We start from the raw sequence: 144,179 nt of genomic DNA, 5'->3' as shown, positions 1-144,179 counted from the left end.
TGTATTTTCATGGGGTCGATTGTGAAAATGGGTCAGTTCTCAAGGTTTTTCTCACGTCAGTTTTCAGCGGTTTTCTCGGGTCAGTTTTTAGGGATTTTCTTTGCCTGCCTCCAATCAGGTGAAAAAAAAATACTTGATCGCACTAGCTTTAGGGGCTACTTGGATAATCCTCGGGGGATGCATTAGCCATGGTTGGTTACCACAGTTAATTGAATTCCCCTGCAAGTTTTTTTTATAAACAATATTTTTTATTAAGAGCATAAAATGCTATTTTTTATGGGGGAATAGGATACAGAAAAGTAAAAGAGAGGGGTGAACAAAACCATGGAAAAGGGATGTAGCAAACAATCCAGACAAATAAAGCATACAAATACAGCGAGCATGTTAATAAGACAGTACATACACAATAAGAAATAATTATACAAGTAAGAAGTAGGCATAATATAAAATGGAACAGTAGGTAATAACCCCATAAACGCGGTGAGACATAGAGAAAAAAAGGGGTCTAGGGACAATAAAGATAGAGAGGAGGCTCCTGCACCACCTGACACATATTCATGCCAAGCCATCCATTTCACCATAGGTGAGGATGCCAGAGATGAATAGGGCATAAATTCAGTTTCCATAGTATAATGAAATTGAATCTTTATAACAACCAGAGAAAGGGAGGGAGGAGATGGTTGCTTCCAACACTGAGCTAATGCAGCTCTAGCAGCTCTACAAATACGTCCCAACAGATATCTCTGATGAGGCAATACTTTGTCAGGGAAAATGTGTAATAAAGCCAAGGCCAGAGAGGGAATCAATGACAAATTCAACACCTCATGAATTAGTTGAAATATTGCTGAACAAAAGCTTTGGATAGATGGGCAAGTCCAAAATATATGAAAAATATGACCAACCTCCCCACAATTCCTCCAGCAAAAATTCAAACATGAGGGCCAAAAAGTATAAATTCTATCAGGCGTTGGGTACAACCTATGTAAGAGTTTAATGTGCATCTCTGTGTGAATCAGACATCTCAACCTGCAATAGGATGAAATATTCTTTTACAATGACCCCCAGATAATGGAATCCCCAGGTCTTTCTCCCATTTCAATTGCACCCTAGATTTTGTGGTATCGAATAAACCTAAAATAATTTTATACCAAAAAGAGATATCTTTATTTGAGTTAAGAAGTGCTAAGCGTGCTACAATGGCCTGAGCTGAAGGTCCCAGGCTAACCAAAGATCTAGGCAAACTTTTAAACCAATGTAGTAACTGAACGTAGTGAAATAGTTGCCTGTCAGGACAGTTTGCAGCAATGAAAAAGGGAACATGACAGTACCATTTAATAGATTCCCTAGGGACTGTAGGTTACATGTATACCAAGTGAAGAGATTAAGGTTGGAGATTAATCAGTGGTGCAAGTAGAAAAAATGTCTCATAGTTACTGTGTGCGTAGACCGAATGCACGCGTGCCAAAAAAATTGTTGTGTTTAAATGCCACATGGTGTGTGGTCAGAGAAAATGGGGGCGTGGTAAAAATATGGGGGGCCCACATATGACCCCAATAGTGCCAGATACACGTTGCCCCACAGTGACAGATATACAAGTGCCCCCACTGTCCCAGATACACAAATGCCCCCAATGGCCAGATATACAATGCCCCCACAGTGCCAGATATACATTGCCCCACAGTGCCAGATATACAATGCCCCCACAATGACAGATATACATTGCCCCCTGTGCCAGATATACAATGCCCCCACAGTGCCAGATATACATTGCCCCACAGTGCCAGATATACAATGCCCCCACAATGACAGATATACATTGCCCCACAGTGCCAGATATACAATGCCCCCATAGTGCCAGATATACATTGCCCCACAGTGCCAGATATACAATGCCACTCCGTGCCAGATATACAATGCCCCCACAGTGCCAGATATACAGTACCCCTGTGCCAGATATACATTGCCCCCACAGTGCCAGATATACACTGTTCCCACAGTGCCAGATGTACAATGCCCCCACAGTGCCAGATATATATTGCCCCCTGTGCCAGATACAATGCCACCCTTTGCCAGATATACATTGCCCCACTGTGTGCTCATATCCCCCTTACCCCTTACCAATGGTTCTGTTTCTTCTGTGTGAGGGGAGGAGAGTGCAGCGCAGCACCTCTCCTGCCCCTCAATTCTCTTTGCTGCCCGGTCTCATTCTCCGGCAGTGGCAGCGGCGGGGTCAATCTGAAATGAGGTGCCGGTTCATTAGCCAATCAGAGCTCACGGACCGGCAGCCAATCAGGAGCCATAGCTGCCAGTCCACGAGCTCTGATTGGCTAGCAAACCAGTGACTTATTCAAATTGACCCCGGCGCCGCCGCTGGAGAGTGACAGCGGGCATCAAAGATAATTGAGGGGCAGGAGAGGCGCTGCGCACTCCTCCCCTCAACTGTGGGCAGGATATAGTATGTACTAACCTCCTCCGCTGCGTTATTTGGCTTTTCTCAGTGCTCTTTGTATTATCTTTGCAGCTACTGGTCACCGGTGCTACCCATGTATCCCCCATACGCTCCCCGTCTTCATTCTCCTCTCTGCCATCCACATCATCACCGCTGCTGCCACTGATTCCTCCGCTCTCCGTAGAGCTTGGTCAGCCTGCCAGGAAGCTGTGACAAGTGCGCATGCGCACCTGACAGGGGGAGTGCTGCACTGACCAAGCTCTACGGAGAGCAAAGGAATCAGTGGCTGCGACGGTGATGATGCAGATGACAGGGAGGAGAATGAAGACGGGGAGCGTGGGGGAGCAACTGCTAGCACTGGACAGCAGAGCGGTGACCAGTAGCTGTGAAGATAATACAAAGAGCGCTGAGAAAAGCCAAATAATGTGGCTGGGGAGGTTAGTACATCCCACCCACAGTATGGTGGACGGCCCGGCCATACCGCATACCAGCTGGGAATTTCTTACAGGTACGCCGTACCACCCCATACTTTTGGTAAGCAGAACTGGTGCTGCAGGATGAACCGCTTGCAGCACTGGGATTAATTTAGTTATAGAGAGTAATGATAAAGCTGAGTATGGATATAAATGCCCAGGTAGGTGGCCTATCAATTTATCCTAAACCCGCTGTGACAATTTTACAGATGGGAGAAGTGTCAATGATGAAGGTCTTAAGCTTGATGGTATTTTGAGAAGGTCTGGTAGGGGAAGATACGGGCTCTCTCAATAGCTACCCAGCTGACAAGAGAAGGTCCACCCAACCAATATTTAAGTTGTGCTAGCACACAAGCCTCCTAATATAAAACAAGATCCGGCAGAGCCAAGCCTCCATTTTTGCGGGGAAGGTTTATCCTAGAAAGAGCCAGTCCAGGGAGTTTGGCCTTCCACACATAATGCAATAATATAGTGCCACCCTTATCTAAATGCATTTTAGGAAAGGAAAATGGTATTGTACAATATAAATACATCAATTTTGGGAGGATAGTCATTTTAACAAGTTGCCAATCACCCCAACCACGAGATCTCATAAGAGAGACAAGACGTAGTCAAGGCCAATAGACTATCAAGCAGCGGAGGTAAATTAACTTAAGAAACAGAAGGGGTGGCAGGGGGAATATGAATCCCTAGGTATTGAAGTGAAGTTGAGCGCCAATTGTATGGATACTGGGACTTAAGGACAGAAAGAACTGTGGTAGGAATTTTAATGGGGAGGGAATCAGTTTAAGTCGTATTCATCCTGTAATAGAAAGCTGCACTACAGTTTTGTAACATACCATGTAAACTGGAGAGGGAAGATAATGGCTCAATAACAAAAAAGGACATCATCCACAAATAAACATAATTTATATTTTCTATTACCAGCTGTAATACCGGAAAAATCCCCAGTCCTCTGAATTTTTTCAGCAAGGGGTTCAATGCCCAAAGTAAAAATCAAGTGTGAATAAGGACATCTTAGTTGGGTGCCATTCGTGATTGGGTAAGCCTCCGATAAAAACCCATTGTTGAAAACGGGCAGAGGGGCAGCTGTATAAGGCTAGTACTGAAGATAAAATGTGATCACTAAATCCGAATTTCTGTAGGACTAAACACATGTACAACAAATTAAGGCCCTCATTCAGAGTTGATCGCTCACTGCTGATTTTTGCTGCGCAGCGATCAGGTTGAAAAATAGCATTTCTGCGCATGCGCATGGTACGCAGCGCGCATGCGCTAAGTACTTTCACACAAAACTTTGTAGTTTAACACAAGCTCGAGCGACGCTTTTCAATCGCTCGAATGTTCATTGTTTGATTGACAGGAAGTGGGTGATTCTGGGCGGCAACACAGTGTTTTCAGGGAGTGTGCTAAAAAACGCAGGCGTGCCAGGTAAAAACGCAGGAGTGGCTGGAGAAACGGAGGAGTGGCTGGCCGAACGCAGGGTGTGTTTTTGACGTCAAACCAGGAACTAAACAGACTGCAGTCATCGCAAGCTAGGAGTAAGTCTTGAGCCACTCTGAAACTGCATGAAATTTTTTAGTTGCAGAACTGCTAACCTCTCGATCGCACTTCTGCGGCCTAGCGTTTGCATTGCTACTAAAAGCAGCTAGCGAGCAATCAACTCGGAATGAGGGCCTAAGTTCATTGAATGCTTTGTCTGTATCCAGAGAGAGCAGCAGGAGGCCATTACTAGAACCAATTGTGTCAATTAAATCAAAGAACTGATGGGTGTTGTTCGAGGCCTGTCTGCCAGACATAAAACCAACTTGATCAGTATGAATCAAGGACAGCAAGAAAACATTAAAACGGGTAACTATTAGTTTGGCGAATATTTTAGCATCTCCGTTCAGGAGAGCAATAGGCCTATAGTTTTGACAGTGCGCTAGGTTTATGCCAGGTTTGGGTAGCGTGATAACCTCGGCTTCCAGCATTTCGTTTGGGAAAGCTTCGAGAGTAGGACCTCATTAAATACTATTGATAGGGTAAAGGAAAGGTGGTCATTAAGGGAGATATAAAACTTGTTACTTAAACCATCTGGACCTGGAGCTTTGCCATGAGGAAGCGCCTTAATCACCTGTGCTACCTCTGAAGGAGACAAAGAAGCATTCAAGGATGCCAATTGTCCCTCATTAAGAGCAGGTAGTTTAATGTCCATTAAAAAGGCATTAACAGTTTCCAAAGTGGGCTGGAAAGTGTGGGGATCGGAGGATAAATGATATAAATTAGTATAGTAATTAGCAAATTGAGTAGCTATGTCAAACGGATTGGCCACCTTAGTACCTTGGGGGGAGATTAAATGTTTAATACTGTTCCTAGCCTGCATAACATGAAGCTTACGGGCTGGCATCCTACACGACCTTTTACCAGATAAATAAAATTTCGGCCTATTCAACCTATTCAACCTATTTAGAGCAAACTGATGGCCTAATTCAGACCTGATTGTAGCTGTGCAAAATTTTGCATGGACCACACCCCCTAAATGGCGGACAAACACAATCAGGCAGGGGAGATTGCAGGGCTATGACAGCCATCAGCAGTCTGCCATGCGCCGGCGCACTGCGGCACCAACGAATGCGCAGTCCAGACCTGATCAGTTGCTGTACGATAACACACAGCACCAACCAGGTCTGAATTAGGCCCCGATGAAGAGAACTAGAGTGGCGCAGCTTATTTTTATCCTCAACTTCCTCAAGTTTAGCTTCTAAATCCTTTTGGTGCTGTAATGCCAGTCTTTTAAGCCTGGCCCCTGCCTGGATTGCAGCGCCCCATACTACTGCCTTAAGCACACACCAAAAAGTGGATGAGGAGGTATTTGAGGGGGAATTAGTGGCCAAATAAGATAAAACACAATCATTTATCACCTTCTTAGATAGAGGATCTTAAAGAAGGTGGGGAGATAAGCGCCGAGGTCTTGGGGGAACAAATTGATGGGAAACATTCCAGGACCAGAGGAGAGGGTCATGGTCAACCATGATATAGGTAGAATATCCACCTGGTCTGAATGTTGTAACATCCATTTATCTCACAAAATAATGTCAATGCGGGAGTAAGAATTGTGGACAGGCAAAAAATATGTATTGTCTGGCCGGACAGATTCTGAATTCTCCATAGATCATATATTGTAGATCCTACTCAGACAACAAATTATGAAAGGCTAAAGAGGATCTATTGCAGGACTTGGCAGACTGTGTAGTGGGATGGTTAGATCTATCCAATTTTGGTTCTACCTCTAAATTAAAATTGCCCAAAATAATCAATGCACCATAGCGGACCGTAATGACAGCAGAGCAAACTTTAGTTAAGAAGGGGACCTGATTTGAATCCGGGGCATAAAGAAAGACTAATGTAACCGGCCTATCTTCCAGTACTCCAGATAATATAAGGTAACGGCCATTCTTATCTGCTGTATGGGATTTCAATTCAAAAGAGACTGAATTTCGAAAGAGGATGGCCTCTCCATTGTGTTTAAAAGGGCCATTTGCAAAAAACCTACCGGATATCTCTGATTTTTCAGAGTGTTTGGGCCCAATGCTGAGAAATGGGTTTCCTGCATTACCACTACATCAGCCCTATGCTGAAAGTCAGGACTAACCTACATTTATGAGGGGAATTCAATCCTTTAACATATAAGGAATAAACTCGTACCATTCAAAGAGTAAAACTATGATAACAATTAACATTCCATAGAGGTGGGCAGGACAAAACACAGGGAAGGAAAGCACAGGACAAGGAATAAAAAAAAAACAAAAGAACCCAGGAAATCAGGACCACATTACTACCACAGGGGAGAGGAGTGTGGTAGGAAAAAAAAGGGAGTGTAGCGGCAATAGCTTCAAAACCCAGGGCACCAAAATTGTATATATACTTGTTAAGTGCAGAAATATTCCCTAACGAAAAGCAGCATTGAGAGTAGAACTGGACTGCAAACACAGTATCAAATATAGCCTACAATGTACCTCAATCTTCCACTGTTAATACACAAATAAAGTGGTATATCAGAGAGAACACACACATATATACACACGGTCAATTATATAGCAACTAAAGGAACCAACAGTGTACATAAATGCAGCAAAGAAACTTACATATCAGGAGCAAAACTCTGTATCACTGGAAACTAGTTGACCATTCAATTGAAGGCAAAGTCTGTTTATTGGATTTAGAAGGTAGTGTGACAGGGATATCCCAGTCAGCAAGCAATTATACGCCCGTGTCCAAGTTGGATACCACATAAGTGGAGTTCTCATAGGTGATCAGCAATTTCACCAGAAAACTCCATCTATATCTGATTTCCTGAGAGTGTAATACTGCTGTGATAGGGGATAAATGCCTGTTTTTGGAGATAGTCAATGCAGAAAAGTCCAGTATTAATTGTAGACCTCCTAGATCATTAGAGTCGGAAGCAGATCTTGTGGCATGGATTTGCTCTTAATGGTGTAGAAGTGGATCCGAAGGAGCGTATCCCTGGAGTTAGAGGAAGAAACTGAACAGGGTATGAGGAGCTGATGAATTCAGTCGATGAGAAGATCCTTGTCCTCCACCTTCAACAGCAGTTTATGGAATAAAGACATAGCATAGTCCTGCAGTTTCGAATTAGCCACTGATTACGGAATCACACTGATTTTAATATTATTCCTCCTTGACCTGTCCTCCATTTCGGCATTTTTGTCTTTAAATGCCTCCATCTCGGCACGCTGCGAGTCATGGTGTGAAGTAAGCTCATTATAGGAGGCCACAAGCTCCTCCATTTTACGCTCCAAGTGGTCCACTTGGTACACAATAGCAGTTATCTTCACTTTACCCTTATGAACAGCGGCAAAGAGATCTTGATTAGGCTCAGATTTAAGGGTCGCTAGGACCTGGAACAGTGTCTTACCGTAAGAGTTGGGGTCCATGCCAGGGACTGCTAGAGTAGGGGCCACGCCAGCCACCACAGGATCAGACCTACCAGATGGAGCATGATCTGCCAATGATAAGGATGCACAGGTGGGTTTTTGTCTTGGAAAGGACACTGGCGGAGGTACTGACCCTTTAAGTTTCTCAGGAGGCATTTTCAAACAAATTATAATATCAAAGCAAATATGCAGGAAGATAAGGCATCAATATATAAGGAGTCCAGCAGACACAAAGGTATTTTGGTTCCAATAGAAACTAAGATTCATACATGGAAATCCCAGGTGGGTGCATGGAGAGGATGGATTACATCAGACACACATCCAAATATGAACACATGAGATAGACAGCACTAATGCAACCAGAACAGAGGAAAGTCTCAAACTGGTACCTTGCGATGGAATAAGAGAGCCCAAAAATCCAGGGTTGACTCCAGCTGATATTTACTGTAGTGAGGAGGAATGGACAGGAGGAGCAACACCATAGAGGAGACCCCTTGTCACAGTCCTGCCTAGGGCTGAGGCTCAAGGGAAGAGATACACACTGCTGTATAGGAATCCAAGATGGCCACTGCCAGATGCCAGCTCCCCTTCAGACAGAGCACCCCACACAGCACTCCCAGCCTGTGAGCAGCCATGGAGGTAGGAAGCAGGGGGCACAGACCCAGGGGTCCACTGGGAACACTCCAGGGGTAGCAGCAAGCAGTAGTAGCCCACCGGAGGTGACGCAAAGCAGCAGCCCCAATCCCAGAAGTCAGGCCCGGATCACCCACGCACTTTAGTCCCCGGCTTCGGCTCGTGAGTAGGCCACAATCCGCGGGAGTGTACACAAACATTTCCCATTTCTGCAGACCTCTCATAGTGGCCCCTGCTAGCAGCCTGAGGGTATAGCAAGGAGAGGGAGCAACAGAGGCTAGAAAATTGAGAGGTGTTCAGGGAGAAAGGAGCTGGAATCTCAGGAGCTCCTGATCTAAATGTCCTTTCTCAGCAGCAGACAGGCCATGCTCCTATTCATTTACATCTTGTAAGGCGGGGATAGATTGTTTAGGATTAGAGGTAAGGAGAAGAATTTCAGCTGCGAATGCCACAATTTTCAATTCCTGATTACAAATTTTCATACCCTGGAAAATAGACAAATGGGTGATATAACAAATAAAAGGGTCTAAAGCTACATTAAAAAGGAGGGGGGAGAGAGGACATCCCTGTCTGGTCCCCCTTTTGAGGGTGAAAGGGGCTGAAGAGATATTTTTAACTATAAGCTGCACAGTAGGGTCGCTGAATAGGGATTGAACGAAGCCTCAAAATTTTATCCCAAAGCGTTGATAATTGAAAACTGTGTCAAGATGCGGCCAAGCAATTTTGTCCAATGCTTTTTCAGCATCAAGATTAATTTGGATGTTATTCTTAAATTTGTGAGTATGTGTGTGGGTAATCGCAGCCGGATCAGCCCTCATACCTTGTACTGAATGTCTGTATTTAAAAACAAAAACAAATGTGCAGGTAATATAATTTGAGAGAGTCATAACTAGAGGCGAGTCGTCATTAATTTAGTCAGAATCTTGAAATCTTGATTGAGGAGGGAAACTGGCCTATATGAGCTATTCAAGGAAAGGTCCTTGCCAAGTTTTGCTATTACAATAATCTTGGCCTCATTAAACCTGAGTGGGATCCGTTTTTAGGTGTGAATATGATTGTATAGGGTGGATAAAGTGGGAGCCATTTCAACCTGAAGCTTTTTATAGAATTCATCACTGGATCCATTAGGGCCAGGTCTTTTATTGTTTGGTAAGCTTTAAATTGTGTCAATAACCTCCTCAGTAGTTATGGGGCCATCCATATAGTCCCTTTCCTCTTTGGAAAGGGTAGGGAGTTTAGCCTCCTCAATAAAGCAATGACCCTCAATAATATCATCATAACCTTTGGTGTAGAGAGAGTGATAAAACTGCATTATCTCTGCCCAAATGGTAACTGGGTCATAAACAATTTTCCCAGAACTATTAATGGCATTAACCCATGTGTGGGACTTAGGCCCCTTAATCAAGTTAGCCAATAATCTGCTCTGTTTTTTACCCCATCTGTGAAACTTATTCCTCTGATAATCATGAGACAATTGGGCACATTCAGTGAGGAAACTGTCATAAATTTGTATGGCTTATAGATAAGCTTGTTTGTGAGCAGGGGTGTCATGTTGTTTATACCACAGATACGATGAGGTAAGTGTTGTGCGCATTTCTTGCAATTAAGAAGAGAATGTTTTCTTTTTGGAATGAGTGTAAGACATAATGTGGCCCCTGAGGACAGCTTTAGCAGCACCCCAAAACAACAGCATATCTGCCTCCTGTTCACTATTATCTAAAGCATAATTAAGCCAAGTCTGTTTGAGGTGAAGAAGAAAATCAGTGGAGTGGCGTAGATATGCGGGTAAGCGCCAACATGTAGAAAAATGGTGGGGCAGTGCTAACTGAATATGTAGAAATACAGGGGCATGATATGATATCACAATATCAGAAACGGACATGTAAGTGATCTTAGAAGCAAGATGTGTAGAAGTAAAGACATAGTCAATACGGGAGTGAGACAAGTGATGGTGAGAGCACTAAGGCTATTATTTTTGAGTAGGGTGTAATATGTTCCAAGGGTCAAGCAAATCAAATTGTGAGCAGAATGAGGGAAAAAGGTGACAGAGAGGAGCAGCAGTGCAAGTACTCACCTGAGATCAATCCATAGATGGGTCGACGACATGGTTAAAGTCTCCACAAACAATCAGGTTCTTACCACCCAAAGAGAGAAGCATCAACAAAACAGCTGCAAAAAAAATAGTTAGAAGAAATGTTGGAAGCGTACAGGTTAAGAAGGGTATAAACAGTATTGTCAATGAATGCATTAAGTAAAATAAATCTGCCATCAGGATCTAAAAGCTTCCTGTGAAAATAATATTGTAAATTGGTGTGAAAGAGAATATCCCCCCCTCTAGATTTAGTGTGGTGCTGAGATACACTCACCAATGGGATACCGTCATTAGGTCGACAGTCATAAGGTCATCAGTCATTAGGTCAACAGTCATTAGTTCGACCACTATTGGTCGACATGCAGTAGGTCAACAGGGTTGTAAGTTGACATGCTCTATAGGTCGACAAGTGCAAGGTCCAGCTGAGCCCAGCATTTATTAATGTTGTCTGTCTGAAATCTAGATGCCTGAGTTAGTCATGTGGATACCATTTTCATGTTTCCAGTCTCATTTCCTGTATTTTGTGATTCTTTTGGACTCCAGTATCAGCCACATGTCTTCTACTCTTAAAGAACTACTTCACCAGTTCATGTCATCCCTCTGTTATTATTTCTGGACATTTGTTTGCTATTCATTCACATCAGGACTCCTGTTTATCAGTATGTGTCATCCCTGCACTTACAAGCTTGCTTGCATTCTGCTGTAATTCTGGACTTTAGTTTGATTATAATTCATACCAGTTACCTGCTCTATCAGTGATTTATTTACATTATCAGCATCTGTATTTCAGGTATCCCTGCTCCTGTTACCATCTGTTTGTCAAGCGTTATTTCATATCACTGGTTTATCCGCAAACCCCTCTTTCTTTTGATTACCTGTAATAAACTTAATTTTTTGTTCACCACCATCACCAGTCAATTGTGGTTTCTCCGTTACCCAGGGGAGTTCATAACAGAATGAACCATCCATAGAAACCGGAGAACATGGAAGAGTCTGTCACTTTGTGTTCTCTAAATCAATTAATAACTGTACAATTCCCTGGATTTTTTAGTCATGTTACCGCTGCAAACTCAGATGCTGTTTCATCAGTTTCTATGTTTTTCAATGGTTCAAGTGGTCCTCATGGTCCACGTGCTCCTCTTTCTGAAGCAGAGCGAACATTTCAAAGAGTTAATAAACTGTGTTTATATTGTGACAGCCCTGAATATTTTCTATGCTCCAGTCTTAGCCGCAGGCCCAAAATTGGAGGAGGTTTTACATGTTCGGCCCCTGCAAATGGATTCCAGTTTGCCGCTTTCACAGAGGGACTTTGTGTCCAGCTGGAGTCTCCACCCAGAGCTTTCCAGCTGGAGTCTCCACCCAGAGCTGCAAAGCCAAGTGGCTATGCCCCAGAAGAGATTTCAAGTGGCTGTGCCCCAGGGGAAGTTTTGAGTGGCTATGCCCCAGGATTGGTTTCAAGTGGCTATGCCCCAGGAGGGGACTCGTGTGCCAAAGCCCTAGGAGGACACTCATGTGCCAAAGCCCCTGGAGGGAACTTGTGTGCCAAATCCCCAGGAAGGGACTCGCCCAGGAGGGGACTTGTGTGCCAAAGCCCCAGGATAGGTCCCTATTGCCCAGGCCACCATGCCTGAGGTTCTGTCTGCCCTGGACTCCAGACCTGAGGTTTTGTCTGCCCTGGCCTCTGGACCTGAGGTTCTGTCTGCCCTGGTCTCCATGCCTGAGGATCTTTCTGCCCTTGCCTCTGGGCATGAGGATCTTTCTGCCCTTGCCTCTGGGCATGAGGACCTGGCTGCCCTTGCCTCTGGGCATGAGAATGTGGCTGCCATGCCTGAGGGGTCTTTGAGCTGTGCCGTTCCTGAAGGGTCTTTGCGCTGTGCCGTGCCTATTGGGTCTTTGAGCTGTGCCGTTCCTGAGGGGTCTTTTAGCTGTGCCATGCCTGAGGGTTCTTTGAGCTGTGCCATGCCTGAGGGGTCTTTGAGCTGTGACATACCTGAGGGGTCTTTGAGCTTAGCTGTGCAGTGCCTGAGGGGTTTCCGAGGCCTGCCGTGCCTGAGTGGTTTCTGAGGTCTGCCGTGCTTGAGGGGTTTCTGAGGTCTGCTGTGCCTGAGGGGTTTCTGAGAACTGCCGTGCCTGAGGGGTTACTGAGGTCTGCCGTGTCTGAGGGGTCTCCGAGCTCTGCCGTCATTTGTCCTCCATCATCTGGAGTCATTTCATACTACCCACACAGACACTATACACCAACGTATTAAGTGAACTCCAGTACCCCTTATGGATGTTAGAGAAAAAAAGTGATTGTACTGTTTGTCATGTGTTGTGCATCCAGCGTCATGTGCTAGGGACTGTACTTTGCTGAAAATGGTGACACATGGCAGCCGCTATTTACGGGGTAAGCTCCTAATCCTGCTGAGGTGGCAGGACTGTCCATTGGCCAACAACAGGGAAAAGTGGTGGGCTTATGACTGAGCCCACTGGGAAATCCTGTTGAAATATGATCGTTCCCGCTGTATCAGGTCACTTCAGCGGAGGTGGAGCGACCTAGTGACTACACAGCCCAGGAAGCTGAAATTGCTGCGACTGTCGCTAATGATGAGTAAGTACAGTCCAGTACTGCACATTATTACTGTTTAGTACAGCACATTATACTCTATAACCAATCAGCATCCGCTGTAGTGGCATACTGTTTGGCTTAATGTATGCTGTGGCCCAATTCACACTATATGCATTTTGTCTTTAGATTGTGTACTACCTGACATAAACAGTTTTCAAATCTTAGATTAATGTACCTGTAGAGATATTGTGAATTAGAGCTTCCCTACACTCCCCGGCTACAATATCACTCATTACTATTCATTCCCACTGAGCTCACTATATGCGTGTACCTAAGCACCTCCCCAGCCATATTTACTCTTACAGTATTCAGTATGTGCAGGAATGTGTCTAAGGGCACTGTATATTTTTTTTGTACCCAGAGCGTTAAAGGATAATTAGGAATAGAGCCCAGCGCCATGGCTTTACAGCTGTACCAGGGACCAGCGGCACAACCAGTAAGTCCTGTACTCTCTTTATTGTGTACGCTTTATTTTTATTTATTTATGTAAACTAAAATGTTTATTTTTTTAAATAACAATAAGAGGCATACTCACAGTAATAGGCCCTATGCATTAAGTGATTTCACTGAAAAATATAAATGATCTCATTCATTAATGAACGAGATACAGTATCAGTCATATCTTTCAGTGTGTAGGCACCAACGATGAATGATGTGCAGCCCCACGCTCATTCATCGTTGGTGACCGGTCGCTTATACTGTACATGCAGGCCAATATGGACAATCTCATCCATATTAGCATGCATTGCTATAGGGCCGGGTGACGGGGGGAGAGAATAAACTATACTCCCCCTATCACCTCCCACCTGCAGCTGGGACACTCGTGAGCCGTATCAGCCATCGGGCATCTCGGTGACATATCGATTAATGTGTAGGGCCCATAAGATGTGTGCTTTACCAATTTCTACCATGCAAGTTTAAGTCACATGTGTAATTACAGTAGCAAGTATTTTGCTTACTACGGGGAACAATGTGTTTTATTACTGTGGGGATGTCAATGTGCTTTATTCCTGTGGGGGTGAATGCTTTTGTTTGATTACTGTTGGGGACAATGTTAATGCTGTGGCCAATGTGCTTGATACAGTAACTAATGTACAGGGGCCAATGTGTTTTATTATTTTTCCACATTGACAGGCCTCCTGGAGGACCAGGGCCCAACATGGCCTCCCGGACCCCCCAGCGCTCCCGCTACCACCACCACCCATCCACCCACCCATCCACTTTCTGCTGCCAACACCCCTGGACCATCAGTAAGTAAGCATTCCTGCACTATACATTACTGTACATGTACAGAACATGGCATGATAAAGTATAGGAAAGGTCTACATTATATGGACACCTTTGTCAAACTATAGATTCTGGCAGTACTGTACAAACTGTACAGTATTTTACTGTCCTGTAAGAATACAGTAGGACCATTTCTAGGTCTGGGTGAGCCATTGAGACACTTGTGAGGAAAGCCAAAGGAAACAGTAGTCATTTTAGGATAGACTAACTTACAGGAGGCAGGTGTGATCAGCAGGTTTGGGTTAGACTGTGGGGGGGTGTTTAACATTAACAGTAGATGTTATGGTACCTGGTGAGGGTTAGAATTACAGTGTAAGGGGAAGAGGGAGTTTAGGGATAGGCTGCAGGGAAGAGGGCTTAGGGTTAGTCACCACCAGGGATGGTTAAGTTTAGGCATCACTGGTGGAGGTTAAGGTTAGTCTATGTGGGGAGGGTTAGGGATAAGCTGTGGAGGGGATTTTAGGGTTAGGCTGCAGAAAAGGTGGATTAAAGCTAGGGGGTATGGCAAGTACTGTATACTGTATTATGCTTTACTACCTTACAAGTTACTGCAGGGCCTGCTGTTTTTGCTTACTATGGGGAACAATGTCTTTGATTAATGTGGCGGTGCCAATGTGCTTTATTCCTGTGGTGGTGAATGCTTTTGTTTGAGCACTGCTGGGGACAATGTTAATGCTGTGGCCAATGTGTTTGATACAGTAACTACTGTACAGGGGCCAATGTGTATTAATATTTTTCCACAGTGACAGGCCTCCAGGTGAACAAGGGCCCACCGTGCCTTCTGGAACCCGCCACCACCACCACCATCTGTCTACCCACCCACTTCATGCTGCCGGCACCCCTGGACCGTCAATAATTAAGCATTCCTACACTGTACATTACTGTACATGTGCTGTAGATGGCAAGATAAAGTATAGGAAAAGTCTACAAGAACATGTAAGAATATAGCAGGACCATTTCTAGGTCTGTGTGAGCTGTTGAGAAACTTGTGAGGAAAGCCAAAGGAAACAGTAGTCATTTTAGGAGAGACTAACTTAAAGGAGGAAGGTGCGATCAGCAGGTTAGGGTTAGGCTGCGGGGTGGGGGGGGAGATGTTTAACATTGACAGTAGATGCTATGGTACCTGGTGAGGGTTAGTATTACAGTGGAAGTGGAAGAGGGAGTTTAGGGATAGGCTGCAGGGAAGAGGGATTTGGCTTAGTCACCACCAGGGATGGATAGGTTTAGGCATCACTGGTGGAGGTTAAGGTTAGTTTATGGTGGGGAGGGTTAGGGATAAGCTGTGGATGGGTTTTTAGGGTTAGGCTGCAGAAAAGGTTGGATAAAGGTAGGGGGTGTTTTTTAGCCCTCTCGTATCTGTAATTAGTAAGTACTGTATTTTACTGGACTGTATACTATATTATGCTTTACTACCCCAAAATTCCCTCTGAGTGACACTAGTACTTCTGTAGTACTGTACAGCACATTACATCATCCTGAATTGACCAAAAATGTTTTGTTGTGTTTTTTGCAGTTCCCCCTGCTGCCGGTATTCGACGACCCGCCTCCTCCCAGTAAGACTTTTTTGTTAAGTTAAGGCTCATTTCACCGCTGTTTCTCAACCTTATTCCCCACCCTGTACCTCTTATCGTACTCCTTCCACTGTGCCTCAGCTTCCCCTTGTCTTTCAGCCTCTCCCTGCCCCTGTGGCTGAGCCTCCCCATGTCTCTGCTGTGCAACATCATGATGTCATGTAAACTGTGTTTTATAGGGTTCCTTGGGGGTCTGGTACAGTATAAGAATCCATTTTGTGCCCCCCTCCCTGGCCTGGTGCTCTTCAGTGACTCTCCAGCAGTTCTCTCCAGTGACTGACATCACAACTGGGTGTACACATGCAAATGGATGCCAAGTTGTGACATCATGCAGGACTCATTGGCCTGATAATTAGTACAGTACTACAACTGTGTGTACTTACAATACCTACTGTGTCAACATTACAGTTCAGTACATACAGTACTGTACAGTAATGTACTGTACAACTCAAAGTATTTAAACTATTTTTTTTTTCCATAAAACAGGTACCAGCCAAGTTGGAGGGCAGGTCCCGTTGTGGTATGGGCCGGACAACCTGACTAGGGGTACAGTAATAATAATAACAATGTTATTTTACATGCATGTTGTTCATAAACTTTGATAAAGTGCTGTACATTATACTGTACAGTACTCAACCTGTATTACTGTTCTAATACTGTACATTGTTTTTTTTTCATAGAACAAATCTGGCGATTGGTGCTCATTTTATAGGTGGTGGTGAACAACATTTTTTCCTAAATTTTGTATTGTATTTAATTTTTTTTCTTTCTTTCCTCTTTTTTGTTTTGTTTTATTAAAATTTTTCTAATTTACAGTGATGCCAGCCGAGGGGGCGAGAAGGTCCAAAAAATTGGATTTTTGCACACATTTTATAGGAGAAATTGCTTTCTAGTACTCAACGGAATCCTGTTTTTCTTGCCCTCCCCTTTCCCCCGGCGAGGCGAATATTGCATGGTTCAGTGAGATACTGTACAGTACATGTTTCACTTTTGCCTCGCTGGGGACTTACACCTCCAATAGCATTAAATACCCCCCTACAATATAGTATTTGAACATCACTGTATCACTGGAGAGAGTGATACTGTACAGTATTATACTGTTTATTATCATATTGATTGGTAGTTAATATTGTGCCTTACAGTATACTGTAGTATTATACTATGCACAATGCCCTACTGTACAGTACTGTACTGTATATCCATTTTTTGTTTTTTTATGAATTAGGTAGAACACAGAATGTACAACATTAAGCAACTTTTGGGCACCTAACTGAGATTTTATCTTGCCTACCTAACCTAAAAACGTTTTGATGCCCCTCTCCTCACACTGAGAATGTTACTGTACACTACAGTACAGTACTGTACTGTACTGTATGTCACACAATGCAGGGTGGCCAATCAATCAACTCAATTGCTTAGCAGTAAAACCTGGGAAATTAGTACTGTACAGTATGCAAGTTTATAACCTGGGTCCGGGACCCCCTACCCAGCAATGGAGACCATCTGGAAGTCATATTAATAACATACCGAGTACCGACCCAGTGGTACAATGCATTAGACATGTCTGTACATTTGATAGCAAACAAACCAGAAAATCTTTCTGTTTATGATAATACTATCAAGGATTTAGTAAACACTGTAACGACAATATCAATAGCTAGCGTGAAAGGGCAGCAGCGTGGCTGGGGGAGGTGCTTTGGTATAGGCATACAATGAGCTCAGTGGGAATGGATACTGAGTGATCAATGGGGGGGGGGGGGGTGCAGAAGCCTGCATTGAGTTGCATAATGTAACATAGGGAGCTGTCTAGACTGTGAATAATACAGTGTAAATAGCGCCTCATCATACTGTGGCATATAATATTGTAGAAGATAATTTTGCAAAGGAGATCATCTTTAAGTCATATTCATGAGATAGGCACAGTGCATTACATATTTCTGCCAATTTGATGGCAACTAAACCTCAAATTCTTTCCTAGATAATAATGCTGTTTATGCTAATAAAATCCGGGATTTATACACAATATAATGACAGAATGAACTGAGTGAACAGGGCGGCAGTGTGGCCTTGTATTTTGTAGAAGGGGACTTTTTTATATAAAGAGAAGTAGCAACACACCAAATAACTTTATTGCAATAAAAAAGAATAAATAAATTCATTAAAAAAATATAACAGTAATTGCGAAGCCACTTGGTATCGAACCCGGGAGTGCACGCATTGCGGGTGGACACTGTACTCATTAGGTCACAGCCAACCATGGTTACAATAGGCCCTCCGGGTGTTTTTGTGATTTGTTTTGTCGGATTTGAGTTAAAAAAAAACAAAAGTATAAAATCCGCCAAGCCTTTCGGAAAAGCAATGGAGGCCATCTGGAAGTCATATTAATGAGGTAAGGACCCAGTGGTACAATGCAGTAGACATTTCTGTTCACTTGATAGCAAACAAACCAGAAAATCTTTTTGAGATAATAATGCTGTTTATGCTAATAATATCCGGGATTTTGTAAACACTGTAACGACAATATCAATAGCTAGCATGAACGGGCGGCAGTTTGGCTGGGGGAGGTGCTTTGGTACAGGCATACAGTGAGCTCAGTGGGAAAGGATACTAATGAGTGATCAATGGGGGGGTGCAGAAGCCTGCATTCAGTTGCATAATGTAGTGTAGTGTCTAGACTGTGAACAATACAGTGTAAATAGCGCCTCATCATATCATGGCATATAATATTGTAGAAGATAATTTTGCAATGGAGATCATCTGGAAGTCATATTAATGAGATAGACACAGTGCATTACATATTTCTGGCAATTTGATGGCAACTGAACCTAAATGCTTTACGAGATAATAATGCTGTTTGTGCTAATAAAATCCGGGATTTAGTACATAATATAACCACAAAGTGAATTGTGTGAACAGGGCGGCAGCATGGCCTTATATTTTGTAGATGGGGACTTTTTTAATATAAAGGGAAGTATCAACACACCAAATAACTTTATTGCATTAAAAAATAATAAATAAATTTAACAGTAATTGTGCGGCCACTGGGTATCGAACACGGGAGTGCATGCATTGTGGACAGACACTGTACTCATTAAGCCACAGCCAACCATGGTTACAGTAGGCCCTCCGGGTGTATATGTGATGTGTTTTGTCTGATTTTCATTAAAAAAAATTCATATTGAATCCGCCAACCCTAGCGGAAAAGCAATGGAGACCATCTGGAAGTCATATTAAAGAGATATTCTGGCCATTTGATAGCAACTGAACCTCAAATGCTTTATGAGATAATAATACTGTTTATGCTAATAAATCCAGGATTTAGTACACAATTTAACGACAAAGTGAATTGCGTGAACAGGGTGGCAGCGTGGCCTTGTATTTTGTAGAAGGGGACTTTTTTATAAAGGGAAGAACGCGATTGGCCAGCCTCTCACAGATCACTGCCTACTACCACAGCATTGTATTCAGCACTGTAGTCTTACCGTGGAGCATTTGCAACCCAGCGGTTAAACTGTGTATTACATGGCGTGGGACACAACGCACGCCATAAAGTTATCTCCAACTCGTGACTCAGGACCCTAAATGGTGCGCTATGAGCAACGATGTAGGAGAATACATCTGTATAGAGAGAGAAAAGGAGAGGACCTAGGAGAACCTAGTGGGATACCTACAGTTAATGCAAGTGGTGGGGAGTTGGAGTCATGAGAGGAGACAGAGAAGGAAAGGTCAGAGAGGAAGGAGGACAGCCAGGAGAGGCTAAAATCACGCAGACTGTCTATTCTTACTTTTGATGATGAGATGCTGATGCAAGTAAATAGTCTTGATTCAAATTCTTCAAGAATTACTTAAATTTCTTAATAAAACAGATTACTGTTACAGATAAGGCAGTCCTCTCTGGGCTTTACAAGATAATGAAATGTTCCGAACAATGGGTTACAACTGTTTATATCTCTGATACATTTCGATTTTAACGCCTACTATGATATCTTAATTTTTTATATCATGACCATACTTAGAGTTTTGGCAAGAACAAACAAGAAATATTCATAAACACCTTACTGTGATGAGGTTGCCTCTTGCTCTCAAAATCTGTGTCCTTGGTGATAATAAAATATGCAATGGAAGTCATATATCTCATTATTCATACTGTGTGGGTGTTACCAAATTTGGAATTAAACTTGGTCTGTGAGCGCTTTTTATATACTGCGTATGTGCTATTAGAACCAACTAACTAACTTGTTTTGTACTGAAATGTAGGGAAAAGGTAATTTAGTCTGTATAAAGTTCAAACTGCATGGTTATATATTGAATATAGAATTGGTGAATATGCTTTTGGACTATAATGATGAATATGAAATTACCTTTATATTATGATGCCTCAGAATTATCTTTGTGATATGATGCGTGTATTATGAATATATAATATCTAGCATTATATATTTGGTCTTGGTATCATTTAACACATGGTTTCTGTTATGGCATTTGACAGTTCCACCCTCTGATCAGGGACATGAGCCATGTGCCCTGTCAACTCAGGAGAGTTCTTAGGAACATATAGTTCATTGATTACTATCTCATGTATGTTTGCAGTTATCCTGCTTCTTCTTGCTGAGACCATCTGATTACAGCATAGGCCACACCTGTAAACGGGTGGTCTTCACTATGCCGAATGTCGGGATCCCGGCACACAGTATACTGGTGCCGGAATCGCGACACCCGGCATACCGACATATATTATCCCTCGTGGGGGTCCACGACCCCCCTGGAGGGAGAATAAAATAGTGCGGCGCACGTAGCGTGCCACCATGCCTGCAGCGTGGCGAGCGCAGCGAGCCCGCAAGGGGCTCATTTGCACTCACCACACTGTCGTTATGCCGGCGGTCGGGCTCCCGGCGCCGGTATGCTGGTCGCCGGGAGCCCGGCCGCCGGCATACCATACTACACCCCTGTAAACAGTGTACATGAAAAGAATGGCTAGAATGACCACAAGAAAGAACCTCATCAAAGCGCGCATCACACTAGTCACCCATTTTGCCATTCCTGAGAACCATGTACTAGGATCAAACATTGGCCACCATGCATCATCTTCAGAATCTTTATCATAATGCATTTCTCTAAATTCCTCTTTCATGATGGGGGTATTGCAAAAAACACAACAAAACATTTTTTGGTCATTTCGGGATGATGTAATGTACTGTACAGTACTACAGTATTGTTAGTGTCCCTCAGAGGGAATTTTGGGGTAGTAAAGCATAATACAGTATACAGTCCAGTATAATACAGTACTTACTAATTACAGATACGAGAGGGCTTGAAAAACACCCCCTACCTTTAACTGACCTTTTCTGCAGCCAATCTCTAAAAGCCCATCCACAGCTTATCCCTAACCCTCCCCATCATAGACTAACCTTAACCTCCATCACCAATTCCTAAACTTAACCATCCCTGGTGGTGACTAGGCCAAATGATTCAGTTTCCATAGGCAACAGGTTAGCGGACCTCACAGCTAGGGAGGCTGCCTTAGCCTCATCTCAGTTTGAGACACCTGCTCAGATGATGTTTTTTTAAAGGAATAACATTGAAAAAACTGAAACAATACCAGGAGGGTACATCCCTCAATGAAATCAATACTTGGAAGTTGAAACAATGTCACAAGGGAGAGATTGGTATCTGAATAAATCCTGAGGACAAACCAGTAGCGCCAAAAATGTTGTTGCCAGCTCTAGCAGAAAGTGCCCATGGACTGGTACATTTGGGAGCAGACAGTATGAATCGAATGGTACAATCCTACTGGTATGCTCCAGGATTTATCAAAGTCGCTAGAACCAAATGTGAGAGTTGTGTTACCTGTTTTAAAAATAATATAGGAAAGACTATACCTACAATGATGAAACATTTGCCAAATGCTTCAGGTCCTTTCCAAAGGTTAGAAATAGATGTTGTTCAGTTATCAAAGACAAAGGGGCTCCAGTATATATTGGTTCAGCGGGGGGGCCCAAAGCTTGGGCTACCGCCTCTGATACCGCAGTTTACAGCCAAAAAGGTTTTGCAGGAATTTGTAAGTAGATATGGGTTATTGTGTGTTATTGAAAGTGGTTGTGGAACACACTTTACAGGGAAATTTTTAGGAGAATGTGTGAAATGATTGGAATAGAATCAACGTTAAATATGCTATATTATGAAAAGGCATCAGCGAACATGGAAATACTTAATGGGGTCATTAAGAACAGGTTGGCTAAGCTTTCAAAGGAGACAGGGATGGCGTGGCCGGAGGCACTGCCCATAGTGCTTCATAGTATTAGAATCACACCTAAACCTCCGCTCAATCTCTCTCCTTATGAATTGCTGTTTGGATTCCAACTAAGATACGTTACTAACCCAAAGACTGATTTAAAAATGCAACATGATTTGACTGTTCAATATGTCATTCAATTGTCTAAGCAGATACAAGATCCCGGATGAGCCCCCAAATTGTATATTCTTCCTTTTGAGGATAAGATGCTGATGCAAGTAAATAGTTTTGATTCAAATTCCTAAAGAAGTAATTACATTTATTAATAAAACAGATCACCGTTACAGATAGGGCAGTCCTCTATGGGCTTTACAGGGTAATAAAATGCCCCGAACAATGGGTTACAACTGGTTTTATCTCTGATACATTTCAATTTTAACGCCTACTACGACATTTTAATTTTTTATATCATGATCATATTTGGAGTTTTGTCAAGAACAAACAAAAAATATTCATCAACACCTTACTGTGATGAGGTTGCCTCTTGCTCTCAAAATCTGTGTCCTTGGTGATAATAAAATATACAATGGATGTCATATTTCTCATTGTTCATACTGCGTGGGCGTTACCACATTTGGAATTAAACTTGATCTCTGAGCACATCGGATATACTGCGTACAGGCTATCGGAACAAACTAACTAACTTGTTTTGAACTGATATGTAGGCCAAAGGTAATTTAGTCTGTATAAAGTTCATACTGCATGGTTATATATTGAATATAGAATTGGTGAATATGCTTTTGGACAATAATTATGTATATAAAATCAGCTTTATATTGTGATGCCTCAGAATCATCTTTGTGAAATGATGCGTGTATTATGAATATATAATGTCTAGCATTATATATTTGGTCTTGCTATCATTTAACACGTGGTTTCTGTTATGGTATTTGACACAGACCAAGGGTGTGTAGGATATGCAGATGGGTCCACAGTGTCAAAAGCAGCATAGAGGTCAAGTAGAAAAAGCAGAGATTAGTGGCCCTTGGATTAAGCAGAAAGGAGGACATTGCAGACTTTTATGAGGGCAATTTCAGAGTGGAGAGGATGGAAGCCAGACTGGAATGGGTCAAGCATTGAGTGGGAAGAAAGAAAGGCAGTAAGGCAGTTGTAGACAAAACTTTCAAGGAGTTTAGAGGCAAAAGGGAGGAGAGAGATGGGTCTATAGTTGAAGAGAGTGTGTGGATCAAGGGGTAGTTGTTTTAAGAATAGGGGAGATGAGTGCATGCTTAAAGGCAGAGGGGACAGTGCCAGATGAGAGGGAGAGATTGAGAAGGTGGGCAAGATGGGTAAAGGCAGAGGAAGTGGAGGAGGCATGAGGGGATAGGGTCAAGTTGGGAGGTGGAGGGGGGACAAATGGATGTGCCATGAATTCCTCACTATATACATGGGAAAAGATGTCAGAGTTGGTAAGAGGGATGGAGATGAATAGCAAGGGAGAGGAGATGGCTGTGTGCTGATGGCTTAGTTGGATGTGATGTCCTGATGTATAGAATCAATTTTGGAGGTGAAGTAAGTGGCAAAGTCAGGAGCAGAGATTGAGGAAGGGAGACGAGGTGGGAGAGGACAGAGGAGTGAGTTGAGGGTGTCAAAGAGGCGCCAGGGGTTTGAAGACTGGGAGGAGATGAGGTTATTGAATTATGACTGTTTAGCAAGGGAAAGTGCAGCACTGAAGGATGAGAGCATAAGTTTGAAATGGAGGAAGTCTGCCTCCACTGTTCCTCAGCAGTATGTGAGCATTTTTGCAGATATCTGGAGCATTTGGTGTGCCAGGGTTCAGGTGTTGATCTGTGAAGGTGAATGGTGGTTTGTGGAGTGACAGTTAAGAGCAGAAGTAAGTAAAGCATTATATAGGAAGTGGCTTGTTCAGGGCATGAGAGAGACAGTATAGGTGAGAGAAGGGAGTCGGATAGTGAAGTGGTGTCGATAACCTCAATGTCACTTCTTTTTACTGTTTTATCACTTGTCCAGGCTTAATACATCTACCCCTGTATTAGCCAACCAACAGTTGGTTATTGTTTTTCTCGTTCAGAATCTTCTTCTACCCATGAATTATTATTAACTTCTACTGAGGAACTTAAAGCCATGGAGGAGTTTAGAGGAGCTTCACCGACACCAACATTTTCTGAACCCTCCACAGATCCATGACTTAAACGAAAAATAAAATTCCCATTGTACCCCCCCCAAACAAACATCTGTTCAGAAGTGAGTATATTAATAAAATTTTTACATAAATTATATTCTATTAAATAGGACTAGGAGATCTTGTGCATATAAGATTCACAATCTTAATGAGAACAGAAAGCCCTTAATTAAAATCAGAGTATGGCCTGATGTTTTGATAATACCTTCAGATAAAGGTTGCAATGTTGTTTTATGGCCCACAGAACTATATCTCAAGGAAGCCTAACATCAGTTAGAGGACAAACTGTGTTACCGACATATTACCTTTAACTTTGCTGAGAATTTCTCCTCTATAATCAGATCATCAATAAGGCCAAATCAGTCAGCATTATAACAAAACCTGATAATGTATTTCACCATGTAGCCCACCCCAAGATACCCACATTTTACCTCATGCTAAAGATGTATGAATATTTCACCGGACCACCGGGTAGGATAATTGTGTCTGGCATACTGGGACTCTCCATACAGGTGAGCATCCTCGTGGATACACATTTCAAGCACCATGTAACCATCTTACCCTTTTATGCCCAGGATACCGCAGACTTTACTCAAGTGGATAAACAACCTCATACTGAACAAAGATCACATGCTAGCCAGTATAGACATCAAATCCCTCTACACCATCAGCATTCATCTACCGGGAATGGAAGCCATCAATATTTTTTAGGATAGAGAAGAGACATCGGACTTCCATAAGTTAATTCTGAATCTACTGGAATTCATATTAAACAGGAATTATTTTGTTTTCAATAAAAAAAATTTCCTCTAAGCTAGGACATTGCATGCTCACCCACTTATGCAAATCTGTTCATATGGTGGTAGGAACATATTTATGTCTTCAGTGATGCCAATGATAAATTTACCACACATATACCATTGTGGATTCATTACATCAATTACATTTTTCTGATTTGAAATGGTACAGAACAGAAATTCCATGACTTCATGATGAAGCGCAACATGAAATTCACCCATGCCATTCATTTTCTAGACTTTTTACTTAATATTTATGAAGAGGGCAATCTCTCACATATAAAGGAAGCCAACTGCAACAACAGCCTTCTTCCCTACAAAAGATATCACTTTCCACCACCAATACAAAATTTCCTGACGGGTGAGTTTGTAAGTGTATAGAGAAATTGCTCCAATGATCTCACCTTTAAAATTCAAAGCAAGGACTTGTCTAAGATATTGGTGGTCATTCCGAGTTGTTCGCTCGCAAGCTGCTTTTAGCAGCATTGCACACGCTAAGCCGCCGCCTACTGGGAGTGAATCTTAGCTTATCAAAATTGCGTATGAAAGGTTCTCAAAATTGCGAATAGAAATTTCATTGCAGTTTCAGAGTAGCTCGAGACTTACTCTTCCAGTGCGATCAGTTCAGTGCTTGTCGTTTCTGTTTGACGTCACAAACACACCCAGCGTTCGCCCAGACACTCCTCCGTTTCTCCAGCCACTCCAGCGTTTTTCCCAGAAACGGTAGCGTTTTTTCACACACTCCCATAAAACGGCCAGTTTCCGCCCAGAAACACCCACTTCCTGTCAATCACACTCCGATCTCCAGTACGAAGAAAAAACCTCATAATGCCGTGAGTAAAATACCAATCTTCATAGCAAATTTACTTGGCGCAGTCGCACTGCGAACATTGCGCATGTGCAGTTAGCGGAAAATCGCTGCGATGCGAAGAAAATTACAGAGCGAACAACTCGGAATGAGGGCCCTTATGCAAGAGGGGGTACCATAGTGATTGTTCAAAAAAGCCCAATACAAGGTTGCCAAAACAGCAAGGGACTCACTTATCTTCACTCATAAAAAAGACTGCTGAGATACAAAATTAAGGTTTATTGATAACTACTGTAACAAGTGGAAAGATTTGAAGTACTATGATTATCATCACCGTGATCTCTTATGTTTTATTTTTATTATATTATTTGAATATGCACTTACTCTTTTTTTCTTTTCTATTTCTAATTTATTTTTTCATCTTACTTCTCATTTTCCCTTTTTCTTCTTTTTGTATTCCCCACCTGCTTCCACTCTCTCTCACAATTATATCCTGGATGGCATTTATCTATTATTATTAGTATTCTACTTTCACTGTTCAAACTTTAAACATTTTTTAAACAAATGACTATGGCTTTGAATTTGAAGTCCACAATAGCATGTCCAATATCTGTATACAGTATGTGTTTTCACTAGAAATATGTTAATTAAATTGCTTAAATATTTGACAACATTTAAATATAAATTGAAAAATAATTAGTATGATGATTTATTTTGCTTTAGGAGATGATCACACTGTCACCTGCATTCCCATGACAGCTCCTGAGGCTGATACCCCATCATGTGATAACACTGATATCCTGGTTACTGATGAATATAAATAACTGGATCCTAGTGAATATAAGCAGTATTCCTGAGCCAGTAAATTAATAGATGTGAGCGTCAGACAGCCTGTGACACAGTAATACAAGATGGATTCCAGTGCCCATAAATTCTATCCTGTACACGGCTTTGATTCTAGAGAACATCTGGAAACATATTTCTCTAACAAACCAAACATGATCTTTGGAGACGATTTCAATAAATTTCCAATGGAATGGTTACACCATGTATTCAGTGAGGGTATGTATATTATACTGACAGTATGTATACTATACTGACCAACTTACCTTAGTGTGAGTGATTGCATGTACATGATTGTGTGTAAGGGAATTTAGACTGTATTCTCTAATGGGGCAGAAACTGATGTGAATGACAAATATATCCTCTGTACAGCGCTATATAAAATGCTTGGACTATATAAATAAATTGTAATAATGATACTTTATAATAGATCTAAGATTAGGTATTTCTATGCAGTTGTTATAGTGAAGAATAACTTTTTTAATTTGCTAAATGCAATGCCTATGACTCTTTCTTTGATGACGGAACATGACTGTGTACAGTACATACTGATTGCCATTGAGTGTTAGGAATATGCATTACATCATTATATCTGTCCACTGACTTGTCTATTTAACATACAGTACTGTACTGTAAAGTAGTTCTTACACTATAGTGTATTTCAATGGAGACCTCTCACATGTGTAATGGTGATTCTTGCACTATAGTATTTTATTTAACACCTCATGCATGCACAACAGTGATTTTTAAAAGCAAAATCTGGTGGATGATCACTAGTATTACACTCGCCAGTAATGCCATACGCCAAACGCCAGAGATGGATAGATGAGCGAGGCTCCATCTGTATGCAGTATATCATTAGATCTGCCCACTTACATACTGTAGTTACAGTGTTTTGAGTGAGGAATGAAGAACCCTGTGTAATCACACTGTCAGATGACAAGGACTAGAAGGGCAAATTGGGAGTATCCCTGACAACGAGTATACCCCAGGTCTTACAGTAGGGTGGGAGCTTCCCTGACAGTGATTATTCCCCCGGGTCTTACAGTAGGGTTAGAGGATCTCTGGCAGCCATGACAATCCCAGGTGTTACTCCAGGGTCACAAGATCCCCAGCTGCACAGCACCAGACCCCAGTACATTGTGTAGGATCTCCTCACCTATGTGTAGCCACCAGTCCATGTGCAAGCTACTGTAACTCACCAGCTGGTTCCCTTGTCAGATGTAATTTCTGGTGACACCATCTGGGTCCCCCCTCAAAGCTCGAAGTCAGGGCAGATGCAAAAACAGGGCCACCATGATGCTACCAGAGCAGGATGTGGGACTGTACCATCGCTAGGGAGTATGGAGTAGAATACAGTTTAAGTAAGAGAAGGAAAATCACATGAGGGTAGAGGGCCCTGCTCATGAGAGCTTACATTCTAAATGGGAGGGGAAGAAAGACAAGGGTGACACGGATGGGGTAAATAGTGAGTGTGGGAAAGAAGGACTAGGAGGAGAGTTTGCTGGGTTTGGTAAAGAAGTAAAGAAACGGGTGCAGGGTGTACAGTTTTAGCCCCCCTTAAGCTGCATGGTCCCCATAAAAGAATTAAAAACAATGCTCAAAAAGTTTCCTACCTAGTGTAGAGCTGAGATGGGAAGGGCTGGCAAAACATATGTGGGACCCAGAAGATACAGGTGTTGTGGCCAAATAGTGGAGATTTGCCCATGCACCTCTAAAAAAAAGAATTAGGAACACTATGCATATATTATGAACGGGGGCATTCATCCTTCTCAACAGTTGGCCCTGGCCTCTGCCAGTACCCTTGGACAAGCCTGTGCCCAGGTAATGAGTTTTTGAATCTGTTTTTGAAGTGCTGCAATGCAGCGGCAACACTTTGTTTCCATGCCAAGATCTGTTGTTCTTCACATACAGACTCATTTGCACACAGATATACAAGTGTTACATATCATAATACTCAGCACAGTCTCCTGGTACGGGCTAGGTGCATTGCATTGTAATAGACACTAGCAGAGGGAACTGGTAACTCACACACGCCAGGCATCAGTGATATCTAAGGGTGCATGTTTCCTAAGAGATAACATTATGGCACATTATGGACACTTCTGAGGTCTGTAAATGTCTGTGTGTATATGCAGGAAAGGTGGCTCCAGTTACTCGAAATGCTGATCAAAGAAGTACTTACATTCCTCATATATTACAGGGAAGCAGCAACAGGTGTGTTGTGAGGAAGTGGCTTACCTGTATCTAGGGATGTGTGGGTTCTCACGTTTTTTGGCTGACCAATAAGATAAATCTGGATAAATCCAAACTTTAAATAAATTTGGCAAAAAAAAAAAAGAGAGTAAATCTGAACCCGCACATCTTTACCTGTGACAGGACATTACAGAATGATATATAGTAGAGTACTTGATAACTACTTAGTCCAACTAATTGAGGAACCAACTAGGTACAATGCAATCTTAGACCTGGTATTAACAAACAATCAGGATTTGGTATCGGGTATTATAGTAGGGGAACCCATAGGAAACAGCGACCACAATATGGTCACATTCAATATCAGTTTCTACAAACAGCCCTATACTGGCTCAACTAGAACTTTAAACTTTAGCAAAGCAAATTTTGAAAAGATGAGGGTATTTTTCAGGGATATTGAATGGGAAGGTTTGTTTTTAGGAAAATATACTACGGAGAAATGGGAGGTACTAAAATTCCTGCTAGCTAAAAATACACTCAAATATATTCCTATGAGTAACAAAAAAAAGAATAAAATCATAAACCGATGTGGCTTAACAAAAAGATTAAGGAACTTATGGGCAAGAAAAGGCGAGCATTTAAAAAATACAAATCTGACGGGGAAGCAGAGTCATTTCAGCACTATAAGGAATGTAACAAAAATTGCAAAAAGGAAATAAGAGCGGCTAAAGTAGAAACTGAAAAACTAGTAGCAAAGGAAAGCAAAGCGAATCCCAAAAAATTCTTTAAATACATTAATAGCAAGAGATTAAAAAAGGAGAGTATAGGCCCTTTAAAAGACAGGTTGGGAGTCTTAAGCAATAATGATAATGACATAGCGGACACACTAAATGAGTTTTTTTCAACAGTATTCACTAGAGAGGACCCAATTCAGGGACTGACACACAATCTCAATAATGAGAATATCACACTGATAGGTACTTATTTAAGCGAGGAAGTAGTCTGTGACCGATTAAAACATTTAAATATTAATAAATCACCAGGGCCCGATGGTATTCTTTCAAGGGTTCTAATGGAGCTTCACTCTGAACTGGCAAAACCGCTATCTTTGATGATTCAGTTATATCAGGTATGGTTCCCAAAGACTGGCGTATAGCGGAAGTAGTGCCTATATTCAAAAAGGGAAGTAAAGCTGAACCAGGTAATTATAGACCAGTTAGTCTTACATCTATAGTGGGAAAAGTATTGGAAGGTATTCTAAGAGATAGTATTCAGAAGTTCCTTGAAACCAATAAGGTCATTAAAAGGAATCAACATGGGTTTATGAAGGACAGATCCTGTCAAACCAACTTACTTGGCTTTTATGAAACAGTAAGCGCAAACCTAGATCAGGGTAAAGACGTGGATGTAATCTTTTTAGACTTTGCCAAAGCATTCGATACTGTACCACACATGAGACTTATCTACAAGCTACAAGAATCAGGGCTAGGAAGCACAATATGCACTTGGGTCAAAAACTGGTTAGATAATAGGAAGCAGCGCGTTGTGGTTAATGGATCTTTTTCAACTTGGACTGAAGTGCTAAGTGGTGTGCCGCAAGGCTCAGTATTAGGACCGCTATTGTTCAATATTTTTATTAACGACCTAACAGAAGGTCTAGAGAGCATGGTGTCAATTTTTGCAGATGATACCAAATTGTGTAAGGCTATAAATACAGAGGAGGATGCCGAGTCTCTTCAGAACGACTTAGTTAAATTAGAAGCATGGGCAGCCAAATGGAGAATGCGCTTCAACACAGACAAGTGTAAGGTAATGCACTGTGGTAACAAGAACAAAAATTACACCTACCTACTAAATGGGGTAAAATTAGGGGATTCTGGAAAAGGACTTAGGTGTCCTCATAGATAGCAAGCTAAGCAGTAGTACCCAAAGTAGGACTGCAGCAAAGAAGGCTAATAAGATATTAGCATGCATAAAACGGGGTATTGATGCTAGGGACGAGAGTATTATACTCCCGTTATATAAATCACTAGTGAGGCCACACCTTGAATACTGTGTACAATTCTGGGCACCGTACTACAAAAAGGATATCCTGGAGCTTGAAAAGGTACAGAGGAGGGCGACCAAACTAATTAAGGGCATGGAGACGACGGAATACAAGGAAAGGCTTGAAAGACTAGGCATGTTTACATTGGAAAAGCGGAGACTAAGAGGGGATATGATCAATATCTACAAATATATAAGGGGACAATACACAGAGCTTGCGCGGGACCTGTTTTTGGTTAGATCAACACAGAGGACTCATGGACACTCGCTCAGGTTAGAGGAGAGGAGATTCCGCACAATACGGCATAAAGGCTTTTTCACGGTAAGGACAATACGTGTTTGGAATTCCCTGCCCGAGGGAGTTGTAATGGCGGAATCTGTCAACACCTTTAAGAATAGGTTATATAAATTCCTATTGGATAATGATATCCAGGGGTATGGGGCATAGTCATGCATTATAGTTACTATAAATAGGGATAAAATGCAATGGCTGACAGCAGCATCAGTCAGAAATTTTAGTCAAATCATCATGCATAGGACACCACAAATAGGTTGAACTCGATGGACAATTGTCTTTTTTCAACCTCAGATACTATGTTACTATGTATGTTACTGTAGATGCTTCATATTACAGTATATTACACTCTGTAATCACAGGGATATTTCCCTGCAGGTCACATTAAGGGAGACCTTTTGATTGACATCAGTCCAGGATCCTTTATTCATCATCTCTATACAGCCAGTGGATATTTTAAACAGATCCTTGTGCTGAAGGTCTCTGAGCAATGTATTATGGAGGTGAACAAATGGATTAACACACGTACCGGAGCATTTGATTGGTCTCACATAATGCCATATATTAAATGCCTAGAAGGTAACAGGTAAGAAAACATATTTTCCAAAACATCTATCAAGAGTAACCCAGTGTCAGTACTCAGTAACCTATTCCAAATGCTTTACACTGGGCCTCATTTATCCTGGGATGAAAGAAATATCTGTCATTGGGGGTAATTCAGATCTGATCGCTGCTGTGTGGTTCCACACAGCGAGCGATCAGATCATCACTGTGCAGGTGTATGCACCGCAATGTACATTGGCGTCAGGCAACAACTAAGGGGATCGTCGGTCATTGACGGATTGGTGCGAAAAATCCATTTGCTTGGGTGCTCGCAAGATGATTGACAGGAGGAAGCCATTTGTGTGTGGTAACTGACCATTTACTGAGAGTGTTCTGGAAAACGCAGGCATTCCCAATTATTTTCAGGGAGGGTGTCTGACATCGGCTCCGGCCTGATCAGCCTGATTCTATCGCACTGGAAGAGTAAGTTCTGGGCTGCGCAGAGAGTGCACACAGAATTTTAGCAGCTCGGCATATACACAGCATTGCGCACTTGCAAGGTGAAAATACACTCCACCTGTAGGCGACAACTATCTGAATGCAGGACTGCAAAAAATGCAGCACTCGATTAGATCTGAATGACCTCCATGGTCTCCTGTTACATGTATTTCAACAGACTTAGATAATATTACTAAACCCATTACTGTTGAACTCTTTCATTTGAAATAAACAACTTGTCCAAATCCCTGGGATTCAATTTAATTCATCACCTAAATCCACATGGATTCTTCTTCTCTTCTCTCCTGAAGGAGAGCAATAGGTAAAAATAAAAACCCTTTACTGAGGGACATGAAGTTGCTCTTCTGAGCCTTAAAGCACATACCCGTTGTGAGTCTGACTGCAGTATAGGAAACCATTCTGTTGGCTGTACCTTATTGACCTCTTGTGGTCAATGAATTAACATATTGTTAAATCAGATCATTAAAGTACTGGCATCTACTTTTATAGGTGGGATGCAGCCAGTGATGGGGGGCATGGTGCCATCTGCCATCTGAGCTCCTGGGCCACCTGAAGCCATGCTCTGCTTGTACATGGCCAGGTTTGGGAGGCAGGAAGAAAGTAGGCAGAGAGGATGCTCCCTGCCTGGCCGCTCTGCACTATAACATAATAAGAGTAGCTGGCCAGGCTGCTCCACCTCCCTGAGCTCCTCTCTCACTGACAGTCAGGTGTCACTACGCATGTGCATCGGGCAGCTGTGTGCCGATGCTGGAGAGCTTGCCATCATCAGACAAGAAGAGCTGAGCAGCCACAGGAGATTAGGCAAAAGTATATCAGGTAAGTTTGTTTGTGCTGCTGAGGGGTAGTTTTTGGAGGAACCAGGGAGATTGCTGTGTACTGGGTGGGGGAGAGAGAGAGTTCTGTTGGGTGGACTCTGGGTGGACCTGAGTAGGGGGTTGATGTGTGGTGGTTGTTGAAGGGGGTAGTGCATTGAAGGGAGATGCTGTGAGGTGGACATTGAAAGGGTTAGGGAGTGATGGGAGATTGACAATGTAGGGGGGTGCTGTGTTGGGTGGATGGTGAAGGGGGAGTTCTGAGATAGATGGACAGAAAAAGGGGAGAGGTATTTTGACATGGATATGAAAGGAGGGTGAGTGCCAGGTGGTGTGCATTGGAGGGGCAAGGGGGGCAGTAAGGTAGGTATTAAAGGTGCAGAGTGCTTCTGAAGGACAGTGAAGGCTCTGATGAGAGTGCTGTGAGGTGGATATTGAGGAGCCGGGGTGCTGTGGGTGGTTGTTAGAGGGTTCTGGGGAAGGGGAGTGCTGTGAAATGGATAGTAGAGGAAAGGGCAGGGCTGTGAGATGAACTTTAAAAAGGTATATGGGTGACACATGATAGGCAGTGAAGGACAAAAGTGAATGCTCTAAGGGGACAGTGAGGGTGTCTCTGAGGTGGACACTGAGAGCTGTGGTTGGAACAGTGAGACCAGTGTGTGCTGTGTGGTCAGTGAGTGAACTGTGGGGGAGGGGGTAAATGGGTGAGATATGAGATCAGTGAGTGTTGCAAGGGGCTTAATATTATATAGAAGGAACTGACTGAGACCGAGAGCTATAGAGGGGGTAATGAGAGCTGCTGTGCGATGCTTTTGCACTTCTGCTGGGGGGGTCGGTACTGACATGCGGGGTGTGATAGCCCTGTGCTGGGCATCCCTCCGCATGTCTATGGACATGATTGTAGCCCTGCAAAATTTTCAGGGCTACGATCAACTCAGAATGACCCCCTATATCTGACTGGTCGCATCCTGTGTGACCAGGTCAAATAGAGAACTTGGAGGCATGGTCGCATCTGATGTGACCATGCCAGGCAAGTGGTTAATACTTTTAGGTGAAACTAAAATAATGTGAGAATGGTGTGAAAACAGAAAACAGCCCTTTTCACATTATTTTAGTAAAAATAATGTTAATAAATGGACCTCTAAATTAGAGATGAGCGGGTTCGGTTTCTCTGAATCCGAACCCGCCAGAACTTCATGTTTTTTTTCACGGGTCCGAGCGACTCGGATCTTCCCGCCTTGCTCGGTTAACCCGAGCGCGCCCGAACGTCATCATGACGCTGTCGGATTCTCGCGAGGCTCGGATTCTATCGCGAGACTCGGATTCTATATAAGGAGCCGCGCGTCGCCGCCATTTTCACACGTGCATTGAGATTGATAGGGAGAGGACGTGGCTGGCGTCCTCTCCGTTTAGAATTAGAATAGATTAGAGAGACACTTGATTTACTAATTTTGGGGAGCATTAGGAGTACTCAGTAGTGTACAGTGCAGAGTTTTGCTGATAGTGACCAGTGACCACCACTTTTATTTATAATCCGTTCTCTGCCTGAAAAAAGCGATACACAGCACACAGTGACTCAGTCACATACCATATCTGTGTGCACTGCTCAGGCTCAGGCCAGTGTGCTGCATCATCTATATATATTATATATCTGTCTGACTGCTCAGCTCACACAGCTTATAATTGTGGGGGAGACTGGGGAGCACTACTGCAGTGCCAGTTATAGGTTATAGCAGGAGCCAGGAGTACATGATATTATATTAAAATTAAACAGTGCACACTTTTGCTGCAGGAGTGCCACTGCCAGTGTGACTAGTGACCAGTGACCTGACCACCAGTATATAATATTAGTAGTATACTATCTCTTTATCAACCAGTCTATATTAGCAGCAGACACAGTACAGTGCGGTAGTTCACGGCTGTGGCTACCTCTGTGTCGGCACTCGGCAGCCCGTCCATAATTGTATATACCAGTGACCTAACCGTGGTTTTTTTTTCTTTCTTTATACATACATACTAGTTACGAGTATACTATCTCTTTATCAACCAGTCTATATATTAGCAGCAGACACAGTACAGTGCGGTAGTTCACGGCTGTGGCTACCTCTGTGTCGGCACTCGGCAGCCCGTCCATAATTGTATATACCACCTAACCGTGGTTTTTTTTTCTTTCTTTATACATACATACTAGTTACGAGTATACTATCTCTTTATCAACCAGTCTATATATTAGCAGCAGACACAGTACAGTGCGGTAGTTCACGGCTGTGGCTACCTCTGTGTCGGCACTCGGCAGCCCGTCCATAATTGTATATACCACCTAACCGTGGTTTTTTTTTCTTTCTTTATACATACATACTAGTTACGAGTATACTATCTCTTTATCAACCAGTCTATATATTAGCAGCAGACACAGTACAGTGCGGTAGTTCACGGCTGTGGCTACCTCTGTGTCGGCACTCGGCAGCCCGTCCATAATTGTATATACCACCTAACCGTGGTTTTTTTTTCTTTCTTTATACATACATACTAGTTACGAGTATACTATCTCTTTATCAACCAGTCTATATATTAGCAGCAGACACAGTACAGTGCGGTAGTTCACGGCTGTGGCTACCTCTGTGTCGGCACTCGGCAGCCCGTCCATAATTGTATATACCACCTAACCGTGTTTTTTTTTTCTTTCTTTATACATACATACTAGTTACGAGTATACTATCTCTTTATCAACCAGTCTATATATTAGCAGCAGACACAGTACAGTGCGGTAGTTCACGGCTGTGGCTACCTCTGTGTCGGCACTCGGCAGCCCGTCCATAATTGTATATACCACCTAACCGTGTTTTTTTTTTCTTTCTTTATACATACATACTAGTTACGAGTATACTATCTCTTTATCAACCAGTCTATATATTAGCAGCAGACACAGTACAGTGCGGTAGTTCACGGCTGTGGCTACCTCTGTGTCGGCACTCGGCAGCCCGTCCATAATTGTATATACCACCTAACCGTGGTTTTTTTTTCTTTCTTTATACATACATACTAGTTACGAGTATACTATCTCTTTATCAACCAGTCTATATATTAGCAGCAGACACAGTACAGTGCGGTAGTTCACGGCTGTGGCTACCTCTGTGTCGGCACTCGGCAGCCCGTCCATAATTGTATATACCACCTAACCGTGGTTTTTTTTTCTTTCTTTATACATACATACTAGTTACGAGTATACTATCTCTTTATCAACCAGTCTATATATTAGCAGCAGACACAGTACAGTGCGGTAGTTCACGGCTGTGGCTACCTCTGTGTCGGCACTCGGCAGCCCGTCCATAATTGTATATACCACCTAACCGTGGTTTTTTTTTCTTTCTTTATACATACATACTAGTTACGAGTATACTATCTCTTTATCAACCAGTCTATATATTAGCAGCAGACACAGTACAGTGCGGTAGTTCACGGCTGTGGCTACCTCTGTGTCGGCACTCGGCAGCCCGTCCATAATTGTATATACCACCTAACCGTGGTTTTTTTTTCTTTCTTTATACATACATACTAGTTACGAGTATACTATCTCTTTATCAACCAGTCTATATATTAGCAGCAGACACAGTACAGTGCGGTAGTTCACGGCTGTGGCTACCTCTGTGTCGGCACTCGGCAGCCCGTCCATAATTGTATATACCACCTAACCGTGGTTTTTTTTTCTTTCTTTATACATACATACTAGTTACGAGTATACTATCTCTTTATCAACCAGTCTATATATTAGCAGCAGACACAGTACAGTGCGGTAGTTCACGGCTGTGGCTACCTCTGTGTCGGCACTCGGCAGCCCGTCCATAATTGTATATACCACCTAACCGTGGTTTTTTTTTCTTTCTTTATACATACATACTAGTTACGAGTATACTATCTCTTTATCAACCAGTCTATATATTAGCAGCAGACACAGTACAGTGCGGTAGTTCACGGCTGTGGCTACCTCTGTGTCGGCACTCGGCAGCCCGTCCATAATTGTATATACCACCTAACCGTGGTTTTTTTTTCTTTCTTTATACATACATACTAGTTACGAGTATACTATCTCTTTATCAACCAGTCTATATATTAGCAGCAGACACAGTACAGTGCGGTAGTTCACGGCTGTGGCTACCTCTGTGTCGGCACTCGGCAGCCCGTCCATAATTGTATATACCACCTAACCGTGGTTTTTTTTTCTTTCTTTATACATACATACTAGTTATGAGTATACTATCTCTTTATCAACCAGTCTATATATTAGCAGCAGACACAGTACAGTGCGGTAGTTCACGGCTGTGGCTACCTCTGTGTCGGCACTCGGCAGCCCGTCCATAATTGCATATACCACCTAACCGTGGTTTTTTTTCTTTCTTTATACATACATACTAGTTACGAGTATACTATCTCTTTATCAACCAGTCTATATATTAGCAGCAGACACAGTACAGTGCGGTAGTTCACGGCTGTGGCTACCTCTGTGTCGGCACTCGGCAGCCCGTCCATAATTGTATACTAGTATCCAATCCATCCATCTCCATTGTTTACCTGAGGTGCCTTTTAGTTGTGCCTATTAAAATATGGAGAACAAAAATGTTGAGGTTCCAAAATTAGGGAAAGATCAAGATCCACTTCCACCTCGTGCTGAAGCTGCTGCCACTAGTCATGGCCGAGACGATGAAATGCCAGCAACGTCGTCTGCCAAGGCCGATGCCCAATGGCATAGTACAGAGCATGTCAAAACCAAAACACCAAATATCAGTAAAAAAAGGACTCCAAAACCTAAAATAAAATTGTCGGAGGAGAAGCGTAAACTTGCCAATATGCCATTTACCACACGGAGTGGCAAGGAACGGCTGAGGCCCTGGCCTATGTTCATGGCTAGTGGTTCAGCTTCACATGAGGATGGAAGCACTCAGCCTCTCGCTAGAAAACTGAAAAGACTCAAGCTGGCAAAAGCACCGCAAAGAACTGTGCGTTCTTTGAAATCCCAAATCCACAAGGAGAGTCCAATTGTGTCGGTTGCGATGCCTGACCTTCCCAACACTGGACGTGAAGAGCATGCGCCTTCCACCATTTGCACGCCCCCTGCAAGTGCTGGAAGGAGCACCCGCAGTCCAGTTCCTGATAGTCAGATTGAAGATGTCAGTGTTGAAGTACACCAGGATGAGGAGGATATGGGTGTTGCTGGCGCTGGGGAGGAAATTGACCAGGAGGATTCTGATGGTGAGGTGGTTTGTTTAAGTCAGGCACCCGGGGAGACACCTGTTGTCCGTGGGAGGAATATGGCCGTTGACATGCCAGGTGAAAATACCAAAAAAATCAGCTCTTCGGTGTGGAGGTATTTCACCAGAAATGCGGACAACAGGTGTCAAGCCGTGTGTTCCCTTTGTCAAGCTGTAATAAGTAGGGGTAAGGACGTTAACCACCTCGGAACATCCTCCCTTATACGTCACCTGCAGCGCATTCATAATAAGTCAGTGACAAGTTCAAAAACTTTGGGTGACAGCGGAAGCAGTCCACTGACCAGTAAATCCCTTCCTCTTGTAACCAAGCTCACGCAAACCACCCCACCAACTCCCTCAGTGTCAATTTCCTCCTTCCCCAGGAATGCCAATAGTCCTGCAGGCCATGTCACTGGCAATTCTGACGAGTCCTCTCCTGCCTGGGATTCCTCCGATGCATCCTTGCGTGTAACGCCTACTGCTGCTGGCGCTGCTGTTGTTGCCGCTGGGAGTCGATGGTCATCCCAGAGGGGAAGTCGTAAGCCCACTTGTACTACTTCCAGTAAGCAATTGACTGTTCAACAGTCCTTTGCGAGGAAGATGAAATATCACAGCAGTCATCCTACTGCAAAGCGGATAACTGAGTCCTTGACAACTATGTTGGTGTTAGACGTGCGTCCAGTATCCGCCGTTAGTTCACAGGGAACTAGACAATTTATTGAGGCAGTGTGCCCCCGTTACCAAATACCATCTAGGTTCCACTTCTCTAGGCAGGCGATACCGAGAATGTACACGGACGTCAGAAAAAGACTCACCAGTGTCCTAAAAAATGCAGTTGTACCCAATGTCCACTTAACCACGGACATGTGGACAAGTGGAGCAGGGCAGGGTCAGGACTATATGACTGTGACAGCCCACTGGGTAGATGTATGGACTCCCGCCGCAAGAACAGCAGCGGCGGCACCAGTAGCAGCATCTCGCAAACGCCAACTCTTTCCTAGGCAGGCTACGCTTTGTATCACCGCTTTCCAGAATACGCACACAGCTGAAAACCTCTTACGGCAACTGAGGAAGATCATCGCGGAATGGCTTACCCCAATTGGACTCTCCTGTGGATTTGTGGCATCGGACAACGCCAGCAATATTGTGTGTGCATTAAATATGGGCAAATTCCAGCACGTCCCATGTTTTGCACATACCTTGAATTTGGTGGTGCAGAATTTTTTAAAAAACGACAGGGGCGTGCAAGAGATGCTGTCGGTGGCCAGAAAAATTGCGGGACACTTTCGGCGTACAGGCACCACGTACAGAAGACTGGAGCACCACCAAAAACTACTGAACCTGCCCTGCCATCATCTGAAGCAAGAAGTGGTAACGAGGTGGAATTCAACCCTCTATATGCTTCAGAGGTTGGAGGAGCAGCAAAAGGCCATTCAAGCCTATACAATTGAGCACGATATAGGAGGTGGAATGCACCTGTCTCAAGTGCAGTGGAGAATGATTTCAACGTTGTGCAAGGTTCTGATGCCCTTTGAACTTGCCACACGTGAATTCAGTTCAGACACTGCCAGCCTGAGTCAGGTCATTCCCCTCATCAGGCTTTTGCAGAAGAAGCTGGAGGCATTGAAGAAGGAGCTAAAAGGGAGCGATTCCGCTAGGCATGTGGGACTTGTGGATGCAGCCCTTAATTCGCTTAACAAGGATTCACGGGTGGTCAATCTGTTGAAATCAGAGCACTACATTTTGGCCACCGTGCTCGATCCTAGATTTAAAGCCTACCTTGGATCTCTCTTTCCGGCAGACACAGGTCTGCTGGGGTTGAAAGACCTGCTGGTGACAAAATTGTCAAGTCAAGCGGAACGCGACCTGTCAACATCTCCTCCTTCACATTCTCCCGCAACTGGGGGTGCGAGGAAAAGGCTCAGAATTCCGAGCCCACCCGCTGGCGGTGATGCAGGGCAGTCTGGAGCGACTGCTGATGCTGACATCTGGTCCGGACTGAAGGACCTGACAACGATTACGGACATGTCGTCTACTGTCACTGCATATGATTCTCTCAACATTGATAGAATGGTGGAGGATTATATGAGTGACCGCATCCAAGTAGGCACGTCACACAGTCCGTACTTATACTGGCAGGAAAAAGAGGCAATTTGGAGGCCCTTGCACAAACTGGCTTTATTCTACCTAAGTTGCCCTCCCACAAGTGTGTACTCCGAAAGAGTGTTTAGTGCCGCCGCTCACCTTGTCAGCAATCGGCGTACGAGGTTACATCCAGAAAATGTGGAGAAGATGATGTTCATTAAAATGAATTATAATCAATTCCTCCGCGGAGACATTGACCAGCAGCAATTGCCTCCACAAAGTACACAGGGAGCTGAGATGGTGGATTCCAGTGGGGACGAATTGATAATCTGTGAGGAGGGGGATGTACACGGTGATATATCGGAGGGTGAAGATGAGGTGGACATCTTGCCTCTGTAGAGCCAGTTTGTGCAAGGAGAGATTAATTGCTTCTTTTTTGGGGGGGGTCCAAACCAACCCATCATATCAGTCACAGTCGTGTGGCAGACCCTGTCACTGAAATGATGGGTTGGTTAAAGTGTGCATGTCCTGTTTTGTTTATACAACATAAGGGTGGGTGGGAGGGCCCAAGGACAATTCCATCTTGCACCTCTTTTTTCTTTTCTTTTTCTTTGCATCATGTGCTGATTGGGGAGGGTTTTTTGGAAGGGACATCCTGCGTGACACTGCAGTGCCACTCCTAGATGGGCCCGGTGTTTGTGTCGGCCACTAGGGTCGCTAATCTTACTCACACAGTCAGCTACCTCATTGCGCCTCTTTTTTTCTTTGCGTCATGTGCTGTTTGGGGAGGGTTTTTTGGAAGGGCCATCCTGCGTGACACTGCAGTGCCACTCCTAGATGGGCCCGGTGTTTGTGTCGGCCACTAGGGTCGCTAATCTTACTCACACAGTCAGCTACCTCATTGCGCCTCTTTTTTTCTTTGCGTCATGTGCTGTTTGGGGAGGGTTTTTTGGAAGGGACATCCTGCGTGACACTGCAGTGCCACTCCTAGATGGGCCCGGTGTTTGTGTCGGCCACTAGGGTCGCTAATCTTACTCACACAGTCAGCTACCTCATTGCGCCTCTTTTTTTCTTTGCGTCATGTGCTGTTTGGGGAGGGTTTTTTGGAAGGGACATCCTGCGTGACACTGCAGTGCCACTCCTAGATGTGCCCGGTGTTTGTGTCGGCCACTAGGGTCGCTAATCTTACTCACACAGCTACCTCATTGCGCCTCTTTTTTTCTTTGCGTCATGTGCTGTTTGGGGAGGGTTTTTTGGAAGGGCCATCCTGCGTGACACTGCAGTGCCACTCCTAGATGGGCCCGGTGTTTGTGTCGGCCACTAGGGTCGCTAATCTTACTCACACAGCTACCTCATCGCGCCTCTTTTTTTCTTTGCGTCATGTGCTGTTTGGGGAGGGTTTTTTGGAAGGGACATCCTGCGTGACACTGCAGTGCCACTCCTAGATGGGCCCGGTGTTTGTGTCGGCCACTAGGGTCGCTTATCTTACTCACACAGCGACCTCGGTGCAAATTTTAGGACTAAAAATAATATTGTGAGGTGTGAGGTATTCAGAATAGACTGAAAATGAGTGTAAATTATGGTTTTTGAGGTTAATAATACTTTGGGATCAAAATGACCCCCAAATTCTATGATTTAAGCTGTTTTTTAGTGTTTTTGGAAAAAAACACCCGAATCCAAAACACACCCGAATCCGACAAAAAAAATTCGGTGAGGTTTTGCCAAAACGCGTTCGAACCCAAAACACGGCCGCGGAACCGAACCCAAAACCAAAACACAAAACCCGAAAAATTTCAGGCGCTCATCTCTACTCTAAATGAGGCAGCTATGGAGCGGACAGTCAAGAAAATATGTTGCACCCCACCAAAAGATCACTTTCCCTTTTCATATTCACTGTTGAATGCCTTATTTGTACTCAAATATTTGTCTTATGTGTTATTGTGGTATATTTATTTATTAATATCTACAAATGCAAAGAGTGCCCCTCGTTCATTGGTGACAGTGGACAGGAGTGTGCAGTGCTGAAAGTAGGGTGGTACGGTGTACCATTAAGAAATGTGGTTGTAGTATTCAGCACCACCAGCCCACAGCTGGGGCATAATTTATAAGGGCATTTTTATGTGTGGGAAATAAAATGGTGTCAGTGGCATAACTGTGTGTGGCATAATATGTAATGGGTGTCACGGTGTTTGGCATAATGTGTAATGGGCATTATGGTTTGTGGCATAATGTGTAATGGGAATTACTGTGTGTGGCATAATGTATAATGGGCATTATGGTGTGTAGCATAATGTATAGTAAGCATTACAGTGTGTGGCATAATGAGTAATAGGCATAACAGTGTTTGGCATAATGTGTAAGCAGTGGTGCAAGTAGAAAAAATGTCTTACGGGTACTGTGTGCGCGCGCCTTCGGCGCGCGTGCAAAAAAATGGGTGTGGCCAAATGCCACATGGGGCGTGGCCAATGAAAATGGGGGCGTGATACACATATGGGGGAGGGGCAGATACACGTATGACCCCAATAGTGCCAGATACACGTTGCCCCACAGTGCCAGATATACATTGCCCCACAGTGCCAGATACACATTGACTAACAGTGCCAGATACACATTGCCCCACAGTGCCAGATACAGAAATGCCCCCAGAGTGCCAGATATACATTGCCTCGCAGTGTCAGATACACGTTGCCCCACAGTGCCAGATATACATTGCCCCACAGTGCCAGATACACGTTGCCCCACAGTGCCAGATATACATTGCCCCACAGTGCCAGATACACATTGACTAACAGTGCCAGATACACATTGCCCCACAGTGCCAGATACAGAAATGCCCCCAGAGTGCCAGATATACATTGCCTCGCAGTGTCAGATACACGTTGCCCCACAGTGCCAGATATACATTGCCCCACAGTGCCAGATACACATTGCCCCACAGTGCCAGATACACAAATGCTCCCACTGTGTCAGATATACATTGCCCCCCGTGCCAGATACAGAAATGCCCCTACAGTGCCAGATATGCCCCCAATGCCAGATATCCCCCAGTGCCAGGTATACATGCCCCCCCAGTGCCAGATATCCCCCAGTGCCAGGTATACATGCCCTCCTGTGCCAGATATCCCCCAGTGCCAGGTATACATGCCCCCCTGTGCCAGATATCCCCCAGTGCCAGGTATATATGCCCCCCAGTGCCAGATATCCCCCAGTGCCAGGTATATATGCCCCCAGTGCCAGATATCCCCCAGTGCCAGATAGAAATGCGCCCCCAGTGCCAGATATCCCCCAGTGCCAGATAGAAATGCCCCCCCCAGTGCCAGATATCCCCCAGTGCCAGGTATACATGCCCCCCAGTGCCAGATATCCCCCAGTGCCAGGTATACATGCCCCCCTGTGCCAGATATCCCCCAGTGCCAGGTATACATGCCCCCCCAGTGCCAGATATCCCCCAGTGCCAGGTATACATGCCCCCCTGTGCCAGATATCCCCCAGTGCCAGGTATACATGCCCCCTTGTGCCAGATATCCCCCAGTGCCAGGTATATATGCCCCCCAATGACAGATATCCCCCAGTGCCAGGTATATATGCCCCCCAGTGCCAGATATCCCCCAGTGCCAGATAGAAATGCCCCCCCAGTGCCAGATATCCCCCAGTGCCAGATAGAAATGCCCCCGCAGTGCCAGATATCCCCCAGTGCCAGGTATAACATGCCCCCCCTCAACCCCCTCTCCCCCTCCCCCCCTTCCCTGCTCACCGCTGCCGCTGGCCGCTGCCGTCCTGTGTGAGGGAAGGAGAGCGCAGCCTGTGCCTCTCCTTCCCCTCAGTCTCCGGCGGGTGTCTCACAGTTTAATTCAGCGCCGATCCGTGAGCCAATCAGAGCTCGCACCGCGAGCTCTGATTGGCTCACGGATCGGCGCTGAATTAAACTATGACACCCGCCGGAGACTGAGGGGAAGGAGAGGCACAGGCTGCGCTCTCCTTCCCTCACATCAGCGGCGGTGCGAGGAGCGGCGGCCCGTCGGTGTGGGTACGGCGTACCACGGCTAAATTCTTACGGGTACGCCGTACCCACCCGTATCCGCCCACTTGCACCACTGTGTGTAAGAGGCATTACAATGTGTGGCATAATGTGGCCATGCCCTATTGTCCTGTAGCCACTCCCCTAGTTTTGCATAAGCCCACCTCATAATGACACATGACCACACCCATTTTTACTATCCGCAACACTAAGAAAAAAATTCTGCTTGCAGCAGAAGGAGTGTGACCCATGTTATATGCACTGTACATTAGTGGCAGGTGCCGGCACATGATTGAAACTGGTAGACTATCCAAACACGCCAGATGCACAGGAACTCACGGCACTCTAAAAAAAGTCAGTTAGGGGAACTACGCACTTACCACTGGAATGGGGAAGGCAGTGGAGGTGTGTGCTGTGCCATCAACCCCCTGGCTGGACAAGGTGTGCAGTTTTGGTAACACCTGGTGTATGAGACTAAGAGCGGCTGGACTTGAATACCCAGTGGCAGTGAAGCGGGGCTTCCCTGATTGATGGCAGCAGTTAGAAGCAGCCCTGGTGATCGGCCAGTGGGGAGGAGAGGAGGCACGGCTTTCTGGCAGTAGTCACACTAGGAGGCAGTGAAAAGGTGGCACCATCTTTGCTTAAGCCATCCCGGAGGAGTGGCCCACCAGAGATTGACAGCAGAGGGAGAAGGAAGCCTAAGGGACATCCCATCTCTGTACAGCCAAGGCAGACTGTTAGACAGGGCTGGGAGCTCAATATAAGGGCATTGCTGTCTACAGGAGAGTAGTACAATAAACACCACACATCACACCTGCACAGCTTAGTGGAGGAGAGAGACAGTGATCTATCACCTACTAAGTTATAAAGATATCTTAGGGGGTCATTCTGTCCTGAATACTCGATGCAGTTCTTCACAGCGCAGCAATCAGGTCAGAACTGTGCATGCACCGCCACTGCAGTGCTCCGGTGCATGTCTGACAGCCAATGCCTGTTGTTGCCTATCGATCGCCTCTACATGATTGACAGGCAGAGGTGGTCACTGGGTGGGAGGAGCCAGCACAGTGGCAGTTGGCCATGGTTTTGTGGGTGTGGTCTGGCCAAAGCATGTGTGGCCGAACCATGCAGGGGGCTGGTCGCAGCGGTTGCATGATATCACACACAGCCACTGCAAGTCGGGCAGTGACGAGCAGCTCCTGGACAGCCACAGCAGCTCACTGCCTGGGAGTTACTCTACAAGTACAAAAGCATTGCCACTGTGCAAGCTTTTGTAGTTGTGCTGGGGGGGGGGCTGACATGCGGGGCGGACTAGCCCTGTGCTGGGAGTCCCCTCACATGTCAGGGAAGATGATCGTAGCTGTGCTAAATTTAGCACAGCTACGATCAGGTCAAAATGACTGCCTTAGTCAGCACTAATACTATTGCAGACAATATTCTCAGCTAATAACTAGGCTGTAGTAAAGTGATACACTATTTCCAGTTCATAATAACAGCACAGAGACAGTAACGGCAGTAAGATTACAGAAGAAGTAATTAACACACTACAGGCTATAATAGATTTATTGTCTGCAAATTCTCAAACTATTTCCTCAGCAGCCAGCACTAACAGATGTGATTCTCATCTGTCATTTACCCCCAGCTTCTTCTTCCATCTGATTATTTACCTCAAGAGTCAGTCAGGAATATAAAGTTGCTGATAATAGGCACTGAACTCTTAATAAACCATTCATCTTCAAATACTCCTGTGAGGAGGAGCACTTACTGGTGTTAGTCAGGAGACCGCTACTTTACTGTTCCCTTTTCTACTCTCTCAGTGAACAGGCAGAGATAGAGCAGGGTTATATTGATACATCTGCTATTATTGCTAGAACACATTAACCCCTTCAATCCTTGTGGATTTATACAAGAAGAGAGATAGGAGAATCCTAATTAGTGTTGTTTAACCCTCTTTAGCCTTGTAATCAGCAACTGTTTCAGAGGAAAACAAGACTCATTTAATAGAGACATAACCTCCAAAGGATTCTTCACATGTGCACTAACAAGGGAGAAGGGGTACCCCGATGGACTTTGATATTGGTATTGTACTGTGAACTTGATGAATTATCACATAGTTTGCTAAATCAGTGTTAATTGTTGGGGGGACTAAAGCAAGCATTGTATGATAAATACTTTTGAGGGTATGGTATTGTGTTAATCTAAAAGATACTGCACTAACCCTTTATGCCTGAGATACTCTAGTGGAACCAGGTAAAAGAAGACACAATGACAAAGAGTTCCGGAACAATAAAACTCATTCATTGTTTTTGGGTGTGCAAACTTTACTGCATTGTTGTAATTCTGTTTAAATGACATATTGCTATTGCAAGTACTTTATGTTGTGTAGTCATTGGTAGAGGACGTCAGTTAATAAATACACTGTGTAGCAAAGTCTTCCAAGAAGTCCTTATTGTGGAAACTATCCTTGCCCCTCTGGGAGTCTAAATGAGAACTGTAGAGTCAAGAAGAGTCAAGGTACTTCTATAGAGACTGCGTAGTTACCTGCAACTTATAAAATCATACTTACCTTCCAACAGCTACATCTAGTACCTACCTGAGTGTGACAGCTCAAATTTGGCATCACGAGGAACAGGATCAAGGACCTAGTGTTAAGAACATTTAATATCAGACAACATGTTACAGAACCAGCAGCCGGCAGGAGATGCATCTAACCTTAGTTCTACCTCTGGGAATTCAGCAAACAATTAAAGACAAGACACTCCCGTGATGTCTCAAATGCACCCTATAACACTACTCTATTACTTCGGGGCCCCATGGCTTCCAACCTACACAGGATATGAAGACAATGAAGAAATACCATGGCTTCCAACCTACACAGGATATGATCTAGGTTCCGACGGCAACTCTCTGAAAAAGTTCCAGAACAAGATGAAAAGTATATTTCTTCTCTACCCCTTAACGGATGGTCAGCAAGTGGAAATTCTAATTGGACAACTAAAGGGATCTACATTACGAGAAGTTACTTCATGGCCACATGAAGAATGACAGAATATCAATCAAATTTTGCATAGATTTGCAGAAACATTTGATATTGGTACCATTTCTGATCTAAAAATGAAATTCCATGTGAAGAAACAGCCAGGAGAATCTCTACGTGGCTATTTTATAGGCCTACAAGGGAAATTACGGAAGATACAAGCAGTGGACAACACCAAAATAAGAAATTTTGACAAAACCTTGATTAACAAAGTCATAGAATTTGCGGATAGTGAAAATGTTAAAACTCAGTTCCGTTTGTTAAGACTAGGGTTGAGCTGGTTCGGATCTCTGAGATACAAACCTCCCCAGACTTCAGGATCCAAGCCCAGCTCTGAGTCCGGCTCGGGACTTTCCGTCAGACTCAGATCCCAGAATAAGGCAAAATATCATCATCCTGCTGTCAGATTCCTGTCGGTTTTGAATTCCATATAAGGAGCCACGTGTCTCTGCTGTTTTCACTCCAGACTTGGAGAGTGAGGGAGATAGACCTCTCATATAATAGGAAAGGGAAGACAAAAGAAATCCTTTTTGGGAGCACTCTTATTGTTGATTATAATTAATCTAAACAGGTTGATAATGTGATAATGAGTAATCTAAAACTTAGCATTTATTCTGTTCCTATTAAAATATCGACCAATGCGGTCCAATATAGCTTTTATCTTTATCTTAATTTATAGAATAAAGAGTGGAATAGAAAGGTGAAGTATGAAATATAGTGAGAGTGAGCAGCATAGAGTCGCTCCACCAGTGTTATTCTAAATGAAAATTAAGTGATCATCTTGGTGATATCCACAGTGCCTGGTCTTCCTATGTGGTCTCCCTTCAAAGTACTAGCCAGGTCAAGTACTATCAGCTTCCGAGATGGAAGATCGGGCTACTTTCAGGATAGTACGACCTTGAATAGTAAAGATGATAAATGAAGGAAGAAAGAACCCACTTCTGCTGTCTTTACTCTGCCTGATACTCGTTACTGGATCAATTGGCCCCAGGCTTTTCCAGATGAGAGAGTGTTGGAAAAGAGAACCATCACCTGTCTCATAGAGGCCTGAATGATCACTTTTCTTAGAAATGAGACAGAGCATAGGAAAGAAAAAAGAAGGAACCACTTCTGCTTTCTGTTGTAACAGCAAAATGTACGCTGAGAAGGGCGAATGTCCTTGTCAACACTGCTGTTAGCCAGATGAGAGAGTGATGAAAGGAAAGGTTCAGTTCGAAACAGATTGTGGGAGGAGTCGATATTGAATAATTAATAATTCAGTTGAAATAAATTCATTCAGAAACCATCCCAAAAATGGCTAATCACCTTTTGATTGGCCTAAAAGGACTGCCCAAAGATAAACAATAATTATACTAGTGATTGGACAATTAAAGCAAGATCCACTAGAATGAGCATTTGGCCATTGTTATATATCATGAATGTAAAATATAGATCAATCTATGTATAATATTGGTTCCAATCAGATAGTTATTCTTAATTATTGTTGTAAATCATGAACATTAATCACTCTATATATCGTGCGGGTTCCAATAGAAGAAAGACACTGGACTCTAACAACAACATATATAATATAGTAAAATTACTAATCAGATCTGCAAAGCACAAAAAGGCTTATAAAGCCAAGAAATTCAATTATCCTTCATTTGATAACATAGTATAAAAGTGGCTATATCATCATACATTGTTAAGCTAATTAATCTATTTGAAGGTTTATTTATCCTCAGCTACAGGTTCAAATCCATAGATTTCAGACAAGTTCATCTATGGAAATACACAATCATAAATTGATGCTTTCTGCAGAGGAAAAATGGCACAATGCTGAAGAAGAACTAAGTAGTTCAAACATTTCTATGCTAAATATAGTGGTTTGGAATATCATTATCCCCTGCTAACATGATTGAAAAGAAACAAAATCTGACACAGTTGAAAAGAGCAAAATCTGACACATTCGTTTGTCTGATATAAATTAATACTTTCTACAAAGGAGACATTTGCAACATTAGAGAAACATGAGACACTGCTGCTTCACACATAAAAAAACAGCAGTATTTATCCACAGGACATTCATTTATCAAAGTCAGCAGCATTAATCCACAGGACATTTATTAGTTAATATGGAAAGACATGGACTTTTACTTTCTGCAGAGTGCAATATGTAAGAGCATGAAAGTGATGTTTCTTCACTTTCACAGTCGGCAGTATTAATCCACACAAACAGTGAATTAGGCCATCATTAAATCGCACAATGCTGCAGGGGCTGATTTATCAGACATTATTAAGTTAGATGGTAAATTCAAGACCTCAGTGTTTTCTGCTGACGTTGTTACAAAAATGGGTCTCAAGAAAATGTAGAACATTCATTTGCTGAGATAGAAAGTGCTTTATGCAGAAAAGAATACTATAGCATATATATCACTCACATATAGAGTGCACCTCATTAGTAATTTTGTGCAGGGACAAAAGGCGGATTAAGTGTATATATTTTAATTAATACACTATTCCTACAAAGAAGGGTATATGTAGCGAATCCCAATTATCGCGCGCCGTCCCACTGAGGTGCTGCGGCCGCCCGAACGACAAAGGGGGCGTGGCCGCAAGACGTCCTTAGATGACGTCAGTCCCGACGTACGTTTCACCGCTGGGCTTGTTCACGGCGCGCGATAGAAGTGAGCGGGGAGCTGAGAGTCAGCCAGGGCAGTGGAGGACACTGATACACGCCGGCATCCGAAGCAGTATGGAGCGGCGTTTGGTAACTTACACTCTCTCACTCTATACCTAATGTAGCTACCCACGGCGGCATTTACCCTGCTCTGCTCTCTTCTTTCCTATCTATATAGCGCACCCTTAAAACTTTAAGGATAATTGGGATTCGCTACATATACCCTTCTTTGTAGGAATAGTGTATTAATTAAAATATATACACTTAATCCGCCTTTTGTCCCTGCACAAAATTACTAATGAAGTGCACTCTATATGTGAGTGATATATATGCTATAGTATTCTTTTCTGCATAAAGCACTTTCTATCTCAGCAAATGAATGTTCTACATTTTCTTGAGACCCATTTTTGTAACAACGTCAGCAGAAAACACTGAGGTCTTGAATTTACCATCTAACTTAATAATGTCTGATAAATCAGCCCCTGCAGCATTGTGCGATTTAATGATGGCCTAATTCACTGTTTGTGTGGATTAATACTGCCGACTGTGAAAGTGAAGAAACATCACTTTCATGCTCTTACATATTGCACTCTGCAGAAAGTAAAAGTCCATGTCTTTCCATATTAACTAATAAATGTCCTGTGGATTAATGCTGCTGACTTTGATAAATGAATGTCCTGTGGATAAATACTGCTGTTTTTTATGTGTGAAGCAACAGTGTCTCATGTTTCTCTAATGTTGCAAATGTCTCCTTTGTAGAAAGTATTAATTTATATCTGACAAACGAATGTGTCAGATTTTGCTCTTTTCAACTGTGTCAGATTTTGTTTCTTTTCAATCATGTTAGCAGGGGATAATGATATTCCAAACCACTATATTTAGCATAGAAATGTTTGAACTACTTAGTTCTTCTTCAGCATTGTGCCATTTTTCCTCTGCAGAAAGCATCAATTTATGATTGTGTATTTCCATAGATGAACTTGTCTGAAATCTATGGATTTGAACCTGTAGCTGAGGATAAATAAACCTTCAAATAGATTAATTAGCTTAACAATGTATGATGATATAGCCACTTTTATACTATGTTATCAAATGAAGGATAATTGAATTTCTTGGCTTTATAAGCCTTTTTGTGCTTTGCAGATCTGATTAGTAATTTTACTATATTATATGTTGTTGTTAGAGTCCAGTGTCTTTCTTCTATTGGAACCCGCACGATATATAGAGTGATTAATGTTCATGATTTACAACAATAATTAAGAATAACTATCTGATTGGAACCAATATTATACATAGATTGATCTATATTTTACATTCATGATATATAACAATGGCCAAATGCTCATTCTAGTGGATCTTGCTTTAATTGTCCAATCACTAGTATAATTATTGTTTATCTTTGGGCAGTCCTTTTAGGCCAATCAAAAGGTGATTAGCCATTTTTGGGATGGTTTCTGAATGAATTTATTTCAACTGAATTATTAATTATTCAATATCGACTCCTCCCACAATCTGTTTCGAGCTGAACCTTTCCTTTCATCACTCTCTCATCTGGCTAACAGCAGTGTTGACAAGGACATTCGCCCTTCTCAGCGTACATTTTGCTGTTACAACAGAAAGCAGAAGTGGTTCCTTCTTTTTTCTTTCCTATGCTCTGTCTCATTTCTAAGAAAAGTGATCATTCAGGCCTCTATGAGACAGGTGATGGTTCTCTTTTCCAACACTCTCTCATCTGGAAAAGCCTGGGGCCAATTGATCCAGTAACGAGTATCAGGCAGAGTACAGACAGCAGAAGTGGGTTCTTTCTTCCTTCATTTATCATCTTTACTATTCAAGGTCGTACTATCCTGAAAGTAGCCCGATCTTCCATCTCGGAAGCTGATAGGATAGACCTGGCTAGTACTTTGAAGGGAGACCACATAGGAAGACCAGGCACTGTGGATATCACCAAGATGATCACTTAATTTTCATTTAGAATAACACTGGTGGAGCGACTCTATGCTGCTCACTCTCACTATATTTCATACTTCACCTTTCTATTCCACTCTTTATTCTATAAATTAAGATAAAGATAAAAGCTATATTGGACCGCATTGGTCGATATTTTAATAGGAACAGAATAAATGCTAAGTTTTAGATTACTCATTATCACATTATCAACCTGTTTAGATTAATTATAATCAACAATAAGAGTGCTCCCAAAAAGGATTTCTTTTGTCTTCCCTTTCCTATTATATGTGTAGTTAATCTACAAAAGTAATTTTGGGAGCACCACCAATAATCAAAGTGCTATTCAAAGATTTGGTCATTAGCACTGTTTATATTGGTTATCTTTATATTTGTTTATACCTAAGTGTGGCTTTACAGCACACTGCTAGTGCGGAACTGACAAATCCTATTTCGGAGATAGACCTCTGTCTGTCTGTGGATTTTAGTGAACATGGGTGCTGCTTTCCTGTGCTCTTCAGGGGTGGAGTCCTGTGCTGGTGTACTGTGCTGTTAGGGGTGGTGCTGTCTTGTGCTGTTCTGGGGTGGTGTCCTGTGCTGCTGTCCTTTGCTGTACATGGTTGCATTTCTGGGGTGTCTAGTGCGGTTTGGGGTGCTGTACATGGGTGCTGCCATCCTGTGCTGTTCATTGGCATTTTTCTGTGTGCTGTAAAAATAAAGGGGCACTTTGGCCCTGTTGGGTGAAGAAAAAATACAGGGGTGTTTTGGCCCTGTCATGTATGCTGTAAAAATACAGTGGTGCTGTATGAATACAGGGGTGCTGTGGCCCTGTCCTATATGATGTAAAAATACAGGGGTGCTGTGGCCCTGTACTGTATGCTGTAAAAATACAGGGGTGTTGTAAAAATACAGCAGTGCTGTAAAAGTGAAGGAACACTGTGGCCCTGTACTGTATGTTGTAAAATTATATGGGTTCTGTAAAAATAAATTAACACTGTGGCCCTGTCCTGTAGTTTGTAAAAATATATGGGTGCTGTAAAAGTAAAGGAACACTGTCTACCTGTCGGGTGCTGTAAAAATAAAGGAATGCTGTCTGCCTGTCGGGTGCTGTAAAAATAACAGAATGCTTTTGCCCTGTCCTGTATAGTGTAAAAATATAGGGGTGCTGTAATAATAAAGGAATGCTGTGGGTTTTTCCTGTATGCTGTAAAAATACAGCAGTGCTGTAAAAAAAGAAACACTGGCCCTGTCCTGTATGCTGTAAAAATATAGGGGTACTGTAAAAATAAAGGAATGCTGTGGCCCTGTCCTGTATTCTGTAAAAATATATGTGTGCTGTAAAAATAAAGGAATGCTGTCTACCTGTTGGGAGCTGTAAAAATAAAGGAATGAGGTGTTCCTGTTGGGTGCTGTAAAATAATGGAACACTGTGGCCCTGTACTGTATGCTGTAAAAATATAGCGGTGCTGTAAAACTAAAGTAATGCTGTGGCCCAGTCCTGTATGCTGTAAAAATATAGGGGTGCTGCCTATCTGCTGTATTAGTTCCACAGGTGCTGCCATATAATTACAGGGGTTTTGCTGTACTTGATCCAAGGTTTAAAATTTAAATTAATGCCTAGTGCAGAATATGTAACAAGCTTCACCATCACAACCAGATTTGTGAAAACATATAGCTGTAAAGGTGGAAATGGAAATTCCAAGTTTGACAAAGTTTTTTCCAATAAAGTGAAAAGAGACCATATTTGTGACCAAAGTCAGTCAGACTCAGAAGAGACAGAATCATAATCCAGCGGAATGTGACATGGCAACATCTCCTACTTCATTTTCTCTGGCAACTGTCGGAGAAAACTATATTTTCTAAACATACCTACTGTATGTCTATATGTCTGCAATATAATTCCAGGGGTGCTCTGTCTGAACCTGCTCATCTCTAGTAGATATATCTTCTAGTGTGCACTGTCTACCCAGCATTAGAGAGAGGTTCTTCTCAATTATTTCATATTCGGACTCAAATTAATGGCTCCAATTAGTCAACCTTAATATTAAATTATTAATTTTCCACATTTTGGGATTATTTTCAAGATGTACATTTGTTGTACAGGGTTCTTTTCCTATATTGTGTAAATGTTTTCTCCTTAATAATTGTACTATGTAAGGGCTGCGTATGGTTATCGCAAGACCTTGCGGTGTTAGAAGAACAGTTTCAATGATCTTGCATTGCATCAGCTTTCCATTGCACTACACTAGATGGGCCAGGAGCTCCTGTGAGAAACATACAGTTACTGAATAATGGCACAGTATGGAGTCTCATGATAGCTTACAGCCAGGAAGCTGTCTGGCTTGCCAGGCTAAGGAATGCTGCTGGCACAGAGGTTAGCATTGCTTCCTCCCACAGTCTTACTTGTAATATGAAATTAGTTTGGATTAGAGTGGTAAGCTCCACTAGGGCAGGGGCTCAACAACAAAAAAAATCACTGCACTGTCCTGCATAGGACTGTACTGAACCCACCAGAACTTAACTTGCCTAATCCGGGGCTGCTGTGGGGGCTCACGAGGGGCTGCTAAATCATCTAAGGGGCTGCTTTATTTAAAAATAAAATAGCAATAAAATAAACAAGACACACAGGTATGCTCACATGCGTGTAACTGGGAGCTGTGAAAAAATGAAATAAGGCATCTGCCATAAAATATGTAAATAAACATGCAATTAAAAAATGGAAAAAAGAAACCCACAAGATTTTCACAAAATAAGTCTCCTTACTCCATGGAGGGGAAAATATCCAATCTTGATCCTATGGTATACACCTGTTTATGTGCATCTCAGAATCTGAGATAATCATAATCCCAGAAAATGGAGAAGGGGGAACAAATTCAGAGGATTGGCCCCTAGTTTTTCTTTTTGTCCAGTAATGTGGTAATTATATATTTACTGGGTTAAAGTCTGTGAATGCCAAATTGCTTTCTCACAAATATTTAAAATGCCCACTCTAATATATATTGCAGACGCCAGGCGCATCTTATTACCATATACGATAAAAGTGCGCTGTACATCGCAAAACACTGCATCCCATCAGAGAAAACAATACACCCACACATTTTCTGAGTTCCAAAGCTCATTGATGTATATATTTGTTATTGAAAGGATATGGATTCAATATATTACAAAGTGCAGTATACCTATAGTTACATGGTTACAACTCACACAGTAAGCAGTTAAAACATACAGTTACAGTCACAATTACATACAGTTACAGGCCAGCATACAATACCATTATCCTTAAGTTATGTAAATTCGTCTTTCCATATTACTCTCTCTCTCTCTCTGTAAATAAATGCAGGAACTTGTCTGCCAGCAACTCCTTCATCCTCTGGTACCAAAAAGCGATTGCCCTCCTGTGTGGTCAGCAATGTGTTATCTAGTTTCTGGGGGAGGGGACTCACTCATTCATGATGAGTCACTAGTCTCTTTGTATATGCTGAACAGGTTCAGCCTTGGGGACGTCCAAAGGGGCTGGCCTGAGCTTCCTGTCCACTACCTGTTTGGAATATCTATTGTTCTTATAAAAGTGATTTTAGCTTACATAAATTTAATCATAATTATTTGTTGCAATGTCCTACAACCTTATAACACGTATCAAATGAATCTACATATTAATCTGGTTGCTTTAATAGTAAATATGACCGGTCTATCTTGTTTCGTTCAAATCATACACATACATGACACCACTTTATTACATAATTCCAAATCACCATGATGTCCGGCGCTTGACACTATCATAATTATGTACTGCATGAAATAAGTGTCGTATCCATCTCTGTGGCATGTCCGTGTAAATGCGTGTGTTACCATATATTGCTGTGCTCGCTGCGCGTATTTGCAAGTATAGCGACTTATATATGTGTAATTTGTATGTTCTTTTTATGTAATATTTTTTACTTCGACAGTCCACCCTTTGGCAGCAAACAATAACTGCCATCAATTATTGACATAAGAAAAAATATTTCATACAATAATCGGTGACCTAGACACAAGTATGTATTCATTTCGCAAAATCAGACACTTGACTATATTTGGGGAAGACAGGGAGGAGGACAAGACATCCTCTTTATGCACTCGGCGGTCACGGGACCACTGGTTGGGTGTGGGACAACATTCAACCTATAGAGTATGCTGGGACAGTGCTTTGGCCTATAATGTCTGATTTGCGACGAACATTTTATACATACATGTACCTACGTACACTGATGTTTGGATTCGATTGAGGTTCTGCTGGGTAGATGAAGAAGACACAAACAAATCGTGACAGTGACATATAAAATTTTCATGATCTACATATTCCTATCATTTTCTGAACATTGTTTCCATTTCTGGAACGTATGCTAGGTCTGTTTAATCATTGAACAAGGGTTATAAGTAGTGTCCTTCCTAAATAACATAAACCTTCAGAGTTCGGGGAGAGCCACTCATAAACCTTTCTTCCACATATATTAATGAGCTCTTTATCTGCAATGTGTGAATAGCCATTGTCTGATTGTTCCTGATTACCTCTGAACTCCATAACTACTAGAACTTAGATTTTTTTTTTTCTAACTTTAGCAAATTGACCGGCTAATCCTGGAATCCTATAAGGAAATCACTCCTTCCTCCAGAACCAATTCCAGTCCCACACTCGACTCCTCATAAAAAAAATCTCGCAACAATAGAATATCCTGAAAGAAAATGTTTGTCAGCGGAAAAGAGAGAAAAGAGAAATAGAACAAAACAACTCTTGTTCATAACAAATCAATTACAATGGTCTTTCTGCAGTCCTTTAGTACGCTCAGGTAGTGTTCAACAGTGCCGCCTCTCAGTCTTCACAGAACAGAGTCTCTAGTGATACGAGGTTCTCTTTGCCTTGCTCTTTGAACACACAGTTCACTTGGAACACACAGTTCACTTTGCGATCCACCTTGCTCTTTGAACACACAGTTCACTTGGAACACACAGTTCACTTCGAACACACAGTTACCAAACTACAGAAACTCGATGAATGTGAGCAATAAACTACTTTGTCATGAGTTCTCTCCGGGTCAAGGACCTTCTTGCAGTGGGATGAGTGGACCAAAGTCTCTCTTTCGGCGACCTTTAGTACTGTCAATAAAACTTGGTATGGTCCTTCCCACCTGTCTATTAGGCAACCTGAGCGTAAGAACAATCACACAGTTTCTTGGTTCACAATCAAGACAGTTAGCATTTGGCATACCAGCAATCAACAGTTTCAAGTTCTTTTGTCAAGTTCTCAAATGCTGGCTCATCTCAATAAGGTACTGTACTGTCACCTCATTGGTGTATTTCTGATCATTGTGCGGATCAATCATGACATGAGGTTGTCTTCCAAAAACAACCCAAAAAAGACACAAATACCAAAACAAAAACAAAAACCAATTTCGAAGATGGTGATTCGTTGAGTGAAGATCTGGGAGTGGTTCCGTAGCTACATAATACTAGTGGCAGTATCTATGATCACAATAGTACAATTTCAAGCTTTGCTCCTACTTCTAGGGGTACCATTATCTACACACAAATTTCTGCACAATTTTTCTTTGCGGTAAACACAGCAGCATCCGTGGCGGCAGGAAATACCTCTACCCAGTTTGAGAAAACATCAGTGCACACCAATACATAACAATAATTCCTAAAGGGTGTTAACTGTACGAAGTCAATTTGTATTTCCTGAAAAGATCCGTCTGCAGGAGGCATATGGGATGGCTCTGTTGGTATTGATTTACCAATATTCTTCCTCAAGCAAGCAAGACAAGTCATTGCTCTCTTACCTGCATGAGAATAGAATCCTGGCGCACACCAGTAGGCTCTCATCAGCCTGTACCTACCCTCTTTGCCTAGATGAGTCAGACCGTGTGCCACCTCAGCTAGACTTGGAAGGTATGCTCTGGGGGCTACTGGCTTACCGTGTCCACCTGCCCACAGTCCTGAGGACTCCTGACCATACCACTTTGTCCTCCAGACTGCATTTTCCTGTAGGGAACACAAATTTTTTGTATCCTAATTAAACTATCGTGTGTTTGCAATATAGAGTACCATGAGCATAACTCCAAAAAAAAAGAAAAAAGAAACATCTCTAGAGGAGAGAAAGAAGAAAAAAATGAAAAAAAAAAATGTCAGGTTTGCCATTCACCAACAGGCATATCAGTGTCTATACAAAATTTCCCTTCACCAGTATTGCCATTCTCCACCCTTTGTGCATGACCAGTAATACTGGTGTCATCGTGCTGTTGAGATATACTGGGTTTGGGTAGAACTCTGAAGGACCTAGGCATGTGGAGTTTGAACTGTACTTGGGTCCATGTATTGTACCACCTTGTGTGAACGTAAAAGATGAAGAGGAAACTGTAGAGAAACAGAATAGAGGTTGGTGACAGATGAGTTTGTAGAGGTGAAGAAGATTTTATAAAAATTTGACAACTGGATTGGGCACTACGGGTAAGTAATTCTCTACTTGGTCTACTCCCCTTAAAAAAAAATTCTGCGTTTATCATATCGCTATTGGGACTATCCCAGTCATCAATCCAGTGTCCTGTCCATCCTAAGTTCATAGGGAACCCAGTATCTGTGAGATAATTTCCTCTACCTGTGATGGACATGCATCTAGAACAGTAGAATGCGACATTAGTCTTCGTGGGAGCACAGTATATGTATATCATATCTAACAAAATTAAGTTAATCAGGGGCCATTTCTGCCAGGAAAAAGAAGCAAAAGTTTAGAGGCCCCATCTTAACCCCAGCAAGTTTTGTCAAAGGGTAATGTTGCATTTATTTTGTTCTTCCCATTAGCCGAATCTGTGTTTTCTATATGGCTTATGATTCCTTACTATATGTCCCTTGGTCCCGTCTATGTGTTTAATAATGTGGCTTGTGTTTTCTGTCTAGGGGATCTATATTGACTATGTGTCCTACTACTCCTACAATCTCTGGCAAAATACCCTTCCTTCCTACAAGTGTAACATATTATTGACCATTAGGGATCTGGGGTTTGGACTGATGGGTCTTTCCTGTATGTGCCAGTATACTTACCGTCCTCAACCTCTCCACCTGTTGTTCTCTGCACCTAGCACTATTCTTGTGATGTTCAATAGCACACTATCTAAGAATAGCTACTGTGACCCCTTTCCAATTTTGCAAAGAAGTCTGCACCCTGACACTCAATGCCTTATTGAGCCCGTCCATTTGCACAGAAACAGCCACCTCCCATTTGCCGAATTAGTGTTTACCAGTGGTCTTATCCAGATGGAGAGTTTTCTATTATTGCAAGAGACAAAAACAAAAAAAAAGTTTAACAAGCTTCTAGGTCATGCGAAGTATTTCATTCAATTCTTCTCATCCCATATTAAGGGTCTGTACATGGTCCAACAAACATTTCCGAGCTCATCTTTACTAGGGGCATTACTAGGAATGAATACTTCTTATATGGTATCTGAAAGAAATACCCTGGGGATACCTTGTCTCTGTCCGCTTTCCTACTGGCAAATACTAATATGCGGACATATTTTTCTCCATTTCTGATGTTACTTTCTTGATTTTTTTGTTTTATTTTTTTTGTTTTACTATATATGTACACGAATGATACCATACTTACCTGTTCCACTGGTCTCAGCCACTTCCCCCACAGGCTACTGCTCTTCTTTTACCGGTTGGATACTCCTCTGGGTACATGAGAAATGGCTGAAAACAATCAGGTCACCTTCTCCTCCTAAATAAAACTTCAACATTCATTAGTACATATATAGGTTACAGTCATATTTTTAATATTTTTATTATTTTCTATAGTTTGTATGCTGGCCGTAACTGCTTCCACATCTACATAAGGCGGCGTACTTGCATTCTCTTTTTTTTTTTCTTCCTACTTGTTTTTTGTTACTACAAGTTCAAACAGTTCTTATATTTCCATTCTTGTCTTATATGACTTTGGTTAGACATACAACCTGCAATACCATAGGATCAAACTCACCAACCCCTCTTGCTGCCATAGGTTTAAACAATTTGTATGTCTGACCCTTTGTTTTTGGGATTTTATCAGACATATCCCTATCCTTAAGTTCTGCAATACCTCTGGTTCAAAGCTGCTCACCTTAGGGAATGGTACCCTATCTTTGTCAGTCATACATAACCATTCATTGCAAAAAGCCTCCGTGTGTGAACCATACTTTTCACACATAATAAACCTTGCTGACCCTCGGTCACAATACTGACCTTTTCGGTCCCACTTCTTCAGCCTGAACCCTAGCTACTAAACGCCCACTACTTGTGCAATTGGATCCCATCGCTGACTTTTTGCCAATAAACGCAATAACCAATGCACACCGCAGATAGACGGTGAAAGACACCTAGCGCTTTCACTCGCTCCTTCTTCGCTGAGTACCACGACTCACTCCAATAGTGACCACCGCGTACCCAGTGAGGCCCTATCTAGTTTCTATTTACTGGAAGTTGTTAGGAGTGACTTACCTTTTCCAGTAAATATCTGCCGCAGGAGATTTTCCTGAGAGAGACCAGCGAAAACTCCCTATACTCTTATACACAAATCATGCTTGCGTATGCTCTATACAGCGCTAATGATACCGCGATTCTACGCAAAAAGCTTGTAAAAGGGGTATCAAGTTGAGCTATATATCACACCCACAAACGCGTGGTCCAATCGCACAGCGTATAGGTACTTGTTACCTATCTGCCGTACAACCACGGGTCGATGTATAAACTGCGACCCTCAGCTTGGAGCGTAACAAAAAACCTTTTTACTTCAATACTACACAATGCACAATTCCCTATTACGCTCCTCTGCAAATCTCCTAACGATTTACGTATTTCAATCTATATTAACGTGAGTCAGCCGCCTCACGCCACCAAGCCTCCACTTACTTGGTGTACCACGGGACCCGATTTCCGGGGTTCAAATCCACTCTCTCCTACGTTCGCTCACTCAAATACACTTTGTTTTTTTTACTGTACAGAAAATTTCAATACATTCAGATAGGCAGCTTTACCCCAGAGGCAATACAGTTTTTAAACTAAATTTAGAGTAACCTGCTTTTGAAATCTGATAGTTATGTGCTATTGTATTAAATGTCTACTATCCCACCTTTGAACTAAACGACAATATTGTATAATTTGTACTCAGCGCCCGCATTCTTACGCACTTTGTGTAAACATGCGACCGTGCGTGTCCCTTACGCTGCGTGCGCAGTCCTTTACTTTGTCCAAGACACGTGTTCAAAACCCTGCGTCCGCAATAAATCACACAGCTCTATAAATGTGAACAATACTAATTACTATTGCCCACTAGACACAACTTGTTCTGTATAAACTTTTATGCAGACCTGCGTTTGTGTCTTTACACTTACTTCCTTAAAATACTGTAATTTCAAATTTACCTATATAGCAACAAATGTATCCTATTTCACACAGATCTATAATGACTCTAGCAATAATCAATAATTTAAATGATATGATTCAGATTGGATAGCTATCTTGCAGAACATACACTGATATAAATATACACATAATTATAATTATATTATATATATATGTACCATTCACTGGTCTCCTATGAGACACCATACCTCTTATTTGCATATCAAAGCTATTTGGTTTTCACTGCTAAGAAAAAGTAGTTACACAGGTTAATTTGCGTTTCAATGGCTATCCTATAGCAAACAGAGAGTTAACTAAAACCTCGGAAAGAAGAAGAAAAAAAAGTGTTTTTTTTTTTTATTTCTTACAGCAAGCCAAGCATTTATCTCACCATTTACTCTCACTAGGCCCAACTGAAACTATTTGTAATTAACTATGGCATGGGTTAAATAAATGCATTAGTAACTCATAAATGGTGTTTGATGTGACCAAGGAAACTGATTATTCTGAGCAGACTGAATATCACCTATTTAGAAAATGACCTTCCTAAAATGGCAACTGCTCCTCCCCCTTTCACATGCATGAGGTTTACACAAAATGGTGGACAGGCCACGTGGTTAGTCCAAAATGGAGAACAGACCATGGGGCTTTCTTTGTCACAAAGAAATCACACATTATACAATCACCAGAAGTTATTTTAGGCCTGAGTAAAAAAAAAACGATATCAAGGCTATGCAGCAACTTTTAAACGTACTTTTAAACCTACTTAACAGATAAACAATCCAATCTGAATCAAACACAATATGACTTATTTGAACTTTTGTTTTGCAACAATAAAAATACATTTTAGCATCTTAAATATTATGAGCAACGCATTGTCCCTTGAAATTTCATATCATTGGCTTACTGATATCACAACAATACACGTGGATGTTATTTTCATCAGCGTCGCGAAGCGTCCATCGGAGCCGGTCGATTTAAGCCGCGTTTGTAATGTACAGTGCATCATTAAGACCCTGATATCCCGGACGAGCACCCATCTGTGAATACCAAATTGCTTTCTCACAAATATTTAAAATGCCCACTCTAATATATATTGCAGACGCCAGGCGCATCTTATTACCATATACAATAAAAGTGCGCTGTACATCGCAAAACACTGCATCCCATAAGAGAAAACAATACACCCACACATTATCTGAGTTCCAAAGCTCATTGATGTATAAATTTGTTATTGAAAGGATATGGATTCAATATATTACAAAGTACAGTATACCTATAGTTACATGGTTACAACTCACACAGTGAGCAGTTAAAACATACAGTTACAGTCACAGTTACATACAGTTACAGGCCAGCATACAATACCATTATCCTTAAATTATATAAATTCATCTTTCCATATTACTCTCTCTCTCTCTCTGTACATAAATGCAGGAACTTGTCTGCCAGCAACTCCTTCATCCTCTGGTACCAAAAAGCGATTGCCCTCCTGTGTGGTCAGCAATGTGTTATCTAGTTTCTGGGGGAGGGGACTCACTCATTCATGATGAGTCACTAGTCTCTTTGTATATGCTGAACAGGTTCAGCCTTGGGGACGTCCAAAGGGGCTGGCCAGAGCTTCCTGTCCACTACCTGTTTGGAATATCTATTCTAATAAAAGTGATTTTAGCTTACATACATTTAATCATAATTATTTGTTGCAATGCCCTACAACCTTATAACACGTATGAAATGAATCTACATATTAATCTGGTTGCTTTAATAGTAAATATGACCGGTCTATCTTGTTTCGTTCAAATCATACACATACATGACACCACTTTATTACATAATTCCAAATCACCATGATGTCCGGCGCTTGACACTATCATAATTATGTACTGCATGAAATAAGTGTCGAATCCATCTCTGTGGCATGTCCGTGAAAATGCGTGTGTTACCATATATTGCTGTGCTCGCTGCGCGTATTTGCAAGTATAGCGACTTATATGTGTGTAGTTTGTATGTTCTTTTTATGTAATATTTTTGACTTTGACAAGTCCTTTCTGTTCCACACTAAGATAGTAGTGGAGGTGAACGCCTGTGTGTTGTTCCTGATTGTGTGTGCCTCTAATTTTTAATCACCTTCTTTACACCGTCCTCGTCCTCTTGTCTCCTCTCATGTGAAAAGTCATGGTCTAGGTCGACAGGATAAAAGGTCGGCATGAGGTTTTTATTTTTAAATGGTGTCATTATCTTGGTGCAGTGACCGGCAACCCCAGTTAGTGCACCATGTCCCCTCGCATGGCTCACTTCGCTCGCCATGATTTAGGCAAGGTGCCTCCATCCGCTACCACTGCACTTTGCACAGGTTACTATTCCTAATTATAGTCCACGTGGATCATTAAGTATGAAAAAGTAAAAAAATGCATGTTGACCTTTTGACCTTTCAACCTAAAGGCCCTGTCGACCCAGAAACCCTGTCAACCTAGTTACTGTTGACCAATAGTGGTTGACCTAGACATTGTTGACCTAAGTGTGATTGACCTAGAGACTGGATACCGGTGAACTGATCCACTTCCAAAGTGTTAGACTGGACACATTCTTTTGCTACTGTAGCTGCAACATATACAATGAAGCCAGGAAGTGTGTAGTGTCTGATATAACAGCAGCATTTGAAGATCTGAACACTAGCAGTATTACCGGCTATAGTGATCCGTGATTACTGATCGGGACTGCAGCCTGTGATGAAGTCTTACCCACTAGGTAATTTGCGATCCTTGAGCCATGCAGTGTGTGCTGCTGCGCCCTGCTGTATGGTCTGTTCTAGGAGTAGCAGAGGGGGTTAGACAGTGTTTGCATGCCGTGCATCCATGGCGGGTGTAGTAGTGTATGCCGGCGGCCGGGCTCCCGCGACCAGCATACCAGCGCCGGGATCCTGAGCGCCGGCATACCAACAGCATGGTGAGTGCAAATGAGCCCCTTGCGGGCACGGTGGCACGCTACACGCCCCACGCTATTTATTCTCACTCCAGGGGTTTCGTGGACCCCCAAGATGAAGAAAAAGTGTCAGTATGCCGGCTGTTGGGATTCCGGCACCGGTATACTGTGCGCCGGGATCCCGACAGCCGGCATACTGAAGACCACTCTCCATGGCAAATGTTCAGACCCGTCTCATTAGCAGATGATGGCGTGGCAGTGGCTCTAACCCATTAGGGTGTATGGCAGGTATTACCTCTGTGCGAGATTTACGCTGTAGATCACAGTTCACTTTGAAATAGGGCACACACTGTGCTTATGTGTCATCCAAAAGAGCCGATCCTCAATGTGTTTCTCGGTCTATGTCGCTGACCGTTTCCTCAGGAGGGTTGTTGAAGAAGATTACAGAAGAAGTAATTACCAGACTACAGGCTATAATAGATATATTGTCTGCAAATTCCTAAACTATTTCCTCAGCAGCCAGCACTAACAGATGTGATTTGCATCTGTCATTTACCCCCAGCTTCTTCTTCCATCTGCTTATTTACCTAAAGAGTCAGTCAGGAATATAAAGTTGCTGATAATAGGCACTGACCTCTTAATAAACCATTCATCTTCAAATACTCCTGGTGCGCCCAGAAAACTAGTTCAATAAACTGTATAGATTAAATCTTTTTAAATAGGAGGTAAAGACAAAAGGAGACAATAAATCTGTCCTGGGACACACTTGTAAAAAATTATTCATAAAAATATAACTTTTAATATTCACAGTTAAAATAGATCATCTCACAAAGTGACATGGCGACATGTAAAAATTGTAATCATAAACTTTTGGTACAGTAATCAAAATTTGTAATCACAAACTTTTTGATACTGTAATCCAATATACCCTAACTAAATATATGCAGTATTGAAATATCAAAACTCTCTCAGAGGTGTATTACCTTGTTACAATACTTTGAGAGAACTGGCTTCTCTATACTGGCACCTTAAACACCAAATACTTGCAAAAAATGACAAGTATCAATAGTGCTTTTTAATTAGTGTCATAATTTTCATATCAAATCTGTGTTGAGTTTGTAGGAACATCAGCACATCATCAATCATAAGGGAAAAGATTTTTGCAAACATATAGGCAACATTGATCTAAACATCAGAGTTGATTCACTATGGCTTTTTATGAAAATACTCTCACAATGGTGTTTTTAATTTTCCCCTAAATATAAAAAAAAATGCAATCACCCTAAGGAATTGGAATGTGGATGATCAATTAAGTCATAAAACACTGCAAAATGAAGAGTTTGTCAACCTAATTGATCAATAACATTCTGCAATTAAGGCAACAAACATACAGTTTGCCCTCAATATGTTTGTAGTCCTATTTGCATATTTTTTCACTTTTACCTGGGATGCTCATGTATTACACAGGTTCTGTGGCTGGCTGCCTACATTTTAGCTGGTTAAAATTAGAGATGAGTGGGTTTGGGTCTCAGAGAACTGAACCCCCCTTGAACTTCACGCTCTGAGTTTGGATCCGAACCCGGCTCGGGACTTCCTGCCAGACTCGGAAACCAGAACGAGGCAAAATGTCATCATCCCGCTGTCGGATTATCACAGGATTTGGATTCCATATAAACAGCCGCGTGTCACTGCCATTTTCACTTCAGTCCTGGAGAGTGTAGCGAGAGGACGTTTGTCCTCAGTGTCTGTGCAGAAAAAGTGGTGTAGCGCATGGGTGGAGTGACAAACTACTCTTTTGTATCTGTCCAGTGGTAGTGTCTTGTGCTGCATCAGTCCAGTCACAGTGGTGGTGTTCTGTGCTGCCATAAGTCCATTGCTGCTGTATGAGTCCTGTCCAGTGGTGCAGTCTTGTGCTGCATCTGTCAAGTGGTGGTGTCCTGTGCTGCCATAAGTCCATTGCTGCTGTAGAAGTCCAGTCCAGTGGTGATGTCTTGTGCTGCATCAGTGAAGTGGTGGTTTCCTGTGCTGTCATAAGTCCAGTGGTGGTGTTCTGTCCTGCCATAAATCCAGTGCTGCTGTATAAGTCCAGTCCAGTGGTGCTGTCCTGTGTTGCATCAGTCCAGTGTTGGTGTCCTGTGCTGCCATAAGTCCAGTGGTGGTGTTCTCTGCTGCCATAAGTCCAGTGCTGCTGTATAAGTCCAATCCAGTGGTGCAGTCTTGTGCTGCATCAGTCCAGTGGTGGTGTCCTGTGCTGCCAAAAATCCAGTAGTGGTGTTCTGTGCTGCCGTATAAGTCCAGTGCTGCTGACGTATAAGTCCAGGGTTACTGCCATATTAGTTCAGGGGTACTGCCATATAAGTCCAGGGGAACAACCGTATAAGTCCAGTGGTTCTGCCATATAAGTGCAGGGGTACTGCTGTATAACTCCAGGGGTACCGCTGTATAAGTCCAGGGGTACTGCCGTATAAGTCCAGTCGAGTGGTGCTGCTGTATAAGTCCAGTGATGCTGTACTGTGCTGTATATTATTTACGCCAAATAAAGGTGTTATTAATATTTAATCCAAATAATTTTTACAGGGCTTGCCCTGTGTGGTGTAGGGGTATGTTCTCCTGTGCCGCATATTGTTATATAACTCCAGAAAATTAATGGAGAACAAAAATTTGGAGGATAAAATAGGGAAATGTCAAGAACCACTTCCTCCTGCTGCTGCTGCTGCTGCTGTTGTTGCTACTGGGAGTTGATCGTCATCCCAGAGGGGAAGTCAGAAGACCACTTGTACTACTTCAACTAAGCAATTGACTGTCCAACAGTCCTTTGCTAGGAAGATGAAATATGACAGCAGTCATCCTGTTTCAAAGTGGATAACTGACAGCTATGTTGGTGTTAGACGTGCGTCCGGTATCTGTCATTAGTGCAGTGGGATTTTGACAGTTGATGGAGGTAGTGTGTCCCCAGTACCGAATCCCATCTAGATTCCACTTCACTAGGAAAGCGATTCCTGGACTGTACAGGGACATTAAGAAAAGTGTCCTCAGTGTCCTGAAAAATGCGGTTGTACCAAGTGTCCACTTAACCACGTACATGTGGACAAGTGGAAAAGGGAAAACTAAGAACTGCATGACTGTGACAGCCCACTGGGTAGATGTATTGCTTCCCGCAGCAACAACAGCAGCAATAAACAGTAGCAGCATCTCACAAACGCATGCTCGTTTCTAGGCAGGCTACGATGGAAATCACCAGTTTCCGTCAGAGGCACACAGCTGATAACCTCTTTCGGAAACTGAGGGACATCATTACACACTGGCTTACCCCACTAAGACTATCCTGGGGATTTGTGATATCGGATAACGCCACCAATATTGTGCGTGCATTACATCTGGGCAAATTCCAGCACGTCCCATGTTTTGCACATACAATTAATTTGGTGGTGCAGTATTTTTTGAAAAATGACAGAGGAGGTACAGCAGACAGCAGACAGGTAGACTTACCCGCTGTTGCCTAGGAGATCCACTTGTGCAGCTCCTCTCCAAACAGGGCATCCCCTGCAAAAGGGAGGTTTCCTACACCTTTTTTTAAATCAGAATCCGCTGACCATTGTCTTAGCCACAGAGCCCTGCGGGCCGAGCCCGGCATAGCTGTAGTACGGCCACTGATGAGGCATAATTCTGTAATAGATTTGCTCATAAAGTTAGTTGCATCCTGTATATGATTCAGTAGGGTAATTATCTCCTCCTGTGGCAGGGAGTCCAACCCATTCACTATATTTTCAGACCATTTTAACATGGCCCTAGAAAACCAGCCACAAGCAATAGTGGGCCTCTGAGCTACACCCACTGCAGTATAAATTGATTTTAGTGTAGTCACAATTTTATGGTCAGCTGGATCTTTGAGAGAGAGAGCCCCAGGTACAGGCAGTACAACTTTATGTGACAGCCTGGACACTGAAGTATTGACGGGTGATTTTCACAAACCTTTCTGTCCTCTGCAGGAAAGATAAAATAATTTAATAACCATTTTGGGGTAATTAATTTCTTTTCTGGGTTTACCCATGCCTCCTTAGTCAGGGAGTTTTAGTCCTTTAAAACAGGAAAGGTGACAGAGGATTTTGGCTTTACATTAAAATACGATTCCTCTTATTGTTCTGCCTCCTTATCTTGTAAGTTGAAGACCTCTCATGGCATAAATTAGGGCCTCAACTCCAGGGGACAGGAACTTATCCTCGTCCACCTCAAACTCTGCCTCCTCCAACTCCAGTAAGTCAGTCTCAGAGTCAGACTGGAGTTCCTGTGGAAGCATTCATTTATGAGAGACCACCAGAGGGGGCTGAGTAGACTGTCTGCGGTCTGCAGCCTTAACTAGGAAATCATCCATAGACTGTTTTAAGGTCTGTCTTTCATGCTTAGCTATAGCTAACTCAGTATTAATATTAGCAATAATTGTTTTAAATGATTCTAACCACTCAGGTTCCTGCATATCACTGGCCTGTGAAGGCAGAGAACACTGGGTACACAGTAAAGATACCTGTGAAGAAGGTGTAAACATAGTGTTACATGAGGGACACACAGATTTTTTCCCTGACATTGTTACAGCAGATAACACATAGGTGGTCATTCCGAGTTGTTTGCTCTGTAATTTTTTTCGCATCGCAGCGATTTTCCGCTTATTGCGCATGCGCAATGTTCGCACTGCGAATGCGCCAAGTAAATTTGCTATGAAGATTGGTATTTTACTCACGGCATTACAAGGTTTTTTCTTCGTTCTGGTGATCGTAATGTGATTGACAGGAAGTGGGTGTTTCTGGGCGGAAAATTGACTTTTTTTGGGAGCGTGTGAAAAAACGCTACCGTTTCTGGGAAAAACGCGGGAGTGGCTGGAGAAACGGAGGAGTGTCTGGGCGAACGCTGGGTGTGTTTGTGACGTCAAACCAGGAACGACAAGCACTGAACTGATCGCAGTGGCAGAGTAAGTCTGTAGCTACTCAGAAACTGCAAAGAAATTTCTATTAGCAATTTTGAGAACCTTTCGTTCGCAATTTTGATAAGCTAAGATTCACTCCCAGTAGGCGGCGGCTTAGCGTGTGCAATGCTGCTAAAAGCAGCTTGCGAGCAAACAACTCGGAATGAGGGCCATAGTTAATAAGAATACAATGTAAACAACACAGTTAGTGCACAGACACAGTAACCCCAAACAGCCCTGTATGGGGTGACACAGAGAGGATCGAGACCAGCACCCAATACCATACTTAGCAAACAAATCTATATATAATATATCACTGGGTATATTTTATATATATATATATGTATATATATTACCCAACAATGTAGGCGGCACTCGGAGACTTGCACAAAGTAAGTGAAAAACCAGTAAGGTGAATTTATTCAGGTCAACGTTTCGGGGGACGTACCCCCTTCCTCAGGACTCAACACACTAAGTGCAACACAGTGATACAAACTTAAATAGCTACTTACCAGGACCCCAGCCGCCCCACGGTGTCAGCGTGATCCCGGCGCACGCGACCCGCACTTCCGGTCGCGGCTCTCACCCAGCACAGGAAGTGACATCATCGCGCCGCCGAGAGCCGCCTCCACCGTAGCTGCGTACACAGAGGGACTGGTAACCATGGGAGCAGAATGCACAACTCGTGTTCGGTGCGCTCACTGCTGCCAGGTGTAAACGTGACATCTTAACATGTAAACAACATATAAACAAACACCGGTGAATAGCCTGCACAAAACAAAAGGTGACATTATAATCAATAAAAACTTGCAAAGTGATTAATTACGACACACTCCGGATCTCTCCGTGTGTGATAAATGATCAAAAGTGCATAATATATAAAGTGCCTCATGAATAAATACACATCAAAAAAATCTGAAAGCTGTAAAAAGGTATATAAACAAAGGTATATAAAAATACATTGTTAAACATCTGGACAGTCTTGCTGCCTCTGTGATATATGCAAAAATCACTAAATATCTATAAATAATATACACCAGCGTAACTGACTGTGCCTGAAAGCGATATATAATTGATTAAAAGAAGTATCTCTTAACGCTTTTGATCGGCCTATCAATGTATCTGTATCAGTTGATTATTAAATAATTATTAAATAGAGGTTCTTCTAGATGGGAAACAAAAAGCATGGAACAAGATGTGTGGAAAGTATATATTCAACACAATGCATTATATTATATTATATCACCAAAAATATCATAAGAAGCACTGTAGGCTTAGATATTCATTCAAGCCTCGAGGATGAATGGTGTCGAGTTTATAAATCCATCTTGCCTCAAGTTTTAATAATTTAGTGGCACGATCGCCACCTCTTATTGTGGCTGGGATGTGGTCCACGATTTTATAACGCACTGATGCCAACGAATGTCGCATCTGTGCGAAATGTCGTGCCACAGGTTGGTCACTTTTCCCTGATTGCAGGGCTGCCCTGATGGATGACCTGTGCTGGGCCATCCTTTCTTTAAAGTGGCACTGCGTTTTGCCGACATAATATAGGCTACAAGGGCAGATTAACACATAAATTACAAACGTGGAGCTGCAGGTGAGGGGCCATCGGATGGATATCTTTTTACCTGTATGTGGGTGAGTGATGAAATCACCCGTGAGCATGTAGCTGCATGTAGTGCAGCCTAGGCATTTGAAACACCCATTTTTGCGACTGAGAAAATGTGCAGTGGGTAAGGGTTTATTAAAACCCGTTACATCATTTTTGACTACTAAGTCCTTAATGTTCGCACTTCTGGTGTAACATGGCATGATTTTGCTGCGTTTAAGAGAAGATAGACTGGGGTCCGTGGCTATGATGGGCCACATTTGTTTCATCTGTTTACTTCTGACCCCACTAGCAGTATTGAATTCATTGACCCACGTGACCCTATCATCTGTGGATGTTATGCCATCCTGTTGGAGTAGCTCCAGTCTACTAGTGGACATCACCTTAGTGCGAGCTTGGGTCAAAATGCTGGATGGATAGCCTCGTTGTGCAAATTTGTTGGCCATGGCATCTAGCTGGATCTCCAGGTCTTCGGGTTCGCTGGTAATCCTGCGAACCCGGAGGAACTGTGAGTATGGTAGACCTCTTACCAGCGATCTAGGGTGGAAACTGTCGTATCGCAACAGAGTGTTGCGATCAGTGGGTTTACTATACAGTGATGTCTGTATATGTCCATGTTGAATTTTAATTTTGATGTCCAAAAAACATATTTCCGTGGGATGAACGGTTAAAGCTAGCTTAACGGGGCTGGGTGACCTGTTGTGGTCTTCAATCAATCTGACCAAAGTTGGTTCATCATGGGTCCAGAACAACAACAGGTCGTCTATGTAGCGATAATAAAGTGCTATGTGCTCTGAAACAGAGGGGTCCTCAAAGAACAGCGCCCGCTCGACCTCCCACATATAGGCGTTAGCCAAAGACGGGGCCACTGCCGACCCCATGGCACAGCCTGTGTTTTGTTTGAAAAACTGGCCATTAAAAAGAAAATAATTATGGGCTAAAGTGAATTCCAACAGTGTGATAAACAGGTCAACATCTGGCCCTGTGTATGCTGGGTTATGTGTGATCAGCCGCCTAACTGCTGATATACCTGCCTGTTGCGGAATGCAGGTATACAGGCTGGCTACATCCAGTGTGGCTAAGATGGTGCCCTCATATAATTGCCCCACGGCCAGTAGTTTCCTCAATAGCATATTGGTATCTTTAAGATGGGTAAATGTAGCTTGCACACAAGGTTGCAAGTATGCATCCAAAAAGATGGCAATGGATTCGCACAGCGACCCCCTGGCCGAAATAATCGGTCTACCGGGGGGGTGCTGGGCATCCTTGTGTATCTTTGGAATGGCGTAAAATATTGGGGTGACCGGGTGCGTGCACACTAATTTGTTGTGAATCTCTTGTGTGATCAAGCCTTCAAGTAGAGCCTCTGCTAAGATGTTATCTAATGAAGATTTGTAAACAACAGTGGGGTCATTCTCCAGTAAACTATAGGTGTCGCTATCTGCGAGCAAACGATTACATTCAGCGATGTAATCTGATGTATCTAGGATGACAATCCCACCCCCTTTGTCCGCTCCCCTGATGATTATGTCCTGTCTGTTTGACAGGGACCTGAGGGCGGACAGTTCATCGGTGTTGAGGTTATTGTAAACCTGCGGAGAAGGGGCATTCTGTAAATTGTCCATCATACGAGTGAAGGTTCTGATGGATGCATTTTGGGACACCGGATCAAATTTAGATGCAGTTCCTAGTTTACGTATCTGTGATGGAAGATCCTTGACTGCAGTATGGTCCGATTTCTATTCAAAATGTTCTTTTAATTTTAATGTCCTGTTGAACTTGAACGTCTCAATTTTCCATTTAAATTTGTCCGGGACTTTGGTGGGGACATATGACAGACCTTTGGCCAGTACGGCGTTTTCAGCAGGGGTTAAATTTACAGAAGACAAGTTGAAAATTAGGTCCGTTTCGACCTGGGCGGTCTTCCTCCCCGTTTTCCGCCTCGACTGGCCCCCCCGTCTGGTAGGTGTTGCACTTAGTGTGTTGTGTCCTGAGGAAGGGGGTACGTCCCCCGAAACGTTGACCTGAATAAATTCACCTTACTGGTTTTTCACTTACTTTGTGCAAGTCTCCGAGTGCCGCCTACATTGTTGGGTATATATTGGGGTGCACCCCCCTGGGAGGGCACCGGAGCACATACCCCTATGGGGAAGCTGAGTGCCGGACTCATCCATGGACTATGTATATATATTATATAGATTTGTTTGCTAAGTGGACAGCGGTGTAACTGATATATATATATATATATATATATATATATATATGCACACTCTCCTTCCTATTAGACCCCCAGGTACCAGTACAGTGGTGGTTCAGTGGCCTTTGTGAAGGAGCAGCATGCTGCCTGTAGCAGCAGGAAATGGGGCCTTCTGGTCACTGGTCCCGCTCTCCCGGAAGCCCCGCCCCTTTCATGGTGTGGTCCCTATCTATTATACTGGCTTGTACTGTGTGTAAAAAGCAGATTTGAGGTAAAAAACAGAGAGAACAAGTAAAAACTGTAATATACCATTGTGTATGCAGATACAGCCGCAGACACACACATCATTCTAATCAGCAGTGTCTGTGTATGCATCATATTCACATCATGATACAAATAAGATGCAATTTTGCAAAAATAGATGCCCAATGAAAACAGAATTGCACGGTACCTGTCAGATCACTCACACCAGGGATCTCCCACTACATGGCATATTGAGGCCAGATGTTTCAGGACATATCTGTAGTTGCAGTACATGGAATCAGCAGACAGAATCATGCTGGAGATGATTACAGCAGGCTGAGGATTAATCTCACAAATATAATCACATGAGACTTGTTCATTAAGTGTCCCTGGTGACTTGCAGGACATAGACAGTTCATCAGTGGTCCTTAATGCTCCCTAGTTATATTGGTCCTAGTTAATGGTCCTTAATGCTCCCTAGTGTTGTTATTATAAGGTAGCAATATACTGTGAAACTGTTGCTTTAATATCTTTTGCAACTAAGTAGCATTTTTGTTGCACTGGAATCTCCAAATAAATGAATTACCTCACTGCACCCACAGGCTTTTACTGGTAACAATGTTCCGCTTAGTCAATGCTGGCTGCCGGCGTCCCGGCTAAGTTCAGACACAGCATACTGATTACCGTAGCGTGGCCGCTGTAATAGTTACCCCTGCACACGTGTAGTGATCCTTCCACTGTGATCAAGCCACCGGACTACTATCTTTAGAACAACTACTAGCAGAGAATACAGAAGGATCATTATATACGATCAGACTATAAATCTGTCTTCTAGAAAATTCTAAAGTTATAAGGATATCACAATTTTTTCCTATTGTTGAGAAAAGCCCATTTATAACACTGTATTATAATAAGACATTACCTGACTTTAAAATTATATGCAAATATACAAATAAGAGTACGAACAAAAAGAAATACTGTCCACTTGGCCGGATTAACAATGGGGAGGATGGAGGATGGAGCTGCAGCTCCAGGGCCCCCATTGAAAATAGGCCCACAGGAGGAGACTGACAGCGCTGACAGGATACAATTGTTTCCTGTTACAGACTGCCAGCAGCCATCCTCCCAGGCCCCGCCTCCTGAAGCCCCGACACTCTCACCTGTCAGTGTTATCAGCAGCCGCAGAGTGTGCAGGCAGTGCAGTGGCCACCCCTCCCCTCTCCTCCAGAGTCCACTCTCTCCTCACTCGGGTCCTGACTGAGCCTGACACACACAAGCTCCGCCCCCCCAGACTATACTACACGAGGAAGGAGCTGCTACTGATGTTGCTGCATGGGGCCTGGTAACTTCTATAATGGCTCCATGATGAGCAGTATCTATTTATGATGTGTGTCTGTGAGATGTGTGTGTTGGGGGGTTGAAGTGTGTGTTTGTGAGGTGTGTGTATGGGGGTGTGTGGTGTGTGTGGGCAAGGAGGTGTGAGGTGTTTGCTTGTATGGGGGTGAATGTGTTACTGGGCATTGGGATGTAGAAATTGTTGGGTTACTGAGTGCTAGGTGGGGGAAGTTAATGAGTGTAGTATGGGTGCTGCTGTATAAACATAGGCCCTCATTCCGAGTCGTTCGCTCGGTATTTTTCATCGCATCGCAGTGAAAATTCGCTTAGTACGCATGCGCAATATTCGCACTGCGACTGCGCCAAGTAATTTTACAATGAAGATAGTATTTTTACTCACGGCTTTTTCATCGCTCCGGCGATCGTAGTGTGATTGACAGGAAATGGGTGTTACTGGGCGGAAACACGGCGTTTTAGGGGCGTGTGGATGAAAACGCTACCGTTTCCGGAAAAAACGCAGGAGTGGCCGGAGAAACGGGGGAGTGTCTGGGCGAACGCTGGGTGTGTTTGTGACGTCAAACCAGGAACGACAAGCACTGAACTGATCGCAGATGCCGAGTAAGTCTGAAGCTACTCTGAAACTGCTAAGAAGTTTGTTATCGCAATATTGCGAATACATCGTTCGCAATTTTAAGAAGCTAAGATTCACTCCCAGTAGGCGGCGGCTTAGCGTGTGTAACTCTGCTAAAATCGCCTTGCGACCGATCAACTCGGAATGAGGGCCATAGCATGGGTGCCACTGTGTGAATGTAATATGGGTACTTAGAGATGAGCGGGTTCGGTTTCTCTGAAACCGAACCCGCACGAACTTCATGTTTTTTTTACGGGTCCGAGCAGACTCGGATCCTCCCGCCTTGCTCGGTTAACCCGAGCGCGCCCGAACGTCATCATGACGCTGTCGGATTCTCGCGAGACTCGGATTCTATATAAGGAGCCGCGCGTCGCCGCCATTTTCACACGTGCATTGAGATTGATAGGGAGAGGACGTGGCTGGCGTCCTCTCCATTAGAAATTAGATTAGAAGAGAGAGAGAGATTGTGCAGAGTCAGACAGAGTTTACCACAGTGACCAGTGCAGTTGTTGTTAGTTAACTTTTATTTATTTTAATATAATATATCCGTTCTCTGCTATATCCGTTCTCTGCCTGAAAAAAAACGATACACAGCAGCAGCCAGTCACACAGTGTGACTCAGTCTGTGTGCACTCAGCTCAGCCCAGTGTGCTGCACATCAATGTATAAAAGGCAAAGCTTATAATAATTGTGGGGGAGACTGGGGAGCACTGCAGGTTGTTATAGCAGGAGCCCCCAGGAGTACATAATATTATATTAATTTAAAATTAAACAGTGCACACTTTTGCTGCAGGAGTGCCACTGCCAGTGTGACTAGTGGTGACCAGTGCCTGACCACCAGTATAGTAGTATATTGTTGTATGTATTGTATACTATCTCTTTATCAACCAGTCTATATTAGCAGCAGACACAGTACAGTGCGGTAGTTCACGGCTGTGGCTACCTCTGTGTCGGCAGTCGGAACTCGGCAGGCAGTCCGTCCATCCATAATTGTATTACAATATATACCACCTAACCGTGGTATTTTTTTTTCTTTCTTTATACCGTCGTCATAGTGTCATACTAGTTGTTACGAGTATACTACTATCTCTTTATCAACCAGTGTACAGTGCGGTAGTTCACGGCTGTGGCTACCTCTGTGTCGGCAGTCGGCAGGCAGTCCGTCCATCCATAATTGTATTATTATTATAATATATACCACCTAACCGTGGTTTTTTTTTCATTCTTTATACCGTCATAGTGTCATACTAGTTGTTACGAGTATACTACTATCTCTTTATCAACCAGTGTACAGTGCGGTAGTTCACGGCTGTGGCTACCTCTGTGTCGGCAGTCGGCAGGCAGTCCGTCCATCCATAATTGTATTATTATTATAATATATACCACCTAACCGTGGTTTTTTTTTCATTCTTTATACCGTCGTCATAGTGTCATACTAGTTGTTACGAGTATACTACTATCTCTTTATCAACCAGTGTACAGTGCGGTAGTTCACGGCTGTGGCTACCTCTGTGTCGGCAGTCGGCAGGCAGTCCGTCCATCCATAATTGTATTATTATTATAATATATACCACCTAACTGTGGTATTTTTTTTTCTTTCTTTATACCGTCGTCATAGTGTCATACTAGTTGTTACGAGTATACTACTATCTCTTTATCAACCAGTGTACAGTGCGGTAGTTCACGGCTGTGGCTACCTCTGTGTCGGCAGTCGGCAGGCAGTCCGTCCATCCATAATTGTATTATTATTATAATATATACCACCTAACTGTGGTATTTTTTTTTCTTTCTTTATACCGTCGTCATAGTGTCATACTAGTTGTTACGAGTATACTACTATCTCTTTATCAACCAGTGTACAGTGCGGTAGTTCACGGCTGTGGCTACCTCTGTGTCGGCAGTCGGCAGGCAGTCCGTCCATCCATAATTGTATTATTATTATAATATATACCACCTAACTGTGGTATTTTTTTTTCTTTCTTTATACCGTCGTCATAGTGTCATACTAGTTGTTACGAGTATACTACTATCTCTTTATCAACCAGTGTACAGTGCGGTAGTTCACGGCTGTGGCTACCTCTGTGTCGGCAGTCGGCAGGCAGTCCGTCCATCCATAATTGTATTATTATTATAATATATACCACCTAACCGTGGTTTTTTTATACCACCTAACCGTGGCAGTCCGTCCATAATTGTATACTAGTATCCAATCCATCCATCTCCATTGTTTACCTGAGGTGCCTTTTAGTTCTGCCTATAAAATATGGAGAACAAAAAAGTTGAGGTTCCAAAATTAGGGAAAGATCAAGATCCACTTCCACCTCGTGCTGAAGCTGCTGCCACTAGTCATGGCCGAGACGATGAAATGCCAGCAACGTCGTCTGCCAAGGCCGATGCCCAATGTCATAGTACAGAGCATGTCAAATCCAAAACACCAAATATCAGAAAAAAAAGGACTCCAAAACCTAAAATAAAATTGTCGGAGGAGAAGCGTAAACTTGCCAATATGCCATTTACCACACGGAGTGGCAAGGAACGGCTGAGGCCCTGGCCTATGTTCATGGCTAGTGGTTCAGCTTCACATGAGGATGGAAGCACTCAGCCTCTCGCTAGAAAACTGAAAAGACTCAAGCTGGCAAAAGCACCGCAAAGAACTGTGCGTTCTTTGAAATCCCAAATCCACAAGGAGAGTCCAATTGTGTCGTTTGCGATGCCTGACCTTCCCAACACTGGACGTGAAGAGCATGCGCCTTCCACTATTTGCATGCCCCCTGCAAGTGCTGGAAGGAGCACCCGCAGTCCAGTTCCTGATAGTCAGATTGAAGATGTCAGTGTTGAAGTACACCAGGATGAGGAGGATATGGGTGTTGCTGGCGCTGGGGAGGAAATTGACCAGGAGGATTCTGATGGTGAGGTGGTTTGTTTAAGTCAGGCACCCGGGGAGACACCTGTTGTCCGTGGGAGGAATATGGCCGTTGACATGCCAGGTGAAAATACCAAAAAAATCAGCTCTTCGGTGTGGAGGTATTTCACCAGAAATGCGGACAACAGGTGTCAAGCCGTGTGTTCCCTTTGTCAAGCTGTAATAAGTAGGGGTAAGGACGTTAACCACCTCGGAACATCCTCCCTTATACGTCACCTGCAGCGCATTCATAATAAGTCAGTGACAAGTTCAAAAACTTTGGGTGACAGCGGAAGCAGTCCACTGACCAGTAAATCCCTTCCTCTTGTAACCAAGCTCACGCAAACCACCCCACCAACTCCCTCAGTGTCAATTTCCTCCTTCCCCAGGAATGCCAATAGTCCTGCAGGCCATGTCACTGGCAAGTCTGACGAGTCCTCTCCTGCCTGGGATTCCTCCGATGCATCCTTGCGTGTAACGCCTACTGCTGCTGGCGCTGCTGTTGTTGCCGCTGGGAGTCGATGGTCATCCCAGAGGGGAAGTCGTAAGCCCACTTGTACTACTTCCAGTAAGCAATTGACTGTTCAACAGTCCTTTGCGAGGAAGATGAAATATCACAGCAGTCATCCTACTGCAAAGCGGATAACTGAGTCCTTGACAACTATGTTGGTGTTAGACGTGCGTCCGGTATCCGCCGTTAGTTCACAGGGAACTAGACAATTTATTGAGGCAGTGTGCCCCCGTTACCAAATACCATCTAGGTTCCACTTCTCTAGGCAGGCGATACCGAGAATGTACACGGACGTCAGAAAAAGACTCACCAGTGTCCTAAAAAATGCAGTTGTACCCAATGTCCACTTAACCACGGACATGTGGACAAGTGGAGCAGGGCAGGGTCAGGACTATATGACTGTGACAGCCCACTGGGTAGATGTATGGACTCCCGCCGCAAGAACAGCAGCGGCGGCACCAGTAGCAGCATCTCGCAAACGCCAACTCTTTCCTAGGCAGGCTACGCTTTGTATCACCGCTTTCCAGAATACGCACACAGCTGAAAACCTCTTACGGCAACTGAGGAAGATCATCGCGGAATGGCTTACCCCAATTGGACTCTCCTGTGGATTTGTGGCATCGGACAACGCCAGCAATATTGTGTGTGCATTAAATATGGGCAAATTCCAGCACGTCCCATGTTTTGCACATACCTTGAATTTGGTGGTGCAGAATTTTTTAAAAAACGACAGGGGCGTGCAAGAGATGCTGTCGGTGGCCAGAAAAATTGCGGGACACTTTCGGCGTACAGGCACCACGTACAGAAGACTGGAGCACCACCAAAAACTACTGAACCTGCCCTGCCATCATCTGAAGCAAGAAGTGGTAACGAGGTGGAATTCAACCCTCTATATGCTTCAGAGGTTGGAGGAGCAGCAAAAGGCCATTCAAGCCTATACAATTGAGCACGATATAGGAGATGGAATGCACCTGTCTCAAGTGCAGTGGAGAATGATTTCAACGTTGTGCAAGGTTCTGATGCCCTTTGAACTTGCCACACGTGAAGTCAGTTCAGACACTGCCAGCCTGAGTCAGGTCATTCCCCTCATCAGGCTTTTGCAGAAGAAGCTGGAGGCATTGAAGAAGGAGCTAACACGGAGCGATTCCGCTAGGCATGTGGGACTTGTGGATGCAGCCCTTAATTCGCTTAACAAGGATTCACGGGTGGTCAATCTGTTGAAATCAGAGCACTACATTTTGGCCACCGTGCTCGATCCTAGATTTAAAGCCTACCTTGGATCTCTCTTTCCGGCAGACACAGGTCTGCTGGGGTTGAAAGACCTGCTGGTGACAAAATTGTCAAGTCAAGCGGAACGCGACCTGTCAACATCTCCTCCTTCACATTCTCCCGCAACTGGGGGTGCGAGGAAAAGGCTCAGAATTCCGAGCCCACCCGCTGGCGGTGATGCAGGGCAGTCTGGAGCGACTGCTGATGCTGACATCTGGTCCGGACTGAAGGACCTGACAACGATTACGGACATGTCGTCTACTGTCACTGCATATGATTCTCTCAACATTGATAGAATGGTGGAGGATTATATGAGTGACCGCATCCAAGTAGGCACGTCACACAGTCCGTACTTATACTGGCAGGAAAAAGAGGCAATTTGGAGGCCCTTGCACAAACTGGCTTTATTCTACCTAAGTTGCCCTCCCACAAGTGTGTACTCCGAAAGAGTGTTTAGTGCCGCCGCTCACCTTGTCAGCAATCGGCGTACGAGGTTACATCCAGAAAATGTGGAGAAGATGATGTTCATTAAAATGAATTATAATCAATTCCTCCGCGGAGACATTGACCAGCAGCAATTGCCTCCACAAAGTACACAGGGAGCTGAGATGGTGGATTCCAGTGGGGACGAATTGATAATCTGTGAGGAGGGGGATGTACACGGTGATATATCGGAGGGTGAAGATGAGGTGGACATCTTGCCTCTGTAGAGCCAGTTTGTGCAAGGAGAGATTAATTGCTTCTTTTTTGGGGGGGGTCCAAACCAACCCGTCATATCAGTCACAGTCGTGTGGCAGACCCTGTCACTGAAATGATGGGTTGGTTAAAGTGTGCATGTCCTGTTTTGTTTATACAACATAAGGGTGGGTGGGAGGGCCCAAGGATAATTCCATCTTGCACCTCTTTTTTCTTTTCTTTTTCTTTGCATCATGTGCTGATTGGGGAGGGTTTTTTGGAAGGGACATCCTGCGTGACACTGCAGTGCCACTCCTAGATGGGCCCGGTGTTTGTGTCGGCCACTAGGGTCGCTTATCTTTCTCACACAGTCAGCTACCTCATTGCGCCTCTTTTTTTCTTTGCGTCATGTGCTGTTTGGGGAGGGTTTTTTGGAAGGGCCATCCTGCGTGACACTGCAGTGCCACTCCTAGATGGGCCCGGTGTTTGTGTCGGCCACTAGGGTCGCTAATCTTACTCACACAGCTACCTCATTGCGCCTCTTTTTTTCTTTGCGTCATGTGCTGTTTGGGGAGGGTTTTTTGGAAGGGACATCCTGCGTGACACTGCAGTGCCACTCCTAGATGGGCCCGGTGTTTGTGTCGGCCACTAGGGTCGCTTATCTTACTCACACAGCGACCTCGGTGCAAATTTTAGGACTAAAAATAATATTGTGAGGTGTGATGTGTTCAGAATAGGCTGAAAATGAGTGTAAATTATGTTTTTTGAGGTTAATAATACTTTGGGATCAAAATTACCCCCAAATTCTATGATTTAAGCTGTTTTTTAGGGTTTTTTGAAAAAAACACCCGAATCCAAAACACACCCGAATCCGACAAAAAAAATTCGGTGAGGTTTTGCCAAAATGCGTTCGAACCCAAAACACGGCCGCGGAACCGAACCCAAAACCAAAACACAAAACCCGAAAAATTTCAGGCGCTCATCTCTATGGGTACTGTGTAGTATGGGTGCTGCTGTGTAAGAGTAGTATAGGTGCAGCTGTATAAGCATAGTATGGGTGCTGCTGTGTGAGAGTAGTATGGGTGTCACTGTGCGACGTAGTATGGGTGCTGCTGTGTGAGAGTAGTATGGGTGCCGCTGTGTGATTGTAGTATGGGTGCTGCTATGTGATTGTAGTATGGGTGCCACTGTGTGATTGTAGTATGGTTGCTGCTGTGTGAGTTGTATGGGTGCTGCTGTTTGAGTGTAGTATGGCTTTCGCTGTGTGAGAGAAGTATGGGTGCTGCTGTGAGAGTAGTATGGGTGCCGCTGTGTGAGCATAGTATGAGTGCTGTGTGAGAGTAGTATGGGTGCCGCTGTGTGATGTAGTATGAGTGCTGTGTGAGAGTAGTATGGGTGCTGTGTGATGTAGTATAGGTGCAGCTGTGTGAGAGTAGTATGGGTACTGCTGTGTGAGCGTAGTTTGGGTGATGCTGTGAGTGTAGTATGGGTGCTATGTGATGTAGTATGAGTGCTGTGTGAGAGTAGTATGGGTGCTGTGTGATGTAGTATGGGTGCAGCTGTGTGAGAGTAGTATGGGTACTGCTGTGTGAGCGTAGTTTGGGTGATGCTGTGAGTGTAATATGGGTGCTGTGTGATATAGTATGGGTGCTGCTGTGTGAGTGTAGTATGGGTACAGTTTGAGTGTAGTATGGGTGCTGCTCTGTGAGTGTAGTATGGGAGCAGTTTGAGTATAGTATGGGTGGTGCTGTGTGGGGGGAGCTTTATGGGAGCTTATAGGGTGGGTGGATAAATGTGCTAATGGGTGTTGGGAGGAGGGATTGATAATGAATTGAGGAGAAATGGGATAATGGATGCATATCACCACATGACACCACCAAGATACCACATGACTTAGGTGTGACATGTAGTATTGTACATAGTAACTTTTTTAAAAAAATTCTCACTATCGGGTCCAGCTCTAGTATCTTCTTTGTATATACAGTACTGTATATAGAGATGTCACATTCATGATATCGCATATACCCCTTTCAGACTGCCAGCTATGAACACGGGTAATTGGCAGATCAGCACGCATAACCCGTGTTCATGTGCGGTCTAAAGGTGCCAAGGGAAAAATACAGATGGTATTACCGGTACTGGTAGCGAGCAGGGTTGAACTCGTGTTCAACCCGGCTCACTGTGCGGTGTGAATAGGAGCCGGGTCGGTATGACCCATTTCCCGTTCACTGTGTGTGTGTACGGGCAGTGCTTGGAAATCATGTGATCTCCATGCACTGCCCCCACTTCATCACTGCTGATGTCATCATCCAGGCAATATGAGGCGGGGCATTCCCTGGGAGCTTCCATGTCAGGCTCCTGTGGGCGACCTGCCTCAAGTGGTGTGAAAGGGTATTAATGACCCATATGATCTTTAGTAGAGAGGTTCAAATTCATATAATCACTAAGCACCATTTTTACTTTTTTGTCAGGTGAACAAGTATGTTTTTTTTTGTTTGTAGACTTTCATATTACACTGTTGATACAGTGTAGCCACGCTCATCCATCCTGCAGCTCGGCCACACAAGCACACAAGCCATGCTCAGCTGCAGCTTAGTACTAGAGATGAGCGGGTTTGGTTCCTCGGAATCCGAACCCCCCCGAACTTCAGCCTTTTTACACGGGTCCGAGGCAGACTCGGATCTTCCCGCCTTGCTCGGCTAACCCGAGCGCGCCCGAACGTCATCATCACGCTGTCGGATTCTCGCGAGGCTCGGATTCTATCGCAAGACTCGGATTCTATATAAGGAGCCGCGCGTCGCCGCCATTTTCACACGTGCATTGAGAGTCATAGGGAGAGGACGTGGCTGGCGTCCTCTCCGTTTAGAGAAGAGAGAGACACAGTATTTTGGGGAGCATTATTAGGAGGAGTACTACTATACTGTATACTACTATACTACTTGCTGAAGTGATATTTATACTAGATTAGATAATAGATAGTGTGACTGTAAGTGTATTATCTGACTTGTGGGGGAGACACTGACAGTGGGGAGCAGTTAGAGTCTGAGAGCAGGACTCAGGAGTACATATAACGTACAGTGCACACTTTTGCTGCCAGAGTCAGTGCCACACTGCCATTGTTGTGACCACACTGACCACCAGTATAATAATATATTTTGTGATTGTCTGCTTAGGCCTCGGAGTACTAGTTGCAAGTTGTAACGTGACCTGAAGTGACCACCAGTTTAATAATCAATCACCACCAGTTTAATATATATATATATATATATATAATTGTATATAATATATATATATATATATAATATTGTATACCACCTACCCGTGGTTTTTTTTTTTTTTCATTCTTCTTTATACATACTACTATAGTAGCTTACTGTAGCAGTCTGCGGTGCTGTGCTGACCTGACAGTGTCCAGCAGGTCCGTCATCAGTAATTACATAATAAATATATATAGTACCTGTCCGGCTGCAGTACTAGTGATATTATATTGATTTCATCTCATTATCAATAATTTATCATCCAGTCTAGACTCTATATTAGCAGCAGACACAGTACGTTAGTCCACGGCTGTAGCTACCTCTGTGTCGGCACTCGGCAGTCCATCCATAATTGTATACCACCTACCCGTGTTTTTTTTTTTTCTTCTTTCTTCTTTGTACATACTACTATAGAGTATAGTAGCTTACTGTAGCAGTCTGCGGTGCTGCTGAGCTGACAGTGTCCAGCAGGTCCGTCATCAGTCATCATTACCTAATAAATATATTATCTACCTGTCCGGCTGCAGTACTAGTGATATTATATATACATACATATATATATTGATTTCATCTCATTATCAATCATCCAGTCTATATTAGCAGCAGACACAGTACGTTAGTCCACGGCTGTAGCTACCTCTGTGTCGGCACTCGGCAGTCCATCCATAATTGTATACCACCTACCCGTGGTTTTTTTTTTTTTTTCTTCTTTGTACATACTACTATAGTATAGTAGCTTACTGTAGCAGTCTGCGGTGCTGCTGAGCTGACAGTGTCCAGCAGGTCCGTCATCAGTCATCATTACCTAATAAATATATTATCTACCTGTCCGGCTGCAGTACTAGTGATATTATATATACATACATATATATATATATTGATTTCATCTCATTATCATCCAGTCTATATTAGCAGCAGACACAGTACGGTAGTCCACGGCTGTAGCTACCTCTGTGTCGGCACTCGGCAGTCCATCCATAATTGTATACCACCTACCCGTGGTTTTTTTTTCTTTCTTCTTTGTACATACTACTATAGAGTATAGTAGCTTACTGTAGCAGTCTGCGGTGCTGCTGAGCTGACAGTGTCCAGCAGGTCCGTCATCAGTCATCATTACCTAATAAATATATTATCTACCTGTCCGGCTGCAGTACTAGTGATATTATATATACATACATACATATATATATATATATTGATTTCATCTCATTATCATCCAGTCTATATTAGCAGCAGACACAGTACGGTAGTCCACGGCTGTAGCTACCTCTGTGTCGGCACTCGGCAGTCCATCCATAATTGTATACCACCTACCCGTGGTTTTTTTTTTTTCTTTCTTCTTTGTACATACTACTATAGAGTATAGTAGCTTACTGTAGCAGTCTGCGGTGCTGCTGAGCTGACAGTGTCCAGCAGGTCCGTCATCAGTCATCATTACCTAATAAATATATTATCTACCTGTCCGGCTGCAGTACTAGTGATATTATATATACATACATATATATATATTGATTTCATCTCATTATCATCCAGTCTATATTAGCAGCAGACACAGTACGGTAGTCCACGGCTGTAGCTACCTCTGTGTCGGCACTCGGCAGTCCATCCATAATTGTATACCACCTACCCGTGGTTTTTTTTTCTTTCTTCTTTGTACATACTACTATAGTATAGTAGCTTACTGTAGCAGTCTGCGGTGCTGCTGAGCTGACAGTGTCCAGCAGGTCCGTCATCAGTCATCATTACCTAATAAATATATTATCTACCTGTCCGGCTGCAGTACTAGTGATATTATATATACATACATATATATATTGATTTCATATCATTATCATCCAGTCTATATTAGCAGCAGACACAGTACGTTAGTCCACGGCTGTAGCTACCTCTGTGTCGGCACTCGGCAGTCCATCCATAAGTATACTAGTATCCATCCATCTCCATTGTTTACCTGAGGTGCCTTTTAGTTGTGCCTATTAAAATATGGAGAACAAAAATGTTGAGGTTCCAAAATTAGGGAAAGATCAAGATCCACTTCCACCTCGTGCTGAAGCTGCTGCCACTAGTCATGGCCGAGACGATGAAATGCCAGCAACGTCGTCTGCCAAGGCCGATGCCCAATGTCATAGTACAGAGCATGTCAAATCCAAAACACCAAATATCAGTAAAAAAAGGACTCCAAAACCTAAAATAAAATTGTCGGAGGAGAAGCGTATACTTGCCAATATGCCATTTACCACACGGAGTGGCAAGGAACGGCTGAGGCCCTGGCCTATGTTCATGGCTAGTGGTTCAGCTTCACATGAGGATGGAAGCACTCAGCCTCTCGCTAGAAAAATGAAAAGACTCAAGCTGGCAAAAGCAGTAGCACCGCAAAGAACTGTGCGTTCTTCGAAATCCCAAATCCACAAGGAGAGTCCGACTCCAATTGTGTCGGTTGCGATGCCTGACCTTCCCAACACTGGACGTGAAGAGCATGCACCTTCCACCATTTGCACGCCCCCTGCAAGTGCTGGAAGGAGCACCCGCAGTCCAGTTCCTGATAGTCAGATTGAAGATGTCAGTGTTGAAGTACACCAGGATGAGGAGGATATGGGTGTTGCTGGCGCTGGGGAGGAAATTGACCAGGAGGATTCTGATGGTGAGGTGGTTTGTTTAAGTCAGGCACCCGGGGAGACACCTGCTGTCCGTGGGAGGAATATGGCCACTGACATGCCTGGTGAAAATACCAAAAAAATCAGCTCTTCGGTGTGGAAGTATTTCAATAGAAATGCGGACAACAGGTGTCAAGCCGTGTGTTGCCTTTGTCAAGCTGTAATAAGTAGAGATGAGCGGGTTCGGTTTCTTTGAATCCGAACCCGCACGAACTTCACTTTTTTTTTCACGGGTCCGAGCGACTCGGATCTTCCCGCCTTGCTCGGTTAACCCGAGCGCGCCCGAACGTCATCATGACGCTGTCGGATTCTCGCGAGACTCGGATTCTATATAAGGAGCCGCGCGTCGCCGCCATTTTCACACGTGCATTGAGATTGATAGGGAGAGGACGTGGCTGGCGTCCTCTCCATTTAGATTAGATTTAGAAGAGAGAGAGAGAGAGAGATTGCTGTGATACTGTAGATTAGAAGAGAGTGCAGAGTGCAGACAGAGTTTAGTGACTGACGACCACAGTGACCAGTGACCACCAGAGACAGTGCAGTTGTTTGTTTTATTTAATATATCCGTTCTCTGCCTGAAAAAAACGATACACAGTCACACAGTGACTCAGTCTGTGTGCACTGCTCAGCCCAGTGTGCTGCACATCAATGTATTGTATATAAAGCTTATAATTGTGGGGGAGACTGGGGAGCACTGCAGGTTGTTATAGCAGGAGCCAGGAGTACATGATAAATAATATTATATTAAAATTAAACAGTGCACACTTTTGCTGCAGGAGTGCCACTGCCAGTGTGACTAGTGGTGACCAGTGCCTGACCACCAGTATATTAGTAGTATTGTATACTATCTCTTTATCAACCAGTCTATATTAGCAGCAGACACAGTACAGTGCGGTAGTTCACGGCTGTGGCTACCTCTGTGTCGGCACTCGGCAGGCAGTCCGTCCATCCATAATTGTATTATATACCACCTAACCGTGGTTTTTTTTTTCTTTCTTTATACCGTCGTCATAGTCATACTAGTTGTTACGAGTATACTACTATCTCTTTATCAACCAGTGTACAGTGCGGTAGTTCACGGCTGTGGCTACCTCTGTGTCGGAACTCGGCAGGCAGTCCGTCCATCCATAATTGTATTATAATATATACCACCTAACCGTGGTTTTTTTTTCGTTCTTTATACCGTCGTCATACTAGTTGTTACGAGTATACTACTATCTCTTTATCAACCAGTGTACAGTGCGGTAGTTCACGGCTGTGGCTACCTCTGTGTCGGAACTCGGCAGGCAGTCCGTCCATCCATAATTGTATTATAATATATACCACCTAACCGTGGTTTTTTTTTCGTTCTTTATACCGTCGTCATACTAGTTGTTACGAGTATACTACTATCTCTTTATCAACCAGTGTACAGTGCGGTAGTTCACGGCTGTGGCTACCTCTGTGTCGGCACTCGGCAGGCAGTCCGTCCAACCATAATTGTATTATATACCACCTAACCGTGGTTTTTTTTTCATTCTTTATACTGTCGTCATACTAGTTGTTACGAGTATACTACTATCTCTTTATCAACCAGTGTACAGTGCGGTAGTTCACGGCTGTGGCTACCTCTGTGTCGGCACTCGGCAGGCAGTCCGTCCAACCATAATTGTATTATATACCACCTAACCGTGGTTTTTTTTTCATTCTTTATACCGTCGTCATACTAGTTGTTACGAGTATACTACTATCTCTTTATCAACCAGTGTACAGTGCGGTAGTTCACGGCTGTGGCTACCTCTGTGTCGGCACTCGGCAGCCCGTCCATAATTGTATATACCAGTGACCTAACCGTGGTTTTTTTTTCTTTCTTTATACATACATACTAGTTACGAGTATACTATCTCTTTATCAACCAGTCTATATATTAGCAGCAGACACAGTACAGTGCGGTAGTTCACGGCTGTGGCTACCTCTGTGTCGGCACTCGGCAGCCCGTCCATAATTGTATATACCACCTAACCGTGGTTTTTTTTTCTTTCTTTATACATACATACTAGTTACGAGTATACTATCTCTTTATCAACCAGTCTATATATTAGCAGCAGACACAGTACAGTGCGGTAGTTCACGGCTGTGGCTACCTCTGTGTCGGCACTCCGCAGCCCGTCCATAATTGTATATACCAGTGACCTAACCGTGGTTTTTTTTTCTTTCTTTATACATACATACTAGTTACGAGTATACTATCTCTTTATCAACCAGTCTATATATTAGCAGCAGACACAGTACAGTGCGGTAGTTCACGGCTGTGGCTACCTCTGTGTCGGCACTCGGCAGCCCGTCCATAACTGTATATACCAGTGACCTAACCGTGGTTTTTTTTTCTTTCTTTATACATACATACTAGTTACGAGTATACTATCTCTTTATCAACCAGTCTATATATTAGCAGCAGACACAGTACAGTGCGGTAGTTCACGGCTGTGGCTACCTCTGTGTCGGCACTCGGCAGCCCGTCCATAATTGTATATACCACCTAACCGTGGTTTTTTTTTCTTTCTTTATACATACATACTAGTTACGAGTATACTATCTCTTTATCAACCAGTCTATATATTAGCAGCAGACACAGTACAGTGCGGTAGTTCACGGCTGTGGCTACCTCTGTGTCGGCACTCGGCAGCCCGTCCATAATTGTATATACCACCTAACCGTGGTTTTTTTTTCTTTCTTTATACATACATACTAGTTACGAGTATACTATCTCTTTTTCTTTGCGTCATGTGCTGTTTGGGGAGGGTTTTTTGGAAGGGACATCCTACGTGACACTGCAGTGCCACTCCTAAATGGGCCCGGTGTTTGTGTCGGCCACTACGGTCGCTAATCTTACTCACACAGCTACCTCATTGCGCCTCTTTTTTTCTTTGCGTCATGTGCTGTTTGGGGAGGGTTTTTTGGAAGGGACATCCTACGTGACACTGCAGTGCCACTCCTAGATGGGCCCGGTGTTTGTGTCGGCCACTAGGGTCGCTAATCTTACTCACACAGCTACCTCATTGCGCCTCTTTTTTTCTTTGCGTCATGTGCTGTTTGGGGAGGGTTTTTTGGAAGGGACATCCTGCGTGACACTGCAGTGCCACTCCTAGATAGGCCCGGTGTTTGTGTCGGCCACTAGGGTCGCTTATCTTACTCACACAGCGACCTCGGTGCAAATTTTAGGACTAAAAATAATATTGTGAGGTGTGAGGTATTCAGAATAGACTGAAAATGAGTGTAAATTATGGTTTTTGAGGTTAATAATACTTTGGGATCAAAATGACCCCCAAATTCTATGATTTAAGCTGTTTTTTAGTGTTTTTGGAAAAAAACACCCGAATCCAAAACACACCCGAATCCGACAAAAATAATTCGGTGAGGTTTTGCCAAAACGCGTTCGAACCCAAAACACGGCCGCGGAACCGAACCCAAAACCAAAACACAAAACCCGAAAAATTTCAGGCGCTCATCTCTAGTAATAAGTAGGGGTAAGGACGTTAACCACCTCGGAACATCCTCCCTTATACGTCACCTGCAGCGCATTCATAATAAGTCAGTGACAAGTTCAAAAACTTTGGGTGACAGCGGAAGCAGTCCACTGACCAGTAAATCCCTTCCTCTTGTAACCAAGCTCACGCAAACCACCCCACCAACTCCCTCAGTGTCAATTTCCTCCTTCCCCAGGAATGCCAATAGTCCTGCAGGCCATGTCACTGGCAATTCTGACGATTCCTCTCCTGCCTGGGATTCCTCCGATGCATCCTTGCGTGTAACGCCTACTGCTGCTGGCGCTGCTGTTGTTGCTGCTGGGAGTCGATGGTCATCCCAGAGGGGAAGTCGTAAGACCTCTTTTACTACTTCCACCAAGCAATTGACTGTCCAACAGTCCTTTGCGAGGAAAATGAAATATCACAGCAGTCATCCTACTGCAAAGCGGATAACTGAGGCCTTGGCATCCTGGGTGGTGAGAAACGTGGTTCCGGTATCCATCATTACTGCAGAGCCAACTAGAGACTTGTTGGAGGTACTGTGTCCCCGGTACCAAATACCATCTAGGTTCCATTTCTCTGACGTCCTAGTGGATGCTGGGAACTCCGTAAGGACCATGGGGAATAGCGGCGCCGCAGGAGACTGGGCACATCTAAAGAAAGCTTTAGGACTAGCTGGTGTGCACTGGCTCCTCCCCCTATGACCCTCCTCCAAGCCTCAGTTAGATTTCTGTGCCCGACGAGAAGGGTGCACACTAGGGGCTCTCCTGAGCTCTTTGTGAAAGTTTTAGTTTAGGTTTATTATTTTCAGTGAGACCTGCTGGCAACAGGCTCACTGCATCGTGGGACTAAGGGGAGAAGAAACGGACTCACCTGCGTGCAGAGTGGATCGGGTTTCTTAGGCTACTGGACATTAGCTCCAGAGGGACGATCACAGGTTCAGCCTGGATGGGTCCCGGAGCCGCGCCGCCGGCCCCCTTACAGAGCCAGAAGAGCGAAGAGGTCCGGTGAAATCGGCGGCAGAAGACGATCCTGTCTTCAGATAAGGTAGCGCACAGCACCGCAGCTGTGCGCCATTGCTCTCAGCACACTTCACACTCCGGTCACTGAGGGTGCAGGGCGCTGGGGGGGCAGCGCCCTGAGACGCAATAAATCGATAAAACCTTATATGGCTAAAATAAATGCATCACATATAACTCCTGGGCTATATGGATGCATTTAACCCCTGCCAAAACATATAGAAAAACGGATGATAAGGACGCCGAGAAAGGGGCGGAGCCTATCTCCTCAGCACACTGGCGCCATTTTCCCTCACAGCTCAGTTGGAGGGAAGCTCCCTGGCTCTCCCCTGCAGTCACTACACTACAGAAAGGGGTTAAAAAAGAGAGGGGGGCACAAATTAGGCGCAGTATAAACAATACAGCAGCTATAAAGGGAAAAACACTTATATAAGGTTATCCCTGTATATATATAGCGCTCTGGTGTGTGCTGGCAAACTCTCCCTCTGTCTCCCCAAAGGGCTAGTGGGTCCTGTCCTCTATCAGAGCATTCCCTGTGTGTGTGCTGTGTGTCGGTACTTTTGTGTCGACATGTATGAGGAGAAAAATGATGTGGAGACGGAGTAGAGTGTCTGTAATAGTGTTGTCACCCCCTAGGGGGTCGACACCTGAGTGGATGTACTGTTGAAATTGCGTGACAGTGTCAGCTTTGTATAAAAGACAGTGGTTGACATGAGACAGCCGGCTACTCAGCTTGTGCATGTCCTGATGTCTCATACAGGGGCTCTAAAGCGCCCGTTACCTCAGATACAGACGCCGACACGGATACTGGCTCCTGTGTCGACGTGAAGAGACAACCGTGATTTCCAATAGGGCCACACATTGCATGATTAAGGCAATGGAAAATGTTTACACTTTTCTGATAATATGAATACCACCAAAAAAAGGGGTATTATGTTTGGTGAGGAAAAACTTCCTATAGTTTTCCTGAATCTGAAAAATAAAATGAGGTGTGTGATGATGCGTGGGTTTTCCTCCGATAACAATTGATAATTCTAAAAAGTTATTGGCAGTATACCTTTTCCCGCCAGTGGTTAGGGTGCGCTGGGAAACACCCCCTACAGGGGATAAGGCGCTCACACGATTGTAAGAACAAGGGCTCTACCCTCTCTTGAGATGGCCGCCTTTAAGGATCCTGCTGATAAAAAGCAGGAGGGTATCCTAAAATGTATTTACACACATACTGGTGTTATACTGCGACCAGCAATCGCCTCAGCCTGGATGTGCAGTGCTGGGTGGCGTGGTCGGATTCCCTGACTGGAAATATTGATATCCTAGATAAGGACAGTATATTATTGCCTATAGAGCAATTAAAAGATGCTTTTCTATATATGCATGATGCACAGCGGAATATTTGCCGACTGGCATCAAGTATAAGTGCTTTGTATCTACCAGTAAAGTGGTCAGGGATTCCAAACGGCATTTGGAATTGCCTTAAAAAAGGGGATGTACCCTAGGTCGCCTCTCAAAATAAGACGCCGTATTATCAGGCGCAGTCCTGGTTGGCAAGCGGACAAAAGGGTTCCTCTTTTCTGCTCGTGACAGAGGGAGAGGAAAATGGCTGCAGAGATCAGCCAGTTCCCAGGAACAGAAACCCTTTTCCGCCGCTGCCAAGCCCTCAGTATGACGCTAGGGCTTTACAAGTTCAGGCACGGTGGGGGCCCGTTCTCAGTGAATTTCAGTGCGCAGTGGGCTCACTCGCAAGTAGACCCCTGGATCCTTCAGGTAATATTTCAGGGGTACAAATTGGAATTCGAGACGTATTCCCCTCGCCGTTTCCAAAAAGTCTGTTTTACCGACGTCTCCCGCTGTCAGGGAGGCAGTTTTGGAAGCCATTCACAAGCTGTATTCCCAGCAGGTGATAATTAAGGTACCCCTCCTGCAACAGGGAACGGGGTATTATTCCACACTATTGTGGTACCGAAGCCAGACGGCTCGGTGAGACCGATTTTAAAATCTAAAATCTTTGAACACTTACATACAGAGGTTCAAATTCAAAATTGAGTCACTCAGAGCAGTGATTGCAAACCTGGAAGAAGGGGACTACATGATGTCTCGGGACATCAAGGATGCTTACCTTCATGTCAAAATTTACCCTTCTCACCAAAGGTATCTCAGGTTATGGTACAGAACTGTCACTATCAGTTCAGACGCTGCCGTAGGGATGGTCCACGGCACCCCGGGTCTTTACTGAAGTAATGACCGAAATGATGATATTCCTTCGAAGGAAGGGAATTTTAGTTATCCTTTACTTGGACGATTCCCTGATAAGGGTAAGATCCAGAGAACAGTTGGAGGTCGGTGTAGCACTATCTCAGGTAGTGTTGCGGCAGCACGAGTGGATTCTCAATATTCCAAAATCGCAGCTGGTTCCGACGACTTGTCTTCTGTTCCTAGGGATGATCCTGGACACAGTCCAGAAAGAAGGTGTTTCTCCCGGAGGAGAAAGCCAGGGAGTTATCCGAGCTAGTCAGGAACCTCCTAAAACCGAACCAAGTTTTCAGTGCATCAATGCACAAGGGTTCTGGGTAAAAATGGTGGCTTCCTACGAAGCAATCCCATTCGGCAGATTCCAGACAAGAACTTTCCAGTGGAACCTACTGGACAAATGGTCCGGGTCGCATCTTCAGATGCATCAGCGGATAACACTGTCACCAAGGACAAGGGTGTCCCTCCTGTGGTGGTTGCAGAGTGCTCATCTTCTAGAGGGCCGCAGATTCGGCATTCAGGACTGGGTCCTGGTGACCACGGATGCCAGCCTGCGAGGCTGGGGAGCAGTCACACAGGGAAGAAATATCCAGGGCTTATGGTCAAGCCTGGAGACAAAAATATCCTGGAACTAAGGGCCATTTACAATGCCCTAAGTCAAGCAAAGCCTCTGCTTCAGGGTCAACCGGTATTGATCCAGTCGGACAACATCACGGCTGTCGCCCACGTAAACAGACAGGGCGGCACAAGAAGCAGGAGGGCAATGGCAGAAGCTGCAAGGATTCTCTGCTGGGCGGAAAATCATGTGATAGCACTGTCAGCAGTGTTCATTCCGGGAGTGGACAACTGGGAAGCAGACTTCCTCAGCAGACACGACCTCCACCCGGGGGAGTGGGGACTTCACCCAGAAGTCTTCCAGCTGATTGTAAACCGTTGGGAAAAACCAAAGGTGGACATGATGGCGTCCCGTCTTAACAAGAAACTGGACAGATATTGCGCAAGGTCAAGGGACCCTCAGGCAATAGCGGTGGACGCTCTGGTGACACCGTGGGTGTACCAGTCAGTGTATGTGTTCCCTCCTCTGCCTCTCATACCAAAAGTACTGAGAGTCATAAGAAGGAGAGGAGTAAGAACGATACTCGTGGTTCCGGATTGGCCAAGAGGGACTTGGTACCCGGAACTTCAAGAGATGCTCACGGAAGACCCGTGGCCTCTACCTCTAAGAAAGGACCTGCTCCAGCAGGGGCCTTGTCTGTTCCAAGACTTACCGCGGCTGCGTTTGACGGCATGGCGGTTGAACGCCGGATCCTGAAGGAAAAAGGCATTCCAGATGAAGTCATCCCTACCCTGGTCAAAGCCAGGAAGGATGTAAGCGCAAAACATTATCACCGCATTTGGCGAAAATATGTTGCGTGATGTGAGGCCAAGAAGGCCCCTACAGAGGAATTTCAACTAGGTCGTTTCCTCCATTTCCTGCAGACAGGACTGTCTACGGGCCTAAAATTAGGGTCCATTAAGGTTCAAATTTCGGCCCTGTCGATTTTCTTCCAGAAAGAACTGGCTTCAGTACCTGAAGTTCAGACATTTGTAAAAGGGGTACTGCATATACAACCTCCTTTTGTGCCTCCAGTGGCACCTTTGGATCTCAATGTTGTTTTGAGGTTCCTTAAGTCACATTGGTTGAACCACTCACCACTGTGGACTTAAAATATCATCTCACATGGAAGGTGACGATGCTGTTAGCCCTGGCTTCAACCAGGCGTGTGTCAGAATTGGCGGCTTTTATCATATAAAAGCCCTTACTTAATTTTTCATTCTGACAGGGCAGAATTGAGGACTCGTCCTCAATTTCTCCCTAAGGTGGTTTCTGCTTTTAACATGAACCAACCTATTGTGGTGCCTGCGGCTACTAGGGACTTGGAGGACTCCAAGTTACTTGACGTTGTCAGGGCCCTGAAAATATATGTTTCCAGGACGGCTGGAGTCAGAAAATCTGACTCGCTGTTTATCCTGTATGCACCCAACAAGCTGGGTGCTCCTGCTTCTAAGCAGACTATTGCTCGTTGGATTTGTAGTACAATTCAGCTTGCACATTCTGTGGCAGGCCTGCCACAGCCAAAATCTGTAAAAGCCCATTCCACAAGGAAAGTGGGCTCATCTTGGGCGGCTGCCCGAGGGGTCTCGGCTTTACAACTTTGCCGAGCAGCTACTTGCTCGGGGGCAAACACGTTTGCTAAATTCTACAAATTTGATACCCTGGCTGAGGAGGACCTGGAGTTCTCTCATTCGGTGCTGCAGAGTCATCCGCACTCTCCCGCCCGTTTGGGAGCTTTGGTATAATCCCCATGGTCCTTACGGAGTTCCCAGCATCCACTAGGACGTCAGAGAAAATAAGATTTTACTTACCGATAAATCTATTTCTCGTAGTCCGTAGTGGATGCTGGGCGCCCATCCCAAGTGCGGATTGTCTGCAATACTTATACATAGTTATTGTTAACTAAATCGGGTTATTGTTGTTGTGAGCCATCTTTTCAGAGGCTCCTTCGTTGTTATCATACTGTTAACTGGGTTCAGATCACAGGTTGTACGGTGTGATTGGTGTGGCTGGTATGAGTCTTACCCGGGATTCAATATCCTTCCTTATTATGTACGCTCGTTTGGGCACAGTATCCTAACTGAGGCTTGGAGGAGGGTCATAGGGGGAGGAGCCAGTGCACACCAGCTAGTCCTAAAGCTTTCTTTAGATGTGCCCAGTCTCCTGCGGAGCCGCTATTCCCCATGGTCCTTACGGAGTTCCCAGCATCCACTACGGACTACGAGAAATAGATTTATCGGTAAGTAAAATCTTATTTTCTCTAGGCAGGCGATACCGAAAATGTACACAGACCTCAGAAAAAGAGTCACCAGTGTACTAAAAAATGCAGCTGTACCCAATGTCCACTTAACCACGGACATGTGGACAAGTGGAGCAGGGCAGGGTCAGGACTATATGACTGTGACAGCCCACTGGGTAGATGTATGGACTCCCACCGCAAGAACAGCAGCGGCGGCACCAGTAGCAGCATCTCGCAAACGCCAACTCTTTCCTAGGCAGGCTACGCTTTGTATCACCGGTTTCCAGAATACGCACACAGCTGAAAACCTCTTACGGCAACTGAGGAAGATCATCGCGGAATGGCTTACCCCAATTGGACTCTCCTGTGGATTTGTGGCATCGGACAACGCCAGCAATATTGTGTGTGCATTAAATATGGGCAAATTCCAGCACGTCCCATGTTTTGCACATACCTTGAATTTGGTGGTGCAGAATTATTTAAAAAACGACAGGGGCGTGCAAGAGATGCTGTCGGTGGCCAGAAGAATTGCGGGACACTTTCGGCGTACAGGCACCACGTACAGAAGACCGGAGCACCACCAAAAACTACTGAACCTGCCCTGCCATCATCTGAAGCAAGAAGTGGTAACGAGGTGGAATTCAACACTCTATATGCTTCAGAGGTTGGAGGAGCAGCAAAAGGCCATTCAAGCCTATACAATTGAGCACGATATAGGAGGTGGAATGCACCTGTCTCAAGCGCAGTGGAGAATGATTTCAACGTTGTGCAAGGTTCTGATGCCCTTTGAACTTGCCACACGTGAAGTCAGTTCAGACACTGCCAGCCTGAGTCAGGTCATTCCCCTCATCAGGCTTTTGCAGAAGAAGCTGGAGACATTGAAGGAGGAGCTAACACGGAGCGATTCCGCTAGGCATGTGGGACTTGTGGATGGAGCCCTTAATTCGCTTAACAAGGATTCACGGGTGGTCAATCTGTTGAAATCAGAGCACTACATTTTGGCCACCGTGCTCGATCCTAGATTTAAAGCCTACCTTGGATCTCTCTTTCCGGCAGACACAAGTCTGCTGGGGTTGAAAGACCTGCTGGTGACAAAATTGTCAAGTCAAGCGGAACGCGACCTGTCAACATCTCCTCCTTCACATTCTCCCGCAACTGGGGGTGCGAGGAAAAGGCTCAGAATTCCGAGCCCACCCACTGGCGGTGATGCAGGGCAGTCTGGAGCGACTGCTGATGCTGACATCTGGTCCGGACTGAAGGACCTGACAACGATTACGGACATGTCGTCTACTGTCACTGCATATGATTCTCTCAACATTGAAAGAATGGTGGAGGATTATATGAGTGACCGCATCCAAGTAGGCACGTCACACAGTCCGTACTTATACTGGCAGGAAAAAGAGGCAATTTGGAGGCCCTTGCACAAACTGGCTTTATTCTACCTAAGTTGTCCTCCCACAAGTGTGTACTCCGAAAGAGTGTTTAGTGCCGCCGCTCACCTTGTCAGCAATCGGCGTACGAGGTTACATCCAGAAAATGTGGAGAAGATGATGTTCATTAAAATGAATTATAATCAATTCCTCCGTGGAGACATTGACCAGCAGCAATTGCCTCCACAAAGTACACGGGGAGCTGAGATGGTGGATTCCAGTGGGGACGAATTGATAATCTGTGAGGAGGGGGATGTACACGGTGATATATCGGAGGATGATGATGAGGTGGACATCTTGCCTCTGTAGAGCCAGTTTGTGCAAGGAGAGATTAATTGCTTCTTTTTTGGTGGGGGTCCAAACCAACCCGTCATTTCAGTCACAGTCGTGTGGCAGACCCTGTCACTGAAATGATGGGTTGGTTAAAGTGTGCATGTCCTGTTTATACAACATAAGGGTGGGTGGGAGGGCCCAAGGACAATTCCATCTTGCACCTCTTTTTTCTTTAATTTTTCTTTGCGTCATGTGCTGTTTGTGGAATGTTTTTTGGAAGGGCCATCCTGCGTGACACTGCAGTGCCACTCCTAGATGGGCCCGGTGTTTGTGTCGGCCACTAGGGTCGCTTATCTTACTCACACAGCTACCTCATTGCGCCTCTTTTTTTCTTTGCGTCATGTGCTGTTTGGGGAGGGTTTTTTGGAAGGGACATCCTGCGTGACACTGCAGTGCCACTCCTAGATGGGCCCGGTGTTTGTGTCGGCCACTAGGGTTGCTTATCTTACTCACACAGCTACCTCATTGCGCCTCTTTTTTTCTTTGCGTCATGTGCTGTTTGGGGAGGGTTTTTTGGAAGGGACATCCTGCGTGACACTGCAGTGCCACTCCTAGATGGGCCCGGTGTTTGTGTCGGCCACTAGGGTCGCTTAGCTTAGTCATCCAGCGACCTAGGTGCAAATTTTAGGACTAAAAATAATATTGTGAGGTGTGAGGTATTCAGAATAGACTGAAAATTAGTGTAAATTATGGTTTTTGAGGTTAATAATACTTTGGGATCAAAATGACCCCCAAATTCTATGATTTAAGCTGTTTTTTAGTGTTTTTAAAAAAAAACACCCGAATCCAAAACACACCCGAATCCGACAAAAAAAATTCGGTGAGGTTTTGCCAAAACGCGGTCGAACCCAAAACACGGCCGCGGAACCGAACCCAAAACCAAAACACAAAACCCGAAAAATTTCCGGCGCTCATCTCTACTTAGTACGCTGCTCATATTTTCCTATGGGTGCTTGTACTTATAAGCACATGCGCGTCCTAGTCGTGGGAACACTTGATTGCCGCAAATATGCCGAGCTGCAGGATGGATGACCGTGGCTACATCTGTATAAGTAAAGTGTGTAGAGGGTTGGGCAATTGAATGAAGGCTCTTGCTACAACCCATGAAGCAGGCCACACCCCCACACCACTGGTCATGCCACATAACTAGTCACATCCCCTGCGGCAGCACACAATAGTCCTTTTATAAATTTCAGCTCCAGGCCCATGTGAACCTTAATCTGGTATTGACTGTCCACTACCATTTAAGCAGAATTTATCTAAACAAGAGAGACGGGCACTTAGGGAACTGAACAATATAAATTTGCTGGTCATCAAACCAGCTGATAAGGGAGTTGGGGGAATCATTATACAAGATCGCATGAACTATATTGTAGTAGCAGAAATGCAGCTACATAACAGTGATCACTATAAATAATTATCCAGTGACCCTACCTCCCTTTATCAAATTGAATATAATGGCTTACTAATTGAGGCCTGGGCAGAGGATGCAATCACAGAAATAATAAAATTTTTTAGTGTGTCCCCATTCTATCTCTCCCATTTTTTATAATTTGCCTAAAATTAACAAATTATTTAGTGCCTCACCTGGTCGTCCCATTATTTCTGGTATTGGGTCCCTCACTTCTAATTTATCACAATTTGTAGATGCCCACTTGCAGAGCCACATCACCAAACTAAAGTCTCACATTAAAGACACCAAGCATATCCTGCAGAAAGTCTCTGAAATTAGTTGGATGAAGGGTTGGGCATTTTTGACACTCAACGTCCAAGCCCTATATACAAATATTCAGCATAAAGCAGGAATTGAGGCGATAAAATATTATTTAAATGGAGACATGAAAATAACAAGAGAGAGACGTGACATTGTAAATGATGCAATATTATGTATATTAACACATAATTATTTTTTGTTTAATGACATATTATTTTCAGACACAGGGGATGGCCATTGGAACCAGATTTGCACAAAGTTTTACAAATCTCTATATGGGCCGCTTCAAGGAACAATTTATTTGGAGCGGTCCATATAGAGATATCTGGTCCTCTATGGCCATTTGATTTCTTTATAATTTGGAAGGGCAGGTCAACACAGAGCACTGGAATTTGTTAAATATTTAAACACTAATGATTTTAATTTGCAATTTACTCACACATTTAGTTTTGACATGGTAGTCTTTCTGGATGTCGAATTCTCTGCAAGGGATGGTATCATTGTTCCATCAACTTATTTGAAGCCCGTGGGTGCCTCTAACTATTTACATTATAGTAGCAGTCATCACAGACCATGGATAAGGAATATCCCACAAAATCAAATATTGCGTCTAAAGTGAAATTGTGCTGGTGATGAGGACTGTTTTCCCAAATTGGGATAATGCTGGGACACTTCAAAAGGAGAGGATATCTGGATAAACTCCTTAATAATGCAAGAGATTATGCTAGGAAATTATGTAGAAAAGAGCAAATACTACAGTGGAAGGGGAGAGCTTGAACATTTTAAAGAAGGGGGATTTAGCTGTTGATATGAAGAAACAAATAAAAAGTAGGCTACTATCTGAAAATATAATATTTTCATCTAAATATAACATCAAATCATGGAAAATTAAAAAAGATTGTGATAACTTCATATTATTGGAATAGGATCCTATATTGAAGAATGTTTTTGAAAAAATAACAGCAGTAATCTTAAAAAAGAACCCAAACTTGGGTGACATTTTAAACCAAAGTATGTTGAAAACTCAGATTTATGTAGACAAAGGAGGTCCAGGTACAGTAATTGGCTAGCACAGAAATTTGTAGGTAGCTATTGATGAAATAAATCAATCTGTGTCACGATCTGGGTAATTAGTCACCACTTCTTACCTTCCAAGTGTCTCCTGAGACTGGCCCAGCATTCCAAGCCTGGATTCCACCTGCGCTGTCTGCGTGCAGCGCGCTGTACAACATTGCCTCAGTCTCCCCTCTGTGATCCAGGCAGCGCTGTCATGGCGACTACTGTATACAATTTATCCCTTCTGTCATAGTGAATGGCGTCCCCTGTCTCCTGCGGCCTCTGCCGCCATCACCACTGATTTCCTCATGCTAAAGTTCAAACAGACTTTCCCTCCAAATTTAAACATGGGCGCCGCCATGTTTGATTTCATCACATGTCATTCTACAGCCTATCCGCTGCACTCTGGACTCTGCCTGATTGCTAAGCCAATACCTGCTTCCCAGCTGGTATAAATATCCTGCATCAAGGCTGCCTAATCGTCAGTGCTTTGGTTGTCCATCCTAGTGGTATATGTATCTCCTGTCTGTTGATGTTCCAGCTTGTGCTTACAGGTAATCCAGCTCCTGTGACCTTGCTCCACTTAGAGACCCAGCACCAGTTACCATCTGGTGGTGCTGCCTGACTCCAACAGTATTCCTACATTGCATCCTGTGTCCTGCAGTGATCCATCACCGGCTTCCAACTTTCAGCATTGTTCCAGAATTGCTTCCATCTTCCATCGGTGTTCCAGTATCACTCCTAGCTCTCATTGCCTATCAATATCTCCGTGATCCACAGTGACTTCATCACCGGCTTCCAGCTTCCATCAGTGTTCCAGTATCACTCCTAGCTCTCATTGCCTACCAACATCTCTGTGATCAACAGTGACTTCATCACTGGCTTCCAGCTACCAGCGTTGCTCCAGTTTCACTTCCACCTGTGTTCCTGTGTCACTCTCAGCTCTCAGCGGTGTTCTGTATCACTCCCAGTATCGCTCTCCATCTCCAGCGGTGTTCCAGCATCGATGCGTTCATCATCTATCACACAACATCGAACCACAGTTCACCATCGATACTCACCATAGTTCAATACACCTTCTGTCTGCACGGGTTCCATCCGGCATCCCTGGCAATTCTCCGGGTCTTGCAAGGACTTTGTTACACCTCATCCTGCATTTGTCACAGTATTCATTACCACTGCGCTTCCAGGAACTGTAATGCTATATTTATCTGCACAAGTAACTGTTGAAAGTTATCTGAACTGCCAAGATGTCTAAACTGTGTGTTCAATAAACAGACTTTGTTTTATATACTCCGTTGTTGTGGTCATGCCTTTGGCCAAACAATGCTTAACCTCCTGCATGTCCAAGAAACCAATTCTACCTCTATGGTTCACATACATGCCAGCCCCTATGTCTGAGACTTCCCCAGCTCAGCCTCAGCCCTCAGTTGGGACAATATGCTTAACTTACAAATTTATGGTAAATAAATCAACTAGTATAAATCCAGTGTGACTGGGGAAACATTTGTAATTAAACAATTTTTGAATTGTGAATCCAGTTACTGTGTGTATGTTCTCCAGGGTCCATGCTCCTTACAATATGTAGGGAAACCCACTAGAACTATTAAGAGCAGGTTCAGAGAATTGTGGCAGCAGAAAAATATAATAACACAAAAAGGGAGGTAAATCTGTATGTTTAGACAGCTCTGTATAGGTGAATCATCTTAGATTTTTAAACCACTGCAGCTTCTCCCACTCCTAAAGGCCTCAATGAGGCATTGGATTATACATGTTTTGATGGTTAATTATTTTTTATTATTATTATCCTTTATTTATATGGCGCCACAAGGGTTCTGCAGCGCCCAATTACAGAGTACATATGCATATAATCAAAACAGGAAAACAGTGACTTACAGTTGAAGACAATTTAGGACAAGTACAGGGTAACTAAGCATAACTACACCAGTAAATGACAGATATAAGTTCCAGGTGGCCAAAAAACTGCGTGATTTGGGCAGTTGAGGATTATTAAAGTAAGAAAAGGATAAGCACATGAGGGAAGAGGGCCCTACTCGTGAGAGCTTACATTCTAAGGGTCAGCCTCATTAAGTATTAAGTATGTGCCTTATCCTATGAGACACAATGTAACCTATAATGTTTGGTATGGATATAGGATGAAGATGATATTGGAAAAGGTACAGGTTGTTCTACACTTTTATCCCACTAAACCAGGCATTCCCAACCACGGTCCTCAAGGCACACCAACAGTGCAGGTTTTAGTGATATCCAGGCTGCAGCACAGGTGGGTAAATCAAAATAACTGAGCTACTAATTAAGTCACCTGTGCTGAAGCCTGGATATCACAAAAACCTGCACTGTTGGTGTGCCTTGAGGACCGTGGTTGGGAATGCCTGCACTAAACCATAATAATAGGTTAAGTATACAAACTGGAGATTTACTTGAGGGCGGGGAAAACTAAGGAGGGGGAAAATCATGGAAAATAGTTAAAAATATCCTTTGAAAGAACTAGTAGTTTTTTCTGAGGATGTAGAACCCAATCTGGCAGATTGTTACTTAGGGTGATATCCAATTATACCCAGTAAAACATCTTTTCAGACTTTTTTCTGATGTTTCACTGATTTTTTTTTACAGGCTATCCAGATGGATAACCTGTTAAAAAAAAAAAAACACTACCCCGAAAACACACAGGTTCAGTGAAAGCTGTGTGTTTTCGTGTGAAACTGCCCCGTTTTTGGACAAAAACAGGCTGTTTCCGTGGATTCTGCTTCGCCTGCCGGAGGCAGGTGAAACAAAATTTCTGATAAGCCGGCGCGTGCCGCGGCTTATCGGGGCTAATTAGCTAGCCCCCGGCGGGACAATTATCCCCCGTAATTTACCAGGGCTAATTGGATATCCCCCCATAGAAGGGTTAATTTATGTGTAAAGTTAGAATTCGAACTGGAGGACTTAAATTATTAAACATATATGTGGGTATGTATGAATGTTTTATTAGTCTTATTAGTTTTGAAATCCATTAATGTGGATAACATACGTATGGACACTCATCAGTTGATACAGCTGGGATTAATTAATGAGAAATTATAGATATAAAAGAGTAAAGAACCAAGGAGTCTGCAGTCGTGAGAAAGTACCAGTGCATTGTGGGATGAAACGCGTTGACACTATCACTCACTGGCTTACCTCTACTGCATCACCAGCACAGGGAGATACGCTGCTGTAAGTGACTGAAACTACCCCGGCACTGTGGTCTGCACTGGCAGCGACAAAGATCCGGCAGCTAACCAAACAGAACTAAATGCTTACCAGCACTGTTACCTGCCCGGGGCGGTGATAGCCTCACCACCGGGAGAAGAGGAATGGGGGCTTGATCACAGTGGAAGGATCACTACACGTGTGCAGGGGTAACTATAAAAGCAGCCATGCTACGGTAATCAATATTGACTAAGCGGAACATTGTTACCAGTAAAAGCCTGTGGGTGCAATGAGGTAATTCATTTATTTGGAAATTCTAGTGCAACACAAATGCTACTTAGTTGCAAAAGATATTAAAGCAACAGTTTCCCAGTATATTGCTACCTTAGAATAACATCACTAGGGAGCATTAAGGACCATTGATGAACTGTCCATGTCCTGCAAGTCACCAGGGACACTTAATGAACAAGTCTCATGTGATTATATTTGTATTTTATTGTGTGATTTTTTTTTTGTATTTTAATTTGTATGTTTAAAATAAATGTACAGGTATATTTTATAAAGTATTGTTCTCCCAATGTTTACTGCTGAGAATGCTGCCACTTTATTATATGTTTATTGTAGTTTACAAGAAGCGCAGTGCTTTACTTTACTTTAAATGAATTTGTCTGAATGGAAGACACTAATAATCTTGTGGTTCATAACATACCTCAGCTGTCTAATAAGATATTGTTAATCATTTAATTTGGGCAGTTGGTTGTGGATGTGATTGCCACCATGGACCTTTGTGGAGTTTGTATGTTCTCCCCGTACTTGCATGAGTTTCCTCTGGGTGCTCCGGTTTTCTCCCACATCCCAAAAAATATATTGGTTGGTTAATTGGCTCACTACCAAAATTAACCCTAGTGTGTGTGTGTGTGTGTGTGTGTGTGTGTGTGTGTGTGTGTGTGTGTGTGTACATGTATGTATGTGTGTGTGTGTGCGTACATGGGCAGATGAGATTGGCCAAGTGCTTCTTATCTGTCATCACATTCTATGGGGTAAATTTACTAAGATGAGAGTTCTATTTAAGATGGGATGTTGCCTATAGCAACCAATCAGGTTTCAGGTATTATTTTCTAGAAGGTGCTAGATAAATGATAAGTTGAATCTGTTTGATTGCTATGGGCAACATCCCATCTTAAATAGAACTCCCATTTTAGTAAATTTATCTCAGAGTTTCTATATTTCTTTGAAATAATACAGATACTGTAGTTATGTAATTTCAGCAGGTAAGGTAAATCATTCTTGTTATTTTATCAGTATCCAAAAATTATATTCTTCCTGAATCAGATCTATAACACAGAATGAAATAAATAGGTTCTATGCATTTCCCGAGTAGAAATTAGGCAGAATTAGTAATCTCCCAATACTGTATGTGGGAAATGCCGCCTGAAGCTGTTATGGTCACCTCACAAAGGGAGGCAATTGCAAGACCACCTGTCAGGATCCCAACAATCACAATGCCGACACTGGAATCCCAACAGGTGGTGAAATGCTGCCGCCGGAATACCAGCGCAACAGGCTTTTTCCCCTTTCCTCCCCTTCCCTCTGGCACAGCCAATTATGGAAAATCTGCCTCACAGGCTGTACAAGAATGAAAAGCTGATTGAGCAGCAAGAGCCCAGCAAGTAAGGGAACCTTTAATGGGTTCTTGGTGTGTGATTGAGGTTAATGGGTGCAGTGAGAAAGGGAGTTAATCAGTGATCAGGGTGAATGGATTAATAAATGCTAGGTGACATGGTTAATGGGTGTTGAGCATAAAAAGATAAATAGGTGCTGGGAGGGGTGAGGGGTAATTTTTGCAGTGAAGGGGGGGTTAATGAGTGCTTGGAGTGAAATTATTAATATGTGCTGGGATTATGTTGGTAGGAGATAATTTGTGCTGTGAGAGAGCTTAATGAGTTCTAAGGGAGATTGGGTTAGTAGGTGCTGGGTAGCAGGAGAATAGGGAGTGCTGACAGTGTGGACAAATGTGTTAATGGGTGCTTTGAGGATGAGTTGATAAATGGGTGTGCAAAATGACTGTGCCCCTTTGTCATAGACCAGGTGTGGTTTTATGGAAATGGTTTGAAGGATTGTATTGGAAAATTAGGGCAGTAATGTAAATCTTTGCCTAGGGTGCCTAGAACCCTCACACCAGCCCACATGCCAATCATAATTGTACATGTTACTAAATCCTCTAACCCAAAAGTGACACAAATGCTCTTAATCCACATACACCACTTATATTGTAAATGGATAAGCAATAAAGAAATCTGATGCTCTGATTATCTTCAGTCTTATTCTCTGCTTTATAAATGATTGTAGCTGTGTTTTAGGCAGAGAATAAAGCAGGTAGAGCTGAGTGTTCCGGATAGAGCTATCCAATGGCCACCTATTTCCCTCCACTGCCATATAAAATGCTCCTGAAAGATTAAAGGAGTGTCTGATTGAAAGTGAAGAATAATGCCCAATCTCTACCACTTTTGAGGAACCCTTCTAGAAAACAGACAATGCCTTCCTAAATTATACCTTCCCACTTATTCAATCTCCATATATTAAACTATATCCTGTTTCTTATGTGGTAGCATGGCTAGTCCTAGATCCCAGTGAACTTTATTGTGTTTGTATCTTTCAGTGACCAGTGTCAGGACAAAGACAATACATTGAAGATGGCAATAACAAAGATCATGAAATGTGACATTGACAATGAGAATCTCACAGACCCGGAAGTGATTCCACCAGCAGACTGTGTCATCAGTGGAGCTCTCTTGGATTTCATTAGCAAAAACCAAGATGATTATATAAATAATTTCAGGAAATTTGTGAAGCTACTAAAACCTGAAGGACACCTGATATTGATAGGTGCTTTAAATACAACGTATATGGTGGTTGGGCAGGACAAGGTACATGTGTTCAGATATGATGAGAAATTTGCAAGAAAAGTTCTCACTGATGAAGGGTTTGTTATTGATCACTGTGCAGTCCATAAAAAAACAGCAGAGAGTGACCTTTTTGACTATGAGGCAATTATATTTATTACAGCTCATAGAGAGTAATTAGGGCCTAATTCTGAGTCACATGCTGTGTTGGGTGCAGTTAAACATTTTCTTTATACTGCGCATGTGTCTAAATCGCACTGTGCATACATCCTGATTGTGTTTGTACACAGTTGAAGTAGCTTTGACACACGCACGTAGAAGTGTATTGGAAATGTATTAGGTGTTCCCAGATGCGGCTTCAAATAGGAGGGGGCCTATATATACAGGTTCCGTATGGGCCACCTCCTCTCCGGTTGTGCAGTAGACTCTGGCTTCGTGCCACCGTTTGCTTTGCATGCGCAGGTCTCTGAGAACTTGGCACCTGCACCTTGTTCTAGGGGAAAATCTCTACTGCAGATGCGTAAATCACAAGGATAATGGCCATGGTGGACACTCTCCCTGTGATTTTTGCAGCTCTACAGCCAGTGCAGGGACAGTATATATATATATATATATATATATATATATATATATAGGTACAGGGTGTGTGGTATGTGGGCTTGAAAACAAGGGGTGTGGTTCACAACAACATCATTCCTGTGAAGTCATGCCTCCTTTTGCCATGTCCATGTCCCCTTTTTGGGCACTGGAGTCCCTACGCCACCATGGAGAATGTTGGGTGGTATGTATGTGAGTGTCATGGAAGTGTTGCAGGTATAGATGTGACCACTTACACCTTTTCTATACATACCACGTCTAAACTTTTTTGTAAACTACACCAACAGAAGCGGCCGCAGCGTGTGACTCAGATCAGCCCCTACTGTAAGTCTGAGATGCAAATAGACATAAATGCACCAGATCTTCCTGACAATTTGCAAATGATAAACCTTAATAATAAATAATCACATATATTACTGTACATTTATATTGAGCTGATGTTAAAACCTTATCAACAGATAAAGTAATTGTTATTTCTTTCAGTCTCCTGTGTGATTAAAGAGCCTGAGATTAATGTGTGATCTGTGAGTGGTTCTGTCACCCACCAGGGACCATTGTTGTCATTCACTCAGCAGACTCGTAGTTACTACAATGACCCACATATCATTTTATCATCCCACTGATATATGACATAGAGACAAGTAATAGATGAGGATTAATGTCACAGAGAAAAAGAGACTTTGTGATTTACTTTACTGTAACCTTATAACATTTTCTATTGAAATATATTATTATATTACTGTAGAACTTTAAACCTCATATAGTCTGAGGATTGTCTGTAACATAAACCATAACATCTTAACACTTAATTATAATAAATAAAGACACGGAGACTTGAATTTGGCAGAAATTGTTAGCTATTTATTTAAGTGAACCATTAACTGTGAATAATTAAACTAAAGTATGGTGGCCAGAAAGAACGGCTAAACAACCCTATCCCATTGATAACTGTCTTATAAAAAAGAACTGACGTAAACCTTCCAACAAACAAATAGGTATCCGCTCAACCTCCATCCTGACTACCCACCCGTGAAGGTGATGAGGCTGCCACCCGAGAAGGCGGTCCAGCAGATGTAAACCAGTCAGCGAAGGAGAGCGCACCTAAAAATCAACAACCAAACGACCTCCAATCCACTCTTTAATGCAACAAAGGTTAACTTGCCGTTCTTTCCCGCCAACAGCAAAGTTCTGTTCCACAGAAACTACGCCCCGCCACCATACCCCTAACCTACCGAACCAACCACCGAAAACAGATCCTCCAAAAACATAGATAGTCCCTGTCCTGTCAAGTGCACACCATCAGGTCTAAAAAGTAGAAGCACCGAAACTTGATCCGCTGATGCCAAACCACAGCACCGCCATGGGCCACCACAAACTTAGCCACCACGGCATTCACTTTCCGGCGAGCCACATCGATTGCCCGACAATCCACCACTCCACGCCAACACAACCGCGGCACTATACAAGACCAGATAAGCCTGCAGCCTGGCCAAGCGCCCGAAATCACTTGCAGATCCTGAATAATGGCCAATCGAAGATTCACTGCCTTCCTCCTACCTAGGTCGTTCCCTCCTAAGTGAATCACCAACAGTTTGGGGATCCCAAACCGCCGAACCTGCTCCATAAGCTTCGCTTTCAGGTCATGCCAAAGCATACCACGAACACCTATCCACCGCACATCATCCGAACCCACAAAGCAAGGAGCCCCTTCCGCAGCCAAAAAATTGGCTGCCCAATAAACATAGGAATGGCCAATCACCCACACATCACACACATCCTCCTGCCAACCTAAAAGGGAAAAAACAGATAAACACTATGTGAATATGGGAGATAAAACCAAACCCAGCCCAGAACAGGAACCAACTATCAGAACGAGGATCTGCCAAAAAGAAAAATTGAATAGAGGACTATAACTTTCCTCTTGAACAAGCTTCAGGCCAATCAAAGCAACAGAAAGAAACAAAAGGAAAAAACAAAATAACAAAAAAAGGGGGGGGGGGGGTGTTAGAGCTGGGAGGGGGGGGTTTGGGGGGAACACAGAATAACTCGGCTGGAGGTGAAACGTAAAAACCTGCTGAGGAACTTGTAATTAGATGCCAATTAGCCGAATTGAACAAATTAAGCCAAATCAGTTCGTCAGTTCAGGCAAAAAATCGCGAAGCACTCCATGCCCCCACTGCCAGCAGTGGCGAGTAGCTAGCCATCCGAGTAGGGAGGACAGGGGAGACAAACAATACAGCACGAACACACTGAACTGAAACACACAATGCAGTAACACAAACAACATGTTAGTAGAACAAACTCGCTTACGCAACAACGGGCCGAATGCAACGCTTATTAGCCACCGACTTCCAGCGGCCCAAAGCCTTAATTTCCTCCACAGCGCGCCCTGCAGATGCTGCGGAAGTGGCGGCCCGATTCTAAAGGAATGGGAACCAAAGTCCCTAGGCGAGAGGCCCAAACTGGACAGGCAGCGCCGCATCATCCATGTAAACTGGTACTTCGTCAATGGCGACCCGTCGCAATGCAGGAGCCAAGACCCCTCAGACGAGGGCCTGACCTCCGCATACCGACCAGCCAATGCCACCGGACAACAGTCCCCACCACCCGATGGTGTCAAAGTGAGCCAATGCCCTCTACCCATCTGATCAGTTTTGGAGTGGCGCAGCCTGCACAGCACGGACCCCCCACCCACAATAACATCCGCGCGCCGCCTAAAGGCCTCGGTTTTCTTAGAAGCCGCAACCAGCTCAGAAACCCTGAATGCACCATGGAACGATATAGAAAAGGCCAGCTGAAACAGGAGCGTTTCAAAACGGGAGTCCGCCACCTCCGCCACCGCCCCTAAGAGGGAAGAAAGCAGGGACGCATCAATAGGGCGTCGGCCATCGGGAGGCACCGGAGCCGAACGCGCCCAACCTCTAAGCGCCCTTGCCAGCAGGAAACCCTTCGTAAAATCCGGCATACCCTTCAATTTAGAATAAAAGGATATCCTGGCGAGGTACCGAGACACCACGGCCCTCGATCTCCCCGTTACAAAGAGTTGCCAAACGAAGTCTAGAAACAAGCTCTGACCCGTCTTACCTCTAGGCCCTTGGTCATGGGAAAAGTCTTCCCACTCCTTCCAGGGCCGACGGTATCCAGCGAGAGTGGACGGAGCCAAAGACAGCTCTGCTAGCCCTTCCAATCCGCCATTATGACCTGCCAAACATAAGAAGGGCAGGGCAAACCTACCGAATCAGCCTCCGGGGCCAATAAACGGAACCTATCCCACTGCCCCCTGGACAATGCGTCAGCGATCCCATTATCTACCCCGGGGACGTGTTGCACCCGAAACAGAATATTGCAGCGCAAACAGGTTAGCACGAGCCGTGACAACACTCGGAGAACCCGCAGGGCCTTAGCCCTTTGGTTGTTAACCGCGTGCACGACCCCCAAGTTATCGCAACGGAAGAGAATATTGCAATCACGCAGTCGCTCCCCTCAAACCTCCAAGGCCACCATGATGGGAAAGAGCTCCAGCAAAAACAGGTCGCCGGTCAGCCACTCCCTCGACCAAGACTCGGGCCAAGAGGCCGCGCACCAAGCCCCATCCAGGTAACAACCGAACCCCGAGTAGCCCGCCGCATCTGTAAACAACTGCAATTCGAAACTGTCAAAGAGCGGGGCCATCCAGATCCATACACCATTGAAATCCGCCAGGAACGAAACCCACATAGCGAGGTCCCGCCTAATCTCTGCCGAGAAATGGACAAAATGGTGCGGCCTGGACACCCCGGCCGTGGACCGCTCCAACTTTTGGCAAAAAACCCTGCCCATGGGAATCACCCGACAGGCAAAGTTCAACCGACCTAAGAGGGATTGCGCCTCCCGCAACGTAACCTTACTTCGTTCCGAGCACTGCGCAATGGACTCCCGTAGCTGCACGACCTTGTCCTGAGGCAGCCGGCACGCCCCTGCAACCATATCGATCTCGATACCTAAAAAGGACAAGCAGGAGAGGGGCCCCTCTGTCTTATCCTCGGCCACTGGGACGCCAAAATGCCCCAGCAATGCCCGCAGCGAGAACAGCAGGAAACCACAGCGAGGAGAATGCACGGGCCCCATGCACAAAAAATCATCCAGGTAATGTGCAATCCCGCTACCTCTGCAAGAAAACTCCACACACCAATGTAAAAAGGTGCTGAACTTTTCGAAAAAGGCACACGAAACGGAACACCCCATAGGCAGACACTTGTCAATGAAGTATTCCTTCCCGACGCGGAAACCCATGAATCGAAACGACTCTGGGTGCAAAGGGAGCAAGCGAAAAGCTGATTCAACATCCAGCTTAGCCATGAGGGCCCCCGGGTCACACTCCCGGACCAAGCCCAGAGCATCCTCAAAGGACTGATACACCACCGAACAATCTTCCGGCGAAATCGCATCGTTCACCGAGGATCATGATGGATAAGACAAATGCTGAATGAGCCGAAACTTACCCAGAGCCTTTATGGGCACAACCCCCACCAGGGAAATAATCAAATCCTCGGTAGGTGGCTGTGCAAAGGGGCCCGCCATTCTCCCAAGGCGAACCTCCTGTTCCACTTTACCTCGAAGCTCGTCAGGGAAATCCCGGGCAGACTGCAGGTTCCTGGCGGCCTGAACTAAAACAACCCCCACCACAGGCAAACGAAAACCCGACGCAAAATCCTCCCGCAGAAATCTTGCGTCGTCTGTGTTTGGGTACCATCCTAACGATTTTAGCATGGCCCCCAAATGAACCGGGGTCGGCGCCCTAATTAGCGGCAAGCCCACCCGTTGCTCTTCCGGCAGGGCCAGCGGCCGCCTTGGCACCAGGACGCCCCCCGCAGAAGCAATTGGAAGCAGGGTGGGATCAGTTACATCGCAAGCAAAGGTGTCGAAAACGACACCGTTGCCCCAGGGGGCACGTGGCATGGTTGAATGCGAAACACTTCCCCTTCGCCGGCGTCTGCTGCGGAGAATGGGCCGCGTTCCAAGGGCGGCGCGGCGGACCCTCAACCGCTGGTCGAAACTGACTTGTCGTCGCGGCCTGCGCCAACGACGCCCCCTTAGCCACCATCTTCACATCCTGCGCTCGCGTGACCCGAAGCCATACCTCCACGTCTTTGCATCCGAATTCAATGACGTGTAGGCAATCGTGCTTCTGACGGAACTGTTTGTCGTACTGTAGCCACAAATCATCCTTAGACTGACGCTGCATGTCATGCACGAGGTGAATACACTTGATGACGTTCACGTGTTCATCAGGGCGATCCTCCAAGTAGCACGCCGCGAAAAAACAGAAACCCACCAATCAGTTGTCATACGATCGAAAGGCCTCCGTCCCAATACCGCCCTTCGCGAGAGCTTCCTTACCTTCCCTCTTGGTGTCCTCCGTCAACGTAAAGAGGTCGACGTATTCCCCCCATCTAATCTTCCTTCTGCAGCTCTCCCGCAATCCCCGCAAGACTGCCGTGTACTCGCAGCGAACCACACCCGGCAAATTACGCCTCCTCCTTTCCTGTTGAGAACTACTACTACTCTTCCGAGACAGCTTATCCCGGTGCCGCGCCTCACACCACGCGTACCTGATAGCCCTCTTCCTAGCCTTCGCGGTGCTACTAACAGCAGACTGGCACGACGAAGAAGAGGAAGATCTACCCGACGTACTGCCGTACGAGGAAGAAGAGGACACTAGCGACATAGCAACAGTATTGGTGTCCCACTCACCGGCGAGCCCGCTTCCGGAAGGCGATACGACGGCCATGACCGGCTCCTCGTCCCGATCGCTATCCGGATCCGCACCTGAAAAAGAAGGGACAACCGCCCCCGGAGCCAAAGCCCCCATGGCCGGAATGAAAGCAGACGCCCCCACGGGCGATGGGGTAGTGCTACCCAGCAATGCAGCGGCGGAGCACAGACTGTGACAAGCCTGTAGAAACTGCGCCATGGCTGTGTCAGACGCACTTGGGGGAACGGCCGCGTTGCCCGAAGCGGGAACCAATGAAACGCCACCCGGGGACAAAGCCGACAAAAACGGCGCAAACGCTGCCGTCATGGCCCGACAGTGCCGACACAATGGCAGAGGGATCCGAAGCCGCAGCCGCAGCTCCAGAGGTCCCCCCAGCCCCTGGGTAAACAGCCGGGATGGGTCGAACCGCGCTGGCATGCCGCCCAGGTCGGCCCCGCCGGGAACCGGCACTAGCCGTCCAATAACCCCCGTTCCCTACTGTGGTGCATCTCGAGCCACCGAGCCGCTCCGGCCCCCACTGGTCCCGCCCACCGGGATAACCCGCTGCCTTCTGCCTCCAGCCAGAACCCCCCCCCCCCCTCCGCCCCCCCGCCGTCACTACCAGATGCCACCGGGGAGAGCGCCCCAGGATTCCAGCTGCCCCAAGGGACTGCGCCTGCCTCACCGGACGGCCCGTGGAAGGTTCACCGTCCCCCTCCATAGAGGCAATCTCCTCATGCTCTGGGGAGCCTCTGGTGACTCTCAGTGGTGCAGAGCGCAGGGAACGCACGTGCGCACATCCCCGCGCTGCAGCAGCCGGCGGAGAATCCACACCAGCGGGCTCCCCGGCTGGCTCTCCCCGCCGGCTGCCCGCTGCACCCCGCACACGTCCGCCGCCCAGCCCATCTTCAGCCGCCGGCGCACCGGAGGGATCCCCCGGCGGCCGCGGCCTAGCCGGCGATGGGGCGGATGCACGCGCCACCGCGCACGCCCGAGAATGAGCGCCTGCAGAAGCGCCAGCAGGCACAGACCCGGCCGCGAGCAGAGCGCTCCGGCCCGTTGCACTGGAGGCCGGCTCCCGAGTAGGGGCCGCATCAAGGAAGTGGGCGGGGGGGCAGAGGAGCGGCGAGGACGGGGCATGTCAGGCTAATGTATAATCCCGGGCAATGAGGACAGAGGGGGCACAGCAACAGCAGCTATGACAAGAGCACTCAAAATTAAGATGCAGCACAGCAAGAGACAAAGGGGGGTAGAGCATTCACCCTCACCACGACAAAAGCAGAAGAGGCTGACCCAGCTCCTTTCTCAGGCTTAAGAACCCATTCCACCTACCCCCAACATTCATTCCTATTGGCTAACAATGCAAAAAAATGGTGAACTGCTCAATCAGATAGTGATGTCACTCAGGTGCCAAAAGGGAGGGATAATTCTGTGAAGGAAAAAACAATGGTTCCCTAATGCACACTGAGTGAATAATATTCCTACATAATAGTCAGATAATACGGAGATCTTGGTTGCGTATATCTGCAGATATAGGGTTAAGCCCCCAGGCCGATCGACAAGGCCTCTCCGTCACTGGGGGTCCCAAATATTAGGTATGGGTCCGGGGTGCAGGACCCCATAATGTCGGCACAGGTCGGCTACCCCAGGTCAGCACACAGGTAAGAGTTAATAGGGTTAATAAGAAGCACAGAAGTGCTATGTGAGTGGTGTGATTAAAATAATACAAAAATATATACAAAGTGATAGGGAAACTCATAAGTGTTAATAAAGTGTTAGGGTGTGCCGACCTGAAGCAGCCCAGCGATACCGACACAGGGGCCACCACACCCCACACCCACCCCACAAATAATTCCAAATATGTCTGGGTTGAATTCCCAGTGTAAGGCCACATGGTAATGGCTCCTACAGCATCTGAGAGCCAGCTTACCTGGGGATACCCCTGACTTCCCCCTATGGCAGTCTAGAGTCAGCAATCCCTCCAAATGCTGACCCGTTCATGCCTCTCAATACAATGCAAAAAAATGGTGAACTGCTCAATCAGATAGTGATGTCACTCAGGTGCTAAAAGGGAGGGGTAATTCTGTGAAGGAAAAAACAATGGTTCCCTAATGCACACTGAGTGAATAATATTCCTACATAATAGTCAGATAATACGGAGATCTTGGTTGCGTATATCTGCAGATATAGGGTTAAGCCCCCAGGCCGATCGACAAGGCCTCTCCGTCACTGGGGGTCCCTAATATTAGGTATGGGTCCGGGGTGCAGGACCCCATAATGTCGGCACAGGTCGGCTACCCCAGGTCAGCACACAGGTGAGAGTTAATAGGGTTAATAAGAAGCACAGAAGTGCTATGTGAGTGGTGTGATTAAAATAATACAAAAATATATACAAAGTGATAGGGAAACTCATAAGTGTTAATAAAGTGTTAGGGTGTGCCGACCTGAAGCAGCCCAGCGATACCGACACAGGGGCCACCACACCCCACACCCACCCCACAAATAATTCCAAATATGTCTGGGTTGAATTCCCAGTGTAAGGCCACATGGTAATGGCTCCTACAGCATCTGAGAGCCAGCTTACCTGGGGATACCCCTGACTTCCCCCTATGGCAGTCTAGAGTCAGCAATCCCTCCTAATGCTGACCCGTTCATGCCTCTCAATACAATGCAAAAAAATGGTGAACTGCTCAATCAGATAGTGATGTCACTCAGGTGCTAAAAGGGAGGGGTAATTCTGTGAAGGAAAAAACAATGGTTCCCTAATGCACACTGAGTGAATAATATTCCTACATAATAGTCAGATAATACGGAGATCTTGGTTGCGTATATCTGCAGATATAGGGTTAAGCCCCCAGGCCGATCGACAAGGCCTCTCCGTCACTGGGGGTCCCTAATATTAGGTATGGGTCCGGGGTGCAGGACCCCATAATGTCGGCACAGGTCGGCTACCCCAGGTCAGCACACAGGTGAGAGTTAATAGGGTTAATAAGAAGCACAGAAGTGCTATGTGAGTGGTGTGATTAAAATAATACAAAAATATATACAAAGTGATAGGGAAACTCATAAGTGTTAATAAAGTGTTAGGGTGTGCCGACCTGAAGCAGCCCAGCGATACCGACACAGGGGCCACCACACCCCACACCCACCCCACAAATAATTCCAAATATGTCTGGGTTGAATTCCCAGTGTAAGGCCACATGGTAATGGCTCCTACAGCATCTGAGAGCCAGCTTACCTGGGGATACCCCTGACTTCCCCCTATGGCAGTCTAGAGTCAGCAATCCCTCCTAATGCTGACCCGTTCATGCCTCTCAATACAATGCAAAAAAATGGTGAACTGCTCAATCAGATAGTGATGTCACTCAGGTGCTAAAAGGGAGGGGTAATTCTGTGAAGGAAAAAACAATGGTTCCCTAATGCACACTGAGTGAATAATATTCCTACATAATAGTCAGATAATACGGAGATCTTGGTTGCGTATATCTGCAGATATAGGGTTAAGCCCCCAGGCCGATCGACAAGGCCTCTCCGTCACTGGCGGTCCCTAATATTAGGTATGGGTCCGGGGTGCAGGACCCCATAATGTCGGCACAGGTCGGCTACCCCAGGTCAGCACACAGGTGAGAGTTAATAGGGTTAATAAGAAGCACAGAAGTGCTATGTGAGTGGTGTGATTAAAATAATACAAAAATATATACAAAGTGATAGGGAAACTCATAAGTGTTAATAAAGTGTTAGGGTGTGCCGACCTGAAGCAGCCCAGCGATACCGACACAGGGGCCACCACACCCCACACCCACCCCACAAATAATTCCAAATATGTCTGGGTTGAATTCCCAGTGTAAGGCCACATGGTAATGGCTCCTACAGCATCTGAGAGCCAGCTTACCTGGGGATACCCCTGACTTCCCCCTATGGCAGTCTAGAGTCAGCAATCCCTCCTAATGCTGACCCGTTCATGCCTCTCAATACAATGCAAAAAAATGGTGAACTGCTCAATCAGATAGTGATGTCACTCAGGTGCTAAAAGGGAGGGGTAATTCTGTGAAGGAAAAAACAATGGTTCCCTAATGCACACTGAGTGAATAATATTCCTACATAATAGTCAGATAATACGGAGATCTTGGTTGCGTATATCTGCAGATATAGGGTTAAGCCCCCAGGCCGATCGACAAGGCCTCTCCGTCACTGGGGGTCCCTAATATTAGGTATGGGTCCGGGGTGCAGGACCCCATAATGTCGGCACAGGTCGGCTACCCCAGGTCAGCACACAGGTGAGAGTTAATAGGGTTAATAAGAAGCACAGAAGTGCTATGTGAGTGGTGTGATTAAAATAATACAAAAATATATACAAAGTGATAGGGAAACTCATAAGTGTTAATAAAGTGTTAGGGTGTGCCGACCTGAAGCAGCCCAGCGATACCGACACAGGGGCCACCACACCCCACACCCACCCCACAAATAATTCCAAATATGTCTGGGTTGAATTCCCAGTGTAAGGCCACATGGTAATGGCTCCTACAGCATCTGAGAGCCAGCTTACCTGGGGATACCCCTGACTTCCCCCTATGGCAGTCTAGAGTCAGCAATCCCTCCTAATGCTGACCCGTTCATGCCTCTCAATACAATGCAAAAAAATGGTGAACTGCTCAATCAGATAGTGATGTCACTCAGGTGCTAAAAGGGAGGGGTAATTCTGTGAAGGAAAAAACAATGGTTCCCTAATGCACACTGAGTGAATAATATTCCTACATAATAGTCAGATAATACGGAGATCTTGGTTGCGTATATCTGCAGATATAGGGTTAAGCCCCCAGGCCGATCGACAAGGCCTCTCCGTCACTGGGGGTCCCTAATATTAGGTATGGGTCCGGGGTGCAGGACCCCATAATGTCGGCACAGGTCGGCTACCCCAGGTCAGCACACAGGTGAGAGTTAATAGGGTTAATAAGAAGCACAGAAGTGCTATGTGAGTGGTGTGATTAAAATAATACAAAAATATATACAAAGTGATAGGGAAACTCATAAGTGTTAATAAAGTGTTAGGGTGTGCCGACCTGAAGCAGCCCAGCGATACCGACACAGGGGCCACCACACCCCACACCCACCCCACAAATAATTCCAAATATGTCTGGGTTGAATTCCCAGTGTAAGGCCACATGGTAATGGCTCCTACAGCATCTGAGAGCCAGCTTACCTGGGGATACCCCTGACTTCCCCCTATGGCAGTCTAGAGTCAGCAATCCCTCCTAATGCTGACCCGTTCATGCCTCTCAATACAATGCAAAAAAATGGTGAACTGCTCAATCAGATAGTGATGTCACTCAGGTGCTAAAAGGGAGGGGTAATTCTGTGAAGGAAAAAACAATGGTTCCCTAATGCACACTGAGTGAATAATATTCCTACATAATAGTCAGATAATACGGAGATCTTGGTTGCGTATATCTGCAGATATAGGGTTAAGCCCCCAGGCCGATCGACAAGGCCTCTCCGTCACTGGGGGTCCCTAATATTAGGTATGGGTCCGGGGTGCAGGACCCCATAATGTCGGCACAGGTCGGCTACCCCAGGTCAGCACACAGGTGAGAGTTAATAGGGTTAATAAGAAGCACAGAAGTGCTATGTGAGTGGTGTGATTAAAATAATACAAAAATATATACAAAGTGATAGGGAAACTCATAAGTGTTAATAAAGTGTTAGGGTGTGCCGACCTGAAGCAGCCCAGCGATACCGACACAGGGGCCACCACACCCCACACCCACCCCACAAATAATTCCAAATATGTCTGGGTTGAATTCCCAGTGTAAGGCCACATGGTAATGGCTCCTACAGCATCTGAGAGCCAGCTTACCTGGGGATACCCCTGACTTCCCCCTATGGCAGTCTAGAGTCAGCAATCCCTCCTAATGCTGACCCGTTCATGCCTCTCAATACAATGCAAAAAAATGGTGAACTGCTCAATCAGATAGTGATGTCACTCAGGTGCTAAAAGGGAGGGGTAATTCTGTGAAGGAAAAAACAATGGTTCCCTAATGCACACTGAGTGAATAATATTCCTACATAATAGTCAGATAATACGGAGATCTTGGTTGCGTATATCTGCAGATATAGGGTTAAGCCCCCAGGCCGATCGACAAGGCCTCTCCGTCACTGGCGGTCCCTAATATTAGGTATGGGTCCGGGGTGCAGGACCCCATAATGTCGGCACAGGTCGGCTACCCCAGGTCAGCACACAGGTGAGAGTTAATAGGGTTAATAAGAAGCACAGAAGTGCTATGTGAGTGGTGTGATTAAAATAATACAAAAATATATACAAAGTGATAGGGAAACTCATAAGTGTTAATAAAGTGTTAGGGTGTGCCGACCTGAAGCAGCCCAGCGATACCGACACAGGGGCCACCACACCCCACACCCACCCCACAAATAATTCCAAATATGTCTGGGTTGAATTCCCAGTGTAAGGCCACATGGTAATGGCTCCTACAGCATCTGAGAGCCAGCTTACCTGGGGATACCCCTGACTTCCCCCTATGGCAGTCTAGAGTCAGCAATCCCTCCTAATGCTGACCCGTTCATGCCTCTCAATACAATGCAAAAAAATGGTGAACTGCTCAATCAGATAGTGATGTCACTCAGGTGCTAAAAGGGAGGGGTAATTCTGTGAAGGAAAAAACAATGGTTCCCTAATGCACACTGAGTGAATAATATTCCTACATAATAGTCAGATAATACGGAGATCTTGGTTGCGTATATCTGCAGATATAGGGTTAAGCCCCCAGGCCGATCGACAAGGCCTCTCCGTCACTGGGGGTCCCTAATATTAGGTATGGGTCCGGGGTGCAGGACCCCATAATGTCGGCACAGGTCGGCTACCCCAGGTCAGCACACAGGTGAGAGTTAATAGGGTTAATAAGAAGCACAGAAGTGCTATGTGAGTGGTGTGATTAAAATAATACAAAAATATATACAAAGTGATAGGGAAACTCATAAGTGTTAATAAAGTGTTAGGGTGTGCCGACCTGAAGCAGCCCAGCGATACCGACACAGGGGCCACCACACCCCACACCCACCCCACAAATAATTCCAAATATGTCTGGGTTGAATTCCCAGTGTAAGGCCACATGGTAATGGCTCCTACAGCATCTGAGAGCCAGCTTACCTGGGGATACCCCTGACTTCCCCCTATGGCAGTCTAGAGTCAGCAATCCCTCCTAATGCTGACCCGTTCATGCCTCTCAATACAATGCAAAAAAATGGTGAACTGCTCAATCAGATAGTGATGTCACTCAGGTGCTAAAAGGGAGGGGTAATTCTGTGAAGGAAAAAACAATGGTTCCCTAATGCACACTGAGTGAATAATATTCCTACATAATAGTCAGATAATACGGAGATCTTGGTTGCGTATATCTGCAGATATAGGGTTAAGCCCCCAGGCCGATCGACAAGGCCTCTCCGTCACTGGGGGTCCCTAATATTAGGTATGGGTCCGGGGTGCAGGACCCCATAATGTCGGCACAGGTCGGCTACCCCAGGTCAGCACACAGGTGAGAGTTAATAGGGTTAATAAGAAGCACAGAAGTGCTATGTGAGTGGTGTGATTAAAATAATACAAAAATATATACAAAGTGATAGGGAAACTCATAAGTGTTAATAAAGTGTTAGGGTGTGCCGACCTGAAGCAGCCCAGCGATACCGACACAGGGGCCACCACACCCCACACCCACCCCACAAATAATTCCAAATATGTCTGGGTTGAATTCCCAGTGTAAGGCCACATGGTAATGGCTCCTACAGCATCTGAGAGCCAGCTTACCTGGGGATACCCCTGACTTCCCCCTATGGCAGTCTAGAGTCAGCAATCCCTCCTAATGCTGACCCGTTCATGCCTCTCAATACAATGCAAAAAAATGGTGAACTGCTCAATCAGATAGTGATGTCACTCAGGTGCTAAAAGGGAGGGGTAATTCTGTGAAGGAAAAAACAATGGTTCCCTAATGCACACTGAGTGAATAATATTCCTACATAATAGTCAGATAATACGGAGATCTTGGTTGCGTATATCTGCAGATATAGGGTTAAGCCCCCAGGCCGATCGACAAGGCCTCTCCGTCACTGGGGGTCCCTAATATTAGGTATGGGTCCGGGGTGCAGGACCCCATAATGTCGGCACAGGTCGGCTACCCCAGGTCAGCACACAGGTGAGAGTTAATAGGGTTAATAAGAAGCACAGAAGTGCTATGTGAGTGGTGTGATTAAAATAATACAAAAATATATACAAAGTGATAGGGAAACTCATAAGTGTTAATAAAGTGTTAGGGTGTGCCGACCTGAAGCAGCCCAGCGATACCGACACAGGGGCCACCACACCCCTGTGTCGGTATCGCTGGGCTGCTTCAGGTCGGCACACCCTAACACTTTATTAACACTTATGAGTTTCCCTATCACTTTGTATATATTTTTGTATTATTTTAATCACACCACTCACATAGCACTTCTGTGCTTCTTATTAACCCTATTAACTCTCACCTGTGTGCTGACCTGGGGTAGCCGACCTGTGCCGACATTATGGGGTCCTGCACCCCGGACCCATACCTAATATTAGGGACCCCCAGTGACGGAGAGGCCTTGTCGATCGGCCTGGGGGCTTAACCCTATATCTGCAGATATACGCAACCAAGATCTCCGTATTATCTGACTATTATGTAGGAATATTATTCACTCAGTGTGCATTAGGGAACCATTGTTTTTTCCTTCACAGAATTACCCCTCCCTTTTAGCACCTGAGTGACATCACTATCTGATTGAGCAGTTCACCATTTTTTTGCATTGTATTGAGAGGCATGAACGGGTCAGCATTAGGAGGGATTGCTGACTCTAGACTGCCATAGGGGGAAGTCAGGGGTATCCCCAGGTAAGCTGGCTCTCAGATGCTGTAGGAGCCATTACCATGTGGCCTTACACTGGGAATTCAACCCAGACATATTTGGAATTATTTGTGGGGTGGGTGTGGGATGTGGTGGCCCCTGTGTCGGTATCGCTGGGCTGCTTCAGGTCGGCACACCCTAACACTTTATTAACACTTATGAGTTTCCCTATCACTTTGTATATATTTTTGTATTATTTTAATCACACCACTCACATAGCACTTCTGTGCTTCTTATTAACCCTATTAACTCTCACCTGTGTGCTGACCTGGGGTAGCCGACCTGTGCCGATATTATGGGGTCCTGCACCCCGGACCCATACCTAATATTAGGGACCCCCAGTGACGGAGAGGCCTTGTCGATCGGCCTGGGGGCTTAACCCTATATCTGCAGATATACGCAACCAAGATCTCCGTATTATCTGACTATTATGTAGGAATATTATTCACTCAGTGTGCATTAGGGAACCATTGTTTTTTCCTTCACAGAATTACCCCTCCCTTTTAGCACCTGAGTGACATCACTATCTGATTGAGCAGTTCACCATTTTTTTGCATTGTATTGAGAGGCATGAACGGGTCAGCATTAGGAGGGATTGCTGACTCTAGACTGCCATAGGGGGAAGTCAGGGGTATCCCCAGGTAAGCTGGCTCTCAGATGCTGTAGGAGCCATTACCATGTGGCCTTACACTGGGAATTCAACCCAGACATATTTGGAATTATTTGTGGGGTGGGTGTGGGGTGTGGTGGCCCCTGTGTCGGTATCGCTGGGCTGCTTCAGGTCGGCACACCCTAACACTTTATTAACACTTATGAGTTTCCCTATCACTTTGTATATATTTTTGTATTATTTTAATCACACCACTCACATAGCACTTCTGTGCTTCTTATTAACCCTATTAACTCTCACCTGTGTGCTGACCTGGGGTAGCCGACCTGTGCCGACATTATGGGGTCCTGCACCCCGGACCCATACCTAATATTAGGGACCCCCAGTGACGGAGAGGCCTTGTCGATCGGCCTGGGGGCTTAACCCTATATCTGCAGATATACGCAACCAAGATCTCCGTATTATCTGACTATTATGTAGGAATATTATTCACTCAGTGTGCATTAGGGAACCATTGTTTTTTCCTTCACAGAATTACCCCTCCCTTTTAGCACCTGAGTGACATCACTATCTGATTGAGCAGTTCACCATTTTTTTGCATTGTATTGAGAGGCATGAACGGGTCAGCATTAGGAGGGATTGCTGACTCTAGACTGCCATAGGGGGAAGTCAGGGGTATCCCCAGGTAAGCTGGCTCTCAGATGCTGTAGGAGCCATTACCATGTGGCCTTACACTGGGAATTCAACCCAGACATATTTGGAATTATTTGTGGGGTGGGTGTGGGGTGTGGTGGCCCCTGTGTCGGTATCGCTGGGCTGCTTCAGGTCGGCACACCCTAACACTTTATTAACACTTATGAGTTTCCCTATCACTTTGTATATATTTTTGTATTATTTTAATCACACCACTCACATAGCACTTCTGTGCTTCTTATTAACCCTATTAACTCTCACCTGTGTGCTGACCTGGGGTAGCCGACCTGTGCCGACATTATGGGGTCCTGCACCCCGGACCCATACCTAATATTTGGGACCCCCAGTGACGGAGAGGCCTTGTCGATCGGCCTGGGGGCTTAACCCTATATCTGCAGATATACGCAACCAAGATCTCCGTATTATCTGACTATTATGTAGGAATATTATTCACTCAGTGTGCATTAGGGAACCATTGTTTTTTCCTTCACAGAATTACCCCTCCCTTTTAGCACCTGAGTGACATCACTATCTGATTGAGCAGTTCACCATTTTTTTGCATTGTATTGAGAGGCATGAACGGGTCAGCATTAGGAGGGATTGCTGACTCTAGACTGCCATAGGGGGAAGTCAGGGGTATCCCCAGGTAAGCTGGCTCTCAGATGCTGTAGGAGCCATTACCATGTGGCCTTACACTGGGAATTCAACCCAGACATATTTGGAATTATTTGTGGGGTGGGTGTGGTGGCCCCTGTGTCGGTATCGCTGGGCTGCTTCAGGTCGGCACACCCTAACACTTTATTAACACTTATGAGTTTCCCTATCACTTTGTATATATTTTTGTATTATTTTAATCACACCACTCACATAGCACTTCTGTGCTTCTTATTAACCCTATTAACTCTCACCTGTGTGCTGACCTGGGGTAGCCGACCTGTGCCGACATTATGGGGTCCTGCACCCCGGACCGATACCTAATATTAGGGACCCCCAGTGACGGAGAGGCCTTGTCGATCGGCCTGGGGGCTTAACCCTATATCTGCAGATATACGCAACCAAGATCTCCGTATTATCTGACTATTATGTAGGAATATTATTCACTCAGTGTGCATTAGGGAACCATTGTTTTTTCCTTCACAGAATTACCCCTCCCTTTTAGCACCTGAGTGACATCACTATCTGATTGAGCAGTTCACCATTTTTTTGCATTGTATTGAGAGGCATGAACGGGTCAGCATTAGGAGGGATTGCTGACTCTAGACTGCCATAGGGGGAAGTCAGGGGTATCCCCAGGTAAGCTGGCTCTCAGATGCTGTAGGAGCCATTACCATGTGGCCTTACACTGGGAATTCAACCCAGACATATTTGGAATTATTTGTGGGGTGGGTGTGGGGTGTGGTGGCCCCTGTGTCGGTATCGCTGGGCTGCTTCAGGTCGGCACACCCTAACACTTTATTAACACTTATGAGTTTCCCTATCACTTTGTATATATTTTTGTATTATTTTAATCACACCACTCACATAGCACTTCTGTGCTTCTTATTAACCCTATTAACTCTCACCTGTGTGCTGACCTGGGGTAGCCGACCTGTGCCGACATTATGGGGTCCTGCACCCCGGACCCATACCTAATATTAGGGACCCCCAGTGACGGAGAGGCCTTGTCGATCGGCCTGGGGGCTTAACCCTATATCTGCAGATATACGCAACCAAGATCTCCGTATTATCTGACTATTATGTAGGAATATTATTCACTCAGTGTGCATTAGGGAACCATTGTTTTTTCCTTCACAGAATTACCCCTCCCTTTTAGCACCTGAGTGACATCACTATCTGATTGAGCAGTTCACCATTTTTTTTGCATTGTATTGAGAGGCATGAACGGGTCAGCATTAGGAGGGATTGCTGACTCTAGACTGCCATAGGGGGAAGTCAGGGGTATCCCCAGGTAAGCTGGCTCTCAGATGCTGTAGGAGCCATTACCATGTGGCCTTACACTGGGAATTCAACCCAGACATATTTGGAATTATTTGTGGGGTGGGTGTGGGGTGTGGTGGCCCCTGTGTCGGTATCGCTGGGCTGCTTCAGGTCGGCACACCCTAACACTTTATTAACACTTATGAGTTTCCCTATCACTTTGTATATATTTTTGTATTATTTTAATCACACCACTCACATAGCACTTCTGTGCTTCTTATTAACCCTATTAACTCTCACCTGTGTGCTGACCTGGGGTAGCCGACCTGTGCCGACATTATGGGGTCCTGCACCCCGGACCCATACCTAATATTAGGGACCCCCAGTGACGGAGAGGCCTTGTCGATCGGCCTGGGGGCTTAACCCTATATCTGCAGATATACGCAACCAAGATCTCCGTATTATCTGACTATTATGTAGGAATATTATTCACTCAGTGTGCATTAGGGAACCATTGTTTTTTCCTTCACAGAATTACCCCTCCCTTTTAGCACCTGAGTGACATCACTATCTGATTGAGCAGTTCACCATTTTTTTGCATTGTATTGAGAGGCATGAACGGGTCAGCATTAGGAGGGATTGCTGACTCTAGACTGCCATAGGGGGAAGTCAGGGGTATCCCCAGGTAAGCTGGCTCTCAGATGCTGTAGGAGCCATTACCATGTGGCCTTACACTGGGAATTCAACCCAGACATATTTGGAATTATTTGTGGGGTGGGTGTGGGGTGTGGTGGCCCCTGTGTCGGTATCGCTGGGCTGCTTCAGGTCGGCACACCCTAACACTTTATTAACACTTATGAGTTTCCCTATCACTTTGTATATATTTTTGTATTATTTTAATCACACCACTCACATAGCACTTCTGTGCTTCTTATTAACCCTATTAACTCTCACCTGTGTGCTGACCTGGGGTAGCCGACCTGTGCCGACATTATGGGGTCCTGCACCCCGGACCCATACCTAATATTAGGGACCCCCAGTGACGGAGAGGCCTTGTCGATCGGCCTGGGGGCTTAACCCTATATCTGCAGATATACGCAACCAAGATCTCCGTATTATCTGACTATTATGTAGGAATATTATTCACTCAGTGTGCATTAGGGAACCATTGTTTTTTCCTATTGGCTAACAATAAAACTCCCATAATGCCTTACCGTCCTGCCCCCAGACTAGCTGAGGTTTAACCCACTCCTCTCCTATTCTGTCAATTCGTTCTCCTGATTCTTCTAAGTAACTCCCCAATTCTTCCAGCCAACATACATTTACAGAAAGACCCCACGTCTTTCTAATAGGACCCACCCTGCTAGGCAGCTGGAATTAGAATTGTCCCAAGTGACATGGAACTGTAATTAACCACATGAATGTCAGCCATCAGCAAATTTACTGGCACAGTTTAGGTGGGGAACTCAATTGTGCCCGTTAATTATTGACCCAAAAAAAAATGGGCTTTAAAATCAATTTTTGCCCGTTGGTCTGTATTGGGCAACTCAATTTAAGCCCTGTTTTTGTCAAATGAAAACTGACCCATTTTCTTGCAAAAACAAATTTATCAGGGATAAGTTTCTATATCTATGTATTTTCTAGAGATGTGCACTAGAAATTTTTTGGGTTTTGTGTTTTGGTTTTGGGTTCGGTTCCGCGGCCGTGTTTTGGGTTCGACCGCGTTTTGGCAAAACCTCACCGAATTTTTTTTGTCGGATTCGGGTGTGTTTTGGATTCGGGTGTTTTTTTTTTAAAAACACTAAAAAACAGCTTAAATCATAGAATTTGGGGGTCATTTTGATCCCAAAGTATTATTAACCTCAAAAACCATAATTTCCACTCATTTTCAGTCTATTCTGAATACCTCACACCTCACAATATTATTTTTAGTCCTAAAATTTGCACCTAGGTCGCTGGATGACTAAGCTAAGCGACCCTAGTGGCCGACACAAACACCGTGCCCATCTAGGAGTGGCACTGCAGTGTCACGCAGGATGGCCCTTCCAAAAAACACTCCCCAAACAGCACATGATGCAAAGAAAAAAAGAGGCGCAATGAGGTAGCTGTGTGAGTAAGATAAGCGACCCTAGTGGCCGACACAAACACCGGGCCCATCTAGGAGTGGCACTGCAGTGTCACGCAGGATGGCCCTTCCAAAAAACCCTCCCCAAACAGCACATGACGCAAAGAAAAAAAGAGGCGCAATGAGGTAGCTGTGTGAGTAAGATAAGCGACCCTAGTGGCCGACACAAACACCGGGCCCATCTAGGAGTGGCACTGCAGTGTCACGCAGGATGGCCCTTCCAAAAAACACTCCCCAAACAGCACATGACGCAAAGAAAAAAAGAGGCGCAATGAGGTAGCTGTGTGAGTAAGATAAGCGACCCTAGTGGCCGACACAAACACCGTGCCCATCTAGGAGTGGCACTGCAGTGTCACGCAGGATGGCCCTTCCAAAAAACCCTCCCCAAACAGCACATGACGCAAAGAAAAAAAGAGGCGCAATGAGGTAGCTGTGTGAGTAAGATAAGCGACCCTAGTGGCCGACACAAACACCGTGCCCATCTAGGAGTGGCACTGCAGTGTCACGCAGGATGGCCCTTCCAAAAAACCCTCCCCAAACAGCACATGACGCAAAGAAAAAATGAGGCGCAATGAGGTAGCTGTGTGAGTAAGATAAGCGACCCTAGTGGCCGACACAAACACCGTGCCCATCTAGGAGTGGCACTGCAGTGTCACGCAGGATGGCCCTTCCAAAAAACACTCCCCAAACAGCACATGATGCAAAGAAAAAAAGAGGCGCAATGAGGTAGCTGTGTGAGTAAGATAAGCGACCCTAGTGGCCGACACAAACACCGGGCCCATCTAGGAGTGGCACTGCAGTGTCACGCAGGATGGCCCTTCCAAAAAACCCTCCCCAAACAGCACATGACGCAAAGAAAAAAAGAGGCGCAATGAGGTAGCTGTGTGAGTAAGATAAGCGACCCTAGTGGCCGACACAAACACCGTGCCCATCTAGGAGTGGCACTGCAGTGTCACGCAGGATGGCCCTTCCAAAAAACCCTCCCCAAACAGCACATGACGCAAAGAAAAAAAGAGGCGCAATGAGGTAGCTGTGTGAGTAAGATAAGCGACCCTAGTGGCCGACACAAACACCGGGCCCATCTAGGAGTGGCACTGCAGTGTCACGCAGGATGGCCCTTCCAAAAAACACTCCCCAAACAGCACATGACGCAAAGAAAAAAAGAGGCGCAATGAGGTAGCTGTGTGAGTAAGATAAGCGACCCTAGTGGCCGACACAAACACCGTGCCCATCTAGGAGTGGCACTGCAGTGTCACACAGGATGGCCCTTCCAAAAAACCCTTCCCAAACAGCACATGACGCAAAGAAAAAAAGAGGCGCAATGAGGTAGCTGTGTGAGTAAGATAAGCGACCCTAGTGGCCGACACAAACACCGGGCCCATCTAGGAGTGGCACTGCAGTGTCACGCAGGATGGCCCTTCCAAAAAACCCTCCCCAAACAGCACATGACGCAAAGAAAAAAAGAGGCGCAATGAGGTAGCTGTGTGAGTAAGATAAGCGACCCTAGTGGCCGACACAAACACTGTGCCCATCTAGGAGTGGCACTGCAGTGTCACGCAGGATGGCCCTTCCAAAAAACCCTCCCCAAACAGCACATGACGCAAAGAAAAAAAGAGGCGCAATGAGGTAGCTGTGTGAGTAAGATAAGCGACCCTAGTGGCCGACACAAACACCGTGCCCATCTAGGAGTGGCACTGCAGTGTCAGGCAGGATGGCCATTCCAAAAAACCCTCCCCAAACAGCACATGACGCAAAGAAAAAAAGAGGCGCAATGAGGTAGCTGTGTGAGTAAGATAAGCGACCCTAGTGGCCGACACAAACACCGTGCCCATCTAGGAGTGGCACTGCAGTGTCACGCAGGATGGCCCTTCCAAAAAACCCTCCCCAAACAGTACATGACGCAAAGAAAAAAAGAGGCGCAATGAGGTAGCTGTGTGAGTAAGATAAGTGACCCTAGTGGCCGACACAAACACCGTGCCCATCTAGGAGTGGCACTGCAGTGTCACGCAGGATGGCCCTTCCAAAAAACACTCCCCAAACAGCACATGACGCAAAGAAAAAAAGAGGCGCAATGAGGTAGCTGTGTGAGTAAGATAAGTGACCCTAGTGGCCGACACAAACACCGGGCCCATCTAGGAGTGGCACTGCAGTGTCACGCAGGATGGCCCTTCCAAAAAACCCTCCCCAAACAGCACATGACGCAAAGAAAAAAAGAGGCGCAATGAGGTAGCTGTGTGAGTAAGATAAGCGACCCTAGTGGCCGACACAAACACCGGGCCCATCTAGGAGTGGCACTGCAGTGTCACGCAGGATGGCCCTTCCAAAAAACCCTCCCCAAACAGCACATGACGCAAAGAAAAAAAGAGGCGCAATGAGGTAGCTGTGTGAGTAAGATAAGCGACCCTAGTGGCCGACACAAACACCGTGCCCATCTAGGAGTGGCACTGCAGTGTCACGCAGGATGGCCCTTCCAAAAAACCCTCCCCAAACAGCACATGACGCAAAGAAAAAAAGAGGCGCAATGAGGTAGCTGTGTGAGTAAGATAAGCGACCCTAGTGGCCGACACAAACACCGGGCCCATCTAGGAGTGGCACTGCAGTGTCACGCAGGATGGCCCTTCCAAAAAACCCTCCCCAAACAGCACATGACGCAAAGAAAAAAAGAGGCGCAATGAGGTAGCTGTGTGAGTAAGATAAGCGACCCTAGTGGCCGACACAAACACCGTGCCCATCTAGGAGTGGCACTGCAGTGTCACGCACGATGGCCCTTCCAAAAAACCCTCCCCAAACAGCACATGACGCAAAGAAAAAAAGAGGCGCAATGAGGTAGCTGTGTGAGTAAGATAAGCGACCCTAGTGGCCGACACAAACACCGTGCCCATCTAGGAGTGGCACTGCAGTGTCACGCAGGATGGCCCTTCCAAAAAACCCTCCCCAAACAGCACATGACACAAAGAAAAAAAGAGGCGCAATGAGGTAGCTGTGTGAGTAAGATAAGCGACCCTAGTGGCCGACACAAACACCGTGCCCATCTAGGAGTGGCACTGCAGTGTCACGCAGGATGGCCCTTCCAAAAAACCCTCCCCAAACAGCACATGACGCAAAGAAAAAAAGAGGCGCAATGAGGTAGCTGTGTGAGTAAGATAAGCGACCCTAGTGGCCGACACAAACACCGGGCCCATCTAGGAGTGGCACTGCAGTGGCACGCAGGATGGCCCTTCCAAAAAACCCTCCCCAAACAGCACATGACGCAAAGAAAAAAAGAGGCGCAATGAGGTAGCTGTGTGAGTAAGATAAGCGACCCTAGTGGCCGACACAAACACCGTGCCCATCTAGGAGTGGCACTGCAGTGTCACGCAGGATGGCCCTTCCAAAAAACCCTCCCCAAACAGCACATGACGCAAAGAAAAAAAGAGGCGCAATGAGGTAGCTGTGTGAGTAAGATAAGCGACCCTAGTGGCCGACACAAACACCGGGCCCATCTAGGAGTGGCACTGCAGTGTCACGCAGGATGGCCCTTCCAAAAAACCCTCCCCAAACAGCACATGACACAAAGAAAAAAAGAGGCGCAATGAGGTAGCTGTGTGAGTAAGATAAGCGACCCTAGTGGCCGACACAAACACCGTGCCCATCTAGGAGTGGCACTGCAGTGTCACGCAGGATGGCCCTTCCAAAAAACCCTCCCCAAACAGCACATGACGCAAAGAAAAAAAGAGGCGCAATGAGGTAGCTGTGTGAGTAAGATAAGCGACCCTAGTGGCCGACACAAACACCGGGCCCATCTAGGAGTGGCACTGCAGTGTCACGCAGGATGGCCCTTCCAAAAAAACTTCCCCAAACAGCACATGACGCAAAGAAAAAAAGAGGCGCAATGAGGTAGCTGTGTGAGTAAGATAAGCGACCCTAGTGGCCGACACAAACACCGTGCCCATCTAGGAGTGGCACTGCAGTGTCACGCAGGATGGCCCTTCCAAAAAACCCTCCCCAAACAGCACATGACGCAAAGAAAAAAAGAGGCGCAATGAGGTAGCTGTGTGAGTAAGATAAGCGACCCTAGTGGCCGACACAAACACCGTGCCCATCTAGGAGTGGCACTGCAGTGTCACGCAGGATGGCCCTTCCAAAAAACCCTCCCCAAACAGCACATGACGCAAAGAAAAAAAGAGGCGCAATGAGGTAGCTGTGTGAGTAAGATAAGTGACCCTAGTGGCCGACACAAACACCGTGCCCATCTAGGAGTGGCACTGCAGTGTCACGCAGGATGGCCCTTCCAAAAAACACTCCCCAAACAGCACATGACGCAAAGAAAAAAAGAGGCGCAATGAGGTAGCTGTGTGAGTAAGATAAGCGACCCTAGTGGCCGACACAAACACCGGGCCCATCTAGGAGTGGCACTGCAGTGTCACGCAGGATGGCCCTTCCAAAAAACCCTCCCCAAACAGCACATGACGCAAAGAAAAAAAGAGGCGCAATGAGGTAGCTGTGTGAGTAAGATAAGCGACCCTAGTGGCCGACACAAACACCGTGCCCATCTAGGAGTGGCACTGCAGTGTCACGCAGGATGGCCCTTCCAAAAAACCCTCCCCAAACAGCACATGACGCAAAGAAAAAAAGTGGGGCAATGAGGTAGCTGTGTGAGTAAGATAAGCGACCCTAGTGGCCGACACAAACACCGGGCCCATCTAGGAGTGGCACTGCAGTGTCACGCAGGATGGCCCTTCCAAAAAACATTCCACAAACAGCACATGACGCAAAGAAAAATTAAAGAAAAAAGAGGTGCAAGATGGAATTGTCCTTGGGCCCTCCCACCCACCCTTATGTTGTATAAACAGGACATGCACACTTTAACCAACCCATCATTTCAGTGACAGGGTCTGCCACACGACTGTGACTGAAATGACGGGTTGGTTTGGACCCCCACCAAAAAAGAAGCAATTAATCTCTCCTTGCACAAACTGGCTCTACAGAGGCAAGATGTCCACCTCATCATCATCCTCCGATATATCACCGTGTACATCCCCCTCCTCACAGATTATCAATTCGTCCCCACTGGAATCCACCATCTCAGCTCCCTGTGTACTTTGTGGAGGCAATTGCTGCTGGTCAATGTCTCCACGGAGGAATTGATTATAATTCATTTTAATGAACATCATCTTCTCCACATTTTCTGGATGTAACCTCGTACGCCGATTGCTGACAAGGTGAGCGGCGGCACTAAACACTCTTTCGGAGTACACACTTGTGGGAGGGCAACTTAGGTAGAATAAAGCCAGTTTGTGCAAGGGCCTCCAAATTGCCTCTTTTTCCTGCCAGTATAAGTACGGACTGTGTGACGTGCCTACTTGGATACGGTCACTCATATAATCCTCCACCATTCTTTCAATGGTGAGAGAATCATATGCAGTGACAGTAGACGACATGTCCGTAATCGTTGTCAGGTCCTTCAGTCCGGACCAGATGTCAGCATCAGCAGTCGCTCCAGACTGCCCTGCATCACCGCCAGCGGGTGGGCTCGGAATTCTGAGCCTTTTCCTCGCACCCCCAGTTGCGGGAGAATGTGAAGGAGGAGATGTTGACAGGTCGCGTTCCGCTTGACTTGACAATTTTCTCACCAGCAGGTCTTTCAACCCCAGCAGACTTGTGTCTGCCGGAAAGAGAGATCCAAGGTAGGCTTTAAATCTAGGATCGAGCACGGTGGCCAAAATGTAGTGCTCTGATTTCAACAGATTGACCACCCGTGAATCCTTGTTAAGCGAATTAAGGGCTCCTTCCACAAGTCCCACATGCCTAGCGGAATCGCACCGTGTTAGCTCCTCCTTCAATGTCTCCAGCTTCTTCTGCAAAAGCCTGATGAGGGGAATGACCTGACTCAGGCTGGCAGTGTCTGAACTGACTTCACGTGTGGCAAGTTCAAAGGGCATCAGAACCTTGCACAACGTTGAAATCATTCTCCACTGCGCTTGAGACAGGTGCATTCCACCTCCTATATCGTGCTCAATTGTATAGGCTTGAATGGCCTTTTGCTGCTCCTCCAACCTCTGAAGCATATAGAGGGTTGAATTCCACCTCGTTACCACTTCTTGCTTCAGATGATGGCAGGGCAGGTTCAGTAGTTTTTGGTGGTGCTCCGGTCTTCTGTACGTGGTGCCTGTACGCCGAAAGTGTCCCGCAATTCTTCTGGCCACCGACAGCATCTCTTGCACGCCCCTGTCGTTTTTAAAAAAATTCTGCACCACCAAATTCAAGGTATGTGCAAAACATGGGACGTGCTGGAATTTGCCCATATTTAATGCACACACAATATTGCTGGCGTTGTCCGATGCCACAAATCCACAGGAGAGTCCAATTGGGGTAAGCCATTCCGCGATGATCTTCCTCAGTTGCCGTAAGAGGTTTTCAGCTGTGTGCGTATTCTGGAAAGCGGTGATACAAAGCGTAGCCTGCCTAGGAAAGAGTTGGCGTTTGCAAGATGCTGCTACTGGTGCCGCCGCTGCTGTTCTTGCGGCGGGAGTCCATACATCTACCCAGTGGGCTGTCACAGTCATATAGTCCTGACCCTGCCCTGCTCCACTTGTCCACATGTCCGTGGTTAAGTGGACATTGGGTACAACTGCATTTTTTAGGACACTGGTGAGTCTTTTTCTGACGTCCGTGTACATTCTCGGTATCGCCTGCCTAGAGAAGTGGAACCTAGATGGTATTTGGTAACGGGGGCACACTGCCTCAATAAATTGTCTAGTTCCCTGTGAACTAACGGCGGATACCGGATGCACGTCTAACACCAACATAGTTGTCAAGGCCTCAGTTATCCGCTTTGCAGCAGGATGACTGCTGTGATATTTCATCTTCCTCGCAAAGGACTGTTGGACAGTCAATTGCTTACTGGAAGTAGTACAAGTGGGCTTACGACTTCCCCTCTGGGATGACGATCGACTCCCAGCAGCAACAACAGCAGCGCCAGCAGCAGTAGGCATTACACTCAAGGATGCATCGGAGGAATCCCAGGCAGGAGAGGACTCGTCAGAATTGCCAGTGACATGGCCTGCAGGACTATTGGCATTCCTGGGTAAGGAGGAAATTGACACTGAGGGAGTTGGTGGGGTGGTTTGCGTGAGCTTGGTTACAAGAGGAAGGGATTTACTGGTCAGTGGACTGCTTCCGCTGTCACCCAAAGTTTTTGAACTTGTCACTGACTTATTATGAATGCGCTGCAGGTGACGTATAAGGGAGGATGTTCCGAGGTGGTTAACGTCCTTACCCCTACTTATTACAGCTTGACAAAGGCAACACACGGCTTGACAAATGTTGTCCGCATTTCTGGTGAAATACTTCCACACCGAAGAGCTGATTTTTTTTGTATTTTGACCAGGCATGTCAATGGCCCTATTCCTCCCACGGACAACAGGTGTCTCCCCGGGTGCCTGACTTAAACAAACCACCTCACCATCAGAATCCTCCTGGTCAATTTCCTCCCCAGCGCCAGCAACACCCATATCCTCCTCATCCTGGTGTACTTCAACACTGACATCTTCAATCTGACTATCAGGAACTGGACTGCGGGTGCTCCTTCCAGCACTTGCAGGGGGCGTGCAAATGGTGGAAGGCGCATGCTCTTCACGTCCAGTGTTGGGAAGGTCAGGCATCGCAACCGACACAATTGGACTCTCCTTGTGGATTTGGGATTTCGAAGAACGCACAGTTCTTTGCGGTGCTTTTGCCAGCTTGAGTCTTTTCAGTTTTCTAGCGAGAGGCTGAGTGCTTCCATCCTCATGTGAAGCTGAACCACTAGCCATGAACATAGGCCAGGGCCTCAGCCGTTCCTTGCCACTCCGTGTGGTAAATGGCATATTGGCAAGTTTACGCTTCTCTTCCGACAATTTTATTTTAGGTTTTGGAGTCCTTTTTTTACTGATATTTGGTGTTTTGGATTTGACATGCTCTGTACTATGACATTGGGCATCGGCCTTGGCAGACGACGTTGCTGGCATTTCATCGTCTCGGCCATGACTAGTGGCAGCAGCTTCAGCACGAGGTGGAAGTGGATCTTGATCTTTCCCTAATTTTGGAACCTCAACATTTTTGTTCTCCATATTTTAATAGGCACAACTAAAAGGCACCTCAGGTAAACAATGGAGATGGATGGATACTAGTATACTTATGGATGGACTGGCGAGTGCCGACACAGAGGTAGCTACAGCCGTGGACTACCGTACTGTGTCTGCTGCTAATATAGACTGGATGATTGATAATGAGATGAAATCAATATATATATATATATGTATGTATATATAATATCACTAGTACTGCAGCCGGACAGGTAGATAATATATTTATTAGGTAATGATGACTGATGACAAACCTGCTGGACACTGTCAGCTCAGCAGCACCGCAGACTGCTACAGTTAGCTACTATACTCTATAGTAGTATGTACAAAGAAGAAAGAAAAAAAAAACCACGGGTAGGTGGTATACAATTATATATGGACTGCCGAGTGCCGACACAGAGGTAGCTACAGCCGTGGACTACCGTACTGTGTCTGCTGCTAATATAGACTGGATGATAATGAGATGAAATCAATATATATATATGTATGTATATATAATATCACTAGTACTGCAGCCGGACAGGTAGATAATATATTTATTAGGTAATGATGACTGATGACGGACCTGCTGGACACTGTCAGCTCAGCAGCACCGCAGACTGCTACAGTAAGCTACTATACTATAGTAGTATGTACAAAGAAGAAAGAAAAAAAAAACCACGGGTAGGTGGTATACAATTATGGATGGACTGCCGAGTGCCGACACAGAGGTAGCTACAGCCGTGGACTACCGTACTGTGTCTGCTGCTAATATAGACTGGATGATTGATAATGAGATGAAATCAATATATATATATATATGTATGTATATATAATATCACTAGTACTGCAGCCGGACAGGTAGATAATATATTTATTAGGTAATGATGACTGATGACGGACCTGCTGGACACTGTCAGCTCAGCAGCACCGCAGACTGCTACAGTAAGCTACTATACTATAGTAGTATGTACAAAGAAGAAAAAAAAAAAAAAACACGGGTAGGTGGTATACAATTATGGATGGACTGCCGAGTGCCGACACAGAGGTAGCTACAGCCGTGGACTAACGTACTGTGTCTGCTGCTAATATAGACTGGATGATTGATAATGAGATGAAATCAATATATATATGTATGTATATATAATATCACTAGTACTGCAGCCGGACAGGTAGATAATATATTTATTAGGTAATGATGACTGATGACGGACCTGCTGGACACTGTCAGCTCAGCAGCACCGCAGACTGCTACAGTAAGCTACTATACTCTATAGTAGTATGTACAAAGAAGAAAGAAAAGAAAAAAACCACGGGTAGGTGGTATACAATTATGGATGGACTGCCGAGTGCCGACACAGAGGTAGCTACAGCCGTGGACTACCGTACTGTGTCTGCTGCTAATATAGACTGGATGATAATGAGATGAAATCAATATATATATATGTATGTATATATATTATCACTAGTACTGCAGCCGGACAGGTAGATAATATATTTATTAGGTAATGATGACTGATGACGGACCTGCTGGACACTGTCAGCTCAGCAGCACCGCAGACTGCTACAGTAAGCTACTATACTATAGTAGTATGTACAAAGAAGAAAGAAGAAAAAAAAACCACGGGTAGGTGGTATACAATTATGGATGGACTGCCGAGTGCCGACACAGAGGTAGCTACAGCCGTGGACTAACGTACTGTGTCTGCTGCTAATATAGACTGGATGATTGATAATGAGATGAAATCAATATATATATATGTATGTATATATAATATCACTAGTACTGCAGCCGGACAGGTAGATAATATATTTATTAGGTAATGATAACTGATGACGGACCTGCTGGAAACTGTCAGCTCAGCAGCACCGCAGACTGCTACAGTAAGCTACTATACTATAGTAGTATGTACAAAGAAGAAAAAAAAAAAAACCACGGGTAGGTGGTATACAATTATGGATGGACTGCCGAGTGCCAACACAGAGGTAGCTACAGCCGTGGACTAACGTACTGTGTCTGCTGCTAATATAGACTAGATGATTGATAATGAGATGAAATCAATATATATATGTATGTATATATAATATCACTAGTACTGCAGCCGGACAGGTAGATAATATATTTATTAGGTAATGATGACTGATGACGGACCTGCTGGACACTGTCAGCTCAGCAGCACCGCAGACTGCTACAGTAAGCTACTATACTCTATAGTAGTATGTACAAAGAAGAAAGAAAAAAAAAAAAACACGGGTAGGTGGTATACAATTATGGATGGACTGCCGAGTGCCGACACAGAGGTAGCTACAGCCGTGGACTAACGTACTGTGTCTGCTGCTAATATAGACTGGATGATTGATAATGAGATGAAATCAATATATATATGTATGTATATATAATATCACTAGTACTGCAGCCGGACAGGTAGATAATATATTTATTAGGTAATGATGACTGATGACGGACCTGCTGGACACTGTCAGCTCAGCAGCACCGCAGACTGCTACAGTAAGCTACTATACTATAGTAGTATGTACAAAGAAGAAAGAAAAAAAAAAAAACACTGGTAGGTGGTATACAATTATGGATGGACTGCCGAGTGCCGACACAGAGGTAGCTACAGCCGTGGACTAACGTACTGTGTCTGCTGCTAATATAGACTGGATGATTGATAATGAGATGAAATCAATATATATATGTATGTATATATAATATCACTAGTACTGCAGCCGGACAGGTAGATAATATATTTATTAGGTAATGATGACTGATGACGGACCTGCTGGACACTGTCAGCTCAGCAGCACCGCAGACTGCTACAGTAAGCTACTATACTCTATAGTAGTATGTACAAAGAAGAAAGAAAAAAAAAAACCACGGGTAGGTGGTATACAATTATGGATGGACTGCCGAGTGCCGACACAGAGGTAGCTACAGCCGTGGACTACCGTACTGTGTCTGCTGCTAATATAGACTGGATGATAATGAGATGAAATCAATATATATATATGTATGTATATATATTATCACTAGTACTACAGCCGGACAGGTAGATAATATATTTATTAGGTAATGATAACTGATGACGGACCTGCTGGAAACTGTCAGCTCAGCAGCACCGCAGACTGCTACAGTAAGCTACTATACTATAGTAGTATGTACAAAGAAGAAAAAAAAAAAAACCACGGGTAGGTGGTATACAATTATGGATGGACTGCCGAGTGCCAACACAGAGGTAGCTACAGCCGTGGACTAACGTACTGTGTCTGCTGCTAATATAGACTAGATGATTGATAATGAGATGAAATCAATATATATATGTATGTATATATAATATCACTAGTACTGCAGCCGGACAGGTAGATAATATATTTATTAGGTAATGATGACTGATGACGGACCTGCTGGACACTGTCAGCTCAGCAGCACCGCAGACTGCTACAGTAAGCTACTATACTCTATAGTAGTATGTACAAAGAAGAAAGAAAAAAAAAAAAACATGGGTAGGTGGTATACAATTATGGATGGACTGCCGAGTGCCGACACAGAGGTAGCTACAGCCGTGGACTAACGTACTGTGTCTGCTGCTAATATAGACTGGATGATTGATAATGAGATGAAATCAATATATATATGTATGTATATATAATATCACTAGTACTGCAGCCGGACAGGTAGATAATATATTTATTAGGTAATGATGACTGATGACGGACCTGCTGGACACTGTCAGCTCAGCAGCACCGCAGACTGCTACAGTAAGCTACTATACTATAGTAGTATGTACAAAGAAGAAAGAAAAAAAAAAAAACACTGGTAGGTGGTATACAATTATGGATGGACTGCCGAGTGCCGACACAGAGGTAGCTACAGCCGTGGACTAACGTACTGTGTCTGCTGCTAATATAGACTGGATGATTGATAATGAGATGAAATCAATATATATATGTATGTATATATAATATCACTAGTACTGCAGCCGGACAGGTAGATAATATATTTATTAGGTAATGATGACTGATGACGGACCTGCTGGACACTGTCAGCTCAGCAGCACCGCAGACTGCTACAGTAAGCTACTATACTCTATAGTAGTATGTACAAAGAAGAAAGAAAAAAAAAAACCACGGGTAGGTGGTATACAATTATGGATGGACTGCCGAGTGCCGACACAGAGGTAGCTACAGCCGTGGACTACCGTACTGTGTCTGCTGCTAATATAGACTGGATGATAATGAGATGAAATCAATATATATATATGTATGTATATATATTATCACTAGTACTGCAGCCGGACAGGTAGATAATATATTTATTAGGTAATGATGACTGATGACGGACCTGCTGGACACTGTCAGCTCAGCAGCACCGCAGACTGCTACAGTAAGCTACTATACTATAGTAGTATGTACAAAGAAGAAAGAAGAAAAAAAAACCACGGGTAGGTGGTATACAATTATGGATGGACTGCCGAGTGCCGACACAGAGGTAGCTACAGCCGTGGACTAACGTACTGTGTCTGCTGCTAATATAGACTGGATGATTGATAATGAGATGAAATCAATATATATATATGTATGTATATATAATATCACTAGTACTGCAGCCGGACAGGTAGATAATATATTTATTAGGTAATGATAACTGATGACGGACCTGCTGGACACTGTCAGCTCAGCAGCACCGCAGACTGCTACAGTAAGCTACTATACTATAGTAGTATGTACAAAGAAGAAAAAAAAAAAAAACCACGGGTAGGTGGTATACAATTATGGATGGACTGCCGAGTGCCGACACAGAGGTAGCTACAGCCGTGGACTAACGTACTGTGTCTGCTGCTAATATAGACTGGATGATTGATAATGAGATGAAATCAATATATATATGTATGTATATATAATATCACTAGTACTGCAGCCGGACAGGTAGATAATATATTTATTAGGTAATGATGACTGATGACGGACCTGCTGGACACTGTCAGCTCAGCAGCACCGCAGACTGCTACAGTAAGCTACTATACTCTATAGTAGTATGTACAAAGAAGAAAGAAAAAAAAAAAAAACACGGGTAGGTGGTATACAATTATGGATGGACTGCCGAGTGCCGACACAGAGGTAGCTACAGCCGTGGACTAACGTACTGTGTCTGCTGCTAATATAGAGTCTAGACTGGATGATAAATTATTGATAATGAGATGAAATCAATATAATATCACTAGTACTGCAGCCGGACAGGTACTATATATATTTATTATGTAATGACTGATGACGGACCTGCTGGACACTGTCAGGTCAGCACAGCACCGCAGACTGCTACAGTAAGCTACTATAGTAGTATGTATAAAGAAGAATGAAAAAAAAAAAAAACACGGGTAGGTGGTATACAATATTATATATATATATATATATATATATATATATATTATATACAATTATATATATATATATATATATATATATATATATATATATATTAAACTGGTGGTGATTGATTATTAAACTGGTGGTCACTTCAGGTCACGTTGCAACTTGCAACTAGTACTCCGAGGCCTAAGCAGACAATCACAAAATATATTATTATACTGGTGGTCAGTGTGGTCACAACAATGGCAGTGTGGCACTGACTCTGGCAGCAAAAGTGTGCACTGTACGTTATATGTACTCCTGAGTCCTGCTCTCAGACTCTAACTGCTCCCCACTGTCAGTGTCTCCCCCACAAGTCAGATAATACACTTACAGTCACACTATCTATTATCTAATCTAGTATAAATATCACTTCAGCAAGTAGTATAGTAGTATACAGTATAGTAGTACTCCTCCTAATAATGCTCCCCAAAATACTGTGTCTCTCTCTTCTCTAAACGGAGAGGACGCCAGCCACGTCCTCTCCCTATGACTCTCAATGCACGTGTGAAAATGGCGGCGACGCGCGGCTCCTTATATAGAATCCGAGTCTCGCGATAGAATCCGAGCCTCGCGAGAATCCGACAGCGTGATGATGACGTTCGGGCGCGCTCGGGTTAGCCGAGCAAGGCGGGAAGATCCGAGCCTGCTCGGACCCGTGTAAAAAACCTGAAGTTCGGGCGGGTTCGGATTCAGAGGAACCGAACCCGCTCATCTCTAGTATTTTCATGGGGTTTATTGTGAAAATGGGTAAGTTCTCAAGGTTTTTCTCACATCAGTGTTCAGGGTTTTCTCTGGTCAGTTCTCAGGGATTTTCTTTGCTGCCTCCAGTCAGGTTAAAAAAATTCTCAATAGTGCTGGCTTTAGGGGCTACTTGGATAACCCTCGGGGGAATAATTAGCCATGGTAAATTACCGCAGTTAATTTAATTCCCCTGTATGTTTTTTTTTTTAAACTAAGCTCCTAATCATTTACATGGTCTGTACCATGCTACTGATGGTGAAACAGTGGCCCTCATTCCGAGTTGTTCGCTCGCTAGCTGCTTTTAGCAGCATTGCAAATGCTAGGCCGCTGCCCTCTGGGAGTGTATCTTAGCTTAGCAGAATAGCGAACGAAAGAGTAGCAGAATTGCTACTAAATATTTTCTTGCAGTTTCTGAATAGCTCCAGACCTACTCCTAGATTGCAATCAGATCTGTCCGTTTAGTTCCTGGTTTGATGTCACAAACACGCCCTGCGTTCGGCCAGCCACTCCCCCGTTTCTCCAGACACTCCCACGTTTTTCCCTGACACGCCTGCATTTTTTAGCACACTCCTGGAAAACGCTCAGTAACAACCCAGAAACGCCCCTTTCCTGTCAATCACTCACCGATCAGCAGTGCGGCTGAAAAGCGCCGCAAAGACAACAGCAAAACTGCTAAGTTTTTAGTTAAATAACTAAGCGCATGCGCCTTGCGTACCATGCGCATGCGCATTTAGCAACAAATCGCAGCATAGCGAAAATCGGCAACGAGCAAACAACTCAGAATGAGGGCCAGAATCCCTAGGAATGGTGAAGTGAGTGCATTCAGGTTACACAGGGAGAAATAACCACCCTTTATTCCAAGTCAGTGGATAAAAATCTATGATAGCCTGTCTGAGCGAGGTCATCTGGTCACACCTTCCAAGAAAGAAAGAACCCATGTTTTTCACTGAAATCAAGCAGTGAATGCAATCCCTAGGCTGCAGTTGAGACTACCTTGTGCAGGGGTCATACAATAAGCATATATAAACATACGTGTTTAGTTGTATGTAATATATGTGCTGGCATGTGTCCGGGATCGGCAAGCGGCGCTGTATACCACAGCCACCAAGCAGAACACTAGGATTCTCCATTAGGATTCCCTTTCCTAAGGAGTCTGGAGGCAGGCCACTCCCCCAGCAAACCCCATCCAGTGGTGACTAGTTGGGGGGTAATGCCACGGCCGCAAGGACCAACATAAATGTGTCCCCCTGCTGTGGCCTTGTGTCCCTGGCTAGTGGCGCGCTGTGCTGGTTTCAAAACTATGGGGGACCCCTACTTATTTTGTCCCCCATATATTTGGAAACAGGACTGGCCCAAGAGCCCGGTGCAACTTGTATAAATACTGGGAAACCCTATGCAATTTTTTCCAGGTATTTTATCAACCAGGACCTGCTCAAAGAGCCTGAGGCTGGTTATGCAATTTTATTTTTGTCTTTTAACTCTTTCAGACACTTCTACACCAAGAAACAATCACGTATCTCATTGGCCCATGCATGACTATCAAAACACGCCAGCAAAAAGAAGTTCTATTTAAACGCTCCTTTTCTGTATGAATTCAGTGCTTTCCTGGCAGTGTTTAGCTATTCTCGGCATTGATTGAGAATACAAATTCTTAGTAAATTCCCGTGTTGTATAAAATAACAGCCGTGTTTGACCAATGGTCTATTGATTCGTATTTGTGTGGCTGGCAGTGTAGCTCAATACGATTAAACCCCAACACTGCTGAGATTTGTGTTTAGTAAATTCCCGAGAAGATGCTTAGAAAAAAAGCAAACTCTAATGGAAACAGGACCTTAGTAAATTTCCACCATTGTAGGTAAGTGTTCTATCCCTAATCTATAAACTCCCGAACCCTTCTTTTCAGCAATCCTGACACTGACCCTCCCCCGCAGACTAACTCTACCCATCCCCGGTGGTGTGTAACCATAACCCCCCTCCCAAAGCCTAACACTAACACTCCACCCTTCAGACTAACCCTAACCCTCTGCCACATCCTAAACCTCATCACCCGCCGCTCACCCATCCACAGCCACGACAGACCTTCATTCAGTGCCGGGATCCTGACCGGATCACGAGTTATCATATCTTTCCTGCATTAAACACATTCTTATAATTGCTATTAGATGGCTTCAGTCTTAGTAGTGAACTTATTAGCAAAGT

At 44.7% G+C, this 144,179-nt stretch overlaps 1 protein-coding gene across 1 annotated transcript; it reads left to right on the top strand.

Moving 5' to 3' along the window:
* Positions 1 to 27,001: 27,001 nt before the first annotated feature.
* LOC134965651 (nicotinamide N-methyltransferase-like) lies at positions 27,002 to 107,320 on the top strand. Its single transcript, XM_063941984.1, has 3 exons — positions 27,002 to 27,152; positions 31,849 to 32,056; positions 106,900 to 107,320. The coding sequence occupies exons 1-3, from the start codon at positions 27,002 to 27,004 to the stop codon at positions 107,318 to 107,320; spliced, it is 780 nt and encodes a 259-aa protein (XP_063798054.1).
* Positions 107,321 to 144,179: the final 36,859 nt, after the last annotated feature.

The sequence above is a fragment of the Pseudophryne corroboree genome, chromosome 10 (genome assembly GCF_028390025.1).
Source record: "Pseudophryne corroboree isolate aPseCor3 chromosome 10, aPseCor3.hap2, whole genome shotgun sequence".
Lineage (NCBI taxonomy): Eukaryota > Metazoa > Chordata > Amphibia > Anura > Myobatrachidae > Pseudophryne > Pseudophryne corroboree.
Note: the sequence above shows the minus strand (reverse complement) of the source record. Positions and strands in the feature narration are given on the sequence as shown.

Coding starts and splice junctions, on each gene's coding strand:
- LOC134965651 (XM_063941984.1), top strand. CDS start 27,002: ATGGATTCCAGTGCCCATAAATTCTATCCTGTACACGGCTTTGATTCT. Junction 27,153..31,848: donor ACACCATGTATTCAGTGAGG/GTATGTATATTA, acceptor ATTTCCCTGCAG/GTCACATTAAGGGAGACCTT. Junction 32,057..106,899: donor AAATGCCTAGAAGGTAACAG/GTAAGAAAACAT, acceptor TGTATCTTTCAG/TGACCAGTGTCAGGACAAAG.